Here is a 144,179-nt window from a genome sequence, read left to right as displayed (position 1 = left end):
AGCAGTGCTAAGAGGAAAGTTCATAGCAATACAGGCATACCTCAAGAAACAAGAAAAAAGTCAAATAAATAACCTAACTCTACACCTAAAGCAACTAGAAAAGGAAGAATTGGAGAACCCCAGAGTTAGCAGAAGGAAAGAAATCTTAAAAATTAGGGCAGAAATAAATGCAAAAGAAACAAAGGAGACCATAGCAAAAATCAACAAAGCCAAAAGCTGGTTCTTTGAAAGGATAAATAAAATTGACAGACCATTAGCCAGACTCATCAAGAAGCAAAGAGAGAAAAATCAAATCAATAAAATTAGAAATGAAAATGGAGAGATCACAACAGACAACACAGAAATACAAAGGATCATAAGAGACTACTATCAGCAATTATATGCCAATAAAATGGACAACCTGGAAGAAATGGACAAATTCTTAGAAAAGTACAATTATCCAAAACTGAACCAGGAAGAAATAGATAATCTTAACAGACCCATCACAAGCACGGAAATTGAAACTGTAATCAGAAATCTTCCAGCAAACAAAAGCCCAGGTCCAGACGGCTTCACAGCTGAATTCTACCAAAAATTTCAAGAAGAGTTAACACCTATCCTACTCAAACTCTTCCAGAAAATTGCAGAAGGGAAACTTCCAAACTCATTCTATGAGGCCACCATCACCCTAGTACCAAAACCTGACAAAGATACTACAAAAAAAGAAAACTACAGGCCAATATCACTGATGAACATAGATGCAAAAATCCTCAACAAAATTCTAGCAATCAGAATCCAACAACACATTAAAAAGATTGTACACCATGACCAAGTGGGCTTTATCCCAGGGATGCAAGGATTCTTCAACATCTGCAAATCAATCAATGTAATTCACCACATTAACAAATTGAAAAATAAAAGCCATATGATTATCTCAATAGATGCAGAGAAGGCCTTTGACAAAATTCAACATCCATTTATGATAAAAACTCTCCAGAAAGCAGGAATAGAAGGAACATACCTCAAAATAATAAAAGCTATATATGACAAACCCACCGCAAACATTATCCTCAATGGTGAAAAATTGAAAGCATTTCCCCTAAAGTCAGGAACAAGACAAGGTGCCCACTTTCACCACTACTATTCAACATAGTTCTGGAAGTTTTAGCCACAGCAATCAGAGCAGAAAAAGAAATAAAAGGAATCCAAATTGGAAAAGAAGAAGTAAAACTCTCACTGTTTGCAGATGACATGATCCTCTACATAGAAAACCCTAAAGACTCTACCAGAAAATTACTAGAGCTAATTAATGAATATAGTAAAGTTGCAGGATATAAAATCAACACACAGAAATCCCTTGCATTCCTATACACTAATAATGAGAAAGTAGAAAAAGAAATTAAGGAAACAATTCCATTCACCATTGCAACAAAAAGAATAAAATACTTAGGAATATATCTATGTAAAGAAACTAAAGACCTATATATAGAAAACTATAAAACACTGATGAAAGATATCAGAGAGGACACTAATAGATGGAGAAATATACCATGCTCATGGATCGGAAGAATCAATATAGTGAAAATGAGTATACTACCCAAAGCAATTTACAAATTCAATGCAATCCCTATCAAGCTTCCAGCGATATTTTTCACAGAACTAGAACAAATAATTTCAAGATTTGTATGGAAATACAAAAAACCACGAATAGCCAAAGCAATCTTGAGAAAGAAGAATGGAACTGGAGGAATCAACCTGCCTGACTTCAGGCTCTACTACAAAGCCACAGTCATCAAGACAGTATGGTATTGGCACAAAGACAGAAATATAGATCAATGGAACAAAATAGAAAGCCCAGAGATAAATCCACACACATATGGACACCTTATCTTTGACAAAGGAGGCAAGAATATACAATGGAGTAAAGACAATCTCTTTAACAAGTGGTGCTGGGAAAACTGGTCCACCACTTGTAAAAGAATGAAACTAGATCACTTTCTAACACCGCACACAAAGATAAACTCAAAATGGATTAAAGATCTAAATGTAAGACCAGAAACTATAAAACTCCTAGAGGAGAACATAGGCAAAACACTCTCCGACATAAACCACAGCAGGATCCTCTATGATCCACTTCCCAGAATTCTGGAAATAAAAGCAAAAATAAACAAATGGGACCTAATTAAAATTAAAAGCTTCTGCACAACAAAGGAAAATATAAGCAAAGTGAAAAGACAGCCTTCCGAATGGGAGAAAATAATAGCAAATGAAGCAACTGACAAACAACTAATCTCAAAAATATACAAGCAACTCCTGCAGCTCAATTCCAGAAAAATAAACGACCCAATCAAAAAGTGGGCCAAAGAACTAAATAGACATTTCTCCAAAGAAGACATACGGATGGCTAACAAACACATGAAAAGATGCTCAACATCACTCATTATTAGAGAAATGCAAATCAAAACCGCAATGAGGTACCACTTCACACCAGTCAGAATGTCTGCGATCCAAAAATCTGCAAGCAATAAATGCTGGAGAAGGTGTGGAGAGAAGGGAACCCTCCTACACTGTTGGTGGGAATGCAAACTAGTACAGCCACTATGGAGAACAGTGTGGAGATTCCTTAAAAAATTGCAAATAGAACTACCTTATGACCCAGCAATCCCACTGCTGGGCATACACACTGAGGAAACCAGAATTGAAAGAGACACATGTACCCCAATGTTCATCGCAGCATTGTTTATAATAGCCAGGACATGGAAACAACCTAGATGTCCATCAGCAGATGAATGGATAAGAAAGCTGTGGTACATATACACAATGGAGTATTACTCAGCCGTTAAAAAGAATACATTTGAATCAGTTCTGATGAGATGGATGAAACTGGAGCCGATTATACAGAGTGAAGTAAGCCAGAAAGAAAAACACCAATACAGTATACTAACACATATATATGGAATTTAGAAAGATGGCAATGATGACCCTGTATGCAGGACAGCAAAAAAGACACAGATGTGTATAACAGACTTTTGGACTCAGTGGGAGAAGGAGAAGGTGAGATGACTTGGGAGAATGGTATTGAAACATGTATAATATCATGTAAGAATCGAATTGCCAGTCTATGTCCGATGCAGGATACGGCACGCTTGGGGCTGGTACACGGGGATGACCCAGAGAGATGTTGTGGGGAGGGGGGTGGGAGGGGGGTTCAGGTTTGGGAACGCATGTACACCCGCGGTGGATTCATGTCAATGTATGGCAAAACCAATACAGAATTGTAAAGTAAAATAAAAAATAAATAAATTTTAAAAAAAAAGAAAAGTCAGTAGTCATTCATGATACAACCAACAAACAAGGAACAATGAAAAATTCCATTAATCTGATAAAGTTTCTACAATGATCTTATAGCAAACATTACACTCAGTGATAAAATATTGAAAACTTAACCCTCCAGATTGGACAAAAGAGAGGGCTATTTACTCTCACCCGTGCTGTGTGCTCAGTCATGTTTGACTCTTTCATGACCCCATGGACATAGCCCACCAGGCTCCTCTGTCCATGGCATTTCCCAGGCAAGAATACTGGAGTGGGTTGCCATTTCCTCCTCCAGGGGATCTTCGCAACCCAGGGATTAAACCCATGTCTCCTGCATTGGCAGGCAGATTCTTTACCGCTGAGCCACCTGGGAGGCCCTTACTCTCACCACTTATGTTCAAAATTATACCTGAATTTTCCTAGCAGATAAAATAAGGTAGACAGCAAAATAAAAGGCACAAGTTTGGAAAGAAAGAAGACAACAATCTTATGATAACAGAATATGGACATAAATTGTTAGTGAATCTAAAATAGATCACTATAAATGACAATGTAGCCAAGTCTCTGGATTCAGTGTCAATATATAAATATCTATTCTGGATTAAAGAAGATTTAAGTAAATGGAAATGTTTCCATGTTCATAGAGTTGAAGACTCAATATCATTTTTTTTTCCCCAAAAAATTGGTGTATAGAAACAGAGCAATTCAATTAAAATAACCAAGGATTAGTTTAAAAGTTAACTCTAGAATTGTATGTGGAAAGTCAAGTGACTTATAATACTCAAAAGAATCTAAAAGAAGAAAATAAAGTAAAAAATTAATACTACTAGATTTACAGACTTATAATATCTACAGTAAGTGACACAATGTTTACAATGGCCTATTCATAAATGGGAAGCTGCTCACTCATGTCTGACTCTTTACAATCCCATGGAATCTAGCTTACCAGGTTTCTCCATCCATGGAATTTTCCAAACAAGCATACCAGGGTGGATTGCCATTTCCTTCTCCAGGGATCTTTCTGACCCAAGGATCAAATCCAGGTCTCCCACATTGCAGGCAAATGTTTTATCATCTGAGCCACCAGGGAAGCATAATTGTCAAATTTTGAAAACAACAAAGATATCCTTTAGTAGGCTTATGAATAAACTGTGATACGTAAAGACCATGAAATATTATTTGGCACTAAAAAGTAATGGTTTAACAGCCAAGAAAAGACATGGAGAAAACCTAAATTCATATTACTGTGCAAAGGAAGCCATCTGAAAAGACTATGTATTGGATGATTTCATGTACATGACATTCTGGAAAAGGCAAAACTATGGAGATGGTGAAAAGATCTGTGATTATCAGAAGATGTGGAGAAAGATAACAGGTGGAGAATAGAGGAACTTGAGGGCAGTGAAACTAGTCTGATGATACCATGATGGTAGACACATGTCATTATACATTTGTCCAAAATCATAGAATATATGACCCCAACAGTGAACCATAAACTATGAAATTTGGGTGACAATGATATGCCAATGTACATTCATCAGTATTACAAAATGTACCACTGTGGGTGGGTGGGGGAGGATTGAATGGATAAAATTGGAGATGTTGTGCGTGTGTGGAGCAGGGTATTTATGGGAAATGTTTGTACATTTGCTAATTTTTATAGGCACCATCAAGGCTGTATATTGTCACCCTACTTATTTAACTTATATGCAGAGTACATCATGAGAAACATTGGGCTGGATGAAACACAAGCTGGAATCAAGATTGCTGGGAGAAATATCAATAACCTCAGATATGCAGATGACACCACCCTGATGGCAGAAAGTGAAGAGGAACTAAAGAGCCTCCTGATGAAGGTGAAAGAGGAGAGTGAAAAAGTTGGCTTAAAGCTCAACATTCAGAAAACTAAGATCATGGCATCCAGTCCCATCACTTCACGGCAAATAGATGGGGAAACAGTGGAAACAGTGGCTGACTTTATTTTGGGGGGCTCCAAAATCACTGCAGATGGTGACTGCAGCCATGAAATTAAAAGATACTCTTTGGAAGGAAAGTTATGACCAACCTAGACAACATATTAAAAAGCAGAGACATTACTTTTCCAACAAAGGTCCATCCAGTCAAGGCTATGGTTTTTTCAGTAGTCATGTATGGATGTGAGAGTTGGACTGTGAAGAAAGCTGAGCGCCAAAGAATTGATGCTTTTGAACTGTGGTGTTGGAGAAGAATCTTGAGAGTCCCTTGGACAGCAAGGAGATCCAACCAGTCCATCCTAAAGGAAATATTCTTGGAAGGACTGATGTTGAAGCTGAAACTCCAATACTTTGGCCACCTGATATGAAGAACTGACTTATTTGAAAAGACCCTGATGCTGGGAAAGATTGAAGGTGGGAGGAGATGGGGAAGACACAAGATGAGATGGTTGGATGGCATCACCAACTCAATGGACATGAGTTTGAGTGAACTTTGGGAATTAGTGATGGACAGGGAGGCCTGGAGTGCTGTAGTCAATGAGGTTGCAAAGAGTTGGACACAACTGAGTGACTGAACTGAACTGATTAGAACCTAAAATATCTCTTAAAAATAATGTTTACCAAAAAAATTCTTTCTTGGACTATCTAGTGTAACTTCACCCCATAGGTATGAACCCTGATGTCCCATCTCACAAAAAGCAGGGGTAAGCATCTCTAACTTTAAGTCAACAGAAACTTTTTCAAGTGTCTACTGCTGGGGCTGAGAGAGAGAGATTTAGGGTGCTGAGGAGGTTTCCCAGCCCTGCTACAAAATCTTCCACTGATCTTCAAAGCTGGGTGCATTTGAGAAGTGTTTTCAGCAGATGGAGGTACCCAGAGCAACTGGGGCAGCCCAGCTTCACACATCTGCTCCCCTGGGTGGTTTATGTTCTGGTCTGTAACACTGTGGGAGGTGTATTATTATATTGCTGACAGTAATAAGTTGCAACATCGTCAGCCTCCAGCTTACTGATGGTAAGGGTGTAATCTGTCCCAGATCCACTGCCACTGAACTGGGATGGGACCCCTATGTGCAGTCTGGATGCATGATAGATCAGGAGCTTAGGAGCTTTCCCTGGTTTTTGTTGATACCAGGCTAAGTACTTGCTAATGCTCTGACTGGCCTGGCAAGTGATGGAGACTCTGTCTCCTAGAGATGCAGACAGGGAGGATGGAGACTGGGTCATCTGGAGGTCACACCTGGCTCCTGAGATTGGAAACATAAAAATATTAATATTAATCCACAGGATTAATCAGGTCACAAGAGGACTTCCCTGAATGGCCAGGCAGTACTGACTACACTGGGCTGAACAAACCCCCAGTGTTCTCCCTCCTTACCTAGGAGCCAGAGGAGCAGGAGACCGAGGAGCTCCCCAGGGTCTCATGTTCACTCTGCGTCCTGCCCAGGACTGACCTGCACAGGCTGTGACCAGACTATGAGGAAGTGCCCAGAGCAGTGGGCTGAACTCTGGGAACATGTAATCAGCATGGGTGGGGCGGGGCTGGGCGAGGCTGCAGGGGCGGCTGAGCTCAGTAACATCTCAGGGGCAGGAAGTGCCCGGGTCTGCTGCCAGCAGGGCAGCACACACTTGCCTCAGAGAATTAGTTCTCCCTGGGGATCACGTGACACAGTCGGTCCACTCTCCTGTAAGTGCAGGGTTCTTTTGACCTCTTCAAGATCCGTGACATGCTTTTCTTGCTCTCTCTCCTTCTAAGACAGGGTCTGTCAAGTAGGACACTCAAAAGAATTATACAGGTTCCTTTTATTTGATGCCAGTGGATATTATTGTGGCCACAGAGGCTTTTACTTTGTTTGACTTCCCTGATATTCTTGGCGAGAGAAATTGTCATCACAACCAGTCAGAGACTCAATGAGCAATAAAACTGTGTGTCATGACTGGTCAGAAGCATCCAGGTACTGAGCATCTCCATCACACCCTGTCGTCTCCAGCTGAGCCCTGTGGCCTCCATATTGCGTGCTCTGTCCCAACACTTCCTTTATCCCAGAGACAAGAAGAGCTTTTCTTTTTTTCCTAGAAAAGTATAGAATGTTAAAGCCAAAGTTTATAGAAGTATATATAGAGCTACACTAAAAACACAGGTTGAACACATCAAAAATGCCCTGCTAAAACTGGGTGTGGGACACATATATATGTGTGTGTGTGTATAGTCAAGGGCATTTATCCTCATCACTAACCTTGTGTGTTTATGTGGTTTCGTGCTTCAGGAAACACGGTGAATTAAAAGATGACTATCTTTGATTGAAAGATGGCTTGCATATCTAGCAATTAATGACTCTAGAACTGGGTCATTTGTAGTGTTTTGGATGAACATAGAATCTGTCATAATGAGTGAGTTATCAAGTCAGAGAAAAAAATATTGTAATTAACACATATGTGTGGAATCTAGAAAAATGGTACTGATGAATCTATTTGCAGGGCAGGAATAGAGACGCAGATGTAGAAAATGGACGTGTGGCACAGCAGGGAAAGGACTGGGTGGGACAAATTAAGAGAGTGGCACTCACAAATACAAAACCATGTAAAGCAGATAGCTGGTGGGAAGCCGCTATACTGCACAGGGCGCTCAGCTCAGTGCTCTGTGATGACTTAGAGGGGTGGGATGGGGGTTGGGTTGGGAGAGAAGCTCAAGAAGGAGGCATTATATGTATACTTATACCTGATTCATGTTGTGCAGCAGAAACGAATACAACATTGTAAAGCAATTACACTCCAATTAAAATAGAAATTTAAAACATCCCATCTTTGTTAATCACATTGATTCACTTCAGAACTCTCAAATGGTATTCAGAGAACCAAAACCCTGTCTTCAGCAAGTTGCACATGAAGCCATGTGACCAGGTGACACCAGTGTCCCTGCCTCTTGCAGAAGTTTTTGCTGTGTGCTGTTATACTATGTAATCACCTCCTTCTATTAATCAGATTTTCTGACTAGAATCCCCACTTGCTATCTGGGTGATCTTACACACATTTCATAACCTCTTCCTGCCTCTGGGTTTTCAGCTGGAAGATGGGAATAAAATACACTTCTTGTACCAAGACTTAGCTTGATTTCATGGCACATAATAAGCATTCAATATTGCAGCCATTCTTAACTTTGTTGTTGTTAAACTTATAATTAAACTTGTAAAACAATTATGGTAAATCAGAAAATATGTTGCTCCCACTGGGGCTGCAGTCTAATTCCTTGTGTGGTGATGGGTTTGGGGTCTTACTCTGACAAACAGAATGTGGTGCCTCTTATATCTCTACCTTGGCCCCTGAGAGATGCAGACATAAGAGACGTAAGAGATGCAGATTTGATCCCTGGGTTGGGAAGATTCCCTGGAGTGGGGCATGACAACAGTTGACTTAAGGAGAATCCCATGGACAGAGGAGCCTGGCGGGCTACAGTCCATGGGGTTGCAAAGAGTCAGACACAATTGAATCAGTTTAGCACACACGTGATGCTCTAAGGAAATGGGAAGGAGCATGAGCAGTTACCTGCCTGCTGACAAGCAGTTTCCCTAGAAATCCAGACCCTAAGGCAGTAGGAATTTTTTTGCACAGATTGCACCACTGTGGTTTGGCCATCTGTAGTCAGGCATGCCCTCTTCATGGAACACAGCCTTGTCATGGCAAAAGGGCTTGAGTAACTCAATGAAGCTATAAGCCATGCTGTGCCACCTGGTGTGAAAAGCTGACTCACTGGAAAAGATCTTGATGATGGGAAAAGGAGAAAGGGGAAACAGAGGATGAGGCAGCTGGATAGCATCACGGACTCAGTGGACATGAACCTGAGCAAACTTGGGGAAATTGTGGAGGAAGAGGAGCCTGACACGCTACAGTCCATGAGGTCACAAAGAATGAGACACAGCAGCTTAACAACAACAGTCATACATGCAGTAATACCCCCCAGAGTACCTGGGCTCTAAGGTGCTGATGCTAAACACATAGTGAGTGTCACTTCCCCTTCTGCCATGTTGGGTTGGGACAGTGGGGGTCAAGGTAGATAGTGAGATATTTGAGGCTCAAACCTTCGTCCAAGTTTTGTTCAGATCCAGGTATTTCTCTGTGTACATCAACACAGGCTTGAGAAGAAATGGTGACTCTTTGTCCTGGAGATGCTGGTATCTGGGCGTCTAGGTCAGGATGATGTCCGCACTCACTGCTAAACATTAAAAGAGAAAAGTGGCATTTATGGTGCACAGCCAGCAGGGCACATGCTTGGGGCATGCACGTTCACTCAGGAGAGAGGATTTGGGAACTTCCCTGGTGGTACAGTGGATAAGAATCTGCATGCCAATGCAGGGGACATGGGTTCCATCCCTGGTCTGGGAACATTCCACATGCCACAGGGAAACTAAGCCCATGTGTCACAACTACTGAAGCTCACGCTCTAGAGCCCTCAAGCCACAACTACAGAGCCCTCGTGCTGCAACTACTGAAGCCGGTACACCTAGAGCCTGTGCTCTGCAACGAGAGAAGCCACTGCAATGAGAAGCCCTCACACAGCAAGGAAGAGTAGCCACAGTTAGAGAAAGCCCACCCACAGCAACAAAGACCCAGCACAACCAAAATTAAATAAATAGAAAGAGAGAGGGTTTCCTCCACACCACCTCCCCACTGACTGCTCTCCAGGAAGCCAGACTCCAGAGGAGCTGTACTTGAGTCTGCTCTAGCATGCTGGTAAGAAGTTACTCAGAACCTGGGGAGCGTGCCTGGGACCTATAGAAAGAGACTGGGCAAGTGGGATGCTGGTATTACCAAGGGAGTTGGGGGATGCAAAAAGGGGATACCAAGGAAAGGAATAACGTAGTCCTATGAGGTTGTGGGGCTTCTGATCTGGGATGGGGGCTGGAACACTTGTCAAAAAAAAAAAAAAAAGCCCAAATATTTAAGATGGAACTTTTTTTATCATTTGATGTAACCACACCTGGAGAAAAAGATAAGAACCAGCTCTCCTGTGATAGTTTTCCTCTTAGCCAGCCTAGAATCTCACAAGATATTAGATTTCAACACATGAAGAGTAGACTGACTCTAAGTGAGAAACTCTTGAAGCTTAGGAGATGTCCGGGTGTGCATGCTAAATAGCTTCAGTGTGTCGTACCGTGTGCGACCTGCCAGGCTCCTCTGTCCATAGGGTTCTCCAGGCAAGAATACCGAAGTGGGTTGCCGTGTCCTCCTCCAGGGGATCTTCCTGACCCAAGGATCGAACCTGGATCTCTTACATCTCCTGCATTGGCAGGTGGGTTATTTAACACTAGCAGTACCTGGGAAGCCCCAGAAGATGTCGCTATACTTGGTATAAACTCTTCAGGAATTCCAGTACCTCTCTGTTATTTTGCCCTATGGATCACCAACCCACCTGCTTTCTGAACAGCGTCTCACTTTCAGGGTCCCACGCAGCTTTAGGTGAAGACTACTTCATCCAGAGAGGTCCATCCAACCTCCACTGAGGGACCAGAAAACTACTGTTTTGGGGACCATGTGGGCACTTCAGTGAAGACGGGTCACAATGTTCAGGACAGGCGGTTGTATCCACTGATGAAATGAACTTCCTAATGAGAACCAATTCCAGTCCCCATGGGCCTTGGATCAGTGACCCCCACCCTCAGGCTTCTGAGGCTGTGGATGTAGGTCTGAGGTCTACGTTCTTTCTTCCCATATGCACAGCCCCTCTCAGACTCACGCTGGACTCCTCCATGTTCTGAATCCTGAATCCAGAACCTCTATCCCGGTTCCCATCCCAGGAATCCAGCGCTGATTGCCTGAAGTTTTTCTTTGTAAATCCTTAAAACAGCACCCTGATAGGAAGTGGCAGGATGAGTCAGTATCTTCCCTCAAAGACAACTGAGAATAAAGGGAAAACCTGCAAACATGATTTTGGTGTTGAGGAGATGTGTATAACCCACAGAGTTGGTCTTTTCCAACTTTTCCTGTTTCTATTTCTATATAATTCTATTTGAATGACCCCTGGAGGATAGAGAGATTAAAGAGGTTGTTCCATACTAATGATATAAACAGAGAAGTGAAGACATAGAAAGAATAGAATTCAGGAACTCTTTGAAGTGGTTGAATTTCTCCACCCATGGGCATAGCATGACTAAGATGCCAGGGACCACATGACTTATGGTTTTCTGCCTTCGAGTCTCTGATTCCCCACCTACACAGGCTTCCCTCATGGCTTAGACGGCAAAGAATCCACTTGCAATGCAGGAGACCAGGGTTCAGTTTCTGGGCCAGGAAGATCCTCTGGAGAAGGAAATGGCAACCCACTCCAGTATTCTTGCCTAGAGAATTCCAAGGACAGAGAAGCCTGGCAGGCTACAGTCCGTGGGGTCACAAAGAGTTGGACACGACTGAGTGACTAACTCACACATCCTGCTGTCATGGGTTCCATGTGAAGAAGGAGAGGATGGAAGATTCTAAGGGAAGAGGAAATGCTCCCAGCATTCTCTCATCTCAGAAGAAGCCAGTCCCGCCCCCATTGCTCCTCCAGATCACCCCTATTCATTGTCCCCTTTTTTGCAGCATCTTCAACCTTCCCCTCACTGACCTCTCCTCCTAAGCTAACAAACTGCACAAATATCAGCTTATTTTCCTTGGATTTGCGACTCTCTGCGGCTATCATGCTTTTCTTTCTTTCTCTCACTTTTCTAAATTAAGAGCATTACTCAACGACACTAATCATCAAGAAATGCAAATAAAAACTACAATGAGGTATCACCTCAGATATCAGAATGGCCATTATCCAGATATCTACAAACAACAGACACCGGAGAGGCTGAGGAGAAAAGGAAACCTGCCTGCTCTGCTGATGGGAGTGTAGACTGGTGCAGTCTCCATGGAGAAGAGTATGGCGGTAGTGGTTTAGTCACTAAGTCCTGTCTGGCTCTGCGACCCCACAGGCTGTTGCCCACCAGGCTCTTCTGTCCATGGGAATTCCCAGGCAAGTAAACTGGAGTGGGTTGCCATTTCCTTCTCCAGGGGATCTTCCCAACCCAGGGACTGAACCCACATCTCCTACAGCTCATGCATTGGCAGGTGAATTCTTTACCACCATGCGACCTATGCTGGGAAAAAAAAAAAAAAAAAAGAGCAGTGCTTTGAAAGATTTACCTGCACTCCCTGCCTCCACTTCCTCACCATCCCCTCATTCCTGAATCCACTACTGACTACCGCCCCTGCCACTTCACTGAAACTGCAAAAGCACCATGGCAAATCCTCAATGGCCACACAATCACCAACTCCAGCATCTTAACCCTTCTCATACCTGCTCCACCTGCAGCATCAAACACTATTGTTCACGTTACAATGCTTCCCTTTTTCTTTGTGTGAGTCTCTTCTCTCTTAACTCTCCTCCTTCCTCTCTGATGGGTCTTTCTTTCTTTTACTAAATTTTTTTTTCTGCCTTCTCTTTAAATGTTGGTGTGTGTGGAATCTCTCATTGAGTCTCTTTCTTTGTTCCTTGGCCCAGTGAGCTTGCATATATGAAAGCTTCACTAAACACAGAGTGTGCTTATGATCAGGCAAATGGTCCACCTGGAACTAAGGGTAGGAACCTGGGTCCCTAATCCTCCAAAATGAACCTCAGTCCTGCTGATCCCAGGGAAACTGTGGCCTGGGAAAGTCTCCCATTATGACTTATTAATACCCAACAGAAATGATCTTTGTGAAGAATAAGATTATTGAAGTGGGATACTGGTCCTATAGAATCTTATCTTGCCAGAAGTTACATGAGGTTTTCAAAGTTTAAAGGTATTAAAATGGTACTTCTCTGGTGGTCCAGTGGTTAGGAATCCACCTTCCAGTACAGGGGACGTGGGTTCCATTCCTGGCCGGGGAACTAAGATCCCACATGCTGCAGGGCAATTGAGCCTGTGGGCTGCCATGAAGACCCAGCGTAGCCAAAAAAATTTTTTTTAATTTTAAAAAGACCCAGATGCAGGGAAAATTGAGGGCAAGAGGAGAGGGGGGAGACAGAGGATGAGATGGTTGGATGTCATCACCAACTCAACGGACATGAGTTTGAGCAAACTCAAGGAGACAGTGAAGGACAGAGAAGCCTGGCGTGCTGCTATTCATGGGGTTGTAAAGAGTCAAAACTGACTGAGCGACTGAACAGCAACAACAATGAGAAATGAATGCATGACTCATTTTGTAAGACCCTGCTTCTCAGGAGCCCCTGCACCCCATGTGAGAAAGAGGCATCAAGAGCCCTGCTGAGATTTCCTTTTGGGGTGAGGGGAGGGGTTTGGGCTGGTGCTCAGGTCATTTCCCATGGGAAGGACCTAAGACTCTGTGGCAACATTGGTTTTCAGATTGTACGACAGTCTCTATACGATATCAGGAGAAGAAACTGAGTCCGGGGAAGTTGGGGGTGGAGTGTATCTAGGAAAACGGCACTATGCATATTTGCAGGTGGCAGCTGTTAATATTTATACGATGCTCAGATTTCCCACAAGGAAGGACTCTAACGCCTACCACTCTCGCTACACACACACACACACACACACACACACACACACACACACACACACACCCCACCAGGAGGAGGAAATGAGACAGAGTCGCAGCATCTGGAGCGGGGATGGGCCAGCAGGCCACGTCACAACGTCTAGAAACCAGAGTTCTATTCTCGGCTCCGTTCCTAACGTCTGTAAAGCCTTGCTCAAGCCACTTCCCTCTTATGATTGCTCCTTTGTAAATGAGGAAACTGAACTATGTACTCGCTGCTGCTGCTGCTAAGTCGCTTCAGTCGTGTCCAACTCTGTGCGACCCCATAGACGGCAGCTCACCAGGCTTCCCCGTCCCTGGGATTCTCCAGGCAAGAACACTGGAGTGGGTTGCCATTTCCTTCTCCAATGCATGAAAGTGAAAAGTGAAAGGGAAGTCGCTCAGTCGTGTCCCACTCTTAGCGACCCCACGGACTGCAGCCCACCAGGCTCCTCCGTCCATGGGATTTTCCTGGCAAGAGTACTGGAGTGGGGTGCCATTGCCTTCTCCATGTACTCGCTGGTATAAACTTTAGCTCTTGTGTTTGGAGAAACAGCATTTACCCACTTTGGCCAGTAGAGGGGGACATACGATTTATTTTTATTTATTTATATTTTCTATTTGGTCACAAGAAGGTACTATTACTGCCCTGCACTTCAAGGCAAAGAATTTCTTGGATTTTTTTTTCCCTTTTCTTTATCATGTAGTTATCAGAGAAAGTCAGAGAGAGTCACCTTTCAATTTAACAAAAATTTATCAACAAAACCTCCTACAGAACACGTTTAAGAAAGAATGTTCAAAAATAATTTCTTTAAACCTTGTATTGCCTAATTATGACTGCAACATTTTTAAAGTATTATTTATATTACTTTCATTTAAAAATATTAGAAATCTGGATATTCTGTTTATCTTTGCATTATTTATGTTAGGGAAAAATTAGATATTAACCAAGAATTCAAAAATAGGATAGTGGGGTCAAAGCATATAGTTCTTTGTAATAGTCACTAAAACTAAGAGAAATATATAATGTTGAATGAAAAAAATCAAGATAATTTAAAAATTATTATTACATTTCATTCTGACTATGCCAAAGCCTTTGACTGTGTGGATCACAATAAACTGTGGAAGATTCTGAGAGAGATGGGAATACCAGGCCACCTGACCTGCCTCTTGAGAAATCTGTATGCAGGTCAGGAAGCAACAGTTAGAACTGGACATGGAACAACAGACTGGTCCCAAATAGGAAAAGGAGTACGTCAAGGCTGTATATTGTCACCCTGCTTATTTAACTTCTATGCAGAGTACATCTTGAGAAACGCTGAACTGGAAGAAACACAAGTTGGAATCAAGATTGCCGGGAGAAATATCAATAACCTCAGATATGCAGATGACACCACCCTTATGTCAGAAAGTAAAGAGGAGCTCAAAAGCCTCTTGATGAAAGTGAAAGAGGAGAGTGAAAAAGTTGGCTTAAAGCTGAACATTCAGAAAACGAAGATCATGGCATGTGGTCCCATCACTTCATAGGAAATAGATGGGGAAACAGGGGAAACAGTGTAAGACTTTATTTCTTGGGGCTCCAAAATCACTGCAGATGGTGACTGCAGCCATGAAATTAAGAGACGCTTACTCCTTGGAAGAAAAGTTATGACCAACCTAGATAGCATATTGAAAAGCAGAGACATTACTTTTCCAAATAAGGTCCATCTAGTCAAGGCTATGGTTTTTCCAGTAGTCATGTATGGATGTGAGAGTTGGACTGTGAAGAAGGCTGAGTGTTGAAGAATTGATGCTTTTGAACTGTGGTGTTGGAGAAGACTCTTGAGAGTCCCTTGGACTGCAAGGAGATCCAACCAGTCCATTCTGAAGGAGATCAGCCCTGGGATTTCTTTGGAAGGAATGATGCTAAAGCTGAAACTCCAGTACTTTGGCCACTTCATGAGAAGTGTTGACTCATTGGAAAAGACTCTGATGCTGGGAGGGATTTGGGGCAGGAGAAGAAGGGGACGACAGAGGATGAGATGGCTGGATGGCATCACGGACTCAATGGACCTAAGTCTGAGTGAACTCCAGGAGTTGGTGATGAACAGGGAGATCTGGTGTGCTGCGATTCATGGGGTCGCAAAGAGTTGGACACGACTGAGCGACTGAACTGAACTGAACTGAACTGAACTGACATTTCATTCTTGACTGTAAGCACACAAAGATAGGGAAAAAAATCAACCAAAATTTCAGAGAGTTTATCCTTGTTAAGCAAATTATCAATTGTTATTTTTCTTTCTAATGTTATATGATTTTCAGATTTTTTGGAATGGACTTGTATTACTTTTGTATTTTAAAACAAAAATGCAAAAACAAAAAACTGCCATGAACTTTCCAGTAGATTTAACTGATCAACCATATCTGTATTTCTGATGTCAGCAACACTGAAAACACCCTTGGCACCATCCATTTCTTGGCTTTACTTTAAAAATACCTGTGATGGGGGCTTCCCTTGTGGATCAGTGGTAAAGAATCAACCCACCAGTGAAGGAGACACAGGTTTGATCCCTGGTCCAGGAAGGTCCCTGCCAAGGAGCAACTGAGGCCATGCGCTGCAGCTCCTGAAGCCCTTGTCCTAGAGCCTGAGCTCCGCAAGAAGAGAAGCCTCCAAAGCGGGCCCCGCAGCTAGAGAAAAGCCCGCGCAGCCACAAAAACCTGCCACAGCCAAACATAAAAAATAAACAAAAATTTTTTAAAGTGCCAGTGATGAAAGTCTTCTTCTTCTCTCACATATCCTACAATATATTTGGATAGTTCTGATTATGACAACATTCTGGATACAAAGTCAAACTCTGCCTTTTTGAATGTCCATCCATCACTTTGACTCTGCCCTCTGTTACAAAGCCCGTGAAAGGACTTCACAAGCTTAAGGCGAGCTTACATGAACCCTCTGTCCTACAAGGTTTCTCTTGTCCAAGCTGAATAACCACCATTGATAACCTTCATTGTGTTAATATTAAGGGTCAGAAGTTGTGCCAGGTCATGACATGAAGCAATGAGCAGAGCTCAGGGTCTAACACAATAAACCACAAACCAGCCGTGTTACTAGCAGGGTCATGGTCTGTGATAGGAGTAAGCAGGGACCCCAGGCAGAGCGTGAAAATATGTCTCCCTGGACTTTCACAGTTAGGAAGGCTGCTCCCAAGAAACAGCTTCTCAACTGAGAACTGAGAAGAATGAGACAGGAGAACAGTGAGAGGCTGGGTGTGGGGAGGAGAGCTCTGGGGATATAGAGGAGAATGTGCAGGGATCCAGAGGGGAGAGGGCTGGGGCTTTGGGAGAATGTACTTCTCCATCCCCAGTCCTCATGAAGCCTCTGCTTGGTCAGGGTTACCCCATCTTACAAGCTATTTGAGGATAAAGATTGTTTTATTAAAAATTTTGTTCTCTCTTTTGTCTGTCCTAAACGTCCAGCCCAGTGCATGGAACAGAGTAAATAACAATGAATTTCTGTTGGTAGAGTGAATACGAAAACATGATAACACTCATGCCGTCTGATAAACACAGTAGCACAGACTCAAAATATGGGTCTTCAATTTTTAAAATTTTTTGTTTAATATAGAGATCAATACTTAGTGATCCTTTAGACCCTTGAGATGCCATAAAAGGTATAGTCATCCGCATGGACTCAGTTTTCACCCTTTAAGTCACTATTGATTTCAGATTGTCCCATCATATAATTCTCCATCTTTTTTTCTTTTCTTTCTTCCATTTCAGTGTATTCATTTCTGTGCAGCAGGGAAAGGAACACATGATGGAAAATTCACAAGAGTTCCCAGATGCCCAGCTTCTCCCCCTAGAGTAAGCCACTGCCTCTAGTTTCATGAATATCCTTCTGAAAAGAGCCTGTGTCTCTGCAAACATATATGCAGGTGCACTTTCTATCCACAAATAGTAGCAGAGTAGGCCATGTGTGCCTTGCAAAAACTCAAAGCAGTTGGGAAAACAGGTGAGTTGTAAGTTCCAAATGAACAAGGCAGTTTCCACAGGGATGGACCCAGCAAAGCTAAGGGAACAGATGCAATCGACAGTGAGTGAAGGGTAGAGAGCATTCACTCTCGGTGTGTTCCTCCTGAATGTGGAACAGATAAAGGGCTTGCTTGCTTGGCAGATGCTAAATAGCTCTGTGTTCAGCAATGGTGATGGAAAATTTCACTCTGGACCTAACTGTTTAACAGCCCAGGAATTTTTTAGAAATTAAGAATAAGAGACAGACAGTGTAGTGATTTCTCTCTTGAAATATATTTAATATTGCCACAAGTGCTGTCTCTATAATGAACTAGACAATAATGACCCTCAGAACTGAGACACATAAGTGGAGGTTAACTTATTAATTTTAACTAAGGATATATACATCATGACCAAAGGGGCTTATCCATGTGATGCCAGGAAGGTTCAACAGGTGAAAATCAATCAATGTGATACACCAAGTTAATAGAATGAAGGATAAAAAATTCATGATCAACTCCATAGATGCAAAAAAAATTTTGACAAAATTCAACACCTTTTAATTTAAAAAATCTCTATAAATTATATATAAATTAAAATAAGGAACTTCCTGGCAATCCAGTGGTTAGGACTCTGTGCTTTCACTGCCAAGGGCCCAGGTTCAGTCCCTGGTCAGGGAACTAAGATCCTGCAAGCTGCACAGCACAATCAAAACAAATTAATTAATTAAAAATAGAGCTATTGTTTAAACCAGAAACCTCACTTCTGCATTTATAGCCAAAGGAATGTAAATCAGGATCTCAAAGAGATATCTGCATCCCCTGTTCTTTGCAGCATTATTGACAACAGCCAAGACATGGAATCAACTTAAAAGTCCATCAGTGGATGAAGAGATAAAGAAAATGTGGCATTTGCATATGTACAACCTTAAGAAAGAAGGGAGCTTTGTCATTTGTGAAACTATCAATGAACCTAGGAGATATTATGCTGTTAACCACGAATAACAAATACTACCTGATCTCACTCACGTAAAAAATCTGAATCAGTATTACTTCTAGGAACAGAGTAAAACCATTTTGGGTTTAAGTCCTAGAGTAAGGTGCCTATAATTGACAATACTCTATCGCATACTTAAAATTTTGCTTAGAGTGTAGAACTTATACTGAGTGTTCAGACAAAAGATAAATAGATAGATAGTAAAGAAAACAAGAGGCAACTTTTGGAGGTGATAGATATACCTGTGGCATTGATTGTGTGATGGTTTCATTGGTACATGAAAAGTGAAAGTGAAGTCGCTCAGTCGGGTCCGACTCTTTGCGACCCCATGGACTGTAGCCTACCAGGCTCCTCTGTCCAATGGATTTTCCGGGCAATAGTACTGGAGTGGATTGCCATTTCCTTCTCTGGTGGGGGGTCTTCCCAACCCAGGGATCGAACCTGGGTCTCCCACGTTGTAGACAGACGCTTTACCGTCTGAGCCACCAGGGAAGTCACTGGTACATACTTCAAACTCACCAAACTGTATACACAAAATATGTGCAATGCTGTGTATGTCAATCAACACCAGTACAGTGATTTTTCAAATGGCAACAAGTGGGGCTTCCCTGGTGGTCCAGTAGTTAAGAATCCATTTTCCAATGCAGCAAACACTTAGTTTTCTTGGTTGGAGTACTAGGATCCCACATGCCACGAGGCCACTAAGCCTGCGTGCTGCAAATAGAGAGCCAGGGTGCCACAACTAGAGAAAGCCCACATGGCGCAACAAAGACCCAGAGCAGCCAAAATAAATACATAAAAATAAGGGCTTCCCAGGTGGTGCAGTGGTAAAGAACCCGCCTGCCAATGCAGGAGATACAAGACGTTGGTTCCATCCCTGGGTCTGGAAGATCTCCTGGAGGAGGAAATGGCAACCCACTCCAGTATTCTTGCCTGAAAAATTTCACGGACAGAGGAGCCTGAAGGAGAGTTATAATCCATGGGGTTGCAAACTGTCAGATACAACAGAGTGACTGAGCACAAATAAATAAAAATAAAATGGCAACAAGTAAAGTCAAAAGACTAATAAGAAAACGGCAAAGTATTTTTGCAGCTTGTATCACAGACAGATGGCTACTCTCTCCAATACGCAACAAGGACTTAGAAATTGAGGAATAGGCCAACAATCCAATGGAAAAAAATTTTTTTAATATGAATACAGAGTTCTAAGGGAAATAATTGAAACTAGACCTTAAACATGAAAAAAGTACATATCTTATAGTAAGTGTACATTAAAGCTACCCTGGAACACCACTTCTCACCTACTAAATTTAATGATACATTTTGTTGGTGAGGCTGTATGGAAACATATACTCTCATACATTTTGCAAAGTGATTAAAAAATGGGTGTAACCCTATGGAGGGAAATTTAACAATGTCTAAAACATTCTGTATGTATTTCTATTTGTCTATCTCATTCTCTCCCTCTCAATGCTGGACTCATAAATTTCACATAGTCAACTTGTTTTAATCAGCTGCTTTCATTACCCATTTTGGATGTTTGTGTTGTCCTATTTTTGGTCATTAAGAATCTCTACATATGGATGTCTATGTCTTTTGACTCAAGCTATTAGGCCCTCTTTTTTTAAAGCCAGAGGAACATTTTCTTTACTTTATTATGGAAAATGTAAAATAAAAGTAGAGAGAAGACTTCAGTGAGTCCACATATATCCATCAGATATCTTCAGCAACTCCCCAGACATGGACAATCTTTTTTCATCCATATATCTTACCATCACAACCTCAGCCTCAATTTATATGAATTGAATTTCAAACATCATAAAATGTATATTTTTGTCATGTATTGCAGACTTGATAGGAAAATTGATAAGACAAATGGCTTAATTTCTCCAACTATTAAATAGTAACAAAAAATGATGGAAAAGGAACCTAGAGATTAAGTAAGACTTAGAGGATAGAGCAACCTAACAAAATGTCTTGGATCTTCAGTCTTACTTTTATCTTTATGCAAACAAAACGCTAAAATAAGAAGACACAAAAAAGTTGGATACTGACTGGATATTTGACATCATTTAATATTTGATGATAGTTTGATATTATGTTATTGCTCCGTGTGTGTATGCTCAGTTGTGTCCAATTCTTTCAGGCCCCATGGACAGCAGCCTGCCAGGCTCCTCTGCCTATGGAATTTTCCAGGCAAGAACACTGGAGTGGGTTGCCATTTCCTTCTCCAGGGGATCTTCTTGACCCAGGGATTGAACCTGCATCTCTTGCATTTCCTGCACTGGCATGTGTATTCTTTACTACTAGGGCCAATATTATTCCTAGTGTAATTCAATTTCCCCAAGCCATTACTCTTTAACTTCCTAGCTTTGGGGCATGAAAAATATGCCAGGATCATTCTTGTATATTTTCTGCTCCAGATCTGGAATCAGCCATTCTTTTAAGAAATTCTGATCCCTTTTAGTGAAAACTAATATTGAGAGGATCACACTCATTGCTATCAGACTGTTGTTGCTTCTAAGATTTTCAGCAGACATAGAGGAAAAGAGAAAGAATCCACTGAGCAGCAATGAAAGCGACTCCCATACCAACAATTTAATATGAAAACTGTCATTTTCATTCAATTCAAAGGAAAACACAAGTGTTTATCCTATCTTCTTTATATAAACCATATGAGCAAGATTCTTCTAGAGCATGAGAAAATCTGCTGTGACCAGAATGAACAAAGTAGAAAAATCACCCTTCTCAAAGCCTAATAATAAAATTTTCAAGCAACAATTACTAATGCATTAAATCAATATCACTATCTGAAATAATGATTATCTTAGCATCATGAAATAGGAACAACAGACACTGAGAGCTTTGTTGTGATGTGACATGAGGCATACTGCAGCTATAATAAAGTACTTTGGCCACAGAAATTGCACATGAATTTATTAAGCCTGTAGAGCTAACTAAGTATCATAACTAGAAGGACTTCCCTGGTAGTCCAGTGGTTAAGAATTGGCCTTCCAGAGACTCAGGTTCCATCCCTGATCAGGGAATTAAGATTTCACATGGCACAGGGCAACAGAGCCCATGAACCAAAACTACTGGGCCCATGCACTTTCGAGTCCATTCCCTGCAACAAGAGAAGCCACCACATGCAGCCACAATAAAAAATAAAAGTTAATTAATTCGTAGTAAAAAGAAATAAATGAGAAAGAAGATAAATGACACCACAAAGAAGCAAGTAGGCAAATGCAGGTAGGAAGACAAGCAACTTGGTGAGAACAATTAATCTGATGTCTGCAGCAGGTCAGTGGCAAGGGGGTGAAAGTGAAGAGGGACCCTTCTAGATTAGTGACTCAAGAGTCGTGACAATCAAATTTAAATGTTAAACTTATTTGGAACCTTATGTTCAAATGCCTGCTATAAAACAAAAATTATGATATAGCTGGGAAAATTCAATTATGAACAAGATAATAAACAATATTAAGGGATGAATGTTGACTTTGTTAGGTATGATAAGCAGAGTCGCATTATGACTTTTATGAATTCTGGAAACTTTTCTGTCTGCAAGACCCTTCCTCCATAAAAGAAATATTAAAAAGTGTACTTTCTGACCATACTGGTGTAAAGACTATTAAAGTCCAAGGTGAATTCAATAGTACATATTCAATATTTTATTTTTTTCTGATTTTAAAAGGAATACAGATTAAGACATTTTTCTGTGCTCCCAAAAGTATTTTGGGCCCTAGGTACTGTGTCCTCTCTGCTTGGTGGATCACTTACTCCAGTGACAATGTCAGAAAGAACTGAAGGAAGCTCTTCACAATCGTTTTTACATCAATAAGAATTTAATTCAACAAAACAAGAGCCCAAAGATGAGAATATAAACAAAACAGAATAAGACTGAGAGATCGCAATTCTCATGAGAAAAAACTGAGAAAGAACCCTCATAAATAATATCATTAACAGTTAATATAGGGGCTTCCCTGGTGGCTCAGTGCTAAAGAATCTGCCAGTCAAAGCAAGAGACACAGGTTTGATCCCTGATCCGGGAAGACGCCACGTGCCGCAGAGCAACAAAGCCCATGGGTCACAACTATTGAGCTTGTGCTCTAGAGCCTGGGAGCCACAGCTACTTGAGCCTGCACACCCGAGAACTCTAGAACCATGGAAGCTGTTGTAATGAGAAACCTGCACACCGCAGCTAGAGACTCCTGCAACTATAGAAAAGCCTGAGTGGTAACAAACACCCAGCACAGCCAGATATAAATTAAAAATGTTTTTCAAGGTTAATACATAAACAGCAAGAAAGAGAATAGTCATCATCTTCATCAGTTTGCGCTGCTATAACAAAGACCACAGACCAGGTGTCTTAAAAAGCAGCAGACATGTATTTTTCACAGTTGTGAAGTTCTGGAAGTCTGAGACCAGGGTACCAATGAGGTCATGTGGGGGCCCTCTTCTGAGTCACAGACTTCTCATTGTAACCTCACACGGAGGGAAGGACTAGGGAGCTCTGTGGGTCCTCTTTTACAAGGGCGGTAATCCCATTCACGAGGGTGCCATCCTCATGATCTAATCACTGTCCAAAGGTCCCACTTTCTAACACCATTATATTGAAGGTTAGATATTCACATTACGGATTTTAAACATTTATGAACATTCTGACCATAGCAGTCATTATTCAAAATATTTTGTTGACTGAATAAAGATTGATGATAATCACAATGATCACAATAATTACATTGTTCATAAAACAAAGACTAAGATGAAAGAAACTAGTCTAAATATCCCCAGTTCTATTTACTAACCCACAATAGAGTGGAGCATATGCAGGGTCCTAAACCAATGACCTCTCGATGAGGTCTGGGTGACCTATGACCCTTTAAAGGTGTATTGCTCAGGGTGGACTATAGCTTCCCAACTATGGTAAAATCAATAGAGAGTAGGGCAAAGCCCTAATATTATTTGTCTCTAGTCAGTGTATACCAAGGGCAATATCTGGAATATTTGGATCAACGTAGGGAAACAGACCTCATCTGGGAATCTCAAAGAAAAATGCATTGTTATGCTGGAGAATTCCCCTTGCTATATTGTAGCTGGAAATGCAATACCAGGTGCATATTATTGTGTAGTAGCACTTGTATAGAGTTGGATATTGAATACTCTTGAGACCAGGAACATTTCCAATACAATAAAATTCCCATCCCATCCTCTTCACTCATTCATGTTATTTACTCATAACATAAATGAGTAACATGACACTCATTCATGTTATTTACTCATTTATGTTGTTCACCATACACATTTGAATGGTGACTTCTGCATAAACCAGTAAAATGCTCACTAGTGGATAAAATTCTCCATCTTTATGAGAGATTCTGATGAGTGGGGCCATGCTCAGTAAATCTTTAATCCATTTTCTGCTGATGAGCGAGGCTGTATTCCTCCCTGTTGTTTGACCTGAGACCAAACTATGGTGGGGGTAATGAAGATAATAGTGACTTCCTTCAAAAGGTCCCATACATGTAGTGCCTTACTCAGTGCTCCCAACACTGCAGCAGGCCACCACCAACCCACGCCTCCACCAGAGACTCCTGGACACTCACAGGCAAGTCTGGGTCAGTCTCTGGTGGGGTCACCGCTCCTTTCTCCTGGGTCCTAGTGCATACAAGGTTTTGTTTGTGCCCTCCAAGAGTCTGTTTCCCCAGTCCTGTATAAACTCTGTAACCAAATCCCACTGGCCTCCAAAGTAAAATTCCCTGGAGGTTCTCAATCCCTTTGCCAGATCCCCAGGTTGGGAAATCTGTTGTGGGTCCTAGCAAAGAGTCTGACATGACTGAGTGACTGAACTGAACTGAAATGATGAGAGATTATCTGTAGATGTGCTAGAGAAGAGTTTTTGAAAACGATGCTTCTGACTCCATTCATGATGGAATAAAAGGTGTCAAATGTACCATCCTACTGTGATTAACTATAAAATTGAACAAAATATATAGAACAGTTATTGCTCAGGCATAACATGCAATGCAGGTCTGTGATCCTTGGGAGAAGAGAAACACTCATATAAGTCTCACACTCATCAGAACTGAGAACTGCTAAAGTAGCTAGAGTTTGAGGAGCAGAGGGGAAAAAAAGAGGGTAAAATTGTACAGAAAAAGGGACACTCGGACCCTGAATATGGGTCTTCTTGAATCTTTAGCCAAATATTTAAAGGCTAGGGGAGAATGGGTGAATGTCAGGGAGGGTTGTCTATAAGGAGCTGAGGCCTTGGGAATCCAGGGAAGAGCACACATGGAAAGTAGTATCATGGGAATGGAGTCCACAGGGCCACCCTCCTTCAGAGAGGCCCCTCTGGCCAGTTCAGTTCAGTTCAGTTCAGTTCAATCTCTCAGTCATGTCTGACTCTTTGCAACCCTGTGGACTGCAGCATGTCAGGCTTCTCTGTCCATCACCAACTCCCAGAGCTTGGTCAAAATAATGTCCATTGAGTTGGTGATGCCATCCTACCATCTCATCCTCTGTCATCCCCTTCTCCTGCCTTCAGTCTTTCCCAACATCAGGGTCTTTTCCAGTAAGTCAGTTAGCATCAGGTAGTCAAAGTATTGGAGTTTTAGCTTCAGCATCAGTCCTTCCAGTGAATATTCAGGACTGATTTCCTTTAGGATTGATTGGTTTGATGTCCTTGCAGTCTCAAGTCTTCTCCAACACCACAGTTCAAAAACATCAGGTTTTCAGTGCTCAGCTTTCTTTATAGTCCAACTCTCACATCCATTCATTACTACTGGAAAAACCATAGGTTTTAACCTGTGTGTGTGTGTTAGTTGCTCAGTTGTGTCTGACTCTTTGTTTCCCCGTGGATTGTAGCCCACCAGGCTCCTCTGTCCAGGGGATTCTCCAGGCAAGGGTACTAGAGTGGGTTGCCACTTCCTTCTCCATACAACTGCCTGTGTGTGTGTGTGTGTTTGTGTGCATGTGTGTGTTAGTTGCTCAGTCATGTCCGACTCTTTGTTTCCCTGTGGATTATAGCCCACCAGGCTCCTCTGTCCAGGGGATTCTCCAGGCAAGGGTACTGGAGTGGGTTGCCAGTTCCTTCTCCAATAGCTTTGACTGGACAGACCTTTATTGGCAAAGTAATGTCTCTGCTTTTTAATATGCTATCTAGATTGGTCATAGCTTTTATTCCAAGGAGCAAGCGTCTTTTAATTTCAGGCTGCACTCACCATCTGCAGTGATTTTGGAGCACTGCCCCCCCCCCCCCCGCCAAAAAAAGTCTGTCATTGTTTCCACTGTTTCCCCATCTATTGGCCATGAAGTGATGGGATACACTAGAGGTGATTAGACCAGCAGCCATCAGACTGGAAGGGCCAGTGCTCAACAGCACCCTCTTGTGGCAGGTTTGGGGAATAGCAGTAATAGTAGCATTGGTCCCCCAGGTATGGTCTCGCTTCCCAGGTGGCGCGGTGATGAAGAGCCCGCCCGCCAATGGAGGAGTCACAGGAGATGCAGTTCAATCCCTGGGTCGGGAAGATCCCCCGGAGAAGGAAATGGCACCCCACTCCATTATTCTTGCCTGGGAAATCCCATGGACAGCAGCTGTGGAGTTGAAGAGTTGGATACGACTGAGCACAGCACACACAGACATGGTCTCACCCGCTCTTGGAACCTCCAAGTTTGGACCACATTTGAGTCTCCCTTATGAGCCAAGGACCAGACTTTCTGAAAGTTTGGATTCTCAAGCAGTTTAATTTAATTTGCATAGCAGTTTGTAGCTGTTACAGTTACATGAACTGGTAGATAACATTCAAGGGAAATATGATTTTTCTATGATGATAATTGCCTTTTTAAATGATGATAATTGCCTTTTTAAAACAAGTTATTATCCTCATAATATTCTTTCTCTTTTTTGTTGGTCGCTCAAGCCAGACTATTTTAGTCATACTTTTAAATAAAAAATCAAATCTCGGTTTTTCACTCTTGGGTTAATATGTCTTCCATTTTCATTTTTTCCCCTACTTTTTTTCCCCACTGTTACAATTAGTTTTTTGCAAGGGCTGACTGATTTGTTGATTTTATAACGATTTTAATTAGTTGGTTAGGTGTTCCATGGAGGATTTTATTTTTCTTTTTAAAGTCTGGATTAATGTTACAAACTTTATACTTGTTATTGCTTTTTCTGCATCCTGTACAGTCCGCTGGTTTCATCTCTGATATATCCATCATCTGCCAATAGTTGTTCAGTGTCTCCTTTTTGTTTGTGACTACGTAGTTATTGGATATGCATTCTCTTTGTTTGTGTATTTTGTGTGTGTGTGTACTGATATATCATATTGCACTATACCCACATCTGAAACAAATAAACAAGCAAGCCAACAAAAAGAGTTGCCAAAAATTCTGCCTTCAGGATTTCTCAGTGAGGATTCTCAGTGAGAAGTGAGAGAATTTTCCTCAGCACACCAGGATGAGATCCCTTTGAGCTGTAATATGAGAAAATGCCTCTTCACATATCTTCAAATAAAGCCCTCAAACAAATTCCACCAAAGTTGGCGCAGTGGGTAAGAATCTGCCTGCTAATGCAGGAGACACTGGTTCGATCCCTGCCCCAGGAAGATCCCACGTGTCACAGAGCAGCTAAGCTAGTGCATCACGACTACTGAGCTCACGTGCCTAGAGCCTGTACTCTGCAACAGGAGAAGCCACTGTGACGAGAAGCCTGCTCACCGCGATGAAGAGTAGCTCCCGCTGGCTGCAACTAGAAAAAGCCCACCCAAAGCAACAAAGACGCAGCGCAGCCAAAAATAAACAAACGAAAACTCTGCCAAAGTCCCTGAACTTCACCAATTGTGAATTAAAAGGACTAGATTTCCTCCGGAGGCCTGGAAAGTTCTCAAAACCCAGGGCACATTAAAGCCGCGTCATTGGCTTCTTTGAACATATCAGTGCTTGGGTCCCATTAGAGACTGCGAGACTCAGATCTCTGGGGGTGGAGCCAGCTCCCACTGGTGACTCTACCTGTGCTTAGCTGTCACTTGCAACCAACAAGGTTTGGGAGCCACCATGCCCGGCTACCCAAGGTCAACTTAAGAGCTACAGCTGCTAGGGAAATCCCTCCCCATGACTGGGACCAGTGGCAGAACAGACAGTAAGAAAGAACACCCGTGGAGAACCCACTGGATGAACTTGAAGAGTGGAGGTAAGAAGAGCTTGAAGCCAAGTGTTAACAGCCATTGGTCCAGCTGCTTTATCAGACTTTTCCTACATGCAACAAAGTGGCAAGGACGATGGTTTTACAAACCTGATGATGTTGAAGAAGAATTTTTTTCCCCCCAAAACAAAATTATTTTGTTCTTCTTTCCATTTTTCTTTTCTTTAGGGGTTCTTGACAAAGTTTCAAGGCTGTCAATATGGTTTGTTAAATTGCCTTGCTGTCTAAATTATGGAAATTAAGTTATCTGCTTTCTGCTTGGTCTCTTCCCCTAATTCTGTGAGTCTGTTCCCTGTTACCTTTATTCAGCTGTTAATGGCTCTCAGTGTGTCTCTGGGGGGGTCTAATTGTATCGTACCTAGAAACAAATTCTTTACAGCTTTAGAGCTATTAAGTAGAAGAGGCCAGAGCATGAATGCTTGCAGTCTGTGGCACAACTTTCCTCTCCCTGGGCCTCGTTTCCTTCCCCAGGCAAGTTGGTGGCTGACAGAGCTGACCCGAAGCTGCCGCTGTGGGGAGGGGAGGAAGTGGGGAACCTCCACGCTTCCTGATGTGCTCTCCTGCTGACTTTGACTTTAAATTATACTACCGCTGCTTCTGGAAAGAAAAACTGAACCAAAACTGCTATGGCCCTTCTTCCTTTCTTGCCTCTCTGCTTGCTCAGTTGCCTTCCACTTCCTTCCTTTCATCTCTCCTTTCTTTCCCCTTGTTCCTCCCTCCCTCCCTTCCTTATTTTCCTTCCTTTTCTCCCCAGCTTACCCACCTTCCCCTCCTCCTCATCCTTTTATCACTGCTCCTTCTTCCTCATCTCCTTCCTCTTTACTCTCCTTCTCTGTCTTGCTCTCTCTCTCTCTCTCCCCCATCCCTCTCTCCCTTTTCCCTCTTCCCTCCCTCCCTTCCTTCCTGTCTTTCCTTCTCTGCCTGTTATTTAGCTGGACACCTGAGCTGAGAATCTAGCTGCTTGCTCAGGTCCTTCCTAGGTCCAGGTTGAAATCTCTCTTATTTTCTTAATCTCTAATCACAGTTTCTGGATTCGTAGATGTTAGCAGTAGAAGCTTAGGCATTTTCTTCCCAGTTTAGCCAGGACCAGGAGCACTTCAGAGGCACTCCATTTTTGTCAATAATGATGGTTTGCACATCACTGCATGATAACCCCTATGCTAGTGTTTTCCCTGCCTTAACTCAGACCCTGCCCAGCTGGGGCCCTGCAGCTTCCACCTCCAACAGCTGTCTTTTCTCATAACCTTGAGCATGCTTTTCAATCTGATGAGCCTACTTGCTGGTACTTAACTGAGCCTTGCTTCCTCTGCTGCATCACTTTCCAATTCAGTCGCTGGGCTCTCAGTCTGATTTTGGTACCTTGCCTTCATCCTATCCTCCTTTCCATTTACAACCAGGCACTAGTCCAACTTATATAACGGGTGCCTATAAATCACCCCAACTATGTTGGGGAAAGAGTGTCCTTCTTCTTTCTCCTTGTCACTGTGGATGGACATAGAAAGTGAAAGTGAAAGTCACTCAGTCGTGTCTGACTCTTTGTGACTTCATGGACTGTTGCCCACCTGGCTTCTCTGCCCATGGGATTCTCCAGGCAAGAATACTGGAGTGGGTTGCTATGCCCTCCTCCAGGGGATCTTCCCAACCTACAGACCAAACCCAGGTCTCCCGCATTGCAGGTGGATTCCTTACTGTCTGAGCCACTAGGGAAGCCCAATAATATGGGAGTGGGTATCTGATCCCTTCTCCAGGGGATCTTCCTGACCAAGGAATCAAACTGGGGTCTCCTGCACTGCAGACTCTTTACCAACTGAGCCACCAGGTGGCTGAGCCACCAGATGATGGTATTGAGTCCATCCCCTGCTCCCAGGATGGGGCTATGACACACACCAGTCCTTATCAGAGCCTTGTATTCCCTTGACCATCGTGATAGGTTCTGGGATCAAGTCATCTGAAGTCATACCATTAAACTGTCTGTCACCTGAACCAACAAATTCCATCTTTGCTTTAGCAGCTCCAGGTTGGGTTTCTGTCACTTGCAACCATAAGAGGACTGCTGATTCATTCATTGGAGCCGAGTGCCTGTGGGGGTGTCCCCATGTAAGACCAGAATGCAGAAACCTCACACCTGGCCTCAGGTCTGTGAGCAGCTGCTTTGACTGAGATGTCTGTGCAGAGAAGCAGCATCTGGGAGTCAAGATGGAGTGGGATGCGTGGCTACAGGATGTGTGCACAGCCAGAGTGATCCTCCAACCCTGTCCCTGGTTGCCAGTCCCCAGGCCTCTGCTTTGGCTCCCCTCCAGTCTGGGTCTTTTTGGTGCTTCTTTTCCCTCCACTGTAATGAATTTAATCATGCAGTCATTGTGTGTCACTTTATCACTTTTCAAGTCCAGTTCAGACTCACTCCAGCTCTTTCTTATCAATACCCAAGGCTCATAAAAAAGGAGGTAATCTTGCCATTTGTGAAAACACGATGGGCCTTGAGGGCTTTATGCTAAGTCAAATAAGACAGAGAGAGAGAGAGAGAAAGACAAATCTGTATGAATTCACTTATGTTTAGAATCTTAACAAAAAACAAGATCATAGAAACAGAACAGATTGGTGATTGCCAGAGGCCAGTGGGGGAAGGATGAAATGGGTGAAGGGGGTAAAAAAGTATAAACTTCTAATTATAAAATAAATATGTCATGGGATGAAATATGGGCTTGCCATGTGGCTCAGTGGTAAAGAATCTACCTGCCAATGTAGGAGACGCAGATTCGATCCCTGGGTCAGGAAGATCTCCTGGAAAAGGAAATGGCAACCCACTCCAGTATTTTTGCCTGGGAAATCCCATGGGCAGAGGAGCCTGGTGTGCTACAGTCCACGGGGTCACAAAGAGTCAGACACGACTGAGCAACTGAGCGTGAAATGCATGTTTGGTGATGATAGTTGTAATATTGTGTTGCATACTTTAAAGTTGTTAAAAGAGTAGATCTTAAAAGTTCTCTTCACAAGAGAAAAAATGTTCTGAAACTTTGTATAGTGATGGATGTTAACTAGACTTACCGTGATGATCATTTCACAATATATGCAAATATCAAATCATTTTGTTGTGCACCTGAAACTAGTATATGTCAATCACACCTCAATGTGTAAAAAATAAAAAAATACCCAGGCCTCGGAAGCATGTTTTCGTCTCCTCCTTTCACGCTCAATCCAGGGGACTGATGGTCAGTTGTCTCAAAAACCCCACAGATCCTCTCAACCCTCACATTAACAGCCAGGATCTCACCGACCACCTTCAGCCAAGGCCAAGCTTCCCCAACACAATAGTGGTTCTCAGCTCTTGTGGTGCATAGAGTCAGTGGAAAAGATTAGATGAAACACCCGCAGCTCTTCTGATGTAACTGCCCACGGGTTATACTCGGGCATCAGTGTTTTGTAAATTCCCCTCATGATCCAAACGTGCAGCTGTACAGAGCGGATCTCTTTACAGTTTGGGGGAGGTCTGAGCATGGCCCTTTGTACTTGCTTGTTGAGTTTAGTGAAAAGACCAGGCAGGAGCACAAACAGCCTCACGTGGCATCGTAGGCGACGCCAGTCTTGCATCTGTGCTCAGCTGTGTCCGACTCTTTGCGGCCCTATGGACAGCAGCCCGCCAGGCTCCTCTGCATTGCTAGGTGAATAGCACTGAGCCACCAGGGAAGCACCTCGAAGACCAGAAGACGTCAAATTCCACCACGTGGGGGCAGCACTTACCTGACCAATGGAAGTTCTACTTTACACTGACAATATGCAGAAGCCTGGAGAGGCTGTCAGCCATTAGGCCCTCTGGCTTTCCAAGCTTTCAGATCTGTCTGAAGAACCTATACACAGCGAGGATCAGCCAATTTAGAAGGAGGCTAAAACTTTACATTTTTCTTAATTGTTCTGTCTTTTTAATGAGCACGTTAATATTCTTCTTATTAATATTAATATTTCTTCAAAATATTGTTTAATAATAATAAACTGAAATTGTAAGGTCCTTTATTTTTTATAAATCTTTGCCATGTTTGAGTAGACAAAAATGCATACATGAAACAACCAGCAACAAAGTGCTAAAACTTAGTAGTTCACCCAATTGAAAACGAACAGAGGGAAAAAAAAAATGAACAGAGCAATGTGGAAAGGGGGAACAATGGCTGTAGAAAGAGGACCTGAGTTTGAATCTTGCTTGGGTCTTTGTCAGTTACTTAATCTTGAACTAAGTGTCTGCCATCAGCATACGCCGGGGTGCTTCAGGAGTGTTTGTTGAACAAATACATTTGTAAAGTGAGAATGATAATAATAATACTAGTTTCTGTGGTCATGAGAATTAAATGAAGTCATGAATTCAAACAGGCTTTGAAATGCGATGATATATTGTGTGTCATTATTATTAGAGCTAACTGTGTGGTTGAATAATAAGAGAGCCTGGAAGTGGAACAGAGGATTCATTGTCCATCCAAGGTCCCACGGAAGGCTTCCCAGTGATGGATAGGGGAGACAAAGTACTGAGCATCCTTCTCCATCACTACCAGGAAATCTGCATCCCAGAGATGCCCACCAGGCAGCAGGAAAATATTTGCCCTTACTAAGGTGGGAGATATGTTCTTATTCGGGAGCAGAAACACGTTCCTCACGTCTACATCCTCTCACACTGCTAAGGGTTGTTTTCCACCAAATGGATCTAATTGTATTTCTAGTAGGACCCCTTTCACCCCACCTTACAGATATTAGCATCCTCAGAAGAAAGGCTCTCGATCCATTCAGAATCTTATTATTGCCTCCATAATTATTATAGTTATGACTATGACAGTCATTCTAAGGAAAATTATCCAAATGGAGGAAGGCAGAGGAAGGCAGGGGCTGTGTGGCTCTGAGCAAAGTTAAAAGGCCAGCTAACAGAGAGAGATGTCCATGGCTGTCCTCCGGGGTAAGCTGGCTGTGAGCAGAGGGGTGGAGAGTAACCACACTGCGGTCTATAAAAGCCCTTTCCTCTCTTCCTTCCCAAGCATTGTCCACCTCCTTTTTTGTCTTAATATTTATTTATTTGGCTGTGCCCGGTCTTGGCTGCAGCATGCAGGATCTGCAATCTTTTTAGTTACAGCATGTGAATTCTTAGTTACTGTGTATGGGATCCAGGTCTCTGACCAGGGATCGAATCCAGGTCCCCTGCACTGGGAGCCTGGAGTCTCAGTCACTGGACCACCAGGGAAGTCCATGTCCACCTTCCTTTTATAATATCTTTAGTCCCCCTCACTTCCTCTCTGTCCCCTCTGAGATTGCCCTCACTCAGGTCCTCATCACCCTATGCCCAGATCATTTCAATGCCCCTGTCACCCACCTCCCAGGCTCTGGGCTCCTGCTAATGAAATCCGAAAAGGGTCTTCCCCACATAGATAGTATCATCACTATGCAAAATCAGTTCTCATTTATTAGAACATACATGATGAAGTCTTCATCATGGCTTGAAAACCTTCATATCCCAGCTGTTACTTTATCCTATCAGCCCAGAGATGGACAGACAGACTCACAGTTCCTGCACACACACCACTTGTTCACACCTTGTGGCCCCTACTTCTCTTAGCCTGACAGTCTGAAAGTATCTCGTCATCTTTCCCTCAAAGCCCTGGCTCAGACTGCCCTCTCCAAATATTTCCCAGTGTTGAGATTGTTTTCTTTCATCTCTCCTAGGATTTTATTAGAGTCCAGGATACTCTGCCTTGGCTTTGAGCTACTAAGCTCATACTGTTGGTTGTTATTGTTGTTTAATCACTAGATCATGTCCAACTCTTTGAGATCTTATGGATCTTGTCCTTTACTATCTCCCATCGAATATTAAAGCTCACAAGTTTGCTCAAGTTCATACTGTTAGTTCCCCCTAATTGACACTCTCTAGAGGTCAGGGTCTATGTATGAGTCACCTCTGGTGCTAGTATTTTGCACCCAGAAATAGTCAGAGCTGAAAAAATGCCTGGTGAGTTTCAAATGTATTTCATCACCTTCTTTTGATTTGTTCTCACAAAGACCCTAGGAGGTAAGTCTGTGCGTGTAATGACCATAGGTGTTACACATGGGCAAACAGAGGTCAGACAACTTGACCCAGGCCAGACACCTAGTGATGGAATCATACATAGAACCGAGCTCCATACATAAAAGCAAGGGTAGAGCCAACCTGGGGGTTGCATCCCCTGGTGGGGAAATGCCCCTGGTGACTCCAATGAGTCATAATACTGTAAGTTAGTGATTAAGAGTCTAGATCCGGGGCTTCCCTGCTGACTCAGTGGTAAAGAATCTGCCTGCCAATGCAGGAAACACAGATTCAGTCCCTGGTCTGGGAGGATCACACCTGCTGTGGAGCAACTAAGCCCATGTACCACAATACCTGAGCCCGTGCTCTAGAGCCCAGGAGCCACAACTACTGAGCTCACATGCCACAACTACTGAAACCCGTGCTCCCTAGAGTCCATTCTCTGCAACAGGAGAAGCCGCCGCAATGAGAAGCCGGAGCACCACCATTAGAGAGTAGCCCCGCATCTCTGAAACTAGAGCAAAGCCCACGCAGCAATGAAGACCCAGCACAGCCAACAGATAAATGTGCTGTGTGTGCGCTTAGCTGCTCAGCTGTGTCTGACTCTCTGTGACCCCATGGACTGTAGCCCACCAGGCTCCTCTGTCCATGGGATTCTCCGGGCAAGAATACTGGAGTGGGTTGCCATGCCCGGTGCCAGGGGATCTTCCTGACCCAGGAATCTATCCCAGGTCTCTCACATTGCAGTTGGGTTCTTTACCATCTGAGCCACCAGCAATGCCCAGTAAATAATAAAGTTATTAAAAAAATAAAATGAAAGAGTCTAGATCCTGTGTCTGGATCCTGGTCTCATCATTTCTACGTATACAATTCTGGGGATGTTTCTTGACCTCGCTGATTCCTCATGTAACAGCAACCTCCTAAAATTGCAGATAAATTAGACAGCATCAAATATCTCACACTGAATCAGGTGCACCCTGATACACAGATAGAGCTTGGTTGTCATTAAGTCAGTACTAAGAGCACTGAAAAACACAGGACTCAGATTTCTCTTTTGTGCCTGGGAATAGTGGTGAGGAGTCCAAAGTACCATCCCAGGAATGGGGAGGAGAAGGAGAGGCTGGAAAAACATCCCCTGGTCGTCTGAGCACATTCCCAAGATACCAGGCCACCCATCCGGCATTTCCCAAGCAACAAGTCACTGTCATTTCCTCCCCCATGCCCTGGGAAAGTGTGCAAATTGAGTTCATTCCATGAGCCACCGTCTCCTGTTCTCAGGCCCAGTCGTGACCCTTGCCAGCTATTTGATACTCAAAGAGCCAGGTATCCACCATATTGCATGTGGGCCCAGGCTGAACCCTAGGCGTGCAGGGGCTGAAAGCAGCTTACTCGGCTAAAGTTAGAGATGGTGCGTGAATGAGATGCCGTCTTGCTCCCCTGAATCCTGAGCAGTAGTCACTGAATCCAGTCATCCAAGTGGAAGGGAGAAGACAGGAAAAAAATGAGAAGATATAACACAGACAGGGAATCAGGAGTTGCCTGAAAGTTAGCCTTCCTGGGTTCAAATTTCTATACCACTACTTCTTTTATTTTTTAACTTTTTATTTTGTATTGTTGTATCATTGAGTACAATGTTATGATAGTTTCTGGTGTACAGCAAAGGGACTCTGCCATATATACACATGTATCCATTCTCCCCCAAGCTCCCCTCCCATCCACACTGCCACATAACAGTGAGCAGAGTTCCCTGTGCTGTACAGTAGGTCTTTGTTTACACCATCACTTCTAACTGCATGGTGTTGGCATTTTGCAACTCATTTCCTTGGTTTAAAAAGCCCGCATCTGTATCAGAAAATTGTGAGGATTAAATGAGGTAATGATGGGCTTCCCTGGTGGACCAGTGGTTCAGAATCCACCTGCCAATGCAGGGGCCATGGGTTCACTCCCTGGTCCGGGAATATTCACATGCTGAAAGGCAACTAAGTCCCTGCACCTAAATTACTGAGCCCACTCACCATAATTACTGAAGTCTGCACACTGTAGAGCATCCGAGCTCCTTGACAAGAGAAGCCAACACAATAAGAAGCCTGTGCACAGCAACAAAGAGTAGCCCCTACTCGCTGCAACTAAAGTCTACATGCAGTGACAATGTCCAGCTCAGCCCAGCATAAATAAGTAAATAACTTTCAAAAAGTGAGATCATAGGTGGTCCTATTGGTAAAGAACCCACCTGCCAATGCAGGAGACATAAGAGACACAGGTTCGATCCCTTTGTCAGACCCCCTGGAGGAGGGCATGGCAACCCACTCCAGTATTCTTGCCTGAAAAAATCCCATGGACAGAGGAGCCTGGTGGGCTATGGTCCATAGGGCAGCAAAGAGTCAGACACAACTGAAGTGACATGGCATGCCACAGAGCACGCCACACGAATGCTTAGCACAACGCCTTCACCCAGACCAGTGCTCATCTGGATAACAAGGTTGTTGCTGATGTTAATCTGACTCTGACACAGACTGGCTGAATATTTTTATTTGCATTTCAGAGTTGAGTAAGCTCTGCCTCGAGAAGTTAGGTGCCTTGCTTGAGGCCCCAGGGACAGTCCATAGTAGATCTAACTCAATTTCCCCTCTGTTTCTACCCATGACCCCAGCAAGGGATCCAGATGCCTGAGAAGCTAGGACCAGAATGGGCATTCTTCTTGGGAAATGAGAGGACAAGAAAGCTGCAAACCGAGAATCAACTGAGCCCAGCATTTAGGTAAAAAGCACTACAAATCATTACATGGGACCAGATAAGAGCATGTGTGCCGAGAAAGCCTCTCTCCTCTACTTGCCTAAATTGCCAACTTGTGCAACATTTAACCATTCTCTCCCTGCCAGATGTATACCTGAGGTAATTTAAGTCATGGGAAGTCTTACTGCAACGGGCAGGTGTGAAGATCCTTCTAGAAGGATCCAAAGTCTGTGCATATAAGCAGCAAAGGCAGGAAGGCCTCAATCTTGCCCCCAGGGCCATTTCAGGATGGACTGAGCTGCAGAAAAAGACCACCTCTCTAGGACATCCATGGGCTTCCCAGGTGACTCAGTGGTAAAATACCTGCCTACCAATGCAAGGAGACACGGGAGATTTGGGTGCAATAACAGAGTCGGGAAGATTCCCTGGAGGAGGGCATGGCAACCCATTCCAGTGTTCTTGTCTGGGAAATCCCATGGACAGAGGAGGCTTGTGGGCTATAGTTCATGAGGTGACAAAGAGTCGGACCCAATTGAGAGACTGAACACGCAACACAAGCTAGGACCTCAATCTATGGATCATTATTTGACCCCAGGTGAAGTCTGCTTGGTCGAAGCATCAGGGCAGTATCGACTGACCAGGAACTGCAAGAGGAGGGGGTGACCCCAAGAGTAACAGATGACTTGAGGGAGTCATGCACGGTGGCATTCATCACCCTTTAGCTATTGTGGTGATGCCACTGGGAGCTCACCTTTGACTCGCCATTGCCCTGGTCCCAGCACCTATATGATGGCATGACAGGTAGTCCATAGATAGCTGTCAGATGAACAACTGGAAGCCACCATCATTCGAACCGAGCTTGGTGACACCCTCAAGCAGTATCTCTCTCCTTTGGTCCTCACTATAGTGCTGAGAGTTCCCCGGCACACGCTGTTATCTAAGATTCACGGAAAATCTTCTGGAAGCATCAAGCTAATAAACAGAAGCACAAGAACTTCTGAGCATGATCACATGATCCTGTGAACTCTCTATGCTGCCACCCTTGGGGTGATGCGGAGGCAGGGGGATGGGGAAGGCTGCAGGCTGGTGCATTCTGGGACAAATGCCAGCTCTCTGCATCCTTCTCCTTCTTCTGCATGGGTTGCCAGAGGAACCAGAAGTTTGGGCCCCATGTGGCAACTGCCCTAGGCTGTCCTGGCATCATTCTCACTAGCTTATCTGAGAAGAGCCAAATAAGATATTTTCAAAAGAGCAATGGCTTTTCAGTGGACAGAACTGGAATCTAGGACCAGCTCAGCTCTCCACTGGCCATGGGTCCCTGGCAAGTCATAAAATATTTCTCTTCCTCACTTTCCATGTATGTCACCTGGGGTGTGGTGATGTGGACTTAAATGGCAAGGGGGGACTTCCCTGGTGGTGCGGTGGATAAGAATCTGCCTGCCAATGCAGGGAACACAGGTTTCATTCCTGGTCCGGGAAGATCCCACATGCCTTGGGGCAACTAAGCCTGTGTGCCACAACTATTAAGCCAGTGCACCACAACAAGCAAAGTCACTGCAATGAGAAGCCTGCAGAGTGCAACAAAAAGTATCCCCTGCTCTTTACAACTAGAGAAAGCTCGCACACAGTCATGAAAACCCAGTGCAACCAAAATAGTAACATAAATAAATTTTTTTAAAATGTCAACAGGGATGCAGAAGGACTTTGGGTGGTCCCTGGCACATTACAGATGCTAAAGAAAAAAAATTGTCATGAGGGATAAATGAGAAAATACATGCCAAGGGCTTATCACAGGGCAATTTGACACCTGGATTCAATTTGATAGCTGGATTCAGTGATTGTTGCTGCTTCAGTTATTGTTTCTGACCAGCTCTTGTCCCTGGGGTAACGTCTGTCCAGTGGCCTCACACCGGGAGCTCCCTCCCTCTGGCCACCGTGCCTTTCTTCTCCCGGGGTCCCTGACAACCACCGACCACCTCTCTACCCTCATTGGTCCTCTCAACCACTCTGAGCTGCCCATTATTCAGTCCTCTGGGCCTCAGCCTCATCTATCCTGGCCCTCAAGATAAGGCCCATCACCATCTTCCCCGAACTGCTGGAGCCCCTGCCTTTCAAAAATCCATAGAAAATGTTGGAAAACTTTGGGTCATGACACACTGCCTTGGGGCTCTGTCATATTTTTCCTGTCTCTTTTCTCAGCTGGGCAAATTTTTAAAATTTATTTAAATATTTTTTTCAGTCATTTTAAAATTTTATTTTTAATTAATTTATTTATCTTTGGTTGCCCTGAGTCTTTGTTGCTTTGCATGGGCTTTCTCTATTTGCAGTGAGTGGGGGCTACTCTTTCTGTGGTGCATGGGTTTCTCATTGCAATGGCTTCTCTTGTTGCAGAGCAGGGACCCTAGGCATGTGAGCTTCAGTAGTTACAGCACGTGGCCTCAGTAGTTATGGTTCCTGGGGTCTAGAGTTCAGGCTCAGCAGTGGTGGTGCCAGGGCTTAGTTGCTCCTCGGCATGTGGAATCTTCCTGGACCAGGGATCGAACCTGTGTCCCCTTCATTGGCAGGCAAAGTCTTATCCACTGCACTACTAGGAAAGCCCCTGGCCAAAGTTTTAATCATCTCATGTCCATTTGGGGCACATTCCTCACTTGAGTTACCCCAAATCTCCTTCTCACTGTCCAGGTACCTGATTCTATCCCAGGATTCCTTTCTAGCTGGTGACTTGGCCTCCATCATTGGTGATCACCTTCCCACAGCCCATCCGGGATGACCCACAAATCACATGGCACAGCTATGGGCATTCAAGAGGGGGCGGTGAGACAGGAAGGGAGGGGCTAGAAGGATGCAGGCATCATGGGAGTAGAAGTGGACTGACTGAGTGTAGGACTGGGGAGCCACCCACCCAGAGCCCTGATGGAACAAGTGATACCTGATGTGGAGCCTGGCACCGAGTAGCTGCTCAGTAAACACCCTGTTACTCATGCCCTGTGTTGACAGTTAACATTTTAAATTGTTTTCAAAAACACCCCAAGTATGCTGGTATCCAGGATCAGGCTGCCCAAAGCTCTGCTCTGCATCTTATGGACTCCATGTCTGGGCAGGAATTGAAGAGAGGGAGGCTTACCCAGCTCCTGTGACCCAAGGCAATATGCTAGTGATAACCCAGAGCCCTGGAGAGAGGGCAGGGGGACTCTGCTGGGTCTGTGTGAAGAGCTCCAGTCTAGGGGAAAAGATCAAAGGTAGGAATGGACATTCTGATCATCAGAAATCAGATGTCCTCAGAAGTCGTGACTCTCACTGTCCCCTGTCATCTAGGACAGTAGGGTTGCAGGCCTTGAACCTTGTAAGAAGCATCAGTGTCTGTTGTCCTGGGAAACGCTGGTCACCAGCCTGGCTCATCTTCTGTGTTCACAGATGCAAAGTGGGAAGTAGGCTGGAGGAACTGCTCTGTGGAGGAGATAGCCCAGAGGTCTGCAAAGGGCCTGTGGGGGACAGGGGAAGGGGGCATGATGGAGCCTGGGAACAGGCATCTCATTTGGGCTCAGGGGGCAAGGAAAGCGGCCCACAAGGCCTCTTGAAATTTGGGAGCTGGTCCAGATCAGTGGTCTCTAACTTTAGCAGGTACCTGAGCCATCAGCTAGTGCATGCATGCTAAGTTGCTTCAGTCATGTCCAGACTCTTTGCAACCCCATGGACTATATGCCAGGCTCCTATGTCCATGGGATTCTCCAGGCAAGAATACTGAAGTGGGTTGTCATGCCCTCCTCCAGAGGATCTTCCCAACCCAGGGATCAAACCCGCATCTCTTATATCTCTTGCATTGGCAGGCGGATTCTTTACCATTAGTGCCATCTGGGAAGCCCCGTCATCAGCTAGAGGGCTTGTTAAAACACAGATGGCCAGACCCTACCCCACCCCATAAGACAAACACACTCTGACATACACACACACAGAGAGAGTTTCAAATTCAGGACATCAGGGATGGGGCCTGAGTCTGCATTTCGAACAAGTTCCCCAGTGGGGCAGATACTGCTGATCCAGGGACCACACTTTGAGAACCACTGATCTAAGTGAAGGCTTTCCTGGTGGCTCAGATGATGAAGAATCCGCCCACAATGCAGGAGACCGTGGTTCGATTCCTGGGTCGGGAAGATCCCCTGGAGAAAGGTGAGGCTACGCACTCCAGTATTCTTGGTCTTCCCTGGTAGTTCAGATGGTAAAGCATCCTCCCACAATGTGGGAAACCTGGGTTCAATTTAAGTGACCTGGGTTCAATCTAATCTTCCCTGGTGGCTCAGAGGGTAAAGAATCTGCCTGCCAATTTAGGAGACATTAGAGATGCAGGTTCAGTCCCTGGGTGAGGAAGATCCCCTGGAGTAGTAAATGGTCTAAGTGATGAATACTAGAGCTTCTTCTGCTATGAGGTTTTAGGATCTGATTTCCAAGAAGCACATAAATGGGAAGAAAAATTTGAAAATTAAAGGAGAATTTTAGAAGAAATAGGAGGAGACAATTCCACACTTGTCACCTACCTGTGGCTGCAGGCAAGCACCAGTCAATGGCCCAGGCCTTGCAGGAAAGGGGTAGAAGGCATGGTAGACTCACTCTTACCTCCCGTCTTCTCTCAGGGTTTCTTTTCATCTGGTTTTCATTGGATTCTATGAGACCATATTTCACGACGCCAGCTGCTTGAGTCTGTAATGGAATACTTTATGTGAAAGCATTTTGAAAATATGAAGTCTAAGGCAGGGGGTTATTTTTAATGTATGTTTATATTTTCTGCTTTATCTCCTTCAAAACAGCAAATTATGATTGCAATAAAAGACAGAGATGTCGTTGATGAGAGAGAGTTGAATGGGATGGAATGGAACTGATTTGAATTAAATAAGAGTTGCATTATCTCCACTCATAGAAGCCGAACACTGAATAGAGGCAGGAGGGGAAGCCTGATGACTCCAAAGATGAGAGACCAGCTGCTGGCAAGGACTGGGAAGTGGACTGCACAGTAAGTGCAGAGCACCGGTGTTGTGTTGAGTGCCACTCTTGGAGAGTATTCACTCTCAGAGGGCCCGGAGCCACATGGAGACATGGTCTTCCGTACCCGAGACACTAGACTCTGGTGAGCTACAAATACTTTGGGGGCTGTAGTCACAATATTTGGAAACTTCCTTGGCAGTCCAGTGGTTATGATTTGGTGCTTTCATTGCCAGGGGCCTGGGTTCAGTTCCTGGTCAGGGAACTAAGATCCCACAAGCTTCCCTGTGCAGTCAAAAAAAAAAAAAAAAAAAAAGATTTTGGTGACCAGGTCCAAGAATGGGAGCTCAGGCTTTCTGACCCCTGGTCAATGTCTTTCCCACCATCTCAACATCCTTCTGTGGCCTGGGGGTTTCTTCCCTATGAGAATAGCAGAGCACCTTAGACATGGACCCAGCCCCTGCTCATTTGGGTTCTCTGTCTACCCTGTACAACTGCTCCTTTCAGCCATCTATCCTGGTGCTCTCTCCCCCCATACACAGGCACAGACATCTACAGGGACTGAAAAGCTGGTCAAATGCAGTTTGTCCATGAGCTATACCATCTTCCACCCTGTTACTGCTACTGCTAAGTCGCTTCAGTCGTGTCCAACTCTGTGTGACCCCGTAGACGGCAGCCCACCAGGCTCCCCCGTCCCTGGGACTCTCCAGGCAAGAACACTGGAGTGGGTTGCCATTTCCTTCTCCAATGCATGAAAGTGAAAAGTGAAAGTGAAGTCGCTCAGTCATGTCCGACTCTTCGCAACCTCATGGACCGCAGCCTACCAGGCTCCTCCATCCATGGGATTTTCCAGGCAAGAGTACTGGAGTGGGGTGCCATTGCCTTCTCCATCTTCCACCCTAGGAAAACCAAAGCTAGTGCCCTAAACCCTGTGACTCTGAGTGCCTCCTAAGCTATGACTCTTCCCATGAGATGAGGAGACCACAGGGCTAAGCAGACAAGCCCACTGGGAGCTCCCTCTCCACATGGACCATGGTCCAACACACATGCCTATCCCTGAAGGGTGGACAAGGGGAAGCCGTTGTGGGAGGGCTGAAATGGTACCAGGATGTCTGTACACCTGTGTGCAAAGCCCCTCAGGGTTCAGGTCAGAGCTGAGATGGGAGGGCAAGGTGGGCTTCAGTCTTGCCTATAAAACTACGTGCCAGCTTCACAAAGGGATTATAGTCTATTTGTATTAGGAAAGAGGCTAAAGAGATGCAAGGCCAGAGTCCCACCCAAGTGTCAGGGCCGACCTCTAGATCTGGCTAGAGGAGCCCAGACAGGTTGGTACCCCACCTGCAGAGTCCCATGGCCCCCACCCTGCTGGTGGAATCACCCAGAATCACTCAAGGGTCCTTCTCCCAGGGATCAGCCGCACTCTTCACCAGAGTTGTTTCAAGCCAAGATCCTAGTTCCTCTTGAGAACTCTTGTAAGTGGAGTGCCAGCCAGGGTGGCGCCAGGCAGCCTAGGCCTTAACAACCCCATGACCTTCTCCTGACCTCTGCATAGGAATGGGGCCAGCAGAAGTCCTAGATGAAGTCCAGTGGGAAATGTGTTTTGGAAACACAGCTGAGGCATCAAGGACCTGCTTTCCCTGGGTAGCACTGGAATTTAAACAGGCTGGGGCTCTGAGCTATTATCAATCAGATAAATGTAAGTCTTGGATTTAGGCTCAAAAATTCAGCTGAACAAGTATCAAATGGAAAAGACTCCAATAACCAGATCATCAAGACCGCAGACTATCAGCATGCCACAAACTTACCTGAGCCAATAGCCTGCTAAAACAAAACCAGAAAACGAATGCAATTTTTGATCACATTAACAAAAGTACAAAAGACTCCAAATAAAGAAGGTTAAAATGGTTCAGCCCATATCTGGCGTGTTGTGTTCTGTTTTAGGTAGCTTATTTTTAAGACTGTAATTAAAAACCAGAATATTATTTAATTAGTAGGATGATATGGTAAAGAACTTAGAAAGCAGCCTTGAAGGAGTTTTTAAGGAAATGATTGTTTGGCCTAGAGAAGGCAGGAATCCAGGAGATTTAAGACTTACCTTCCAATATTTGAGGGGTTGTATGTTTTAGAATGTTTGTTTCAACCTGAATATGACAGTGGATGCTGAGAACAGAAATCCCATCAATAGAAATTGACATGCCTTTTTGGAGAACAGCATGGTCTGCAGTACCAAGGCCCCTAAAAAATCTCAGGCTCTTTGGTCCAGGATTTCTATTGCTAGGAATTTAGCTCAAAGAAGTACTTAGAATGTGCAAAGATTTTCTTGTAATGATGCTTGTTGTTTGTTTAATCGCTAAGTCGTGTCCAGCTCTTTGGGACTCCATGGACTATAACCTGCCAGACTCCTTTGTTCATGGGATTTCCCAGGCAAGAATAGTGGAGTGGGTTGCCATATCCTTGCCCAGGGGATCTTCCTGATCCAGAGCTCAAACCCAAGTCTCCTGCATTGGCAGGTGGATTCTTTACCACTGCACCACCTGGGAAGGTACAATGATGTTTACTGTCATGGTTTTTATAATATTGTTTAGAAATAGCCTAAGCATCCAGCAGTAGGGTAATGGTTGCTACATTGTGATACATCCATGCCATAGAAAATTCGGTAACCCGTAAAAATATATCTTCAAAGACTACTTAATGATATGAGAAATGTTCATAATGTCAGTGAAAAGAAGGAGCTGCATATAATACCAATAGTCAAATACGATGCTAATTTTATAAAACACATGCACAGGTGTAGGAGGATCTGGAAATAAAGCTTACCTTAAGAAACAGAAGGCTACTTCCACGAACAGTAAGAAATACACCAAAGTACTAACAGAGCTTATCACTGCAAGTTATATTTGATTTTTTTCATATTTATTTTTCTATGTTTTTCAAGTTTCTGCAATGCATATGTATTATCTTTATAATCAGGAAAAAATATTAAAAATATCTATAGAGAGGGGATTCCCTTGGTGGTCCAGTGGTTAAGAGTCCACGCTTCCACTGCAGGAGGCACAGGTTCTGTCCCTGGTCGGGGGAATTAAGATCCTGCATGCGCATGGCCCCCTCCTCCCCCGCCAAAATTTGTAGAGCTGTTGTGGGCTGAACAGGTGATACACTCGCGGATGAAGCGGCAGCCAGAACTGCTCAGGACCAGTTTCGCCATGAGGTGGAGGCCTCCCTGTCACTCAGTGACAGGGACTGGGTGAGAGGTTGAGTAACAGGGCTGCTGAGTGTAAGAACCAAGGGCTTCCCTGATGAGTTAGTGGTAAAGAATCCACCTGCCAATGCAGGAGACTCAGGAGACACAGGTTTGATACATGGACTGGGAGGATGTCTGGAGAAGGAAATGGCAACCCACTCCAGTACTCTTGTCTGAAAAATCCCATGGACAGAGGAGCCTGGCGGGCTACAGTCCATGGGGTCACAAAGACTTGGACACAATTGAGCCACTGATCACGCCCTCATGTGGTTTAAAACTCTAGCTGATGGACTCCCTTGTAAAGTCTGCAGAACAGATTCAGTTCCAATCCTTGAAGCATGAGGTTTTCCCCAGAGACAAACATCCACATGTAAAGCATCCTATCTTCTCCCCTCAACTTTGCTGCCTCACTCATCTGCAGCCGCTTGGCTAAGGTAACAAGGAGCATATGTTTCAGCTTCCTTGCACAGATGGCAATACTGAGTCTGCCATCAAAAGTTCTAGACACCAAGCCTGGGACAGTGATGCATCTGTCTCCTACCACGGCTTTGGATTTCTGCAGTGGTCCTCCATCTTTTTGGCACCAGGGATCAGTTTCGTGAATGATCATTTTTCCATGGACCTAGGGCAGGGGGGATGGTTTTGGAATGATTCGAGCACATTACATTTATTGTGCACTTTATTTCTGTTATTATTACATTGGCTCCACCTCAGATCATCAGGCATTAGATCCTGGAGGTTGGGGACCCCTGTTCTAGAGGTTTACTTGAGTGAGTTATTTTCATGAGAGATCTTCAATGGGTCCTAGGAAAAAAAAAAGCCACAAATATAATAATGACTAGAACTATCTGAGCACTGATGTGTTCCTGGGTTATCAGCCACTGCTCCTTTCTCCCCTGCCCCCCACCAGCTATGCACATACACACATGTGCACATAAGTACAGGCACGTGCACACACACAGTTTTCCCCATAAAGGCTCTGAGGGTCAACTGATTCAAGTAGTTCCTGACTCTCACCAACAGAGCATGGAAAGCAAGGGTTGTTTTTAGAAAAGTCTGACCCACATTGGAGAGGGGAATCTTCTCAGGGACAGGCCCCACTAAGGATACCTGACTACCTATAGGAGGTCAGTGTGTAAACTCCATGGACTTGGCTCTGAAGGTCAATGTCACTTGCATAGTCTGTCAAGAAATAAAATGTTTTCCCATCTCAGAACTAGGAGGTTAGAGGGAGAGAGGAATATCTTTCTTATTTTCTGATTTCCAAAAATTTAAAAGTAGCCTTTAGTTGAAGACAGTATGGTAGTTTCTTACAAACTAAAAGTAGAACTATCATATGCCCCAGCAATTCCATGGGTATATATATATAAAATGAAAACTTTAATTAGAAAAGATATATGCATGCCAATGTTCATAGCAGCACAATTTACAATTGCGATGTCGAAGTAACCTAAGAATCCATTAACAGATGAATGGATAAAGAGAATGTAGTATAGCTATACAATGAAACAATACTCAGTCAAAAAAATAAAATTTTGCCTTTTGCAATAACATGAATGAACTTGGAAGGCATTGCGCTATGTGAAACAAGTTAGACAGAGAAATACAATTACAGTATAATCTCACTTATATGTAAAATGGTAGCAAACTAGTGAACATAACAAAAAAGCAGACTCACAGATTCAGAGGACAAACTAGTAGTTACCAGTGGGGAGAGGAAAGTAGAGAGTGGCAATATAGGGGTAGGGGGATAAAAGACATAAACTATTGTGTATAAAATAAGCTACAAGGATATATTGTACCACACACAGAATATAGCCAGTATTTTACAACAACAGTAAATGGAGAATAACCTTTGAAAACTGTGAGTCACTATATTGTACACCCGTAACTTAGAATATTGTACATCAACTATACTTTGATTAAAAATAAATAAAAATAAAAGTAGCCTTTAGTTTTCTTGCGTGTTCAGTTGCTTAGTCATGTCCAACTCTTTTTGACCCCATGGACTGTAGTGAGCCAGGCTCCTCTGTCCATGGGATTTTCCAGGCAAGAATACTGGAGTGGGTTGCTGTTTCCTCCTCCAGGGGATCTTCTCAACCCAGAGATCGAATCTGTGTCTGAACCACCATATTTCCAGCTCTTCCTAAACCTGAAACATTTTCTAAGATAAGGAAGTTTTGGGCCATGAATATATACTTACTGAGAGTCAGAAATGCCAAATTGAACCTTTTCACACAGCAGGACCCTTCACTGCCAACCTTCATAACATCATGGGGAGAGGATCTGAATATCCCCCTAGAACAAGCAAAAAATCCTAATAACCCACTATGAGTATATACTGTATGAATTTAAGAAGCTCAGCTGACATTTCTTGATGTCACTCTCCTGCTTTATAAAGTGAGAGTGGGATCACCAAGGTACCTCCCAGTTTTAAATTATATAATTCCACGCAGCTATAAATGGATCTAGACCAAGGGTTAGCAAACTTCAGTGGGTGGATCAAATTCAGCTCACTGCCTATTTTTGTAAATAAAGTTTTATTAGCACACAGTCTCGCCTGTTTGTACATACAATCTATGGCTGCTTTCATAACACAACTAAGTTGAGCAACTGGGACAGAGTTGCCACATAGCCAAAAATAATTGCTACTTGGTCTTTTGAGAAAGTTCCCCAACTTCTGGTCTAGACCATTAGAAACTAAGGTAGCCTTAGTTAGACAATGGGAAACCAGGTATTCTGTAGGGAACACACAGCAATGTATCCATAAGCCGGGAATCTATTTATATTTTGAGCCTGTGCCACCTTTTGGGATCAAGCAGCAGGCAGCAAACTTATGAGACGTGTTAAGTAGAACTTTCTTGTCATTGTCCTAAAACTGCTGCTTTTGAGCTTCACTGAGTGTGCCCTTTTGGCAGGCACCTGCCTCCTCCCCCTCCATTCCCTCCACTATCCCATAGATTTCCATCACATTCTTGGTCGCCCTTCCTCTTTCCAAACTTTACTGTTTGGTCTTTCTTTTGAGTTCGTCCTCAAACAGAAGGCTCTCCTTCCCCGCGAGGATTTTAATTGCCCTTCTCTGGACCATGTCCAGGTTCATTACATCTCCGAGGGGCTTGTGATCAAAACCACACACCTTCAGGAACACACTGTGGCTTCAAGCAAGGACGGAAGTTTGGATCCTGGGGCTCATGGGGTGGAGGGCCGAGCCCCATGGTCAGACTTGGACTGGAATCTTGGCTCCCAAAGATTCCATTATGAGGCTTCATGGGTAAACCGCAAGGCTGCCTCCAGAACCTCTAATGTGGTTATAGTCATGAGCTGGTGAGACATGGGACACAGCGCAGACCCTGCAAGAATGCACAACCGAAATGAATAGTTGGCTGATGGTGCTCTGTGGACACGCTTCCCAGGTGGTGCTAGTGGTAAAGAACTCAACTGCCAGGGCAGGAGATGCCAGAGATGAGGGTTCGATTCCTGGCTCAGGAAGAGCCCCTGGAGGAGGAAATGGCAACCCACTCCAGTATTCTTGCCTGAGAGATCTCATGGACAGAGGAGCCTGGTGGCCTTCGGTCCATAGGGTCACAAAGAGTCAGACATGACTGAAGCGACTTAGCACACACACACACTGTGTGGATGCCCATCTTTAGAGATGTGTATTTGTCTGTGGGTGTGTATAGTTGAAATCACAACTGATTCCTCAGAAGATAAGACTCTCTCTCTCTCTCTCAGCTGCCTCAGTTGTGTCCGACTCTGCGACTCTATCGACTATAGCCCACCAGGCTCCTCTGTCCATGAGATTTCCCAGGCAGGAATACTGGAGTGGGTAGCCATGCCCTTCTCCAGGGGATCTTCCCAACCCAGGGATCGAAACTGCATCTTCTGCACTGCAGGCAGTTTCTTTACTGCTGAGCCACTGGGGAGGCCCATATATATATACAATAATTTTTAAGCTAACAGCATGTTTTTGAGCTGAACATTAAGCTCCTTGTGGGCATGCAGCCTCACCCATGTTTCTGCATACTCATGGACCAGTATGGCACCTGTGACATATTGAGCTGCTTCAGTGAAGGAACCCTGAAGGCCACCATGAGGCCCAGAAGAGTAAATTCCAGGAGAATTTAAGCCATAAATGAGGAGCTATAATTGTTTCATAAATACCAGGCAATTCGTATTTTAAGCTGATCAGCTCTCAGAACCAGAGTGTAAGATGTTCTTTAGCCAACTGTGATTGAACACGGAATATGAGCCAAATCCTTTCAAACAGGACGTGTCCTTTGCACCCCTAAGTATTGGTTTACAACTCATTAGCCAACTGACAGAGCGATTGGGAGGGCAGGGTTGGAAAAGAAATGTAACCCTGGCGGGTCCCGAGCCATCGTCACCTGGAGATAATACATCTCTGAGATGTGAAGGAAGTCCGTGAGAACCCATTTTCAGTCTCTCACTCAGTAGATACCCCAACCTTTAGCAAATACTCTCTTTGTGACCCCATAGGCTGTAGCCTGCCAGGCTCCTCTGTCCATAGAATTCTCCAGGCAAGAATACTGGAGTGGGTAGCCATTGCCTTCCTCACGGGATCTTCCCAATCCAGGGATCGAACCCAGGTCTCCTGCATTGCAGGCAAATTCTTTCTTATCTGAGCCATCAAGGAAACCCCTAAGGGAATACAGAACACCCCCACTCTTTGTGCTCTTGGACCTTGTGCCCTGCATCTGGTGAGTATGATTGGACTGAGTTTCCTGGGAACTGCTCGCCTGGCAAGTGGCTCATGTGTCCCTCACCTGCTGGGTCACCACAGCAGAGAGTGGCCTCAAGAGGCCCTTGTCCCTAATCTCAGGGTCGACCATCTCAGACCCAGACAGCCAGAGCCAGATTACCTGAGATCTGAGAGCAGCCCAGAGCATCTCCCGCCTCACCTGGATCAGCCTGGAGTAACTCTCAGTGTTTCAGAAAAGCACAAGAGTTTCCCATTACCCATGAACAGACCCCTATCTCTAATCAGGATCACGCATTAATGACAGAGACAAGTCCTCAGGAAGATGAAAGGCCTTGTATAATTAAAAAGATAAGAGTGGGCCTGGGAGAAGGAAATTGGGATTCAATTAACACTAGCGTTCTTCCCTCTGCCCTCCCCCACTATCGAATGTTCCACCAAGAAGTGCCCTCTCTCCTCCCCGAGAGTGAAAGGCTGAAGGGCTCTTATTTATGGCCTGGTTGGAGTGGGGCCTGGGGCCTTCCTCGGCCCAGGGAGTTTGTTTACTTAGAGTTCAGGAGGGGAGGGGAAGAGCAACACGAATCCTGCAGAAGGAGGTAACTAGGTGCTTTTGACTCCTTTTCTTGCCTCGCCTTAGCTCCTCTGATCTTCTTGACAGGGGAAGAAAAATACTCAATAGAAGGTCTATTTCCTTCCTCCTTCAGCCCGAGGCTGACACAACAGGCTAAGGGTCACTGCTGAGAAAGCTCTGTTGGGGTTATTTGTCTTGGGAAACCCGGCCGCTTCCCCCTTTCCGTCTTTCTCAGGTTTCTGTGGAGGCAGAGGGAAGATAAGGTTGGAGACACAGATGCTCAGAGGGTCTGTGGGACAGGTGGGAGCCCAGCTCCAGGGACCCCTACTCCTGGGGAACCTCTGAAGGGTTCTGAAGCCAGGAGCAGTTTGCTGAGGCCCCTGGTCTTAGCTGGGCTTGGCAAGGTGGGGATAGTTTAGGGGGCTTCAGGGACGAACAGCAGCTCACAACAGGTCTGTGGGATTTGTTTCCAAGATGCCTTTGTTGTTGTTGTTCAGTCACTAAGTCGTGTTGGACTCTTTGCAACCCCATGAACTGCAGTAGGTCAGGCTCCTCTGTCCTTTACTATCTCCCGGAGTTAGATCAAAATCATGTCTATTGAGCTGGTGATGCTACCTAACCATCTCATCCTCTGCCAACTGCTTCTCCTCTTGTCTTCAATCTTTCCCTGCCTCTTGCAACTATTTAACTTCTCAGCAAAGGCAGCCCTAGGCCCCAAGACCTTATGGTAATAGAATATGGTGGTCCATTTGGATGGATGGGCCAGGTTTTGAAAACTCTCCTCTTGTGAAAGGATGGTGAAGCTTCTCCCTGCTTCTCTTTTCAAGGGTTTCATGGAAACCTGAATCAGAACCCTCCCCACTTGAAAGCATTTCCCAGTCAGCCTGCAGGGCCCTCGAGGCTGTGTGTCACCAGACCAATGGGATCCATGAAGGTAAGGTGGATGGCGTTGAGGAAACCAACCCAGGACATCTGGGAACGAGAAGACAGAAAATGGTACAACAGTTGGAAGGAGTGGAGAAATTTGCAGATAGAGCAAAATAATCAGCATATTAGATCTTGTTCTATGCCCTGTTAATCACCTGGAAGCTCTATTCAAGGTTGTATATTAACCTCACTTACTACGCAGCGGACACCTCAAGTTCAAGACATTTAAAGCCAAACTCCACATTTTAACCATCCAATCTCTCTTCCTCCCATGTTCCCTACTTCAGCAAATGCCTCGGCTAGGACTTTCTAAGCCTCGGTTATTCAATCCACAACATGGAAGAAGCAACACCAGTTCTGTCTCCTTCAGGATTGACAGAATGAAAGAGAGAAGCCAGAAACAAACACGTTTTGTGAAATTTATCAACAAAGTGAGAGGCAGTTCACCAAAACTGGAGACCTTGACTCTCCTCTTCCTCATGGCCCACATCAGTCACCTCCTTACTGATCTGGCAGCCTGGATGGGAGAGGAATTTGGGGGAGGATGGATACATGTGTACGTATAGCTGAATCCCTTCACTGTCCACCTGAAACTACTACAACATTGTTAAGGGGCTATGTGTGATAAGTTGCTTTAGCTGTGTCCTACTCTTTGTGACCTATGGACTCCAGCCCAGCAGGCTCCTCTGTCCATGGGATTCTCCAGGCAAGAATACTGGAGTGTGTTGCCATGCCCTCCTCCAAGGGATCTTCCCAACCCAGGGATCAAACCCAAGTCTCCTCTGGCTCCTGTATTGCAGGCAGATTCTTTACCTGAGCCACCGGGGGAAGCCCTAATGGGCTATACTCCAATATAGATTAAAATGTTTTCAAAAAAAGGTAGAGAAGCTGAGGCTTGGAGAGGTTAAGTAGCCTTTCCAAGATCACATTATGCCTAGAGGCTTCTGCTAAGTCGCTTCGGTTGTGTCCGACTCTGTGCGACCCCATAGACGGCAGCCCACCAGGCTCCCCCGTCCCTGGGATTCTCCAGGCAAGAACACTGGAGTGGGTTGCCATTTCCTTCTCCAATGCATGAAGGTGAAAAGAGAAAGTGAAGTCGCTCAGTCATGTCTGACTGTTAGCGACCCCATGGACTGTAGCCTACCAGGCTTCTCCATCCATGGGATTTTCCAGGCAAGAGTACTGGAGTGGGATGCCATTGCCTTCTCCGATGCCTAGAGGCGGAAACAGGTAAAGAAGCCAAGCACTTCTAGTGTTTTCTCTTTGTACAAAATCCAGCTTCTGAAATCACATTATGTAGGCATTTACATCCTTAGTTGTTGTCCAGGGCCTGCTCTATTTTCTAGGAACTGCTTGCTGCATGCTTAGGGCACAGATGGGGACAACAGCATCACAGGTAAATGAACGAATCACCTCCACTTTAGGACAACCTGCTAAGCTAGCCTGAGTATCACCAGCCATCAGATGACAAGCCTCAACTGAGTGCTTGCCATATGACAAGTGTCAAAGAAGCCAAGGCTACAGGATGCATTTCCTAGAGGCACAGTTCAATAGAGAGCCAGGGGGTGAAAAAAAAAGAGAAAAGAAAAAATAAGAAAGCTATAACATTTGAGCTTGAAATGTCACAGGGAGCCAAGGAAGTTGTCTGATGGATTGCCCTGTCATCTCCAAGCCAAAAGAAAAAAAATTTCAGATCCATCAATGTGTTCCTGCCCTTTTAATCCAAACAATATTTTACAGCATTGGAACGTGAAGAAATTATTTTCTTAGACATTCAACAATGTGTGAGGATTGCCGAGCACTTCACCAGAAAGCAGCAAGTGAGAACCACAGGTTGTTCCGATGTCTGTGCGTTGATCCAGATTATATGTAAAAGTATGCTCTAGCATACATGAGAGCCTACAAGGTGCTATATGTTTATGTATTCATTCGTTCACTCACTCATGGGAGCCCGCTGTCCACACGGCTCTGCCCCAGACAATGAACATGAAGAGACATCTGTGTACTTGTGCTCCCACTGCCCAGGTCAAGGCCAATTCCTGCCTGCCCTGGACCTGCTCCTCACTCTGGCTGGCTTCCTAGTCAGTAGGCACGTTGTCCAATGTCCTCTCGGGCTTTTCCTGTATGCTGCTACCATCTGCCCCTTGAATTAAATGTTTGGCTCTTGGGCCCAGGGGCTATGGCACTATAGCTTTACTTCAGACTGGCTTCATAGCAAAGGCATCCAAGTGAGGTGATATGTGATGGGGGTATTTGCCAGTTCTCAAACAAGTCCTGCCTCCTCTCATCCGCGGTTCTTAACTCACAGTGCTTCTGCCTCCTCTGAGCGATCCTTCCTGATCCCCTCAGTCAGAGTGAGGTTCCCCTCTCCCATCATATCTGGTTCCTCAGGGGTCTGCTTTGTATTTGAATCATCCATATGTGCATCCGCCTCCACTGCTAGAGTGTGAGTCATCATTGTGTGCGCTCCGGTGCTCAGTGGTGTCCAGCTATTTGCTACCCCATGGAGTACAGCCTGCCAGGCTCCTCTGTGCATGGAATTCTCTAGGCAAGAATACTGGAGTGGTTTGTCATTCCCTTCTCCAGGGGATCTTCCCAACCAAGGGATCAAACCCACGTCTCCTGCATTGGCAGGTGGATTCTTTACCACTGAGCCACCCGGGAAGCCCTCATTATTGTTATTATATTGCCAATAAATGGTAAGTACGTCTTTAAGTCAGCCTACAACTTATTTTCGTGAGGAGTACTTCCAAGATTTGACTCACCTGGGACAGAAGCTATTAGAAAACATTCATGTGGCCTTAGTTTGGGAATTCTACAAAACACATCCTCTGGTGCCATTCTGGTTCCAGATACTTTGACATATATTAAAAATACAATTTAATCCAATGCTCAATGAAGCTTCTAGGGTTGAAGTAAGTATTCTCATTTAATAGATGAGGAGACTGAGGCTCAGAAAAAATTAAGTCTGTACCCAAAGTCATACAAATAATTATCAGAGCTGGGATTTTTAACCCTTTTCTTCAAGTCCCATATTCTTCTCACTATACCACTCCTGTAAAGAAAGGTCTTAGTGAACTAAATTATTTGGAGTTCCTTCTCATAATATATTGACTCAAGAGCTTCACCGAATTTTCTAGCTCATCAGAAATGCTGAGATAGACAAAGTATTTGGTGAAACGGACTACAGAACCCAGAGACAGATCTGCAGGTGGATGGATACCACTTAACACAGAACACAGCTGATGTTGCAGATCAACAAGGAGAGGATTTGACGAATCTTGCTGGGCCTACTGGTAAGCCATTAAAAAAAATAAATTGGAATTCTACTTCCCAGCAGATACAAAATCAATTTAAGATGGCTTAATAACTGCAGAGAGTAAGATTTAAAACTTTAGAAGAAATTGTGGGGGAATATTTTTATGACCTCAGGATGGGAAATACTTTCATCTGAAAATACAATGTAAAAAATAAAGCTCATAAAGAGAAGATTGTTAACTTTGACTACATTGAACTTAAGAACGTGGGTTCATCAAAGTACACTGTAAAGAAAATGAAAAGACAAGCCTCTAACTGGGAGAAAATATTTGCAACACATAATCAACTAGAGATTTTCAGAACAGAGCTTTTGCAGATCAGTGAGAGAAAGACAAACAATTTGACAAAGAAGGGTCAAAAGAAATCACAAATAGTCATTTTTCAGAAGAGGAACATAAGTTGCTGATAAACATACAAAAGTTCACTCAGCCTCACTGGTAATCAGGAAAATTAAAAGTCAAACAACAACAAGAAGCCATTATTCACTCCAAAATTTAAAAGTCTGATAATACCAAGTGTTGGTGAAAAAAGTGAAGCAAGCAAACTCTCATTGTTGTCGAATGTATGTTGAAAAAGCCAGATTGGAACAATATTAAGTGTTGTCTATTACATTTGAAGATATGCATTCCCCGTGACCCTAAAGTTATGCTCTTGGATAAATATCACACACACACTTGGCTTTTGCAGCAAGTAACAGTGAAAAGAATGTCCACAGCAGCCTTACTGTGATAGAAAAACATACTGGCAACAAATCAACAAAACAAATGCTCATTAACAGGAAAACAGATGAATGGCTTTTGACATAGCCCCACACTGGAACAGCATGCAGCCATGAAAAGAAAGTACAGATGCCAACATCAACACACAGAAATCTCACAAACATTCTCTGAACAAGATGAGGACAAACTCAGCTGCATAATAATATACCTATTGGGACTTTCCTCACAGTCCAGTGGTTAAGACTCCACACTTCCAATACAGAGAGCAAGGATTTGATCCCTGGTCTGGGAACTAAGATTCCATATGACTCACAGTGTGGCCAAATAGAAAAAAACAAACAAATAGACAATAACAACAAAAAAGAATATGCATATTACATTATTGTTGCTTGCTTGCTCAGTCATGTCCAACTCTTTGCGACCCCATGGGCTATAGCCCCACGAGGCTCCTCTGCCCATGGAATTTTTCAGGCAAGAATCCTGGAGTGGGTTGCCACTTACTCTTCCAGGGGATCTTCTCCATGTAGGGATCAAGCCTGGGTTTCTTATATCTCCTGCATTGGCAGGTGGATTCTTTACCACTGTGCCACCTATGAAGCCCCATGTTACATAATGCTACTTAGATAGCAACTTCACTTTTACTTTCAAAACTTTAAAATAGGAAATATTAAGCAATCTATTGTTTGCAATACATAGAGCTGGGGCCAATGACATAAAAAGTAAAAGGAATAATGAACCCAGAATTCAGGATACTGGTCACCTTTGCTGGGAGAAAGGGGTCTGGGGTCTCCCTTGGTTCCACAGATGATATTCTATCTCTCAAGCTGTGTGGTGTTCATACTGGTATTTAATTATGCAAGTCTTTCTGCCTCATCTATTCTATATGGACTATATTGTGAGTATGAGTTTGGTAGAGGACCCAGACAAGGAAAATTAATATTTATAATTCAGAGTGAATAGCATCTAGTGCTCTGGACGCACCTCAACCCAACAACAACACTAAACTCCTCTTACTGAAGTCTATATGGCCAGCACCTGGCACACAGATCATTACACATCCATAATGATAACTTGATAAGGGAATGAATGGTGGGAGGGTCAACTGTATGAATGGGTGGATGGACAGACAGTTGACTGAATGAAGTGGACAGCTCAAGAGACAAAATAACATGAAAATATTTAATAGAAGCTCTAGGGCAAATGGGAGAAGGAAGCAGGTAGCTAAATAAGACTTGAGAACTGCAGCCAGAACTTCCTTTCTCCTATCTCCCAAATGCACTCAGTCAGACAAAAGTAGAATCATCTAATTTAGCATAAACCTAATTGAATCCCTCTTTATTAAATGAAAAGAAGACTAACTGTTAATTCGGCACAACCCTACCGCCACCACCCTATTCTCACTAGTCAGCTTGGAGAATTGCCTGTTCTTTCTCAACTCACTCATGTTTGCCCTGAACCGAGCTCAGTCTTCTTAATGTACTTTGATTATGAACACACTTTACTGGTTTGCAAGTGTGATGCCCTTCTGGACCCTTCTAGGATGTAGGCTTGATGAAGGGAAATGTGTTCTACTCATCTGTTAATCCTACATCTATTATGGTACTTAACAGATCACATGTGTTGGACACATACTTCTTTTGAAATGAACAGACAGGAGATGCATTAAAAGCAGTGTATCTGAGTCAATGATTCCAAACTCAAGTATTAATAGATCAGCAGAGTAGGAATCTCAAAATCAGATGGAAGGGCAAAAATACAAAGTAGACCCTAAGCTGATAATGGCTAAGATGTAAAAAAGCACTTTATACCAAGCCCTGAAGTCTTCTACTAAGCCAAGCAAATCTGATGCACACAATATGCTTAGCGGGCCACACACAGCCTAGGGGCTAAAGAGGCTCCATAAAGTTTGGACAAGCTATCTTTAGAAGGTTGAATAAAAGTCAGCTTTGTGGAGACTCAAGGGGGAGCATATATGGTATACTTATAGCTGTATATATGATATAGTATATATACACGTATACATATAGTATATGTGATATACTTATGTAGGCTTCCTTGATGATAAAGAGTCTGACAGCAATGCAGGAGACCTGGATTTAGTCCCTGGGTCGAGAAGATCCCCCAAAGAAGGAAATGACTACCCACTCCAGTATTCTTGCCTGGAGATTTCCATGGCCAGAGGAGCCTGGCAGGTTACAGTCCATGGGGTTGAAAAGAGTCAGACACAACTGAGTGACTAGAACTTTCACTTTTGACTTATAGCTGATTCACATTGTATAGTAGAAACCAATACAGCACTATAAAGCGATTATTCCCCAATTAAAATTTTTTTTTAAATTCAGCTTTGAAAAATAGGATATTTGAGATAAAAAATTATTTTTGGTATTTATCCCTGGAAAACACTCACTTTAGGGTGCCCTGGAAAGGACAGGCAGGTGAAAAGGCCAGGAAGATGTGCAGAAACACAGTGAGGTGAGGAGAGGAGGGAAAGTCACACACAGAGAAGGGTGAACCTTGCATGGAATTAATCACACTCCTATGATGGCTCAGGTCATTGTCTGCATTGATCCTATAAGAATTCTTGTGCAGTAGCCAAAAAACTCAGTTGAAATTCTTCTAGAAGACACTGCTGCAAATTCCTCTTCGAAAAATCTAAGTTGCTTGATTTTGTTTATACACTAAATGCCTCTTTGCATCCAAATGTAAAAGCAGAACTCCAGGAAGAGACTAGAACTCATAACTGGATCTGATTTCTTTCCTTTTTCCTTTTGGAAATATTCTCAAATCTCAGTAGTTTGCCTGATTGGTGAAAGGTGCTGTTGTTCAGCCACTGGATGACATGCCACACAAGAGCAACAGCAGGGCTATTACAATGTGTTGACTGGTTGACCACTCACTACGTGCAGGTACTCTCTTAATCCATGAACCTGCATTTTCATTGAAACAGTCACAATAGTGCCCTCAAGTCAGAATTATTACTCCATTCTCTATATGAGAAAACTGACTTTTGAGAGATAGAGTAAGCTGAACAAAGGTTTGTCTCCATGGCTATGTAATTTAATCTTCTTCTATTTGATATTCATAAAAAGACATCTTTAGGGACGTCCCAGGGACGGGGGAGCCTGGTGGGCTGCCGTCTATGGGGTCGCACAGAGTCGGACACGGCTGAAGTGACTTAGCAGCAGCAGCAGCAGGGACGTCCCAGGTGGTCCAGTGGTTAGGACTTCCCCTTCCAATGCAGGGGGTGCACGTTCCATCCCTTGTTGGGGAGCTAAGATCCCACACACCTGAGGACCAAAAAATCAAAACGTAAAACAGAAGCAAGACTGTAACAAATTCAATCAAGACTTTAAAAATGGTCCACACCAAAACAAAACAAAACAAAATTTGAAAAAGAAAAAAAGACATCGCTAAGAAACACTGTGCTCTCTGCAAGTATCGTCAGATATTTCTATCCACTTAGAAGGCACAAAACAGCCACCATTAAATCATGGGAAACTCGTGGGTAGGGACTCAGCAGAGAACTGGGCATCATGAAACTCAGTACATTTACTGATTGAATTTTGTTCAGAGATAATGTGGAGCATCAGGGCTTCAAAAATGTCCAAGAGTGAGAATTTCCCACTGCCTGTGGTCCTTCTTTCCTTTCCTCTTCTTTCCCTTCCTCCCCTTCTTCCTTTGTCTCCTGTCTACCTTCCATTAAATGAGCATTTTTAAGTACCTGCTAAGTACAAGCTTTGTGCTAGGAGCTGAGATACAAAATAAACATGGATCCACACTCAGGTATCTTGATGAAAAGGTGTGGAAACACATCATAGCACAGTGAGAGAGAGGCTATGCAAACTCTGGGGAAGAGTGGACAGACAGGCAGAGTCAAATTCATCTACTTGTCCTCACATTCAATCAGTAGACTACAGGGCCATGCCTCCAAATAGGAGAGGACAACCAGGGACATCTGCCTGGCATAATGAAGCCAGGTTCATCCACAAATGAACCAAACTACATTATACATACAAGAAGGACAGTGCGATTACACGGAGGAAGAGCCATCAGCCAGTGGGGGAGGGAAAGCGGGCCAGGAGAAAGACAGAAAGTCTCCCTCAGCCCTAGGAAGAGGGAAAATCAGCAAAATTCCTTTCTGACCAGTCACTCTCCCACTCCACTCTCAACCCCTTCATCTCCCAAGGAGGCCTTAACTTCTCTCCATCCTTAATCTTGTAAATAAGAACCAAGAATGTAAATTACATCAACCCTGGAGAGCAGGACAGAACTGGAGCCTGCCCGTTGAATGGAGGGGGAAGAGCCATTCCAATATTTATTTATTATTATTGTTTCAAGGAGAGAAGAAAAAGGCTGAAATATTTCCAAAATGTCAACACTATTAAGGAAATCGGAACACCTTAATCCATTTAAATGTCAGCTAGAACCAGGCAAGGGTTTTCAGGAGGGGAGAGTGAGAAAGTAAGGAGGGGCAGAGGGAATTAATGCCAGATTCCACATAATCTATCAAAGTTTCTTTCTTTTCTTAATATATTAAATATTAAATGCTTCTTTGCATCTGAGTGAGAGAGGAGAGAGAAAGGGACCAGGGTGGAACTCATAAATGCCTAGATAATTGGTTTTGAGGGTTTTTTTTTTTTTCTTCTTTCTTTCTTTCTTCTTGGCGGATTCTCAATTTCCCTATAAAAGAGAAAATTCATTTCCAGCCGCTAATGTAATGTCAGCGTGCTGTTTACTAAGCATGGATGATGTATAGGGGGACACTACTTTCAGAGGACTACTTAATGATGCATAGAATTAAATCCTGAGCTCCTCAGCTGAGCCTCCTCCCTCCCTCCTGGTTCCCAGGCTCCCAGTGCATTCTGGGAGAAGCAGGGTTGGCCTAACCTGTCTCCCCGGTTGCTAGAATTCTGGGGGCTCTGCCAGGGAAGCTTGAAAATAGCCCCTTAGCCACCACAGACACATTTGCCCCTGGCATAGCCGAGGGTGACCTCCCGGGTGGAAAGAAACTGATGAACAAAGGGAAAGATGGCTGCTTAGGGCTGGGGAGAGAGAGGAGGGGCGTTAGTGGGAGGCATCCGCATGGGAGTGCTGGGGGCGAGCGGGTAGATAGGGGGCAAATGAAGAGCCTTGGGAGGCAGCAGGATGACCAGGAAGAGCTGGAGGTGGAGCTTCTCTGAGCACGCCCTCTGCCCTCTGAAAACCACAGCATTCGGATGTCAAGGAAAATAGATGTGGGCAGTTCGGCTGCATCCCCGGGGGCCCTCGAGGCTGGCTAAAGCACACCTTCGTCCTTCTCCTGCACCAGCGGGTGCTGTGTCAGCTCATCGTGCTCTCAGGGCAGGGCTGGGCAGCCCGAGGGATCCTGGCCTGCTGAGGGGCAGCACCCACCAGGGGGACCACCCAGCTTCCTGCCCTGGGGAGGTGGCCCAGCCATGCCATCTAAGAGACCGCTAGTGGGCTGGCATGGCCACCTGGAAATTGGGAGAGCAGGTAGTAAGGTAGACGGTGAAGCCATTGGTGAGCTGAGGGGATCTGGGGAGATGCAGGGCTTAGTGTGGCGGTGTGGGGAAGGAGTAATCACATAGCCCATTCTGTATCTCCTCCAGGGCTGCTCTGGCCCCCACCATCCTGCTGAGACCAGTCCCCCACCATTCTGCTGAGACCAGTCACCCACCATCCTGCTGAGACCAGTCCCCCTTCTTTCCCCGGGTAAGACAGGTGGCCTCATTTCTCTGTCCTCCTGAGCATTTGATGTCACTGACCACTCCTTCTTTCTGGAAGCCCTCTACTCCTCTGGCATCCTGTACGCCACTCTTCTTCTGACAGCTCATTGCCTGTATCCCTCATGGGTATCTTTTGTTCCTGCTGTCTGCACACCATGGACTTTCTACAGGCATCTTTCTTTGGAGTTCACTCCTTCTTTGTGTGTTTTCACTTCTTATACAGGTTCCTGTCTTTTGTGACTACAAGCCTCTGTCTCTAGTCTAATCATGCTCCTGGGCTCTCAGGGCACATTGGCAACCAGTTCTGGACACCTCAGTACAGGTGCCCAGCTCTTGGGTCATGTTTGGTTTCATCCCTATGGTCGACCACACTTCTCCCACCCCATTTCTGCCAGTGTGTTAGTCTCTCAATCGTGTCAGACTCTTTGTGACCCCATGGACTATAGCTCACCAGGCTCCCCTGTCCATGGAATTCTCCAGGCAAGAATACTGGAGTGGGTTGCCATTCCCTTCTCCAGGGGATCTTCCCAACCCAAGAACTGATCCTGCAGTGCAGGCAGATTCTTTACTGTGTGAGCCGATAGAGAAGCCTTATTTCTACCCATTCATTTGTTATTTTTCCAAGTTCTCAGATCAGAAAACTGAGAGTTATCGTTGTCTTTTCCCTCACGTATCAGTTTTGAAATGTGCCCTAGCTTCAATTCTTTCCTATTCATTCTTGGACCAAGAACCACCCCGATCCAGCCCTGATACCTGGATTTCTGCTAAGGACCCCCAGGTTTCACCTACCACCAACCCTGAACTCTGATCTTCACAAAACAGCATATCTATTAATACTAAGTCATTAATATTATATCATCACCTAGGGCTTCCCAGGTGGCACAGTGGTAAAGAATCTGCCTGCCAGTGCAGCAGATGTGGGTTCCATCTCTGGGTCGGGAAGATCCCCTGGAGGAGGAAATGGCAACCCACTCCAGTATTCGCGCTTGGAGAATTGCATGGACAGAGGAGCCTGGCGGGCTATAGTCCATAGGGTCGCAAAGAGTCGGACACCACTGACTGAGCACAGGTCCCCACCTACTCAGTTGTGTCCAGACTACACAGTACTGCTCAGACCCCACCCCTAAAATGAATCAGCCTCAAGGGAATAGCAGTAGCACTAGTCAAAACTGGGAGGAGATCCTGCTTGTGGAAAAGTGATTGAAGAAATTGAATTTACGAACTCAGAGAAGGAAGGCTAAACATCTGAGCTTAATTTGAAAATCTAAAGAGCTTCTCTATAGCTCTATCCTTCTGATCGAAGGATCAGAAGTTGACTGACACAGAGGGACATTTGTGGAACACATGGACACAAGAAGTCATGAGCTGGACTTTAGCAGAACTTTTCAACAGTCAGAGACATCCAAAGGTGAAATTGTGTTCTCCTGTGTCTATGTATGTTTCAACAAAGATTGATGATCACAGGTAGGGTTATTATAGAAGAGACCCACATGTGGGATTGGTGAGGCAGGAAGAGTTTTTCTAAAAGGGCTTTAAAAAGTTCCTCCCTACCCAGAATTTCTATGCTGTTCTACCAAACTTCAGTGCCCTCCATTACCTGACCTCACGTCTGTATCCATCTTTCCCAGCATCCCCAGCATGTGTCTAGACAGGCCAGATTCTTCACTGGCCACACGCACTCAATGCAAAGTGTTTGCCCATGTGGCTTCTGGAACAAAGAATGCCTCCTGCTGATCCTTCAGATCCGCTCAGTCGTCTCTGTCCTCTCCCACCTTTGACCCACATCCATTCGACCACACAGTCTTGTACTGTACTTTCTCTTTTTACCCTCAAATATTTCTAAGTGTGAATCACTCATAGCTTTCTGATCAATCATGATGCTTTTTTTTTTTTTTTGCACTTTCACAGTAAGTAACACAGATCCTGGTGCACACTGGCCATTAATAAATATTTGATCAGTTAATTGATTAACCACTAGTACACACACATTTTCACTGCCCACCTTGAATCTTACTCTGTTAGCCTTTCCATTAGAAAAAAAATGTCTTTGGAACTTCCCTGGCAGTTCACTGGTTAAGAGTTCACCACCAAAGTGAAGGACCCGAGTTCAATCCTTGGTCCAGTAAGATCCCAGATGCCATGGGCTTCCCTGGTGGCTCATGTGGTAAAAAATCTGCCTGCAGTGTGGGAGACCTGGGTCCGACTCCTGGGTCAGGAAGATCCCCTGGAGAAGGAAATGGCAACCCACCCCAGTAGTCTTGCCAGGATAATTCCATGGCCAGAGGAGCCTAGTGGCCTACAGTCCATGGGATTGCAGAGTCAGACGTGACTGAGCGACTAACACACGCACATGGGGTAACTTAGCTCACAAACTGAAACTACTGAAGCTTGAGTGCCTAGAGCTTGTGCTCTGCAACAAGAGAAGCCACCGCAATGAGAAACTGGTGCACCACAGTGAAAAGCAGCCCCCTCTGGCTACAACTAGAGAGTGCCTGCAAGCAGCTATGAAGACCCGTGCAAACATAAATAAATAGATCACTTAAAACTGAAGCAAAAATAAAATGTCCTCGAAAGAAACATCCTGTGCATGCCTTACACACTGACTATCCTAAGTATAACATTCAGAGCCCATCACACCCCCATCACCCGCTATGTTTCTTCAGCCCTCACCACCCAGCCATGTGCCTTGCTCTTGCCATAACAGACTCCCACGGTTCGCTGTCCCCCTGCCTAGAAGATGCCCTTCCCATCTTTGTTCATCTGGAAAATTCTTATTCAGAAAATCCCTATTCTTCAAAAGGCAACTCAAAAATCACCTTCTCAGTGAAGCTTTTCCTGATAACCTCTAAGGCGGCTCCTGCACCCCCTCCTCTGTGCTCCCATGACACTTTGGGCAGAACTCCATTATATCACTCGCCATATTTTATTATAGTTAATTGTGTACACATCTGCCTTCCCATTGTATGATGTGCTTGTCCTTCAAGGGCAAGGACAATGTCTTACCCATCTCTCATCCCTCTAGTACCCAGTGGAGTGTAAGGTATAGAGTAAGTATTTAATTAGTAGGAAAGGCTAGGGGGGTGGAATAAAAGGAAGGGGAAGGATAGAAAAAGGAATACAGGAAAGAATGAAAAGAGAGGAAAAATCACAGGTGGTGAAGGTGTTAGGATAAGAATCTGATGAGGGACAAATGCATGGCCCACAGGTAGTAAGTGACCAAGAAGTAAGTACTTTGTGTGACTTCATGGGTCTAAAAAAAGGGGGAATATTTGCTTTCTCTTAGGAACATCCATTCTGGTACATGATCATGGCTTCTCTGCATTATTTGTTGGTGTTGCTGTTTAGTCGCTAAGTCGTGTCCAGTTCTTTTGTGACCCCCATAGACTGTAGCCCACCGAGCTCCTCTGTCCATGGGATTTCCCAGGCAAAAATTTTGGAGTGGGTTGCCATCCCCTTCTCCAGGAGATCTTCCCAACACAGGGATCAAACCCAGGTCTCCTGAATTGGCAGGCAGATTCTTTACAACTGAGCCACCAGGGAAGCCCACCTTGCATTATAGTCCGTGTTACAGACCATGGGCTGCAAAGAGTCGACACGACTGACAGTGAGACTTCACTTCACTCACTTCATCACTTCAATCACTTTATCGCTGGAGAAGGAAATGGCAACCCACTCCAGTATTCTTGCCTGGAGAATCCCATGGACAGGGGAGCCTGGAGGGTCATGGTCCACAGAGAGTCGGACATGACTGAAGTGACTGAGCACAATTGAAGCAAATCCCTCTGTTTCTTGTGGGACCTTGAGGTCCCCCTCTGTATAAGAGAGAAGGAAGAATTTCCACGAAGGATAAAGATCTTAAGTGATGGGATAACTTGGTGTAAGAACTTAGGAGGATGTATTGCCAGGCATTATGGTTCATTAAGCCCACAGAAGAGGAAAAGGGACCTGGACCTCACAGGGCTGTCAGGAAAAGTCAGAATAACTCTCTTTGGCACCAGTTCTCAGCGGAGTTGGTCCTCAGGAAAGCTCTGAGCCTGGGCTCTCTCCCTAGTCAATGCTGCTAATTGGAATAACAGGGAGCTGCAGTTAATCCAGAGCAGACTCAGGTACAACATACATGTCTGATGAGCTATTGGGTGGTTCCCTTTGGCAGCTTATCTGTAGGAAGGAATGACAGGGACTTGGTAAGATAATTCACCATTAGGAAGAAAGTCTTTCAGACTCAGCAGCAGCACCAAGGGTTGGAAGGTCATGGTAATATCCTGTGCAGCATGGGTCATTTCCCAGCTCAGCTACCCTGAGGACACAAGGGAAAAATAGGTCTGTGTGTCTGTAAGTTGAAAAAGGTATTTCAGTAAATTCTGATTCTTTGGGAATATAGGCAGTTGACCCGTTGAGCACAGAGGGTACAATGTTCTCACTTCCTAAGAGCATTAGTGATTGAGCAGTGGTTTCAGATAACAGCACCCCCAGTGTTGTCATTTGGGGTGCGAGGTAAGCAAAGATGCTTGCTGAGCAGCAGAGATGGCAGATCAATAACAGACAGCAGCACCACTAAAGTAGCCCAGACTGAAATGCCTGGAGAAACTACCCCTATGGTAGTACAAAAATGTTCTAGAGAAGGAAAAGATTGCATGAGGAAGCAGAATTCAAAAGAAGCAAGCCTCAAAATTATTATTCAGGTGTCAGCACCTGAACCCACAGAGAGGTAAGAGTCAAGATGTTGAGAATACACTCTTTAACTGTTGTTGTTGTTGTCGTCATTGTTATTTTAACTTTTTAAAAAATTGTTTAAATACAGAGGGTGATCTTGTAGGCCAGGAGAGGAGAAACTAAAATAACACTGGCAGATCCAAGTCATGACACTTACAGCCATGTTGTTCTCCAAGTTCAGGTTCTATGAGTGGGGCATCCACCCACTACAGACAAGAGGTTCCACCTGGGAGCCTTGGCTTCAGCCCTGAGAGTCAAGAACACTGAGGCTGAGTTGCTGAGAGTGGGAGGCAGAGCTCAAAGTCCACCTCAAGGATGTCAGAACAGTTCTTCCTCCCATAGAGGTCCCTCAGCATCAACAGAAGGAGATTTTAAAGGATCTCTAAGAAGGCAAACCCCTGGTGATTGTTAGTCTAGCCAAGAACTCTGCTTAGCACCAATTTTGTACATCTGAGTGTCTGTTCCTGTGGCCTGGGCACAACCAGTATTTCTTTTTTCTTTGTGCTATTTCTGGAATCCTTGACTTTTTGCCATCAAATATGAATTCCTTCAGATTATGTCTTCTAGATTTTTCCCTTTAACACACTGTTGTTTTTTAGTCACTAAGTCACGTCCAACTCTTTTGTGACCCCATGGACTGTAGTCTGCCAGGCTCCTCTGTCCATGGGATTATCCAGGCAAGAATACTGGAATGGGTTGCCACTTCTTCCCCAGGGAAATCTTCCAGACCTAGGGATCGATCTCAGGTCTCCTGCATTGGCAGGCAGATTCTTTACCACTGAGCCACCAGGGAAGCCCACTCAACACACTAACCTTTGTATAATATCCTAATTTCTTTCCTTTCTCATCTCCTCCACAATCCAACCCACCTCCATTTCCAGCCCCTCTGTCTTGAAAAAAATTGGACTGATACAAGGAGGAAGCGAAGACCATACAAAATCTGCCTGTCTGATGGTCCAGCACTCTTCTCCTCCAAGATGTTGAGTCTCCAGTGCCTCCACACCTGGCCCTGGACTCAGACCCATCTCTTTCCTCAGCCCCACTGCTTCCTGCTCATCTCAGAATCAGATATCCTTGGTCTGGTATGCTATCTAGGTTGAAATGGTAGTGGCTAATGCGAGTAAGTTGGAGCAGGTAATGGCAACTCACTCCAGTATTCTTTCCTAGGAAATCCTATGGACAGAGGAAACTGGCAGGCTACAGTCCATGGGGTCGCCAAGAGTCAGACACGACTGAGGCGAATGAGCACATATGTGCACAATGCGAGTGAGTGGCTTATAATTTCCTGCGGCCTTTTGAAGTCACCAAGGCAAGAGAGTTCCATTCAAATCCTTCGGTAAGGGGTACTTGAGAAAAGTACCCACATTTTAGTTCTGGGGAAAGTACCATGACCAAGCTGCTGGGAGACCCATGTCCTGAGAGACACATCCCACCTACTCCCTACTCCACACTACTGTGTACTGTCCTAGCCCCTCTCAAGTTTGGGTCAGTGTCTCTGCCTCACTGCTCGTGGGGGGTCTCCACACTAGGGCCAGTCACCAACCCCATAAGGCTTTGTCTCAAACCCATAGTGGCTGATTGTTCCAGAAAAAAACTTACTTACTTGGAAATTCCCTAGTGGTCCGGTGGTGTGGACCTCTTGCATCCACTACAGCAGGCATGGGTTTGATCCCTGGTCAGGGAAATAAGATCTCACATGCCATGTGATACAGCCAAAACAAAGGATTAAATAAAAAGAAACTTACTTATGCACACCTCCACTTTTCTTCCCAGTACATTGGCCACCTGTTACAAAAAGCTGACACACTGGGAAAGATCCTGATTGGGAAAGATTGAAGGCAAAAGGAGAAGAGGGCAGCAGAGGATGTGATGCTTAGATAGGATCACTGACTCGACCAACATGAATTTGAGCAAACCCTGGGAAATGGTGGAGGACAGAAGAGCCTGGCATACTGCAGTCCATGGGGTCGCAAAGGGTCGGACACAACTTAGTGACTGAACAACACCTTTCTCTCTGCCTCTCTCTTTCTCTTTCTCTTTCTCATAATTCTTCACTCATGCTTACCTGCCTCAAAGACAGTTTCATGGATTTTTTCAATGGGGTCTATTAAAAAATAAGAGAAATTTCATCCCTCTGGATGGCTTTTGAGACAGTTATAAATGACTAATCTTGGAAATCTGCATGGAAAGAATTTCCCAGCTGTTCTTAAAGCTAAGCATGCAAACAGACGCTTCACAAAGGGAGAGGGCAGCGGGGATGGCAGGGGGCCACTGAGAAAGGTGAGGAGTAGAATAAATGTTGTCTGACTAGGAAATGAGACCCGGGGACGAGAAACTCTACTCCAAACCCTCCTCAGGCCATAAAGACTCAATCACACGCCTTCCCATGATGGCACGTCCCACATGACGTGTGTAAACAACAGAGGGGCTCCAGGGAGCCGGGTGATGGGCAGGGGAGGAAGAGGGGCGAATCAGTCTGAACTCCAAGGATCTCGCTTCCAAGTCTGTGAAGCACTCCCTCCAAAGTCTGGATTTGGGGAGAGTGTGCCTCAGTTTCCCCATTTTCAAATAATTATAATCACAGCTAACAGCCACGGAGGCTTCTCTATATGACACTGCAAAGTTCTTTATGTGTATTCATTAACTTTCTCCTCACAACAACCCCACAAGGCAGGTCCTATTATAGATCCCATTATACAGATGAAAAAAACTAAGGCTTGGAGAGATTAAGTAACCAGCCAGAGTAATAGCATGCACCTGTGATTTAGACCCGAGTCTGCCTAATTTTCCACACTGCTTGTCTAGAGGCTTGTGTGACAACCATTGCATCTTATTATTCCCTGGCCTACAGGCATCACCTTCTCCCCTCCATGGTTCATTCTGCTAATCATCAGACTGGAGGCAGAAAGAAGGTGAGTGAGTTTCCGTAGGTTGGTCAATTAGAAAGGTTCAGTTCAGTTCAGTGGATCAGTTGTGTCCAGCTCTTTGTAATCCCATGGACTTCAGGAATGCCAGGCTTCCCTGTCTATCACCAACTCCAGGAGCTTGCTCAAACTCATGTCCATCGAGTTGGTGATGCCATTCAACCATCTCAGCCTTTGCCATCCCCTTCTCCTCTTGCCTTCAATCTTTCCCAGCATCAGGGTCTTTTCCAATGAGTCAGCTCTTCACATCAGGTGGCCAAAGTATTGGAATTTCAGCTTCAGCATCAGTCCTTCCAATGAATATTCAGCACTGATTTCTTTTAGGATTGACTGGTTTGAGCTCCTTACAGACCAAAGGACTCTCAAGAGTCTTCTCTAACACCACAGTTCAAAAGCAACAATTCTTCGGTGCTCAGCTTTCTTTATGGTCCAACTCTCACATCCATACATGACTACTGGAAAAACCATAGCTTTGACTATAAGAACCTTTGTCAGCAAAGTAATATCTCTGCTTTTTAATATGCCATCTGGGTTTTTCATAGCTTTTCTTCCAAGGAGCAAGTGTCTTTTAATTTCATGGATGCAGTCACCATCTGCAGTGATTTTGAAGTCCAAGAATTAGAAAGTTAGCCAGTGCCAACAACCAATGCACATGGATAACATTTGAAGTTCATAAAATTTTCTTATCTGTGCTCTCTTTTGGCTGTCACAGTAGGCTAAATCCATAAAGACAGGAAGGTTTTCCTGTCCATAAAATGAGCATAAAGTTAATACAAAGATGAGGTGATGCCCCTTTTGCTCAAGGGGCTGCCCCTTGAGCAGTGTCAGGCATATAATTCGCACTTTCCTTTTTTTAAAGATCTTTTATGTGGACCATTTTTAAAGTCTTTATTGAATTTTTAAAGTCTTTATTACAGTATTGCTTCTGTTTTATGTTTTGGTTTTTCTGGCCATGAGACATGGAATTTTAGCTCCTTGACCAGGGATCAAACCTATGCCCCCTGCATTGGAGGGTGAAGTCTTAATCACTGGACCACCAGGGATGGCCCCAGAATTTACTCTTTCAAGAAATGTGAGGTCCCTTCCAACTCTCTCCAAAGTGATAGGACAAATAAGCAGCAAGGACTGTGGTCTTACAACTGCAGTTCCACCCAGCCAGGCTTCCTTCCTGGAAGCAAGCATGTCTTGGCATTCCTTGCCTCTTCTCTGGACTTCCTTTCTCCCTTCCCCTTTCTGATCCTCCCTACCCACCTCCAACCCCTCATAACTTCAAGTCCTAAGTGGATTTTGGTGCTATGTTTTAAGGCAAGAATCTAAAAGAAGACCCAAGCTTGAAATGGGTAAGGAATGCTTTGGGGTGACAGCATGCACAGGTCTTTAGGGAAAGAAGGACTCAGGTCGCTGAGGGGAGAAAAGGCACATGGAACTGAGAGATGGACAGGTGAATGCACACCAGTCAGGGGTGAGCAGAGTGCATGCATACACATGTACACACACACACACACACACACAAGCAGCGGCCTGGGTAGAGCATGCTGCTGCATCGCTTCAGTCGTGTCCGACTCTGTGCGACCCCATAGACAGCAGCCCACCAGGCTCCCCCGTCCCTGGGATTCTCCAGGCAAAAACACTGGAGTGGGTTGCCATTGCCTTCTCCAGGGTAGGATTAGGGGGTTGGATATTATAGAGTATTTTCCTCCTAAGGCCAGCTTTCTGGTTGTCTCTCCAGAAGATTGTAGAGGCAACCTTGTAAGTCTGGATGGGGCTCAGGAAAAGAGCATGAAACAGGAGGGAAGAGGGCAGAGCACAACCTTTGAAAAAATAATGTAAACCAATTAAAATCAGTTGGGTCCAAGATGACAAGTCAAATTTAAGTAAACCTTAATCCCCAATCCATAAGCCAACAGACACACACAGAGGTGGCAGGACAACTCTAAGGCACTGTGAAAAAGATGGAGGAGTGGGTGGTTCTCCAATGGCTGGGATGATCTTCCCACTCATTAGCATATGAATTCACCCCGCAGAACCTAGCCAGGCCGCATTCAATGGCCAGCATACCTCTGGCAATAGTAGTTTCAGCAGATGAGCCTCTGCTCACTCTAGGAAAGAGCTACTCAGGCTATCTGGTCTTCAGGAAACACTCTTTCTTTCTGGAGGCATGTGTCAAATATGTTTATGTAGCCAAGTGTGTCTGAGGACCAGCCCCCCCTGCTGCCTCTAAAGCACCTCCACAGTTCCTTAGAACTCCACAGAACACACTTTGAGAAACACAGCCTTAAACCAGAGAAGGAAGAGATGCAATTTTGAGGTTGGGAGCCAGAGGGAACCATGGTTGGCCTTCAAACCACACAATGTGGGCAGTTGCCAATGTGGCTTTGGAGGGATGGGATGCCTGGGTCTTTAGTGACTTGGTGGAGTCCCTGCTCCAGTGGTCAGCTATCATACCCACACTCCTTGCTTTGGGAGACATGGATAAACCCCTGCTTTATTTAGTCCACTTCATTTGAATTCCCATTACATGCAGGTCAACTGGGCCCCTAAATGATCCGTCATGCTATTCATTCCTCTCCTGGCCTCCTGCATCCCAGACTGACCTCCCAGTCTGATGCTCACTCTTTCCCCTGGACCTGACATCGCTTATTCTCTTCATCCACACAAATCACTCAAGATGCCTTCCCTGCCAGATTCATTGCAGTATCCTCAGGTCTCAGATCCATGCTTAGCACATAGTAGGCACCCAACAAATACTTCTTAAGCAGCAAAATGAATTATCTAAGCAGCTCTGCCCTGTTCCATTATTCTATAGCTGTTCAATCTCCATCTCAAACCCTGACCCCTTGGTCCTCTACTATCTCATATTTCTTGCTGTCCATGGAAGATCACTATTTGGTTGACCTTTCAAGCCCTGTAACAAAGCTTGTCTAAAGCAGAGCTTATTATCTTTCCTTCCAAACCAGAGCCCCTTTCCACCTTCCCTATGATTGCTGGCAGCTCAATTAGCCTTAGGATAGCACCATCATTGCTCTTCATTTTTCTCTTTGTTTTTGGCATTTACTCCCTCTTTGGGTCCTGCCTGTTCTTTCTCAGCAAGGGCTCCCAAACTCCGAGCCCTCCCTTCCAATCCCCACTCCTGAGCCAGGTGTACCCTCAATGCAGGCAGCCTCCACAGGTTTCCTTCATGACATCACCCAGCATCACTCCTGCCTTTTCTCTGATACAGATGGGCTCCAAAGTGAGTGCTGGATGGTTGACCCCTAAGCTGGCTTCTCCTAGGGGAGACAGGCCATCTGTGTCCTGTCTTTCCACGATGAGCACAGTAATTTCCAGGCCCTTCTTAATTCTCCAAGTGTCTTTCACCCTCAAAACCAATCTGAAAACATATCCCGTCTCTGCTGCCTTCACATTCCTCATTCTCTGTCCCTCTCTCCTGATTCTGGACCACTGCCCTTCACTGAGTGACATCCACATGACGACTGGGGAAGGGGCCATGATGGAGAATCACTGGTGATCTCAAAAGCCTACTCATGGGAACAGATGGTCCTGGCCCATGCACCTCCTCCTGCTGCTGGACATCCCAGGTTTTATTCTTCATCTCTGTCTAGAAAACACTTCAAAGTTCCTGTTCCCTTCAGTGTTTACCATGATGTGCTATCTTCCAAATAACAGATAAACAAAAAGAAAGAAAAATTTCTCCCCAGAGGCAAGGCCAGCTCATTTCCCTCAACACCACCCCCAAACTCCAATCCTCAACCTACCTAAAAGTGATCTTCACCTGGAGAATGGGTGAGAGGATTTCTGCCCACCTTGGCATGCTTTCTGGGTATAACTGTATGTCCAGGATGACTCTCTGGGTTTCCTGTACTCTCTGACCACCCACACTGCTCAGAGTCTATCTGTGTTGACTGATGTATGTGGGGCTAATCCCCTTCCTGAGAAAAAACTTGGGATTTGGACATTCACAGGTGACATTGATGGGGTCTTCATGGAAGTCAGACTGCAGTGAGGAACTCCAGTCACCACTGAATCAATCTGGACACAGGGCCTGAGCAGCGTATAGAATGGCTCTGCACAGGGTGAGGCCACCACTGTGTGCTCAGTCAGCCCAGCCCTGCTGGGGGCCAGGATGCTCTTTTGCAGAAAAAAAAGGCTGTGGCTATGCTTTCCCAGGTGGTTCAGCAGTAAAGAACCCACCTGCCAATGCAGGAGAGGTGGGTTTGATCCCTGGGTCAAGAAGATCCCCTGGAGCTAGAAATGGCAACCCACTACTGTATTCTTGCCTGGAAAATTCCATGGACAGAGGAGCCTGGTGGACTACAGTCTATAGGGTCATAGTGGGATGTGACTGAGCATGCATGCACAGTTAAAATGAGCTGCAAAGTCTTAGGGTTCAAGCAAGTCTGCTCTGATCCCTTATAAGGAAGTCATGGAGCAAGAGAGGAACCTCTTCTTCTCCCATTTTGCAGATGCTCAGCATATAGCTATCCAGAGCAAGTGGAGATGGATGCCTTCAACAGACTATCTGAGCAGAGTGACGATGGGAGCACAGCCAAGAAGCAAGTGGCATCAACAGAGGAGGAGAACTAAGAGATTCCTGAGAGCACCATGACACCCCAGGCACTGCCTGAGATGGATGGGAGGAGCCATGGGAGGGTGAGGGAGGGGGGACGATGGACTCAAGTTCCCAGAAGTGACCTCTCCAGTACCAGGAACCAGGCCCACAGATCACTGTGACCTCATTGCACCCACAGGCAGTGAAGTGAAGGAGCATTCAGATTACATAAGGTATCCTCCAAGTCAAGGTACGTCAAACAAGTCCAAAGAGTGAAGTAGGGAGAAGAAGAAAAACAAAACACCGGGCTTCCCAAGCATTGAGCACATTTGAGTACAGACAATGCTTGGTCAGATGCTGTTTGAAGGGGGTTGGTTGGGATAGGAAAAGATGTGGCAGGAAGTCAGCCCCTGGATCCCAATCCCCCCAGCCCACCCTAAGCCATCACAGTGCTTGGAGTCATGAGTATTTCAGGGTGGTCCAAAAACAGTGGATGCCTTGGAGACTGGTGATTCTAATTCCTCTGATTTATTAGTGGGCCAACGAGTTTTGCACAAAAGGAAATAATTAGAAATGGCATTTGGATGGCCCATACAGGGCCTCCATTAGTCTGCATAATTCTCACAATATCCTCATGAGATATGGCTATCCTTGCTTTAAAGCTAAGAAATAAAGGTTCAGCAAAATTAAATGGCACCCAAGTTGCCCTGGCTTCCCTGAATACCTTGCTTTGTTAAAGGGGGATGCAGTGGGAGTAGGGGAGTGTTGGTTATGAGAACTTGGTGAAATACTGTCAGCCCTTTTACCAGTAAATATGATGTATATGAAAACAGATTCAATATTTTTAACTGCAATTAGGGCAGATTTTTAAGATTTGGAAGGGCCCGTAAAATAGTGAGAAAATGTGAGAATCAGAACAATTCAGAAAATATCTCATCCAGTGTTTGATATACATTAAAATTCATTAAAAAAATATATGCATATGGACCCCATCCATAAACTACCAAACTGGGATTTCTGGGGGACTCCCTATATCCAAGCTGCCTAAGTGATTCTGCTGTCTATGAAAGTTTGAGAACTAACAATCTAGGTTATTTGTTGTTGTTTAATCACTAAATCATGTCTGATTCTTTTGCAACCCCATGGACTGTTGATCGTCAGGCTCCTTTCTCCATGGGATTTCCCAGGCAAGAATACTGGAGTGGTTTGCCATTTCCTTCTCCAGGGGATCTTCCTGACCCAGGGATCGAACCCAAGTCTCCTGCATTGGCAGGCAGATTCTTTTTTTTTTTTTTTTTTAATTTATTTTAATTGAAGGCTAACTACTTTACAGTATTGTAGTGGTTTTTGCCATACATTGACATGAATCAGCCATGGGGGTACATGTGTCCCCCATCCTGAACCCCCCCATCCCACCTCCCTCCCCATCCCATCCCTCAGGGTCATCCCAGCGCACTGGCCCTGAGCGCCCTGCCTTATGCATTGAGCTTGGACTGGTGATCTATTTCATATATGGTAATATACATGTTTCAATGCTATCTCTCAAATCATCCCACCCTCACCTTCTCCCACAGAGTCCAAAACTCTCTTCTTTACATCTGTGTCTCTTTTGCTGTCTCACATATAGGGTCATTGTTACCATCTTTCTAAATTCCATATATATGTATTGGTGTTTTTCTTTCTGACCTACTTCACTCTGTATAACAGGCTCCAGTTTCATCCACCTCATTAGAACTGATTCAAATGAATTCTTTTTAATAGTTGAGTGCTATTCCATTGTGTATCTGTTACACAGCTTTCTTATCCATTCATCTGCTGATGGACATCTAGGTTGCTTCCATGTCCTGGCTATTGTAAACAGTGCTGCGATGAACATTGGGGTACACGTGTCTCTTTCAATTCTGGTTTCCTTGGTGTGTATGCTTAGCAGTAGGATTGTTGGGTTGTATGGCAGTTCTATTTCCAGTTTTTTACTCCTTGGAAGGAAAGTTATGACCAACCTAGACAGCATATTAAAAATCAGAGACATTACTTTGTCAACAAAGGTCTGTCTAGTCAAGGTTATGGGTTTTCCAGTGGTCATGTATGGATGTGAGAGTTGGACTATAAAGAAAGCTGAGTGCAGAAGAATTGATGCTTTGGAACTGTGGTGTTGGAGAAGACTCTTGAGAGTCCCTTGGACTGCAAGGAGATCCAACCAGTCCATCCTAAAGGAGATCAGTCCTGGGTGTTCATTGGAAGGACTGATGTTGAAGCTGAAACTCCAATACTTTGGCCACTTAATGGGAAGAGCTGACTCATTTGAAAAGACCCTGATGCTGGGAAAGATTAAGGGCAGGAGGAGAAGGGGACGACAGAGGATGAGATGGTTGGATGGCATCACCGACTCAATGGACATGGGTTTGGGTGGACTCTGGGAGTTGGTGATGGACAGGGAGGCCAGGCATGCTGCAGTTCATGGGGTCACAAAGAGTCGGACACGACTGAGCGACTGAACTGAACACTGTTCTCCATAGTGGCTGTACTAGTTTGCATTCCCACCGACAGTGTAAGAGGGTTCCCTTTTCTCCACACCCTCTCCAGCATTTATTGCTTGTAGACTTTTGGATTGCAGCCATTCTGACTGGCGTGAAATGGTACCTCATTGTGGTTTTGATTTGCATTTCTCTGATAATGAGTGATGTTGAGCATCTTTTCATGTGTTCCTTAGCCATCTGTATGTCTTCTTTGGAGAAATGTCTGTTTAGTTCTTTGGCCCGTTTTTTGATTGGGTCGCAGGCAGATTGTTTACACTGAGCCACCAGGGAAGCTGGATGTAGGTTATAGTTTATTTTAATTTATAATTATCAAGACAAATAATTAACTAGTTTGTAAAAGCCATATTTCTTGATTGCTATCATGTTTCTCTCTAATAATAGGGGCAGATCTTCATAAGAACTGACTCTCTGCCACATACTCTGATGTAATTTTCATTAAAAAACTCCAGGGTATTATTACACTCACTTTATGAAAGTAGGACCTAAAGTTCAGAGCAGTGGAGTGATTTGGTTGCTATTAAGCATCCTCATTAATATATGGCAAAGCTGGGCTCTGCCTCCAAGTCCAGGTTCAGTCCATTGTTCCTGGGACATCATCCTCCTTGGCTGGAGGCTGGGTTGGGAGGATCCGGAAGTGTGGCACATGATTCCAAAAAGAAACTGAGGGGCTTGATTCTTAGCACAGGTCCTGACATTTCTTACAGCAGCAAATAAAGCCTTTTGAGAAGAAGCTGGTGAAGAAAAAAGATGAGGAGCACGTACGGCTTCGATAAAGCCTTGAAGGAACAGGGAGCTTCTCTGCTAAAGAATGAGGAGCGATTAGAGAAGGAGTTGGAGGTGACAGAGATAAGAGTTGGTGGAGAAAGGGAGGCCTGCTTGAGGAATGTGAGTAGCTTGGAGCCAGCATCTGTGTAAAGTGAAGGAGTGAGGTGCTGCAAAGGGGAAATCGGGTGGAAGGAGAGGAAGGAAACTTCCAGACGGAGGGGAGGGGTTCAAGGCTAGGGCTGCAATGAATGATGAGAGCAGTATGAGAGCAAGAGATGAGCGAAGGTGTGGGGAGGGGGAGGTGAGTGCGCTCGTTATTTTTAAGCCAAACTCAATCAAACCTGTAACTAATAAGCTTTTAGAGATAAGCTCTGTTCCCACAGTTCTCCAAAGTTTGATCTCAGGATCTTTTTACACTCTAAAAAGTAATCAGGCCAAGAGCATTGTTTATGTAGGTTACAGGTATCAATAGTCATCTTATAAATCAAAAGTGGCACATTTAAAATATATATATATTTTAATTCATTTAAAAGTAGTAATAAACTCATTTATGCCAATACAGATAATATATTTTTATGAAAAATATATTTTCCAAACTGAGTGAGCCAAAGATCATTATTATCCATGTTTGCTCATCTCTCTCTTTAGGTCTGACTTAATAGAAGACGCTGGCTTCTCACACCTGCTTTGACATTCAGTGTTGCCATATGTTGTTTTGACTGAAGAGTATTGAACAAACCCTGGCTTCACACGGATATGTAGTTGAAAGAGGGGAGAGTATATATTAATCTCCTTCTCAGATAATTGTGGGCATTCTTCTTTGACACAACCTCACAATTCAACAAATGGTAGTTTCTTAAAGGTTATTTGTGATGTGGAATCTGATCCACAAGGTTTCTGTATCCTCTTACTTTTAAATGCATTTGAGCTTATTTGTACCTTGAGTGGTTGTTTCTCCCAAGTGTGATTTGTAACATTATGTGTTGTTTGTTTGGAAAATGTTGGCTCCCTGAGCTCTTCAAATCTTCCAAATGTACTATAGAAAATCCACTGTACAAATCTGTGTGCAGGGCATACTTACACTAAATTAACCTTAAAAATGTATCCCAGTATACATTGTTGTTGCTGCTGTTTAGTCGCTAAGTCATGTCTGACTCTTGCAGCCCCATGGACTATTGCCCACCAGGCTTCTCTGTCCATGGGATCTCCAAGGCAAGAATACTGAAGTGGGTTGCCATTTCCTTCTCCAGGTAGCTTCCTGATCCAGGGACTGAGCCTGAGTCTCCTGCACTGGCAGGCAGATTCTCTTACCACTGAGCCACCAGGGAAGCCCCCAATATATATTAGGTGCAGACAGATACTGTTTGATTCCACTTATATGAGGTACCTGGAATAGTCAAATTCAGAGTCAGAAAGTACATTGGTGGTTGTTAGGATCTGGGGATTGGGGAGGAGAGGATCAGGGAATGGGAACTTAGTGTTCAATGGGAACGAAGTTTCAGTTTAGGAAGGTGAAAAACTTGGGAGATATATGCTGGTTAGAGTTGCACAACGATATGAATGTACGTTGTGTCACTGAACTGTGTAGTTAAATATGGTTAAAATAGCATGTTTTGTACTATGTGACATTTACCACAATAAAAATTTTTTTTAAATAAATTAAGAAGAAAAGAAAACCCACTGTACATTTGTGAGCAAGTGAGCAAGGCAGGAGCTAATGATTTTGAAGTAGCCATGACCTCACAGGCCCTCTGAGAGGGTCTCAGGGAATCCAGGGGCCCCAGATCACACTTTGAGAATCCCTGTTTTTGTTCATTGAAAAGTTTCCTGAACTGGGAATCAGACAACCCTGGGAACTAGATCAGAGTCTACTTCTCATTAGCTTGGACATACCCTCGAAGTTCTCTGAGCCTCTTCAGCCAAACTGGATGGCTCGATCTTTCTTACAATTTCCCCAAGAATCCCTCCCACCAAGCCTTCCTTTGCCTTGTCTGAAATATACTCTTCCCCACCCATTCTCCATATGCCACCTGTGTCACCGCCCCCGCCCCTTCTGGAGGCCCAGTCACTTGACCAACTCTTCTTTAGGCCCTCGGCTGCCTTTGTTTGTACCTCTCTCGGATTTCTTACCTCCTTCTGCTCTGAATGAGATTGTCACACTGAACGATGTGAGTCAGACAGAGAAAGACAAATATCATATGATATCACTTATATGCAGAAGCTAAAAAAAATAAAATAATACAAAGTAACCTATTTACAAAACAGAAATAGAGCCACAGATATAGAAAACAAGTTTATGGTTACCAAGGGAGAAGGGGGTGAGGGATAAATTGGGAGATTGTCATTGACATATGCACACTACTATATATTAATATGTTGTTGCTTAGTCACTGAATCGTGGCTGACTCTTTGTGACCCCATGCATTGTAGACTGCCAGGCTCCTTTGTCCTTAGGATTTCCCAGGCAAGAATACTGGAGTGGGTTGCCATTTCCTTCTCCAGAGGATCCTCTTGACCCAGGGATGGAACATGCACCCCCTGTATTGGCAGGGATATTCTTTTACCACTGAGCCACCGGGGACTATATCAATATAAAAGTTAACAAATAAGAACCTACTGTATTGCAGGGAACTTTATTCAGTGTTCTTTAATGACCTGTATGGGAATGGAGTCTAGAAGAGAGTATGTAAGTATACGTATGACTTCCCAGGTGGTGCAGGGGTAAAGAACCCGCCTGCCAACACAGGAGATGCAGCGGACGGAGGTTTGATCCCTGGGTCGGGAAGATCCCTTGGAGGAGGAAGTGGCAACCCACTCCAGTATTCTTTTCTGGACAAGTCCGTGGACAGAGGAGCCTGGTGGACTACAGTTCATGGGATCTCAAAGAGCTGGACATGATTGAGCACCCACAGTCTAGAAACAATCAATGACTGATTCACTAACACAACACTGTAAATCAACTATACTCCAATTAAAAAATTAATTAAAAAAAAGAAAATGGCCAGAGTGCTTATCTAGCACCACCCCCACTCCATACTCCCACCTCTCCCCCAACCACACTGTGTGTCCCTGAAAAGCAGAGACCAACAGTCTTATTCATGTTTGTGTCTCCTTCAGCCCAGTGCCTAATGTGAAGTAGGCGCCCTGTGGAAGTGAAATTAATTGGTTAGCATGTTTCAGAAAGATCTATCTGTAAGGCTGAATGGATATTTATGGGAGAAGAGGCAGGGAAGAGGTGACTGGGAGGTGAAGGAAGAGGAATGACAGTAAATGGAAATAATGAGAAGACGGATAGAAGGAGACAGAGAGGAGAGGTCACAGTTTGTACCTATAGGTCATGGAGCTAGACGAACTGGGGATGGGGCCAGGGCGTGGTGAAAAGATAAGGACATTTTAGGGTGGATTTAGACGATTAAGGGGGGCGGGATGCTTGGGAACTGGCATTCCATTGAATTAAGAAAAATAAAGCATACTTGGGATGACAATCCTAAGAGGCTAGTGGGCAGAGGGGGCTGAGTCCTGGGAGGCACTGGGATGAGATGCGTGCCTGAGTGAGGGTCGTGAAGAGGGATATAGAAGTCAGTCCATGTGGCCATGTTTCTAAGTCTCTCTGCTAACAGTTTCGAGGATGCTGCTGGCTCCTGGTACCTCAAAAACCCGCTGCCAGCTCCTACTCATCTGGTGCAGGATGAGTCCGCACGAGGTAGAAGTGGAAAAGAGCAAGACCACTCCAAACCTCTATTTTTTCTCTTCAAATATTTGCAGAGAGGGAGTGTGGCGTGGGAACAGGAAATACGGTGCTTATTGCTCACACTACATTAAAATTCAGATTGGCTTGTGCAATATCCCCGGCATAACTGCTCTGTGCTGATATTTTTATAACTCTTAATATCAAACAAATTGCCTCTTCACTGAGACAGTTTAATGTGATGGGGGCTGTACCCGCCAGCTTCCTCACGCCGGCCCCATAAAGATCACCGTTCTGTTACTGGGAACAGAGGAGCCGTGAATTTCCTATCAAAAATATGGCTGGATTATGCAGAATAAATCTTGGACCATATTAAAGGGATCACAGTGTTTTAATTTCTTTTCTCCCCCCAACTCCCCCGCCACATCCTCCACCGCATATTTTCTTACTAATAAAATGAAGTGAGGGGCCTCCAGATTGAGTCAGTCATGAATCATCTTTTTTGGCTGAGACCCCTATTTTTGTCATATTCATGCCTCTTCCCCAGTCATTATGGATGCCTTCCGCCCCACCCACCCATCCGCAATAGGTGTCACCTCTCTCTTTCATGATCTGAGGAAAAAAGAGATTTGAATGGTTTTTCCTAGGAAATACCCACCATGCTGTCAACTGCAAGGTCAAGAGAGTCCTCTCATTTGGGCTTCCCTAGTGGCTCAGTGGTTAAAAAAAAAAAAAAAAAGAAAAGAAAGTAAAGAAAAAATATCTGCCCGCCAATGCAGAAGACACGGGAGACGCAATTTCAGTCCCTGGGTGGGTAATAAACTCTGAAGGAAGGCCACCCACTCCAGTATTCTTGCCTGGAAAATTCCGTAGGTGGAAGAATCTGGTGGGCTACAGTCCATGGGGTCGCAAAGAGTTGGCCACAACTGAGCACACACACGCTTATTTGGGCAGGTTTTGCCTCAATGGCAGCAGCACGGTAGAGAGAGAGCCATGGATGATATTCTACTCTGCCTCTCAAGCTCTTTTCATCAGAGACCCCCTTTACTACCCACCATAAACTCCTACGTGATTAGAAAAAAACAGATTGAGTTTATTAAACAATTGGCTCTTCCTTCCATATATCATTAATCAAAGACCTAGTTCAGTTTAGTCGCTCAGTTGTGTCCAACTCTTTGCAACCCCATGAATCACAGCACGCCAGGCCTCCCTGTCCATCACCAACTCCCGGAGTTCACTCAGACTCACGTCCATCAAGTCAGTGATGCCATCCAGCCATCTCATCCTCGGTCGTCCCCTTCTCCTTCTGCCCCCAGTCCCTCCCAGCATCAGAGTCTTTTCCAATGAGTTAACTCTTTGCATGAGGTGGCCAAAGTACTGGAGTTTCAGCTTTAGCATCATTCCTTCCAAAGAAATCCCAGGGCTGATCTCCTTCAGAATGGACTGGTTGGATCTCCTTGCAGTCCAAGGGACTCTCAAGAGTCTTCTCCAACACCACAGTTCAAAAGCATCAATTCTTCAGCTCTCAGCCTTCTTCACGGTCCAACTCTCACATCCATACATGACCACAGGAAAAACCATAGCCTTGACTAGATGGACCTTAGTCGATAAAGTAATGTCTCTGCTTTTGAATATGCTATCTAGGTTGGTCATAACTTTTCTTCCAAGGAGTAAGCGTCTTTTAATTTCATGGCTGCAGTCACCATCTGCAGTGATTTTGGAGCCCCCAAAAATAAAGTCTTACACTGTTTCCACTGTTTCCTCATCTATTTGCCATGAAGTGGTGGGACCGGATGCCATGATCTTTGTTTTCTGAATGTTGAGCTTTAAGCCAACTTTTTCACTCTCCACTTTCACTTTCATCAAGAGGCTTTTTAGTTCCTCTTCACTTTCTGCCATAAGGATGGTGTCATCTGCATATCTGAGGTTATTGAGATTTCTCCCGGCAATCTTGATTTCAGTTTGTGTTTCTTCCAATCCAGTGTTTCTCATGATATACTCTGCATATAAGTTAAATAAGCAGGGTGACAATATACAGCCTTGACGTACTCCTTTTCCTATTTGGAACCAGTCTGTTGTTCCATGTCCAGTTCTAATTGTTGCTTCCTGACCTGCATACAGATAGGTAGGTCAGGTGGTCTGGTATTCCCATCTCTTTCAGAATTTTCTTCAGATTTCCACTGAAATCATATTGATTATATATTCTTTGCAGCCAAAGATGGAGAAGCTCTATACAGTCAACAAAAACAAGACCAGGAGCTGACTGTGGCTCAGATCATGAACTCCTTATTACCAAATTTAGACTTAAATTGAAGAAAGCAGAGAAAACCGCTAGACCATGCAGGTATGACCTAAATCAAATCCCTTATGATTATACAGCAGAAGTGAGAAATAGATTTAAGGGCCTAGATCTGATAGATAGAGTGCCTGATGAACTATGGAATGAGGTTTGTGACATTGTATAGGAGACAGGGATCAAGACCATCCCCATGGAAAAGAAATGCAAAAAAGCAAAATGGCTGTCTGGGGAGGCCTTACAAATAGCTGCAAAAAGAAGAGAGGCGAAAAGCAAAGGAGAAAAGGAAAGATATAAGCATCTGAATGCAGAGTTCCAAAGAATAGCAAGAAGAGATAAGAAAGCCTTCTTCAGCTATCAATGCAAAGACCTAGAAAAATGTTAATCAGAGCAATCCATTTGAGATAATAAGTAGAGGTATCATAGGGCTTTCCTGATGGTCCAGTGGTTAAGAATCTGCCTGCCAATTCAGGGGACACCGGTTTGATCAATGGTTCAGGAGGATCCTGCATGCCACAGAGGAGCTAAGCCCGTACCCTGAAACTATTGAGCCTACATGCTGCAACTACTGAAGCCTGAGCACCCTAGAGCCTGTTCTCTGCAACAAGAGAAGCCATCGTAATGAAAAGCCCTCGCCCTGCAACAAAGAGTAGCCCCTGCTCAGCCCCTTCCCTCGAGCAGAAGGAAGACCCATATTTATTTTTAGCCAAAAATAAATAAATTTTAAAAAGAAATATCATAAGTTGGTAGAAATTAATTTAAAGCAAAGAAATTGACATTGTTCTATCCCATGATGCTTTATGGTATGTAATCCACATATTTTTTCAAATATTGAAAATAGTTCATGGACTCTCCTCTCCTTTCATTACTGTCCCTCCCACTCAGGACACTGACGTTTATAACAAGTGATGTAAGGTGTCCTTAAGGGCCCCAAGAGGTAGATTGAAATGTTGCATCCATAGAAATTGTTGTATTTGTTTATAATAAAATGCTGATGACAGCACAAACTCAAGGAGCAAATAATCAGATTGTTTGGCCTCATCTATCAGCCTTCTTGAGAGGTGCAAACTCCAGGCTGACAGACAGACATAAAGATGGACACCTTACTCTTCAAGGAAGGGAGATGACCTTCACCTCAAAAGTGCCCAGTAACTTGGGTTACCTGTGTTGGTCAGTGAATTCCAAAGTTTTTTTTTTAATTTTAAATAAAATTTTATTTATTTTATTTTTGGCTGCACTAGGTCTTTTTCTCGTTGCGCAGGTTTTTGTCTAGTTTCGGAGAGAGGGGGCTATTCTCGCGTTGCAGTGTACAGGTTTCTCATTGTGGTGTCTTCTCTCGTCGATGGAGCATGGGCTCTAGAGCACAGGCTCAATAGTTGTGTCTTGCATGGGCTTCGTTGCCCTATGGCATGTGAAATCTTCCCCAACCAGGGACTGAACCCCTGTCTCCTGCACTGGCAGGCAGATTCTTTACCACTAAGCCACCAGCAAAGTCCAGTGAATTTCAAATTTTTCCCCAACATCTTTACACTTCAAATCCCTTCCTTCTCCACTCATATGATACTAGACCCACTAGACTTTCAGGGTGATGCCACCATTTTCAAGTGTTATGTTTTAGGACACTTTGAAATTAGTAGATTTCAAAATTACATAATTAATTTGGTTCACGTTTTATTTGCAGACTTCTTACAAGGATTCAAGCTGAACAATCCTTTTCTTCAAATACTGTATCTTTGTTGGTTCTTATAACACCTAAAGCCTAATCTACCTCTCTTGCTGGCAGAACATTCTCAGATCGTCCTGGTGGGTAGATTCAGGTGGTCTTTGAAACCTTGAAAAGTTCTAGAACTGTTCCAGAGTGGGCTGTCATATCAGAACTCCTGGAGTTGTTAACTTTTAAATATCTCATGTCTTATTCTTATAAAACCAGGAAGAAGCAGAGATCACCGCTTTTATCACTGACTATGACCAAAAAAAAATAGTATAATCTGGACCATACTAAGATTGGCATCACTTTATAACAGTGAAAATTTGGAAATAATCACAATGAACAAAATATGTGCCTTGTTCTTAATAAAGAAGCCACACATGGAACATACAAACATACAATTGATAAACTGTTTCCATTTAGAGGAATAGTGAATGCCATAAAAGGGATGCACAATATAATATTGTAAAGCATATCAAAAATATGTACAATATGACCCTTTTTCTTTTCAAACTCAGATAGACACCAAACTATAAAACTGGTAGGTGATTTTTCTTTTCTTGTCCAAGCTTATCTCTATTTTCTTCACATTTGACAGAACAATAAATGTACTGGGTTTTTTTCACATTATCTTTCAGCCCTCCTACTTAATTTATTTCAACTTCTACATTTCAACTTTTAATTTTTGAGAGAGAATTCTTTCTTGTTTACTAAGAGGGAAATTAAGACTTCACAAACAGAAAAAAAAAAAGATAAATACAAAACAGAGTTACAGAATAATTACTGCTCTCCCAGAGATAAGAGAAGATACCGCATCCATTAAAATGTATTGTTTTTAAAATAAGGAAAAACATGTCCTGAAAAACTGGCTCCAGGGCACATCCCATGGGAATTGAAAATGAAGCCTTGAGTTTGAAAGGCAGTCTTGTGTTGGTGCAATCACTCCTTCCACAAATAGTATTTAGGGCCTACAGTGAGCCAGCCCTAAGGTGGTTGTTGTTCAGTGGCTAAGTTGTGTCCAACTCAGCGACACCATGGACTGTAGCAGCCAGGCTGCTCTGTCCTCCACTGTCTCCCTGAATTTGCTCAAATTATGTCCATTGGGTCGGTGATGCAGTCTAATCATCTCATCCTCTCCTGCCCCCTTCTCCCTTTGCCTTCAATCTTTCCCAGCATCAGGGTGTTTTCCATTGAGTCGGCTCTTCACATCAGGTGGCCAAAGGATTGGAGCTTCAGCTTTAGCATCAGTCCTTCCATTGAATATTCAGGGTTGATTTCCTTTAGGATTGACTGCTTTGATCTCCTTGCAGCCCTGAGTGAGTGAGAGAGTGAAGTTGCTCAGTCGTGTCCGACTCTTTGCAACCCCGTGGACTGTAGCCCACCAGGCTGGAGTGGGTTGGCTGGAGTGGGTTGCCATTTCCTTCTCCAGGGGATCTTCCCAACCCAGGGATTGAACCCAGGTCTCCTGCATTGCAGGCAGACGCTTTAACCTCTGAGCCACCAGGGAAGCCCTCGCAGCCTTGTTGCTGCTGCTGCAGCCCTAAGGGACCACAAGAAAACCCAAGACCTCCCACATGCCTTCAGGGAGCTTACAGTTTGCTGCCCAGACAACCGGAAGTGTTAAACCCCTGCCTTGGAGGTGAGGCCTGGGGGCTTGCTTTAGTCAAGGGCTTCCACTGCTTCTGTGTCCTGTCCTGAGTCATGATCAAGATAAGAAACTGGTTGAGCTCCCATGGGATCTGGGTATGGCTGAAGTAAGCTGGCCGTCAGATGGGGGTGGTCAACGGGCAGCCACCCACCCACCACAGCTGACTTCACAGCCTAACTCCAGCCCTTCGGACATCCACCTGCTCTTTGGTCCCCTCTTCCCCCTCTGTCTGGTTTCTTCCTGAGCACCCCCAGAGACCTGCTCCTCCAGCCCCATCTGTTGCTTACGTCCTTCTAGAAAGGTCTCTGCCCTTTTCAACGACCACATCCAGGGGGAGGAAGAAAGGCGCCCCGGGGTCTGGAAGTTCTTCTTGGGGAAGAGAGTTCCCTGGAGTCTGCGGCAGATGGGGGAGGCCCCAGTGGGGCGCACGTGGATGAATCTCTGGGCGGAAACCATGTACCATCCGCTCTCGCTCGCTGCCATCCAGTGTTTTCTTCCCCCAGTGAGTCTCTTAATTTTGCTCATTTATCTTAAAGAGCTCCGTAAGCGCCGTGGGCTCTGGTGGGGGGGCCCACACGGGGGCTCCGAACCCGACCCCCACGCCTGCCTCCCAGAGGAGCCATCCAGCGCGGACCAAATCTCATTTTCCTACAAATAGTTTGTCAGAAGCAGCAGGGCGAGTAATAAATCACAGAGAGCGAGCGCAGAGAGGGAAGGGGGGAGGCTGGGCGAGAGGAGGGCGGGGCCGGGGGCGGAGGGAGCTGCAGGCGCAGATGCAGGCGAGGCGGGAAGGGGGCTGAAGGAGGGGTGCGTGGGGAGGGGGCACTAGGGGAAGAACAAACAGAAAAGGAGGGAAGGAGATAATGAGACAAAGAGTAGAAAAAGCGAGAGAAGAGGGACAGAGAAGAGGCGAGGAAGTTGAGAGAAAGCAGGGAGAAAGCGAGAAGGAAAAGAGAGAGCAAAGGATGAATCAGGAAGAGGGGGGCCAGGCGGCGGGAAATGAAGGTAAACACGAGAAGAAAATGCATCCAAAGGGGTCCTGAGATGTCCGGTCAAGAGGCAGACCACCGGAAGAAGGGCGGTGAGCAAAGCCGCGCCGTGTCCTCCTCCACCTCCTGAGCCCTGCACTGTTGGGGAACCTACGGTCTGACTCCTGGGCCTTCTCCCCACCTCTGTCCCTGCTGCCTGCTCCAGGCGGACAGACACTGAATGGAGGTCAAGTGGGGTCCTCCCAGTCCACTATGTTAGCCAGCGTAGAGAGCAAGTCTCCAGTCACTGCATTTAGTGTGTGTGTGTGTTTATGTTAAACACAGAGAGGTGAACCGGAGTCTGGACTATTGCGATGATGCTTTATGGCCATAAGCAAGCCACTTGACTCCCGTGTGTCTCAGTTTCCAAATCTGGAAAATGGGAACAATAATCCCCATTCCCAGGCTTGGGAGGACCAGAAGAGTAAGCCACCTAGAAAAACATCTGGCACATAGTGCAGGCTGTTGATTAGGAAAGGGAGCCTCCTTTGAGTGTCTACAGTCTGTGAACTTGGCCTGATGGCCACAGGCAAAAAACCTTCAGACTCTGCAATGCCGTGCCACCCCCACAGCCTGTGATCCCCAGCCAGCCACTCTGATCCTTCAGCTGTCAACACAAGCACACTCCAGTGCTTTCTGCTCTGCCTTCGGTCTCCCCTGGGAAGCTTTGAACACTAGTGAGATCATTGTTGTCAAGCTCTCTGGGTTTCTGGGGCAAGGGCAGTCAGATAAGGAGGACCACAGAGCTGCCCCCCTCCACTCCACCCCCAACCCCAGGATCTGCTCCTCCTCCCATCCTCCTCCTCCTCCCTGGCTGCTGTGAAGGCGCTCTACTCTAGAGGAGACCTCTCTGGTACCTTTACAGATGAGAAGAGGGAAGTGGTACTCACGGGGGCCCACACTGTCAGGCTGGGCTCTTGTCTGTGTGGATCACAGAACTATCCACAGCCCCTAGCCCAGCACTGGCACATAGAGGGCTCATAAAATGAATGAAATTCATCTAATATCATGAATATGTATTTGCTCATTCATATTTTATGGCAGTAAAGAAACTGTTGTTACTGCATTTTATGGAAAGGGCAACTAAGACACAAAATCACCCATCCACGAAGGGGCAGGCCTGGGGTTTGACCCCTAAGCTGTCTGTCTCCAAAGCACATATTCCTTCCACTGTGGTCCAGGGCTGGGCAACCTGCCCATCAACATTACTCTTCGAACAGCCTATGTTGATCAAGGGCCTCCTAATACCCAAGGTCATAGATAGCAGAGAGCCCCAAACCTGCAGAGCCTACCCTGCCTTTTCTTTACCCTCGAGATCCTGGGGACAGGGGGCTCCATTCGGAGTGAGTCCTTCCTTTCTGGATCCTGTACCACCGGTATTGTCTTCTAGCCCTGGGCATCAGGCTATGCCGGTCCCAGACAGACCCTGAGTCCCCGGGCCTCTGCCCAGCTTGGGGCTTTGAGGATAAGGTCATTTGCCTCAAAACCTCTCCCAGTTCAGCTTTTAGGACTTCGGCCGTGCTCGCTCTGCTCCCATACTCTTTAACCCTCCAGCAAAGTGAACATCCTCTGGGGACCCCATGTTGAACCCCGACAAGGAGCACTGCTCAGGCAAGAGAGAACCAGGATCTGCCATCTGCCATTTACCAGCTGGATGACCCTGGTCAATTGTTTTCACCTCTCCAGGCCTCAGGTTCTTCAACTGGAAAATGGGAATTGAAGAAAAGCTCCATGCCTAACTCCCAGAGCTGTCATGAGAATCAATTAAAGCAAAAGCTGGAAAGCACTTTACAAATGAGAGGGCCTCCTCCTCTGCACCCTGTTCTGACGTCAGATCCCAAGCTCTCCTTCCTGATGGCCCTGCCTGCCCAGCCCGCTGTGCACAGGATCCTTGATCCCAGGGCCTGAACCCTGAGGGCCACGATGCCCCCTCAGCCTGCCCCTCAATGAGGAACCATGACATGATACCGTCTAAAAACAGAGATGAAGCCTCATCAGTGAATCAACTTAAAGAAGGCAGGTTAAAGCAGTGCCTAAGGGCTCTGATAGGATTTGAAAAATCAAGTTTTAAAATTCCAGCTCTGCTACTTATTAAGGGCTTCCCAGGTGGCTCAGCAGTAAAGAATATGTCTGCCAATGCAGGTGATGCAGGTTTGATACCTAGGTTGGGAATATCTCCTGAAGGAGGAAACAGCAACCCACCCCAGTATTCTTGCCTGGAGAATCCCATGGACGGAAGACCCTGGCAGGCTACAGTCCATGGGGCTGTAGAATCGGACATGATTCCATGGGGCTGCAAAGAATCGGACATGACTGAGCAAGCATCTGCACACCACTTATTAACAGTGTTAACCCTGTGCAATCATTTTACCTCCCTAAACCTCAACTTTCTCATCTGTAAAATGGGATAATTATAATACCCACTAGGATGTGATCAGAGAAGGCAATGGCACCCAACTCCAGTATACTCTTGCCTGGAAAATCCCATGGACAGAGGAGCCTGGTAGGCTGCGGTCCATGGGGTCACTAAGAGTCGGGCATAACTGAGCGACTTCCCTTTCACTTTTCACTTTCATGCATTGGAGAAGGAAATGGCAACCCACTCCAGTATTCTTGCCTGGAGAATCCCAGGGACAGAGGAGCTTAGTGGGCTGCTGTCTATGGGGTCGCACAGAGTCGGACATGACTGAAGCGGCTTAGCAGCAGCAGCAGCAGGATGTGATAGGTAATATATATTAAGCACCCAATAAGTGACTACTATTGTTATTTCCCCTTATTTTTGTCTTGACTCCTCAACAATAAATCAGTTGCCAAACTTGGTAGCTTCTGGCCTCTGTCTCAGTTGTCCCAGTGCTGGGACCTCAGTCTACATCCTTGCCCTCTCCTCCCTCAGCTGTGACCTCTCCTCCCAGGCTGCAAACCATAGGCTCAGCTCTGATCTGGCCTCATGACCAAGGAGAAAATCTACCTTGGGTTTCCAGGGTACCTGACAACAAAAAAGGAGGAGGTGAACACAGCAGCCATCCACAATGATGTGGTGATGAGCAAGATGGGAGAGGTGAGGTTCCCTGCCCAAGGTCATGGGGATGCTATAATCAGAGCCACTGTTAGACTCCTGGACAACTGGGGCCCATCGTTCCCATTACCCTCGCCTAAAGCCCTGGTAGGCTGTTAAATTCCTTTGTAGCCTGCAACCGGCTTCGCGTCTGACAGCATGCTCTGCCTCAAAACCTTCAGGAAGGTGCACACAAAGTCTGGCTCTATCCCAGCCCCTCTTCTCAGCCCCTTTCATTCACCCTCTCTCTCAGCTTCCTCTACTGTCCTGTCCATCCTTCACTTGTCACCTGCACATTTCATTCATGGCTCTTTCACGGCTGTGCCAGGCCTCCCACCACAGGAAGCGGTACCAAGTGCATGGTCTCTGCCCTCCAGGAATCCCAGTGAAGTGAATGAGCACCCAGTCTTCCAGCCCAAGCCTCCTCTTTCAGTCCTGAAAGCCCACTTCCTCCAGGAAACCCTCCCAGATTGATCCATGGATGGAAGTGTGTGTCCTTAGTTGTTCAGTCCTGTCTGACTCTTTTTGACCCCATGAACTGTGGCCCACCAGGCTCTTCTGTCCATGGAGATTCTCCAGGCAAGAATACTGGAGTGGTTTGCCATTTCCTTCTCCGGGAGATCTTCCCAACTCAGGGATCGAATCCACGTCTCCTGCATTGGCAGGTGGATTCTTTATTACTGTGCTACCTGGGAAGCCCGCTTCCCAGATCCTTCCAAATGGTGCTATTTCTCTCTAGAAATTCTATATGTTGATGTTGTTTTGGAAATCAGTCCTGAATATTCATTGCTCTAGCTGAAACTCCAATACTTTGGCCACTTGATGTGAAGAACTGACTCTTTGGAAAAGACCCTGATGCTGGGAAAGATTGAAGACAGGAGGAGAAGGGGATGACAGAGGATGAGATGGTTTCATGGCATCACAGACTCAATGGACATGAGTTTGAGCAAGCTCTGGGAGTTGGGGATGGACAGGGCCTAGCATGCTGCAGTCCATGGGACCACAAAGAGTCAGACACGGCTGAGTGACTGAAGGGACTGAAGTTATTTTCATTTCCTTTTTAAAAATTGAACTTTCTTCCTTGTTGATGTGGTTCACATTTTTAAAGAAATTATTTTTAAAACAAATACTGTCTTGTCTAGGCTTCCTGAATATAGGAGTCAGCATGCATTTTAAGCACTGAGGCAGACCTCAGCTTGCTGTGATTTGAGGGGAATGAAGGCCCAGAAGGCTACTGACAGGTAGGGGCAGCCAGGCCTGCTTTGGAGAGGTGGGGAAAGGCACCCACAGGGCCAGCTCCAGAATCTCGCCGATGCCTCAGAGGGGGGAGAAGGAAAAGACTATTTCTGGAATATTACTCAGCCATAAAAAAGGATGAAATAATTAGAGATACCAAGGGAACATTTCATGCAAAGATGGGCTCAATAAAGGACAGAAATGGTAGGGACCTAACTGAAGCAGAAGATATTAAGAAGAGGTGGCAAGAATAAACAGAAGAACTGTACAAAAAAGATCTTTGCAACCAAGATAATCATGATGGTGTGATCACTCACCTAGAGCCAGACATCCTGGAATGTGAAGTCAAGTGGGCCTTAGGAAGCATCACTACGAACAAAGCTAGTGGAGGTGATGGAATTCCAGTTGAGCTATTTCAAATCCTGAAAGATGATGCTGTGAAAGTGCTACACTCAATATATCAGCAAATTTGGAAAACTCAGCAGTAGCCACAGGACTGGAAAAGGTCAGCTTTCATTCCAATCCCAAAGAAAGGCAATGCCAAAGAATGTTCAAACTACCGCACAGTTGCACTCATCTCACATGCTAGTAAAGTAATGCTCAAAATTCTCCAAGCCAGGCTTCAGCAATACGTGAACCGTGAACTTCCAGATGTTCAAGCTGGTTTTAGAGAAGGCAGAGGAACCAGAGATCAAATTGCCAACATCTGCTGGATCATCAAAAAAGCAAGAGAGTTCCAGAAAAACATCTATTTCTGCTTGACTATGCCAAAGCCTTTGACTGTGTGGATCACAATAAACTATGGAAAGTTCTGAAAGAGAAGAGAATACCAGACCACCTGACCTGCCTCTAGAGAAATGTGTATGCAGGTCAGGAAGCAACAATTAGAACTGGACATGGAACAACAGACTGGTTCCAAATAGGAAAAGGAGTATGTCAAGGCTGTATATCGTCACCCTGCTTATTTAACTTCTGTGCAGAGTACATCATGAGAAACGCTGGGCTGGATGAAGCACAAGCTGGAATCAAGATTGCTGGGAGAAATCTCAATAACCTCAGATATGCAGATGACACCACCCTTATGGCAGAAAGTGAAGAAGAACTAAAGGGCCTCTTGATGAAAGTGAAAGAGGAGAGTGAAAAAGTTGGCTTAAAGCTCAACATTCAGAAAACGAAGATCATGGCATCTGGTCCCATCATTCCATGGCAAATAGATGGGGAAAGAGTGGAAACAGTGGCTGACTTTATTTTTCTGGGCTCCAAAATCACTGCAGATGGTGATTGCAACCATGAAATTAAAAGATACTTACTCCTTGGAAGGAAAGTTATGACCAACCTAGACAGCATATTAAAAAGCAGAGACATCAGTTTGTCAACAAAGTTCCGTCTAGTCAAGACTATGGGTTTTCCATGGTCATGTATGGATGTGAGAGTTGGACTATAAAGAAAGCTGAGTGCAGAAGAATTGATGCTTTTGAACTGTGGTGTTGGAGAAGACTCTTGAGAATTCCCTGGACTGCAAGGAGATCCGACCAGTCCATCCTAAAGGAGATCAGTCCTGGGTGTTCATTGGAAGGACTGATGTTGAAGCTGAAACTCCAGTACTTTGGCCACCTGATGCGAAGAGCTGACTCATTTGAAAAGACTGGGAAAGAGTGAGGGCAGGAGGAGAAGGGGATGACAGAGGATGAGATGGTTGGATGGCATCACCGACTCAATGGACCTGGGTTTGAGCGGACTCCGGGAGTTGGTGATGGACAGGGAGGCCTGGTGTGCTGCAGTTCATGGGGTCGCAAAGAGCTGGACACAACTGAGCGACTGAACTGAACTGAACTGAACTGAATGCCATTTGCAGCATTGTGGATGGACTTAGAGATTACCATACTAAATGAAGTAAATCAAAGACAAATTTTGCATCATATCACGTGTATGTAAAATCTTAAACAAAGATTTAAATGAACTTATTTACAAAATAGAAACAGACTCACAGACATATAAAACAAACTTATGGTTACCAGAAGGAAAATGGGGTTGGGAGGGATAAATTAGGAGTTTGGGATTAGCAGACACACACTACTGTATAAAAACTAAACAGCAAGATCCTACAGGATAGCACAGGGAACTATATTCAGTATCTGGTAATAATCCTTAATGGAAAAAATCTGAAAAAACTATATATATATATAAGAAGCAGAGACATTACTTTGCCGACTAAGGTCTGTCTAGTCAAGGCTATGGTTTTTCCAGTAGTCATGTATGGATGTGAGAGTTGGACTGTGAAGAAGGCTGAGCGCTGAAGAATTGATGCTTTTGAACTGTGGTGTTGGAGAAGACTCTTGAGAGTCCCTTGGACTGCAAGGAGATCCAACCAGTCCATTCTGAAGGAGATCAACCCTGGGATTTCTTTGGAAGGAATGATGCTAAAGCTGAAACTCCAGTACTTTGGCCACCTCATGCGAAGAGTTGACTCTTTGGAAAAGACTTTAATGCTGGGAGGGATTGAGGGCAGGAGAAGAAGGGGACGACTGAGGATGAGATGGCTGGATGGCATCACGGACTCCATGGACATGAGTCTGAATAAACTCCGGGAGTTGGTGATGGACAGGGAGGCCTGGCGTGCTGCTATTCATGGGGTCGCAAAGAGTCGGACATGACTGAGTGACTGAACTGAACTGATACATATATATAAAAGAATTATACATATATATATATATATACATATACATTTATAACTGCATCAGGGTCTTTTCCAATGAGTTGGCTCTCCACATCAGATGGTCAAAGTATTGGAGCTTCAGCTTCAATATCTGTCCTTTCAGTGAATTGAAGGCAGGAGGAGAAGGGAGCAGCAGAGGATGAGATGATTGGATGGCATCACCAACTCAATGGACATGAATTTGAGCAAACTCCAGGAGATAGTAGAGGACAGGGAAGCCTGGTGTGCTGCAGTCCATGAGATCACATAGAGTCAGACACGACTTAGCAACTGAACAACAATATATAACTGAATTCCTTTGCTGTGCTCCAGAAGCTAACACAACATTATAAATCAACTCTACTTCAACTATTTTAAAAAGGCCTTTTCCAAATGCAGAGAAGCCAGGGAGAAACCACTTTTGATTCTGCTCAGCTTCAACGCACCTGTCCTTGGAGAGGCAGCTAAATGCCACACCCACCCGATAGGTGCTCTGACCTCCACTTGCATTAGAGGAGGAAACACCATTCTATGGGGTAACACCCTACTCTGTGTACACCTGCCAGGGACACTTTGTGGGTTCTGTGAAGGCATTTTGCACACTTACATCCATGCAGAGCTTTGTTTTCTCTCTGCAGTTCAGTTCTACAAATTCTTCCCAAAGAGAGACCAGAGTCTATTAACTTTCGTATCCTCTTCCTCCACAACATCCCCCCAGATAACACCTCATACTTAGTAGGTGCTCAGTAAATGTGTTGAAGGGAAGAAATGGAAAGGAAAAGAGAGAAAGGAAGAAAGAAGAGAGAAGGGAGAGAGGGGAGGAGAGGAGGAGGAAAAAGAAGGGAAAGAAGGAAGGAGGTTTCAGACAAGCTCTCAGGTGGAAACAAGAATCTATCAACAAAGTCAGGCAGCTCTCTGCGCCTCTCCTCTCCCTCCCAAGGGCTGACAAGAGGACCTAGGAAGCAGATTGAATTTTCTATTGTCATCCTGGGGGTAGATGCCCTGTCTTGCTAGCACCCTGTGTGGAACCCAACACTTTATGGATAGCGCTGAAGATGTGTTTCTGATGAGAAATAACAGCTGCAAACTCATCTGGATGATTAAGAGTCTCAGATCGACAACCTTGAGCAGGATCCAGCGAGATAGAAGAAATTCATCAGCATCTCGACTCCCTTTGGGAACGGGAGGTTGCTGAGCAGAGGGGGAGTACCAGGCTTCTCCGGCAAAGAGGTTGGTGAGGCTTCCAGGTAAGGACAGAGCCAGGGGGTGGCTGGAAGGTGGGGGCTCTGAGCCTGGAACCGGAGGTATTTAGGATGGAGTTGGCTGAAATGCAGTTTATGCAAATGTGCTCCCATGTTTCTTTTTTTGTTTCTGAGAACTGGAGGACCTCAGAGTCCCATGGTCATCTTTCCCTAGCAGAGGAGGAATTGCCACAGTGGTGAGTAGAGCTCAGGAAGGAAAAAAGATTCTAGTAGATGCCAAGAGCTGGCAGCATGATCTTGGAGCATTCAGTTAGCCAACCCTGTCCTCATCTGTAAAACCTGTTTTCCCACTCAAGGTGGCTCCATGTCCCATCCTCAGTCTTTACAGACTCTCTTTGTGAACCAAGAAGCTTCAGTGGAATTTGGGAAAATGTCTTTTTTTTTTTTTTCCTTTTTTTTTTTTCAGAAAAACCTTAGGCTGCACTTATTTACCTTATTCAAATTCAAAACTAATTCTTCTTCCACCCCACATACTTCTGGTCTTTCCTCAATTGTTGCCAACTGAAAGAGAATCTACTCTGCTCTCAAACTCACTCAAGAACATGGTTATTCTTTATCACAGATTCACATATTCGCAACACCTTCACCTATTCATTTATTCAGCAAACATCTTTTGAGCACATACTATATCAAGTCTATAAGGGAAACAAAGATAGATAACATAGCCCTGTCTTTAAGTAGTTTCTTTATGGGACAAAGAAGTTAAGCTAATAAATCAATGATTGTATGTACAGCATCATTTATTCCATACAAAATCATGTTCTAGATTGTAAGTTGATCAAAATCTTAGCGGTCACCCAGTCTTTAAAACATCCAGTTCCAGAGGTTTTACTAGCTTAAACATAAAACAACACTTTATTAATTTAAAAGTGAGGATTAAAAAAAAAAACAACTTTAAATTGAAACTAACTTCCATAGGAAACTATTGATATATTCAATATATTGTATATACTATACAGTCCATTGATATCTCCAGGCCAGAATATTGGAGTGGGTAGCCATTCCCTTCTCCAGGGGATCTTCCCAACCCAGGGATTGAACATAGGTCTCCTGCATTGCAGGCGGATTCTTACCAGCTGAGTCACCAGGGAAGCCCTCAATATATTGTAATAAATGATAATAGAAAAAGCTGAAAAAAAGAATATATATACATATATGCCTATATATTTATGGGCATCCCAGGTGGCTTAATTGTAAAGAATCTGCCTGCCAAGCAGGAGACGTGGGTTCAATCCCTTGGTTGGGAAGAGCCCTTGGAGAAGGAAATAGCAGCCACTCCAGTATTCTTGCCTGAGAAATCCCATGAACGGAGGAGGCTGGTGGGCTACAGTCCATGGGGTCGCAAAGGAGTCTGACATGACTTAGGGACTAAACAGCAGCAGCAGCATATATGTATAACCAAATCACTTTGCTCTACATCTGAAACTAATACAATACTGTAAACCAACTACACTTCAATTTTTTAAAAAAGCAACAACCAAAAAATAATAATAAAATAAAATACTCAGTTCCTCAAAGTATCAGCCTTACAATCACAGCATCATCTTTGCATTGGAAAGGCCTAAGTTCCGTGATTATAAGAAAGAGATCAGAGACTCTTTATCAAACCATATAAGATAAAAGCCTGCCCTTCCTGATGCTTCCATGACTCTCTATCCAGCTGGCCTTTTAAATCCAGGATTTAACCCTCCAGACCTCAGTTCTTTCCCCTGCCAAATGAGAGAGCTGGACTACATGACTTCTGAGACTCTTCCACCTCTAACATTTTATGATCTCTGTTTAAGACTGAGATGACTTTGTTCAGCCTGCTATCCAGAGGGTAACCTGCCAACTTTCATAAAAACAATCATCATTAACCTATGTTAATTGGTCAATAAAACCATCACAGTTTTATAGCATGAAACTTGGGACCCGCTGAAGCCAATGCTACCAAGGAGTCAAGTGGAAGTTCAGCCTTAGAATCAAAAAGAGCTAATGAGTAACTGTCCTTTTAGTCAAAGTGACATAGACTCAAACTTATTAAGGCTGAAGTGAGGACAACTGAGTGATACATGAAACCATCTCAGGGTTGGAAGAACTCGGGCCAGTCAGATGGTGGAGGAGGCTTTCCGGGATAGAACTGGTACCCAAAGAGGAATCCAGAGGGCTTTCTGTCCCTACCCCCAACACTACACAGAAGTCACACCTTCATCATGAGCCCAATGGAAACTCCATCCCAAACCTCTGTAGTCAAAAACAATTAGGGTTTCCTTTTCTCCACACCCTCTCAAGCATTTATTGTTCATGGATTTTTTGATGATGGCCAGTGGGATGGGGTGGGAAGGTGGGAGGAAGGTTCAAGTAGGAGGGTATATATGTATACCTATGGCTGATTCATGTTGATGTATGACAGAAATCAACACAATATTGCAAAGCAATTATCCTTCAATTAAAAATAAATTAACTTAGAAAACAAGAATCATTAAAGGGTTTTGTTTTGTTTTGTAAGGTAATCCCTGCCTGGAGAATCCCAGGGACAGGGAAGCCTGGTGAGCTGCCACCTATGGCGTCGTACAGAGTCGGATACGACTGAAGTGACTTAGCAGCAGCAGCAGCTGCTGCCCTCAAGACTGGTGGGGGTAGCTTTTTAAATGGGCAGTGATTTTCGTTTGTCCTAGAACTTGCTGCCCTGCCTGCCAGAGAAGAGATATAGCAGATGAATTAAATCACAGAAGTGTGTTCCAGTCTGACTACCCCAGGGGCCCGGCCCTAAAAGACCACCACAGTCACCCTTGGGGCCAGGATGTCTGTGGTCAGTGAATAAAGCCTGCGGTCTGCCTTCCAGCCTCATCTGACAACTGCTTCCCACTCTTCCTCAAGCCGCTTTTCTTTTTTTTTTTTTTTGACCACAATGGCACCCCACTCCAGTACTCTTGCCTGGAAAATCCCATGGATGGAGGAGCCTGGTGGGCTACACAGTCCATGGGGTCGCTAAGAGTCGGACACGACTAAGCGACTTCCCTTTCACTTTTCACTTTGATGCATTGGAGAAGGAAATGGCAACCCACTCCAGTGTTCTTGCCTTGAGAATCCCAGGGACGGGGGAGCCTGGTGGGCTGCCGTCTATGGGGTCTCGCAGAGTCGGACACGACTGAAGTGACTTGACAGTGCAACATGGGCGTTCCTTAGTTCCCTAACCAAGGATTGCAGGGGAAGTACCGGGTCTTAACCACTGGACTGCTAGGAAAGTCCCCTCAAATGGCTCAATCTGCTCAGTATCTGCCCCACTTAGATTTGAGGACCATCTCTCAGCCCTGGCTCTTCATTTGTCCTTTGGCCTTGACAGAATTCTGCTGAACTCGCAGCTCACCCTCAAAATCAAAATTGTCCTATTGTGTGCCACTCTATTCATAATGAGAATTATCAGGTGTTACCATCTATCATGGATTTGCATACTGTATCTTGCTAAATCCTGACAACATCTTTGTGAGATCAGAATTGTCCTCACCATTTTTATAGCCAAGGAACTGAGGCTCAGGGAGTTGAAATGTTGATAAATTTCCAAGGTCATATACTGGTAATTGGTGGAACCAAATTCACACCCACATGGTCTGGCTTCCAAAGCAATTTCTCCATCATCTCTACCCCTACTCCATTCACACCCCGGCCCTCCATCAAGGAGGCATGAGATAGGTAGATCCATTTTAAGTTATCAGTCGTGTCACCTTGCCCAGGACTTCCCAGGTGGTTCGGTCTGCCTGGCAGTGCAGGAGACTCCAGTTTGATCCTTGGGTTGGAGAGATTCCCTGGAGGAGGGCATGGCAACCCACTCCAGTATTCTTGCCTGGAGAATCCCATGGATAGAGGAGCCTGGCGGGCTACAGTCTTTGTGGTTGCAAAGAGTTGGACACAACTTAGCAACTAAACAAGAACAATTAACCTTGTTCACTGAGACAGGTGAAAAGTGGAGGTTGGTTGCTGTGAAAGACTGGCCCATAGCCACCCAAAGGGCCCAGAAAAACCCACAAGGTGACAGCCATGGGTTTGGAGGTCACGGAGGTAAGGAGCCGAGCTGTGAAGATGAAAGTAGGCAGCTCAGAAACCAATGCAAGACTTTGGAGGCTGTGGTGAGAGGTGGCTTTTAGGACAAGGCACATCCTGCCAGGGGGAGGGCAGTTCGTTACGGATGCTGCATGTGGCTGGACAGAAGGAGACATTGAAGGTCAGCCACCTAACTTCTATCATCCTGTGTTAGCTCTGCCAAGAAGCCTTCCAACCTAGTACAGAAAGACAAAGTCACTCTATTCATATAGATCATTATATAGAGACTCTATATGGTAACTTGTTGTTTAGTCACTCAGTCGTGTCTGACTCTTTGCAACCCAGTGGACTGTAGCCCGGAGAAGGCAATGGCACCCCACTCCAGTACTCTTGCCTGGAAAATCCTATGAATGGAGGAGCCTGGTGGGCTGCAGTCCATGGGGTCGCTAGGGGTTGGATATGACTGAGCAACTTCACTTTCACTTTTCACTTTCATGCATTGGAGAAGGAAATGGCAACCCACTCTAGTGTGCTTGCCTGGAGAATCCCAGGGACGGGGGAGCCTGGTGGGCTGCCGTCTATGGGGTCGCACAGAGTCGGACACGACTGAAGTGACTTAGCTGCAGCAGGACTGTAGCCCACCAGACTCCTCTGTCCATGGGATTTCCCAGGCAAGAATACTGGAGTGGATAGCCATTCCCTTCTCCAGGGGATCCTCCTGACCCAGGGATCAAACTCACATCTGCATTGGCACGCAGATTCTTTATCACCGAGTCCAGGGAAGCCCCGATATACTCTTACCAAGTTATAAAAGGAAAATATATACCCATAGAGAGAAGTGGGGGAAGGGTAATTATAGATGGAGGAGGGGAAGTACAAACTATTGGGTGAAAAATAGGCTACAAGGATGTGTTGTATAACATAGAGAAAAGAGCCAATATTTTGTAGTAACTGTAATTGGAGTGTAGCCTTTAAAAATTGTATAAAAAATTTTTAATAAAAATAAAAAATTTTAAAGGAACATATATAATATAGACCTGTAATCTATACACCTACCGTCTTACATAAAGACAGAAATAGTCTTTATAATGTTCAACAGTCAGCCCTGGAATATTCCAGGTAGGTCCTGCTTTAAGAAAACTTGTCATACAAATGTGTAAATGCATTAAACCTGATTCTGGAAGAAAGGATTCTTTCTTCAAGTTACCTACAGGTTTTGAGTTGCCCAAGTTCAACTTAGAGACACGTTTTCTGGAACATGTCTGCTGAGTAGAGTGAAGATGTCTGCAAATGGATCAATACAGTCCTGCAATACATGGCTGGCAATGGCTGCAATCACGTGCACATGCCCCTGGGGATGTGCTTTTCAATTTAACAGAGCCAAGCTTATTTTTCTGTTGTGGTATCACTAACCAGAAAGGTTCCAGATGTGTATGTTTGAAAGTTCAGGAGGGATGTGACTGGTTATATGTACTGTGTAGTCAATGCTTATGTTGCTATAAGACATTATAACACGGTGTTACACATGGGTTTTAGATGCTTGATTAGCAATACATAATATTGTTAGTGTTTTAATGAAGGATAATAAGGTGGCCTTTCCCAAGTACTCACAATGAAGAAAGTACCTAAATGTGGAAAAATATTCACCAGGGAGCACTGACTTTCCAAGCCATAAGGATGGAATCCCAGGTCTGCTTTTTCTGTGTTGTGATATTGTTCAAACCACTCACCCTTTCTGAGCCTCAGTTTCCCTCTGTAGCTCCTTTTTAGGGCTGCCTCCTAAGCCCCATCCTCCCCACACTTTTTTCTGTCCCACCCCAGCAGGGCTGACCCTCCCACCACATGGCTGCTATGCCTGCTGCTCACTGTGCCCACTTGCTTTTTCTCAGTTTTCAGCCCACTTGGCATCCATCGTCCTTCAAATCTCAGTTCAAGCATCATTTCCTTAGGGAAGCCTCGTTGCAGGCACAGCCAGGTCCAATGCTTCCTTTAAAGACCACATTGCACTGCATTTATCACTCATGCAGGTGTATATGCATCTGGGTGATAATTTCACTCATGTTTATCTCCTCCAGCGGACTATCAGCTCCTGAGAAGAGAGGCCGTCTGTTTGTACTCATCACTGAACCCCAAGAAGTTGAACATTGTGGAGGCTCGATTAATGTGTGTTGGGGAAGGAATAAAATCAATCAATCAATGGATATAAAATGGGATGACATCTACCTAATGATAATAATAATAATAATAATAGAAGAACAGTGTACTCTCATCACCATATACCCCTCCCCAGCATACAACCCTTAATTTCAGGTACATATAGTCTTGAATTATGAATATCTGACCTTACAAATATTTCATTCTTTCTGCCAGCTGCGCACCGCCCACCACTAATCTATCCAACCAGTGTGAAAATAATCTTTAATGTCAGGCAGGAGCAACTGTCCACCTCCTGCTGCTTCTCCACTGCGTCTTTTCTCTTCCTGAACAAGTTGCTTTCTTTCTCTCTTTGCTTCTCTCCTTCAGGAGCAAAGTGAAGAAGACCCTAAACCATTTTGCTTATCGAATCAGTGATGGTTCAACATCTTTAAAGAAATCTGCATTTTTCCCTTTTTCCCTGTCCTGTCTGCCTTTCCTCCTCCTCATACCTCCCTTTCTTATACCCCTATTTCTCCAGTCATCCTATTTGTGAGCCAAAAAACTGACCTTAACCATGACTGATAAATGCAAGAACAGTGCCCAAGAGATTCGTCTGAATCAATGAGGAGAGTAGAATTAGATGTCATAAAGAAACCAACCTCAGAAGTCCTTGAACATTCCCACATCTTTCCCCAGAGTCCCCACAAAAGTTTACTCCTTCTGCTTTCCCCCCAGCAATTCTATTCCTTCCAGAATTCAGGGCAAATGCAGACACAGGATATTCAACTTTCAGACTCATTGTTTAATTACTAACACGGCAATAAGATGATGTCTACTTTCCTTGTAGATCTGCAGAATCTCAGCTACCCTGTGATTGACTGGTTTGGGAATCTTAAACAGGATTCAGAATATTGTTCTTACATACAAGGCTCGGATTCCTCAACTCCTTCACAACTTTCATCCTCCCTTCTAAGAAGTTGGAAGCAAACTGGTAGATCATTAGAAAGATCTGTGGGAGGTAAGACCATCCAAATTTTAAAAAGAATGGTAGTGGGGACTTCCTTGGTGGTCCAGTGGTTACCATCTACCTTGCAGTGCAGGGGAAGTGGGTTCAATCCTTGGTCGGGGAACTAAGATCCCACATGTCACAGGGCAACTAAGCCTGTGCACCACGACTACTGAGTCCAGACACTCTGGAAGATTCTGCATTCTGCAACTAAGACTCAACACAGCCGAATAAATATTAAAAAAAAAAAAAAAAAAGAGTGCTCACAGTACCAGATCTTTGGCCTGGGATCTGCATAGAGCTCCTAGCATCTCAGGGTCCAAGGTCCATGACAAATGAGGTTCATGTGAAGCTCCAACAGCAGCAGCACTGATAATTCCAGAACTCCTGTCTCCACCCCCTGTGCCTCGGCCCTCCTGGGCCCACCTGTCTGTCTGGTAGAGCTGGCTTCCCCTCTCTCACCTCGCCGCCTTACCATCTAGTCCTCAAGGGAGTCTGTCATAGTTTAACAGAAATCACAGTGCGATACAGCAATGCCAGCCATCTTTCATGAAGCATGTCTCAAGTCTTTGCCACATCCTTTGCAAACATTGCCACGCAATCCATGATGAAGAATGACTGTCCCCACTTTGCAAATGAGGGGACTCAAGTTACATGACAAAGGCTGGATGTGGGAGCTGAGGTCCCAACGTCTCCGTCAGTTCTCTTCTCTCTAAAACCCCACAAGCTCCTGTCCATCCCATCCCAGTCTTGGGGTCTGACATGCACATTTCTAGATTTCTTTTTCAAGGGGATACTTTGCACAGAGTCCAGAGCAGACAAAGCCCAAATGGTGAGGTGGCATGCATACAAAAGGGAAGCCAAGGTGAGCCTGAGAGAAACACTATCAGGGTTCCAGCCAGAGGGATGACCACCTATAACCTGGGTACCAGCGAACAGCTGGAGCCAGAAGCCAGAAAAAGGTGAGCAGTAAAGAACAGGCATCTCCAGGTACAAGAATATGGATGGAGCTAAGAAGTTTGGAGCTCTAGCAGCACACGCTTACTCGGTCATGTCACAAATTTCAGGTCAGTTGGGATACCCAAGGAGGCAGAGCTCACGGCTCCTCTCAGGAAGAAGAAGCCACTTTCTGATTATGGAGGTACACACACCTAGATATGGCATTGTGAGATGTTATATTAATGATGGAAGTCCAATTGTAAATCCACAGGGGAGATTCACTTATTAAAGGTCCATGAGAGGAATCAAGGAATTTAAGATGACTAAATAACCAGGCATCCCCAGCCATCCTGGACTACAAGTTTGTGTTCTGGAAAAGCAGATTTTCTGGAAGTGGGACGCTTAGGCTGACCTTGGTCGATATTTTAGCAGCCCACCCTGGTTTCTGATGAGCAGCGAACCACTGATTATTGCCACTGATGGCTGCTATGGCCTATTTGTTGTGGTCTCTGGGGAGGAAGAGCCACAGTCCTTCTTTACCAGTTATTTTCAGCTCCTAAACTTTTTTCCTCTGCCCCCAGTCTCACACTCCCACTTCAGGAGGAGGTGACCCTTCCCAAGAGTCCCTTTGTGGGCTGACAAAACATTTTAACTTTTCACATTCCTGTTTCACATTCCACTGAATGCCCAGATGTATTTTATTTTCCCCCAATATAGGGAACCCCTGGCTAAAGAGGTTGGAACGCAGTGATGGTCCGAGACAGACTGTTAGATGGAAGGTCCCACCTCTGCCACTTGTTCTGAGCCAGGTTGATCGTGTGTGCTCTGAGCATGGTTCATGATCTGCATAAAGTAGAAAGGAATATCACGTACATCATACCTGAGATGGTAATTGTGACCATCAGTGCCTCAACCTCAGTCCCCTTCCACCGACTATAATAACATCTGTTGTGTGGCTTGCACTTCACAGCTGCCCAGGGACTTTCATGGGGACTCCATTCAGCCCCTCAGTTTGCATGACGCTTACATATGTGTAGCTGCGTTGAGGTCTTGTGATACCTGTGTGTTTGGTTATTGCAGTCATGCCCTACTCTTTGCCACCTCATGACCTGTAGCCTGCCAGGCTTGTCTGTCTATGGAATTCTCCAGACAAGGTCATTTGCTAGTTACAAGATTAACTGTCTACCAGAGATGGTCAAAGGTTCATCGAATGTAGCAACTGTGTGGACTGGGGTCACATGTTAAGACATATTCTGAGGCCAGTGCTTTGGGAAAGAGTGCTTTGGGATCTAGGAGGCAAAGAGACAGGTGTTTGGTATCCTGGCTTTTCTGTCTTGAAGGCTGCATCACAGCATCCTTCAGGTCCACTGATCAGAAGAATTCTTCAGCTGTTCATTGTCTCCTAAGAACACATTCATGCTGAGGTCCAGGCACTTTTTTCAGAGGTGAAGACCTGAGGTGGAGAGAGGAACGTGTGATCTGAGCAAACTGCTGGCACCCAGACTGTCTGCCGCGTCCTTCCTTGGGCAATGGAGCCAGAAAAGGGAGCAAGTTCTACTCTCTCAGCAGAGAGCAAGGATTTCAGGCGCAGTGTGAGATGGACAAGCCCTGTGGAGCCATTCCCCTGGGGCTTGAAATGCCTGCTCCCCACATGTGGCTGGGAGCTGATTGCAGAAGTTGCAACTCCTTGTGAGTTGCTCCAAACACAGCGGCGCTCCTCACCTCGTGTCCACATAATTAACCAGCAGTTGTTGCCGCTTTGTGGAACACGGGCTAGGCGCCCCCTGCAATGTCCTGTGGGGACGTTTCAAGTTTGCGGCAGACAGTTGACAGGTGGGAGAAGTTTCTGCAATGCTTAGCTGAAGGGACTGATGGCAATCTAGCTTTTTCTTTCCCATCTGGCATTATCATAATTGTCCTCTCCTCTCAGCAGCAGCTCTCCCTCCAGACCCTCCCAGAGTACCCATGGCCAGCACTCCTGGACACAGACCCCACCACTCTCCTAAGGTGATCCAGCTCAGCCCCTATTTTCACCTCTGCATGGGAGTTTGGATTGAATCCCTAAAACCACTGAATTCTAGTGTGTCTAAGCTAGAAGAAACCTTAAATATCTTGAGGTCAATCTTGCTGCCATGCAGAAGAGGAAATTTATGCTTGGTATAACCAAGGACACACAGCTGGCCGGAGTAAGGCTGTGCTGACTCCCAGGGCTGGTCACGGCCACATTCCACTCATTTGATCCTCCCCAAAACCTACAAGACACTCAATCCACAGCAATCTAGACCCTCATGATCTTCCTAGACAAGCTGTGCTGCTCTCAACTCTCATTTCCATATCTTTAGCACCAACCACTTTTTTTAAATTGAAGCATGGTTGATTTGCAGTATTGTGTTATTTCAGGTATACAGCAAAGTGATTCCATTTCATTATATATATATTCTTTTTTGTTATAGATTATTGCAAGTTATTGAATATAATTCCCAGTGCTACACAATAAATCTTTGTTGTTTATCTATTTCAGATACAGTAGTGTGTATCTGTTAATTCCATGTTTCTAATTTATCCCCTCCCCTTTGGTAACCATATGCTTAATTTCCAAGAGTCAGTTTCTGTTTTGTAAATAAGTTCATTTGTATTATTTTTTAGGTTACACATATAACTGTTACCATATAATACTTGTCTTTCTCTATCTGAGTTACTTCACTTAGTATGATAATCTCTAGGTCTATCCATGTTGTGGCAAATGGCATTATTTCACTCTTTTTTATGGATATTCCATCTTCTTTTTCCATTCATTTGGCGATGGACGCTTAGGTTGCTTCCAGTTTTTGGCTATTGTAAATAGCGCTACTATGTACATTGAGGGGTGGGATGTCTGTATCTTTTTGCATTAGTGGTCATCTTTTCTGAATACGGGCTCAGGAGTAGGATTCCTGCCTGCAGCCATTAATTCTGTGTGTGGATCTATTTTGGGAGAAAGTGGATGCCTGCTCCTCTGGTCTCAGCCAGGTAGCCACAGGAGAATTGCTGCGCCGGCTGCACCTCAGCCATGAAGATACACACAGGCCATCACGATGACTGACATCCCCTGGTAGATGCTCGGAGAGTAGGCAGAGAACCTTAGATGTCTGACAGCTGTCCAGATGCAGGACAGAAAATCCCTTTCACCCCAGGTGATTCTGTCTGGGGAGGGGTGTTAGAACCTAGCTCTGCCTAAAGCCAAAGTGAAACACATCTCTCTCCAAAGTCCACAGTACTAATTAACTCTGTGTGATAGCCTTGCTAATGTTTAAACACAACCCTAGATACCCCCAGCACTTCCCAGGTGGCACAGTGGTAAAAGAATTTGCCTGCCAATGCAGGAGACTCAAGAGACGCAGGTTCAATCCCTGGGTTGGGAAGATCCCCTGGAGGAGGAAATGGCAACCCACTCCAGTATTCTTGCCTGGAAAGTTCCATGGATAGAGGAGCCTGGTGGGCTACAGTCCATTGGGTCACAAAGAGTCAGACAGCACTGAACACACACAGCACAGCACAAGTCCCCGCAGACCAAACATTTCCTCTCCTCTTGTCCCAGCGTGTCCAGGGACCTCATCCCCAGACTACCCCAGGCACACACCCTGTTGTGCTCCCAGAAGGACAGTGCTCAGAAGGCAGTTGAATAAGGGAGAACCTATTCATAGCATCATCTATCACGTCCCAGCAGGGATGACCGTCCTGGCAGCCTGAGGTCATGTCCATCGTCTGGGCAGCCAAGTGTGGAGGACCTCTTCCCAGTTTTCTGAGAAAACAAGGCTCAGTCTCCATCAGCAGTGTCTCCTTCCTGCTCTCAGCCAGGACACACACCCCCACCTCCTTGTCTTCTCACAGCCTCTCCTATGCTTTTTTCAAGTGAAAGTCGCTCAGTCATATACGACTCTGTGACCGCATGGACTATACAGTCCGTGGAATCCTCCAGGCCAGAATACTGGAGTGGGTAGCTGTTCCCTTCTCCAGGGGATATTCCCAACCCAGGGATCAAATCCAGGTCTCCCGCATTGCAGGCAGATTCGTTACCAGCTGAGCCACTAGGGAAGCCCAAGAATACTGGAGTGGGTAGCCCATCCCTTCTCCAGGGGATCTTCCTGATTCAGGAATTGAACTAGGGTCTCCTGCATTGAAGGAGGATTCTTTAGTCCTCCTCAAATCCCTCCTCTTCCATGAGGTCTATTCTATATACTCCTCGCTGGGATTAGGAGTGGACGGCTTCACCTAAATGCTTTTTGTAAAATAAGGGGATCAAGCCGAGGGATCACTCAGGTCTCTCCCAGCCCAGCCCATCTACACTGTTAATCAATTTCCTTCTGGGTTAACTGAACCACAGCTTCTGGCTGATCTTCATCCTCAAAGGTGTGATCAAGCCTGGTCAGTGCACTTGCTCATTAAGCTGAATTAATACATATTGAGTGAGGAAATGGAATGGGGAAGGTAGGTGTTGATAGAGAGTGAACCAATCAATCATTCAGAAAGAGACAGAAAAAGGAAGTCTTTTCCCAGGGAAGTGATTCATGGGGGTCCAGGGCGGGTGGGGGTGGGCTGAAAGGGATGACAACACTCAGAGTGAAAGAGAAGACAACTGTCATCATGGCTGTGCCTCTTGTTTGGTATTTGGGGTTCAGGTAGAGATAAAAAAGAGAGAGAGACATTGGAAGATGAAGGGCACGACTGTCATTAGGCCAGGAACTTGGAAACCAAAGATTTCTAAGGCACCCATATCCATGCTTGGAGCTTCATCTGTGACATGAGAGACCATGCAGAGTCCCAGGCTCACCTGGGACCAAATCAGCCCTCAACCAGATCCCTAGGTGACGCTGTGTGTGCTGAAACATGGGAACTGCTGTCCTGGCCAACCTCTCTGTGACTGCAAAGCAGAAACTGTTGGAACATGAGCACTGGAGCCCCAACAGTGCTCAAATGTTGATGTACCCTCAAATCATCTGGGAAGCTTTTAAAATGTCATGTCCACAAGGCCCTTTCTGGGAATACAGCTTATTCTGTATCTTGATTGGGACAGTGGTTTTATATGTGTACATATATGTCCAAACTGTACTATTTTCATTATATTCAAATTATATCTCAATAAAGTTGACTTCGAAAGAAAACTGTCCCTAAACCTACATCTTTTACTAACAGTAAAGCTGTAAGGAAGAACACTGTGCTCAAAGATATAAAGAATGTCTCAGGGGGTTTCCCTGGAGGTACAGTGGTTAAGACTCTGTGCTGTCAACATAGTGCGGTCATGGGTTCCATCCCTGGTCTGGGAACTAGATCCTACCAGCTATGTGGTGTGCAAAAGTTTAAAAAAAAGAAGAAGAAAAATGTCTCAGGACATTGTCCACTCCTTCCCCTAGAGAAGGGCTATGCTCAAGCATGAAAGTGAGTTGGTATGTTTTCCAAGGAGACAAATCTGTTTTTTTTAACCAGTTTTAAAAAATATTCTTACATGTCACATGAATCACACACACACACAGTCCCAATGCCTAGCTCATACCAAGTAGGTCAAAATTCCTGTATACTTTTTAAACCTCTCCAGGTCATTCTAGTGTACAGCAGGGCTGAGAATTACCCTAGAGCTTCTTGTAAGTTTCAGCCATCAATCCTCAGGGCTTTGCTGGGATTCCCCCACCCTGAGTGCCCAGCACTGTGCGGATGGCAGGATTGGGAGAGATGGGGGAACAGCATGTGGCACATCATGGCCCTGAGTAGTTTACAGTCTGGTTTGGGAGGCAAGACAGGGGTCCGCATAAAAAGGAAGCCAAATTATAACTGAGGGACAGCCACTTGCACAACTGGAGAAGTTCATGTCCCCATGCAAGGGTGACAAGGGCGGGATCGCCCCTGGATGTGGCAGGTACTCACCTGTCAGGTAACTTTTGGGAGCCCTCCCCTTGGTTCCTATCCCACTTCTGCTTTTAGAGATGAAGGGGTAAAAGTGGAAGCAGCGACAGATTTTATTTTCTTGGGCTCCAAAATCACTGTGGACTGCAGCCATGAAATTAAAAGATGCTTGCTCCTTAGAAGAAAAGCTATGACAAACCTAGACAGCATATTAAAAAGCAGAGCTATCACTTGGCCAACAAAGTTCTGTATAGTCAAAGCTATGGTTTTTCCAGTAGTCATGTACAGATGTGAGAGTTGGTCCATAAAGAAGGCTGAGCGCCGAAGAATTGATGCTTTCTTTCGGTGCTGGAGAAGACTCTTGAGAGTCCCTTGGAGTGCAAGAATATCCAACCGGTCAATCCTAAAGGAAATCAACCCTGAATATTTACTGGAAGGACTGATGTTGAAACTGAAGCTCCATTTCTTTGGCCATCCGATGCCAAGAGCCAACTCATTGGAAAAGATCCTGATGCAGGGAAAGATTGACGGCAAAATGAGAAAGGGATGGCAGAGGATGAGATAGATAGCATCACCGACTCAATGGACATGCGTTTGAGCAAACTCTGGGAGATAGTGGAGAACAGAGGAGCCTGGTGTTCAGTCCATGGGGTTGCAAAGAGTCAGACTCAACTTGGGGACTGAACACCAATAACAGAGAGGTTAAGCAGCTTCCCCAGTGTCACACAGCTAGGAACGGAGGAGGGAAGCGTTGAATCCAGACGACATGGCATGCTTCCCATCAGGCACAGGTTGGGTTCTCCCCAACGTTGTCAATTTGCCAGAACCAACCGATTGTTAAACTCTATGGTGCCCCGACTCAGGACACGGGAACAAAAAAATAAACCAGAGCTGCGGTGATGTATGCTGGAATGTCACTGGAGACATCTACCCAGTTTGCAATCGCAAAGACACGTGGCTGATCGCAGGGTACAGGTGTCTGGGGCCTCCTGGGGAAGAGGAACCGCCATGTGTGCAGAGGAATAATTCAGCTCCAGGAGGTGGGGGCACGGCGCGCCCCACCGCCCCTCCCCCTTTGCCAGGGCAACGTAGGGCGTCAGACAACATTGCGGCCGCCTCATTATTGGGCGGCTCGGCCATTGTCCCCGGGACAATGGTTTCCGGCCCCTGCTTTGTGTGGGGCTCCCAGCCGAAGTTATTAACCACAGGAGCTGCCTTTGAGGGACATCCAAGGAAGGGGTGAAAGGTCACCGGGAGCAGCGAGGGGAGCGGAAGTGGGAGGGAGAGGCAGCACAAAAGAGAGGGATGAGCCCCTGTCCCCTCCCTCTCCTCCTGAAGGAGCCCCAAACAGAACTGGGCTCAGAGGGAGGCCTGGCGGAGTGGGGATGGGGGGTGGGGGGAGTCGTCAAGAGGAAGTCCCTGCTGCAGAGCAGAGAGGAGCCTGGGATGGCTGGCCATCCTGAGGGATCTCGGAGGTGGAAGCACCGAAGGGACACAGGCTGCATGGGGAGAGGTCAGAACCTGGGTGACTGGAAACAGGAGGAGGTGACAGAGGCTGGGTCTGGGGCTTCCCCACTCCCCCGCAAAACAGGTGCTCAATTCCCAGGACCTCTGATGTCCATGCTACCTGCCTGACCTGCTCTGGGCCGGCAGGGGTGAGGACACCATGCTTTAGGCTGCCTGGCAGGTGGCTGTGAAAATTAAGCCATAGATAGACCTGGTGACCACCTGCCCTTAACTGGACTGGAAACTGGCACCCGGACAGGAAGAGGACCATGTAGGGCACAAACCTAGCGACACGCAGTATTGGAATTCCCTCCCCTGGGAGAAGGCCTAGGGGTCTCTTACATTCACCTGGAGCCTCCATCTTCACCATAGAAGTTCCAGTTTCTTGGGTTCCCATGGCAACCCCAACTTCCTGGATAATGTCAAGAGGCCTGAGCCCCTTCCCCTCCAAGATGCCAAGCAGAAAGAAGACAGCCTCATTCTGCCTCTCAAAGAAAAGAAAGGCTGAGGGGGCTGCTCCCATCGTGGCTACCATCCATGCCAGGCCTGCCTCCTGCTCTGCCAGCCCAGAGGAAGATGCACAGACCAGAGTTTGCCACTCAGAGTAGGACCAGAGCTTCAGGTCATGAGGCCACAAGAGGCCTGTGTCTTGTCCAAGGTCAGAAGGGTCAGAAATGTGGGGAGGGGCAATACACTGAATTATAAGAGAAGCATTTACAGCTCTCTACAAGTTTAGATGGGGCTTCCCAGGTGGTTTGGGTTGGGAAGATCCGCTGGAGAAGGGATAGGCTGCCCACTCCAGTATTCTTGGGCTTCTCTTGTGGCTCAGCTGGTAAAAAATCCATCTGCAATTCAAGAGACCTGGGTTCGATCCTGGGTTGGGAAGATCCCCTGGAGAAGGGAAAGGCTACCCACTCCAGTATTCTGGCCTGGAGAATTCCACGGACTGTACAATCCGTGGGGTCACAAAGAGTCGGACACAACTGAGCGACTTTCACTTTCACTTTTCCCAGGTGGCTCAGTGGTAGAGAATCCACCTGCCAATGCAAGAGATGCAGGAGACTTGGGTTCGATCCCTGGATGGGGAAGATCCCCTGGAAAAGGAAATGGCAACCCGCTCCAGTATTCTTGCCTGAAAAATCCCAGGGACAGAGGAGCCTGGTGGGCTACAGTGCATGGGATCCCAAAGAGTCAGACACAACTGAGCACACACACACACAGACACACATAAGTTTGGATATGTAGAGGTTATGACTGGAAAGCATAAATTATTCCACTCAACTTTTATATTTAAGATTCAGTTCAGTTCAGTTGCTCAGTTGTGTCCGACTCTCTGAGACCCCATGGACTTCTGCACGCCAGGCTTCCCTGTCCATCACCAACTCCCAGAGCCTGCTCAAACTCATAATCATCATGTCGGTGACACCATCCAACCATCTCATCCTCTGTCGTCCCCTTCTCCTCCTCCTGCCCTCAATCTTTCCCAGCATCAGGGTCTTTTCCAATGAGTCGGTTCTTCTCATCAGATGGTCAAAGTACTGGAGTTTTAACTTCAGCATCAGTCCTTCCCAAGAATATTCAGGACTGATTTCCTTTAGGACAGACTGGTTAGACCTCCTTGCAGTCCAGGGGACTCTCAAGAGTCTTCTCCAACACTACATTTCAAAAGCATCAATTCTTCGGCGCTCAGCATTCTTTATAGTCCAACTCTCACATCCATACATGACTACTGGAAAAACCATAGCCTTGACTAGACAGACCTTTCTTGGCAAAGTAATGTCTCTGCTTTTTAATATGCTGTCTAAGTTACTATTGAAGGTTACTCAGTTTTTAGAACTAAAAAGAAATTTTCAGTTACATGATATGGTTGCTTGGAAGAGAGAAAAAAAGAAACATCTGAGAGGTGAGGATTGCAGGTGGAGTTGGGTGGGACCACAGACCAGCCAGTTTGGGGAGCTTGCAGGAAAGGCCCCCGGAAGGCCAGCATCCCGTCTCCTCTCCAATTCCTCATCCCAAATCCTTTTTCCAGTCCCCTGAATCACTTGTCTCCCTGCTGTCTCCCTGTCACGGTGGGAATGCCCACTTCATGGCCCCCTCCACCCCATCACCCATCAGCATCTCTCCCAGGCTTCCTCCTCCACAATTCCAGCTCTCCTCACACCCCACCCTGGTTCCAGACATTTCTTTATTACCACCCCCCGCTCAGGCCATGAAACCTGGCAGCTCACTCCTCCATCCCCTCTCTTGCCCACCAGCATATCCCAAGGAAGCCCAGAAGAGACCAGTCAGCTTTCTCCACCCTCACCCCATTTCCAGATGCTCTCCTGAGCTTTGCGAATCTCTGACCATCTCTCCCTGCCTCACTCTTGGGTGAAGACTGCCTGGTATATCCATAACTGCCCTTTCAGAAGCCAGACAATTGCATGCTAAGTTGCTTCAGTTGTGTCCAACTCTTTGCGACCCCATGGACTGTAGCCCACCAGTCTCCTCTGTCCATGGGATTCTCTAGGCAAGAATACTGGAGTGGATTGCTATGCCCTCCTCCAGGGGATCTTCCAACCCAGGGATCAAACCCACATCTCTTATGTCTCCTGCTTTGGCAGGCGAGTTCTTTACCCCTAGAGCCATCTAGGAAATCAGAGAGTTGACCTTAGTGCAATAAACAGCTAAAGGTAACTTCATTTTAACAAACTCATAATGAGGAGATCAAACTAAGGTAAAAGTGAGGTCTCTGTCTTTCTCTTTCTCTCTCTCTCTCTCACACACACACACAAAGACTCATACATACATGCTTGCCTTGTGGCTCAGCTGGTAAAGAATCCGCCTGCAATGCGGGAGACCTGGGTTCAATCCCTGGGTTGGGAAGATCCCCTGGAGAAAAGAAAGGCTACCCATTCCACTATTCTGGCCTACAGTCCATGGGGTTGCAAAGACTCAGACATGACTGAGTGACTTTCACTCACATACATACATGCACACATTCACACACACACATACACACACACAGCCACAGCACAACCCTTCAAACATTGCTTATATTCCTATGGCCATTCTGACCACCCTCCATGTCTCTCCAGAGCCGAGGACACTATGCCTCTCTCCTCTGTTCTAAATCCCTTGTCCTGAAGCCCTCAATACTGCAACCCTGACCCAAAGCCTGCAGCTACTGCAAACTGCACAGAAGATACAAAAGGCTTTCATTTCCCCTTCAGCATGCTCCATCCTTCTGATAGCCAGATACCACAAACACCGATGTCATGGGATAAACTGGCACATGGTAACAGGGCTCCATCCAGCTACTGCCCCAGGTCCACTTTAATCCTCTCCTCACCAGCACCCCAGAAGCCAAAACCTTCCAGAATTGGCAACAGAGGAAAACTGAGCCAACAACTAGAGGAGGAAGTGGGGGGAGTGGAAAGCAAATGAAATGTTAAGAAAAAATTAAGCAATACTTGCATTCTCATTAGGAGGAGCATGTGAGATGAAGCACGTTATGTTATTAGGCATTCTCTCGATTCAGTAAACACAAGCTGAATAAATTTATAAATATCAGCATTAAGCGAGGTTTAACGGGGGGCTGTTTATCTTCTGCCTGTCAGGAGGCAACGCTCTCCATGTATCACTCTCAGGCCAGGCCATCTCCACTTGCCCGCCCCTGGTGCCTCGGGGCCCCTCCCAGCCCCACCAGTGGCGCTGCAAGTGTCTGGGTGATTTGAGGACACACTGGACACCCCTCTGAGTTCAAGGGCTTTAACTCCAGCTTTGAGGAACCTGGGGAGCCTCATCAGGCTGTTGAAGAGTCAAATAAGGTACTGTTTAGACAGTGCCTGGCATACAGTAGGTTCACAGCCAAACAGCACCCCTGCTCACTAGGTTCACAACCCAGCACAGAGTTGGAGGAAATGTCCCTGCAGCCATGGGCACTGCCAACCTTGATGGGAAGGAAGCAGGTGGCAGGTACAGGGGATGGTGGCCTGGGGTGGGGGGTGGGGTCATGCACACAGAGACCCTGGATTTGTATTATCCTGGTTCTGCTGTGAACACCAGTGGGACTTGGTATGGGTAACTTACCTGGTTAGCTCCTCATTTTCAAAAGATTGAAGACAGAAGGAGAATAAGGCAACAGAGTATGAGATGGTTGGAGGGCATCACCAATTCAATGCACACAAACTTGGGCAAACTTCAGGAGATAATGAGGGACAGGGAAGCCTGGCATGCTTCAGTCCCTGGGATCACAAAGAGTTGGACACGATTTGATGACTGAACAACAACAAAGTCTTGAAGTCCCTCTGACACCCCAGCCTAGGTGACAGCGGCCCACTGAGGCCACAGGCGATAAGTACTGAGTGTCAGAGAACAAGGTCACTGAGACCGAGAAGACTTCACATAATGGTGTGATCTGAATGTTGGGGAGATGCCACTCCTCTGAGATGCCTGTAGCCTGTGTCCTCCTTGCCTGGACTCCACCTGCAGCCCAGGCCTGTTCACCAGCTCTGAGAATGAGCAGCCATGATTCTGAAGGCCTTCCCAGACCACACAGCATCTCCTGGATCTGTTGGCTTTCAGTGTAGAGCCTGGACCTCAGGTCACGTCTAGGCACCCATCTCATTCTCTCTCTCTCACTCTCATAAAACAAATTATCTTACATCAAATGAAACAAAACCTGCGTTCTTGGTCCCTCTCACTATGTATGAACTGCTATATCATGACAAAGCCCCTAACAACAGTAAGTCCTCCACAAAGAAGTGTTGAGTATGTGACTGACCAAATTTCCAGCTATCCGATGAGGCTTCTTTTATTTTATTTTTGAATTTTTTGGCCATAACACTTGGTATGCGGGATCCTAGTTCCCTGACCAGGGATGGAACCCACGACCCCTGCGTTGGAAGCAAGGAGTCTTAACTACTGAACCACCAGGGAAGTCCATCAGGGCTTCCTTTATTGAAAGAAGTCGTAAGGTCCCAGAAGAGTCCTTGAAAACAGAACATATACTTGGGCTCCACATGAACCAGGATGTTTATATTTTCCAAAACGTGACAACACAGAAATACTCCTTCTCTTCCTTCTTCCATCTCCTGAGCCCTCCAGATTCCAAGGATTCACCCCAGGACAGACTCCCTAAAGTTTTCCTGAGATGCTTGGCTGCCAGGCAATATTTCCGTGATGCAGTGGGTGGATGTCGCAGGATGAAACTGTGCAATGGGATGGCTCCTCCTCCCCCCCCAACACACTGCAGGCAAGTGAGCTCGTAGAAGGGCCCCCTCTGCCTGCTCCAGCAATGGTCATCAGAGCCCAATGCTATCCTTTCTAAAAAGGGAGAGTAAATAAAGGCAGATAGCATGAAAGGGAGAGTAGGTCCCAGGCAAGTCCCTGACTGTCTCCAAATGTCTGCCTCCTTATCGATCAAGTTAGAGTTAGGGTCAGTTTCCAGTCCCCTCCAGCCTGAATCTTGTTCAGTTGCTCAGTTGTGTCTGTCTCTTTGCAAACCCATGGAGTGCAGCACGCCAGGCTTCCCTGTCTTTCGCCATCTCCCAGAGTTTGCTCAAACTTGTCTCCACTGAATTGGAGATGCCAGCCAACCAACTCATCCTCTGTCACCCCATTTTCCTCATGCCCCCAGTCTGTCCCAGCATCAGAGTCTTTTCCAATGAATCAGCTCTTTCACATCAGGTGGCTAGAGTACTGGAGCTTCAGCTTCAGCATCAGTCTTTCCAATGAATATTCAGCCAGAATCTTAATCATCACTGTTACTATGCTCTCTGGCTATGCCTGGAATGAAGATTCTGGGGAGCTGAGTTGCAATGAAACAGCATTAACTGCTTATTTACAGACCCTTGAGTGCAAGTGTATTGGGTTTTATGGCTGAGATAAGCACTCAGGCAAATTCTATCATTCAACCACATTTATAGGAAGCTGGCTGTGTGTGAGGTTCTCTACCAGAGACTCTGAAAAAATTGCAGAATTAGTGCAAAAATCATAGATCCCCAAACAAGCAGCACTTGAAAGAGAGGGTGCCCTCGGGCTTCCTTGCATCTGAAATCAGGCCTAGAGTCATCCATATGCCTAAGTGGTCTGCTACACATGCTCTTGCTATTGTGGCTGTTAGAGTATCAGCCACAGAATCAAGCATAGACCAGACTTTCCCTGGCCTTTTGACTCCCTGAGTCTAAGGCTGGAGTCACAATGAAGGCAATAAGGCACATCCCACTGGCTGGGTCCCACTCACTCTGGTGGAGCCTGTCCAAGATCAAAGTGCCACGGTATTTCTGGAAACCTCAGAACAATTTCACAGAGACTGATGTGAATGCATGGGAAATAAGGATCAGGAGGGTGGTGGTGTTAATACCAGCAACAGAGAGGGAAAGAAGAGAAATAATTGTTTCTTTGAGCAGGGGAATATGTGTGTGTGTGTAAAGGGAATGTGTTGTCTTGGGGATATATCACCTTGGAGGCTCTTCAGTGATTTCCAAGAGGCAATGCGTGCCCTGAGTTCGGGAGACAGTCGGACCAGAGAGATATATTTGTTATCTATTCACTACTTCGAAGAGGGTACTGAAGCATGAAGGTTGGGTAAAGGCCAGAGGAGAGAGTGAGTTAAGAGAATATGACCAAGGCCCCAACATTAAAATGCACCTTGAAGTAGAGATGGGGAGAGAAGGGAAAGACATAGAAGAAGATATATGCAAAACACTATGGAAGATGGAAGGGGCCACCAGGGTGCACAGTCCCTGGACATCAGCTCAGCAGAGGGATTCAGGAAGGAGAGAAGAGGTGGCCACGACAGATACTGCAGGGCGGCCACAAGGCTAGGGACTGAGAAGAGCCATTGAATTTGCCACTGACAACCTTCAGGAGAGCCATGTGAATAACAAGGCGTGGAAAGAAACCCAACCACAGGAAGGGAGAACATTTGCGTACCCCAGAAAGATTTGCTGAAGTCTTCATCCCTGGTTCCTGGGAGTGTGTCCTTATTTAGAAGTGGGATTTTAGCAGATGTAATCAAGTAAAGATTTACATGTGAGAGGCACAGATGTAAAGAGCAGACTTCTGGACTCAGCGGGAGGAGAGGGTGGGATGATTTCAGAGAATAGCATTGAAACATACACCATATGTAAAATAGATAACCAGTGGGAGTTTAATGCATGACGCAGGCACCCAAAGCCAGTACTCTGCGACAACCTGGAGGGATGGGGTGGGGAGGGAGGTGAGAGGGAGGGTTCAGGATGGAGGGGACACGTGCATGCCTATGGCTGATTCATGTTGATGTCTGGCAAAACCCAGCACAATACTGTAAAATAACCATTCTCCAATGAAAATAAATAACATTTTGAAAAGATGAGCCTTTGATGGTCTTTTCGGCAAAGCAGAAATAGAAACACAAATGTAGAGAACAAACATATGAATGCTAAAGGAGGAAGGGGGCATGGAATGAACTGGGAGGTTGGGACTGACATATGTACACTACTATGTATAAAAGAGATAACTATGAGAACCTACTGTATAGCTCAGGGAGCTCTACTCAGTGCTCTGTGGTGACCTAAATAGGAAGGAAATAAAAAACAGAGGGGATATATGTACATATATATATACAGTTGATTCACTTGGATGTACAGTAGAAACTAACGCAATAGTGTAAAGCAACTATACTCCAAAAAAACGTAATTAAAAAAAAAAGCGGGGCCTTTAATCCAATATGACTGGTGTTCTTATAAGACACGGGAGAATATGAAGACATAGACACACAGAGGGCAGGCAGCCACGTGAATAAAGGCAGAGACCAGAGTTACGTGGCCATAATCCAAGGATTGCTCAAGTGACCTGAAGCTGAAACAGCCGGAGAAGGATCCCCCCCTAGAATTTTCAGAGGAGGCATGAAGCTGCCAACATGTTGGTTTCAGAATCCTGGCCTCCAGAACCATAAGAAAGTAGATGTCTGTTGCCTTAAACCAGCCAAATTATGGTACTTTGTGATTGTGGCCCTAGCAGACTCTTACAGGCAGGGAATATAATAAGAATTTGTTCATGCAGAGGTAGAATCAAACACTTTTAGTAAAAGAAATGCTTATTTTTTTTTTAAGTTTCAGAAATTTATTTATTATTATTATTATTTTTTTTTACTTTACAATTCTGTATTGGTTTTGCCATACATTGACATGAATCCACCACGGGTGTACATGCGTTCTCAAACATGAACCCCCCTCCCACCCCCCTCCCCATAACATCTCTCTGGGTCATCCCCGCGTACCAGCCCTAAGCGTGCCATATCCTGCATCGGACATAGACTGGTGATTCATTTCTTACATGATATTATACATGTTTCAATGCCATTCTCCCAAATCATCTCACCCTCTCCCTCTCCCACTGAGTCCAAAAGTCCGCTATACACATCTGTGTCTTTTTTGCTGTCCTGCATACAGGGTCATCATTGCCATCTTTCTAAATTCCATATATGTGTGTTAGTTTACTGTATTGGTGTTTTTCTTTCTGGCTTACTTCACTCTGTATAATCGGCTCCAGTTTCATCCATCTCATCAGAACTGATTCAAATGTATTCTTTTTAACGGCTGAGTAATACTCCATTGTGTATATGTACCACAGCTTTCTTATCCATTCATCTGCTGATGGACATCTAGGTTGTTTCCATGTCCTGGCTATTATAAACAGTGCTGTGATGAACATTGGGGTACATGTGTCTCTTTCAATTCTGGTTTCCTCAGTGTGTATGCCCAGCAGTGGGATTGCTGGGTCATAAGGCAGTTCTATTTGCAATTTTTTAAGGAATCTCCACACTGTTCTCCATAGTGGGTGTGCTAGTTTGCATTCCCACCAACAGTGTAGGAGGGTTCCCTTCTCTCCACACCCTCTCCAGCATTTATTGCTTGCAGAGTTTTGGATCGCAGACATTCTGACTGGTGTGAAGTGGTACGTCATTGTGGTTTTGATTTGCAAGAAATGCTTATTTTTTAATGGACATCCTTGAGTATGTTCACAGAGTGAGAGAAAGGAATCCAGAGAGAGGGAGAAGTTAAAACTCAAAACAATGGAAGAATTTATAGGCCTGTGTGCATCCTAAGTCACTTCAGTCATGTCTGACTCTCTGCGACCCCATGGACTGTAGCCCGTCAGGCTCCTCTGTTCATGGGATTTCCCAGGCAAGAATACTGGAGTTGGTTGCCATGCCCTCCTCTGGGGGATCTTCCTAACTGAGGGATCAAACCCAAGTCTCTTATGTCTCCTGCCTTAGCAGGGGAGCTCTCTACCACTAGTGCCACCTGGGAAGCCCTTTTTATCCCGTTTACCCCCAAAATTTAAAAAAAAAAAAAAAAAAAAAGGAAGAATGGTTACTTCATGAAACATGGAGGAGGCAGAAAGAGATTGAATCAAGAACCCAAGTGACAGAAGTGGTCTTACCAAGGAGGTGGAGGAGGACACTTTGTCCTCTGAGGCCAACAATCTTAGCGTCAATCTTATAGAAAGCAGAGCCTGAGGCAGGGATTGAAGAGCTGACACTTTAGATGGGAGAAAGATATAAGCCCAGGACAGTGAGGGATAGGAAAAAAGTTGAAGGAGGGCAAGGGACAACGTGAAGCACTTGATGCAATGCAATACTGTGCTGGAGGCAACCTCACAGCAGACTAAGAAGACACACAGCTGGGTTTCTCTGTAGGAGACATAAAGAGAAATCAAAACGAAGTATGCACTGAAAGGAGGCCGCTCCCCTCCAGTATCTCATTTCCCACCAATCAAGATTTATCCTACAGTGCGTAAATGTCCCTGAACTGTCTCACTCAGTCCATATTCGCCAAAATGTCAAATCTCAAATCGCATGGTGTCATCAAGTCTGTAAATGGAGGGATGACTCAATGGAATGGGCACCGAACAAGAGAGATAAAGGAGGAACCCAAGAAAGCACTCAAGATTTGTGGCTTATACAGGCATACAGTATTGCATTTCACGGACAATGCATTTTTTGCCAATTATCGTGGCAACCCTGCATCAAGCAAGTGTATCAGTGCCGTTTTTCCAATGGTATTTGCTCATTTCATGTCTCCATGTCACATTTCGGTAATTCCCACAGTATTTCAAATTGTTTCATCATCATTATATTTGTGACGATGGCCTGTGATCAGTGATCTTTGATGTGACTATTTAAAAATGACACACTAGATAATGGCTTTCAATGAGGTATTTTCAAACTGTGTACATTTTTAAGACATAATACTGTTGTACACTTAACTACAGTAGAGTGTCAACATAAGCTTTTACATGCACTGGGAAACTAGAACATTTGTACAACTCTTTTTTGTGATATTTCAGTTGTGTTGGAACTGAACCTGCAGTATCTTCAAGGTCGGCCTGTAAAACAAGGAAAGGAGGAGAATGGATGAGCGGAAATATAGAGACTTCTTATTGAGAGAAGTAGAGAATTGACATCAAATGGTTATTGATGAGACATAACACAAGTAAACTGTGGGAAAGGAAGGGGTGGGGAATACAGTTAGACGCCCCCAGATTTAAAGAGGTAGAAGAAATAAAAGATAACTAAGATAAATCTTATCACAAATGTTATATTATGGAATCCTAGAACTGGACATTAGAAATCACTTTGCTTACCTTTTACACTTTAAAGATGGGGTCTGGAGAGAATAAGTGATAAGTAAATGCATTTACAATATCTGTTAACGGAGGAGTTCTTCTCTGGTAATGAGCACTTTGTGATTTTTTGTGGACAATTTTCAGCGTGATGTTGCAACTATCTTAAATACACATGCCCATGAGAAACCATGCAAGGCAAGCATCGTAATCCAGACACTTCTCCACCTAGCGGCCCCTGCCTGAATTACAGGCAGAGTCCGGCCAATGGGAAGAATCCGCAGAGGACAGTCCGGGGATCCCAGAGGGACACTCACGACCCCTTCACAGACCCAGAGCAGCTTCTCCTGGGCTTGTTTCTTCCTTTGCCTTAGTTGTCAGGGACTCAGTGTGTTTGTTACCCGCTTTCCTTCCCTCAATCCATACTGTGTTCCCTGCCTTTTCCAGTAAAAGGAAGTCAGAACTAGGGGGGAAAAATCAACAAACCTTGCGACTTTCTGCCAGTGGTGGTCGTGGCCTCTTAATTCTTTGAAATTCCTGGCTGGAATGAACAGTGACACAGTGCGCACACAGATGTGAAGTGTAGGGACTGAGACCCTGTACCTGATGGACCTCTCTTCTTTGACTCTGAGAGATGGGTCTCATCAACCTCAACCACTGCCCTCCAGCCCCGCAGCTCTCATTTGTTCCAACTTCTCTCTCGGAGAGGCCGTGCTATTTCTCCCCCCAGGACAATTCCTTGACTCACCCAGAGATCCAGCCAAACTGCTGGACTCAGAGGAACATCCCTGATGTCTTCAGGACAGCCTCTGGGAGGACTCCCTTAGGGAATTGGATCACAGTTACATTTAAAATGCCCAGAAAGAATTGATGTGTTAATTCACCAAATCTCCACATTAGAGCTAGAGGCAGGTTTAAAACTCAGAGAAGTCAACTGAGAATTATTTTTTTTAAGGAAGAATAAAAAATTTCTATTTTTGTTCTAGCAATGATGATATCCTCCCTGCCTGCTGTTGAAACACTGTTGGGGCCAAGCATAGATTCTCAGAGCAGATAGAAAAGTCTTAGTTATCCAGAGCTCGGTAACAAATTATCATGAACTTAACTACTTAGAGCAACAAATGTTTATTATCTCACACAGCTACTGAGGGTCAGGAATCTAGGAGCTCCCTAGCTGGGTAGTTCAGGTTCTGGGTTTCTTAGAGGTTATGGTCAAGCTGTCAAGCAAACCTGTGGTCATCTGAAGACTGGACTTGGGCTGGAAGGCTGACATCCAAGATGTCTCCCTTACATGCTTGTTGGTGGGGCGGTGGGGGGCGACGAGGGGAGCCGGGGTGTGGGGGAGAGGGGGTAGAATCAGTTCCTTGCCACAGCTTCTATTTCATCCTTGGCCTTCTCTTCTGGGGTAACATATCCCCTACCCTTTTCATTCATCCACAGTGGGAATGGTTTAGAGTCTCTTTATGTTCTTCTGAACTCCTCTGTTTCTGTTTCCCACCTTCTTCCTTTGAACCTTGTGTTTGGAACTGAACCCAGGGACTTCCCCGGTGGTCCAGTGGTTAAGAATCTGCCTTGCAAAGCAGGGGACCTGGATTCCCTGGTCGGGGAACTAAGATCCCACTTGCCGCAGAGCAACTAAGCCCAGGAGCTGGAACTACTGAGCCCAAGCAGCACGACTAGAGAGTCTGTGCACCCCAATGAAAGATCCTACGTGATGAAACTAACAGCCAAATAAAATAAATAAGTAAATTTTTTTTAAAAAGAGAACTGAACCCATAACCCAGGGGCAATGTGACTCACAAGGAATGCGGAGGGAATATCAACACTTGCATCTTGGATGCCCTGTTACCACGAATGGCACCTGAGACTATAATCTTTCTCTCAGCCATGCTCCTCCTGCAAGTTGTACCTAAACATCTACCCTTTGAGGATCGTTCTTTTGCTTTGGGGTGACAGTGAGCTAATTGAATGGCCCAATGTTTGCTCATAAGTCTGATGGGTATTTGGATTGATATTGTCACGTTCTTTTCAAGACAAACATGTGTTTTAATACATCTCTGGAGTCACTGTGCCTTAATTAGAGAAGAGACCCATTTAGGGTCATTTTAAGCAAGCTGTTCAAGTGTTCTTTGTCCAGGAAGCCAAAGCCTGGAGATACAAGGGTCTTGCCAAGGCTCCACTTGCCTTCCAGACAGTCTTCCACACTGACACCCAACCCAGTCTCGGGAATCAGAAGGTCTGGGGCCAAGCCCTGGCTCCAACACTCATAGTTAGGGGCCCTTGGGTATGTTAGCTCATGAGCGCCTCCCTTTGCTCATCTGTGAAACAGATCAATACTCACCGCATCAATCGTTTACCAGGGTGGTATGCGAAAGTGCCCTGTGGGTGTTAGCCATTGTCATCATTCGTAGGAGCCTGCCCACCTCCCCCGATTCAGCAGGACACACATGGCAAGGGACATGGAGAAAAGGGGGTGGCTCACTGCACTCTGGGGGGCACGGCTGGGAAAATGCTAATGAAAGGCTTTTATCTTCCATGTGCTTCACCATCTGGTAGGGAGGAGGAATAAGGCATTAAAATTTTGCACAGAAAACACACCTCTAAAGGAAATCCTGAGCTTACCCTGCCCTCTCCTGGGCCTGGAATGGTGTTGACTGACTGTCTGGGTGATTCCAGAAGGCAAAGCAACCCCTCGGCCTCCCACTTCCAGAAGCTTATGAGGATAAAGTGAGTGGGAATATTGACTGACTTCCTCTGGAGCACTGCAAGGAGGAGCTGATGTCATGACAGCCCCCAGAGGGTCCCAGAAATATGACAGGTTTATTGGGACATGAGTCAGTGAATAGGGGGTTCTGAACATTTCTGCATTCTGGTGCATGCCTCCTTCCTCCTTTACCGTGGAAGTCTGAGTCTAATTCTAAGCTCATTCATTATTTAAGAGTGGGTCTGTGCTCACTCGTGTCCAATTTTTTGCAAACCCATAGACTGTAGCCCACAGGGCTCCTCTGCCTATGGGATTCTCCAAGCAAAAATATTGGAGTGGGTTGCCATTTCCTATTCCAGGGGAATCTTCACAACTCAGGGATACCACACCTCTTGAGTCTCCTGTATTGGGAGGCAGATTCTTTACCACTAGTGCCACGTGGGAAGCCCATTCATTCATTCATTATTTGCTGACTGTTCTGTATCAGACACTGCATGGAAGAAATCAGAGCAACCCCCAGTACCCCTTGCTATGTTCCCATCTCCTCGTTTAAGGAAATGAAAAGGGATTTGTAGAAAAGAAAGAGCTAGTTCACAGAAGTCAGAAGGTGAATCTTCAGAATCAATCTGGGAAATGGGATAACAACTATTCTTTAAGTATGGGGGCTGCTACACAGAGGAAGGTTGACCCATTTGTCTCCCTGGCCTTGAGACCTTAGGGCATGAAGAGAGGAAAGCTGGGTACAGGCCTGGTGATGGAGGAGACTCAGGTGAGCAGGGTGCTGAGAAGGCTGGTGGGAGATTATGAAGAAAACTCAGGTCTTGAGGAAGCCAGAGCCACGAGGCAGAGGAAAGTGTGGGGTCAGAAGCAAAGACCTCGAGCTAGAGTCTCCCTTGTCTGGGTCTTATCTTCTCACTAGAGCAGGAGCACCTGGGAAGGAAGCGGTCTCGTCTTCCCAAGGTGGAGCCTGCTCTCCTCTTGAGTGAGAAATGATGGGCCTGGGCTTAAGCCATCTACGTGAACTTGGTTAATTTGCCTGCTGGGTCTAAGCATCAGAATCATCTTCTTAATCCTAATCAGTAAGTGTCTAGCATTGACTAGCAGCTCAAGTTCTGTTTTTCTCTGAACTCCAGTGCCCTTCAGGTGGAGACCTCCTGCGGCTTGGGTAATCTCCAGTACAGTTCTGATCAGCGATCAGTTTCTTCCAGATAGGAGCTATGTCCCTGTGCCTGCATACTAAGTCTCACTCTTTGTCTCACTCTTTGGAGAAAGGCATGGCACCCAACTCCAGTATTCTTGCCTGGGGAATTCCTATGGACAGGGAAGCCTGGTTGGCTACCATGGTGTCCCTGGGGTCTCAAAGATAGGAGCTTTGACCACAGGAACTCAGTCCAGGATCCAGCAAACACCTGCCTGCCTTGTGGATTCAATACATCGAGGATCAGGCCGGAGACGGCAGAAGTGCAGAGGACCACGCCCCCTGGCTTCAGGGACTGAGATGGACTGGGGCCATGCCAGCGGGAGCTTGGGAAGTTGAAGCCTTCTGCTTCTGCTTCCCCGGATCCGAGTCAGGCGGGCGGCCAAGGGGCTAGAAAGCTGGCAGCTCCCCGCCCCCCACCCCTCCACCCTCTGTCTTGCCCGGAGCCACGGGCAACAAATGAGGGCGGGGGCGGGGGTGGGGAGTCGGCTCTGCTTCGCCTTCCAGGGCGCAGCTCAAGGATGCTCGGGGAAGCTCCTGGCTTCTTATGATACTGAAGCTGCAAAAGGAGAGGATCCCATGCAAATGAAGGTCAATGTAGCGGAAGGCTAGGTACCTTTAATTAAAAGGAAGGCACCTGGAGCCCCAGCCGGTGGGGGGAACAGGGATCTAAAGCAAGCCTGCCAAGCTGCTGGGGTAGTGGGGGTGGGGGGTTGGGAGAGGTGGAGCTGAGCCTAGCAAGGCTCACCCTTTGCTCCAGGCCCCTCTTTTCGTATCCCCACTCTCCTCCCCAAGCAGAGGAGAGGCATCCTCACCTGGCTGCCGCTGGGGCAAGGCACCGGGCACCTGGAGAAGAGGGGCTTTTCTGTTCTTTGGAATAGTTCTGACTTTGTGCCCCTGGCCCATCACCCTGGACCCAGCTCCCAGACCCCATAGTCAAAATTGTCTAGAGGAAATCATTGACCTCAAGTGACCAGGCAAGTGAGAAATAGAGTCATTCCCCCAGGATTGCCAGCGTCAGGGCCCTTCTGCTACCAGCTGGAAATTCCAAATAGCCATGAGGCCAGGAGTAGCATCTACAGGCTTCCCTGGTGGCTCAGTGATAAAGAATCTGCCTGCAATGCAAGAGACTTGGGGTCGATCCCTGGGTCAGGAAGATACCCTGGGGAAGGAAATGCCGACCCAGTCCAGTATTCTTGCCTGGAGAATCCCATGGACAAAAGAGCCTGGCAGGTTACAGTCCATGGGCAAGAGTCAGACATGATTTAACAACTGCTGCTGCTGCTGCTAAGTTGCTTCAGTCGCTTCCGACTCTGTGCAACCCCATAGCTGGTAGCCCACCAGGCTCCCCCGTCCCTGGGATTCTCCAGTCAAGAACACTGGAGTGGGTTGCCATTTCCTTCTCCAATGCATGAAGGTGAAGAGTGAAAGTGAAGTCGCTCAGTGGTGTCCGACTCTTCTCGATCCCATGGACTGCATGCAGCCTACCAGGCTCCTCCACCTATGGGATTTTCCAGGCAAGAAAGAGTACTGGAGTGGGTTGCCATTGCCTTCTCCAGATTTAGCAACTAAACAACAAAAAATTGCAATATATATTGTATCATATATAGTATACTTACTTATACTTAGTATTATGTGTTGTTGTGTAGTAGGTACACATAGCAATACTAATAATACAGGTAATACTGACGAATATATTAAATGAAATAAATGGATAAGGTAGCCTTTATTTGCTGTAAAGTTTGTATCAGTCTACAGTATTACTATGACTTCTAACGTTTCAAAGTACTTCCACACATGCCAGTTCATAAGAGCCAACCCAGTGAGATTAGTGAGGAAGATATCCTGAAGAACTTTGTACTGAAAATGAAAAACTATGGCGTAGAGACATTGAGTGTTTTTTGCTCAGGACACATTTCTAGGAAATATTCCTTTGCACTGGGACTAGAAAGCCAGTACACTTTCCACCTCCCACTTAGCCCTCATTTACAAAGTTGGGGACACCAAGGTCCAGCCAGATCCTTGGCCTCCCCAAGGTCCCATAGCCTCGGTCTCAAGTCTAAGACCCTGTGTGTGTTAGTTGCTCAGTTGTGTTGATTCTTTGCCACCTCATGGGCTATAGCCCTCCAGGCTCCAGGCTGTGCATGGACCTGGCAGGAATTGTGCAGACAAGAATACTGGAGTGGGTAGCCATTCCCTTTTCCAGGGGATCTTTCCAACCCAGGGATCAGACTTGGGTCTCCTGTATTGTAGGCAGACTCTTTACCATCTAAGCCACCAGGGAAGCCCAACCTCCTGACTCTCAACCAATTCTCTCTCTCTTTTTGTTTCCTGTCCTACATAGAGGCAGATATTCTTTATATAACTTTCCAACCACAACCCCCCACTCTCTCCTGGTCATTGTTTCTCTGTTACTCAGTCACAAGGGTGCTATCTGTGTCCAGGTTGGAGTGGGATTTGAAATCCAAACTCCTCAGAAACTTTGAGTGCATGCTTCCTCTCTCTCCCATCAGCCCATCAATCACAGTCTGGGTCCTGGACCAACATCTCTGTTCTCTCTTGTCTGATCTGTCACCAGACAAACTTCTCCTGGGCCATTGGGAAGTTTTGAGAAGAACCAAATCTGTCTTCCCTTTTGGGGGGACCCTAGGTCTGAGTCCTCCAGAAAACATAGGAAGGTAAGAGGGCTAGCACTTATATTCAATCTGGTTTTCATAGGACTGCAACCTATCACCACCAAACCCAGGGTGAAACTGAGAGTCAACAGGTGACCGTGACAATGTTTCCACCACCCCATCCCCATCATGCCTTCTCTCCACCTCTGACGCTCCCATCAGCCTGAAGGGAATTATGGTACTGCAGCCTCTCTGCGCCTGCAACCTGGACTCCTCCGAGTCTTTCTCACACCGCACCAGGAAGAACTTTCTAAAACAGGAGTCTGGCCACTCTTTCCCCACCTCCCCTACTAGAATCTGCTTAGACATGTCCCTTTGCTTTTTAGGATAAAGTCCAAGTTCCTTATGGACTCCTCTGATCCAACCCTGCACACTTTCCCCGTCGTATCCCTCAGCCCTCACCATACCTGTGCACAACCAGCTGTGCACACACACATATTCTATAATTACACTTTATTTCTCACTACAGGCTTCCCAGGTGGCACAGTGGTAAAGAATCCACCTACCAATGTAGGAGACACAGGTTTCATCCCTGGGTCAGGAAGATCCCCTGAAGAAGAAAATGGAAACCCACTCCAGTATTCTTGCCTGAAGAATTCCATGGACAGAGGAGTCTGGTGGGCTACAGTCCATGGCATTGCAACTGAGCAGCTGAGCATGCACGCTATCTCGCTATAGTGAATTCGGTTCCCTAAGAGTGCCTGCCAAACCCCCTCCCCCTGCCCCCAGTCTCTGGATCTTCACATGCATAATTTTTTTTCTGCTCATGTCAGATTATTCTACTTTATCCCTTTCCTCTGTTTGGTTGGTTCTACCTTTTCCTTCAGGTCTCTGCTCACAGGTCCTTTTTGAACAGCTAAAATTTTGTGAGGTGCCCTCCAGATTTTTTGCTGCTTATAATTCCCACTCTCCACCCCACCCCATCACAGCAGGCAGCACACCTCCCTTCAGACCTGTCTGTTCATTCCATAGGACATGATTCTTGTTCTGGTCAGCACGGTATTCCCAGGTCTTAGCAGAGTACTCAGCACTTAACAGATGCTTGATAAAGATTTGCACAATTAAATACATGGAAAGGAAGCATTGGGGTCACAGGAATAGGGAAAGAAAGAAGGAATAAGGAGAGGGTTGGAGGGAGGGAAAAAGAAAGGGCTATCCTGGTGAAGTCATCCAGGCATTATATTCAATATCATAACTGCTTCAAATCCATCATTCCTCACATTTCTTAAAAGTTTGCAATTCACCCCACCCTGCTGATAGGATGTGAATATTATATGCATTTTTTTCTAAGTATGAAGAACCTGAGAATCAGAGTGGGTGAGTGACTTTCCCAACATCACACAGCTCAGAGCAAGACTGTATCATAAACTCAGGTCTCTTCCAACTCCTCAGGCTCCAGAATAGAGAGATTGAGTCCCAAGCATGGGAGTCCAGCTCTCTCTTGAATCTTGAAGGAGAGACTGTAACACTGAATTCAATCACCCAATTTGACCTATGAAGGTGGCTTTGGGATCCCAGGGAGCAGAAATGTAATTATTCCCTGATTAGTTTGGGGCAGTCCAGAATGTGTTCAGGAGGAAGAACATTCCCCAGCAACATCTGTACACCATCGAGGACGCCAATGACCCTGGATGAGGCAGTCTCACAGGTACCTTCTTACTCCACCTGACCTGCTTACCTTCCATCTTGAAAGGCATATTCAAGGGTCATGAAAAGGGAAGCCAGACTAGGCTTGAGGGAAGCCAAGTAGTTCATCCCTATTTTAAAGGTGCCCACCTCACCCTGTGCTCCCATAATCCCATTTTTCAGTTTCAACTTTTCCAGGGAAATATCCACGTACACACACAAAGAGTTCATTGAGCAATTTTGATGAGAACCCAGATGAGTGATAAATATCCATCAAAAGGAGGACAGTTACTTAGACTCTGTCTCATTCACATTTTGGACCCTGATGGAAAAGTTCAAAAGGACAAGGTAGAGGTGTCAGTCTTGAAATGCAAAGATGTTTCAGATGTTGCTAGTGAATAAGCACAACTTGCAGAGCAAAACTCTTTCATTATGCTACTAAGCAGAGTGAAACTTACTTCTGGTATGCTACTACACATGCTGAAACACACACTCCAAACAGAGGTCATTATTTCTACAGTTACAGACATTAGGTATGAATAGAACAAATATTGAAAAGATAACAGGGTTACCTCGGGCTAAGGGCTGGAAGAAGGGAGACATTTATCATTTCTGTTTAAATTATTTATGACCTATTATATGTATAAGCTAAAAGTAAATAAAGAAAAACAAAGAAAACTAGAGAAGACACTGACTTATCAATAAATCAGAAAGTGACAGATCAGACATCCCCACCAGACTCCTCTCTCCCCACCCCACTCCACCCAGGCCACTGGGAGGCCGAGGCCCATGCCTGCCCCTCCAGGAATGATGTCTTATGTTCTGGAGTCACAGGGACAGAGTCGGGGAGGAGAGTTCTCTGGTTGAAGAATTTGGCAGAGCTGGTCTGGTCTACGAGCACAGTCTCAGGGAGCCCGGCGTGGGTGCACAGCCCAGATGAGGGGTAAAGAGACAAAGCAGCTCACATGTACCTGGTGGCTTTGTGCTCTGGTTTTCCCAGGAACCTGCAAGTTCAATTCTCCTCCCCAGTGCCATTCCCCCACTGCTCTTAGGAATCTCTCAGTGTCTCCTCGGCTCCTGAGTACGGTGACAGTGACTCCACCCGCCGAGGTCCATGAGTAACACTCTCCATCACCTGTGTTGTGACTGGGTTTTCTGTTTTTGTTGAGCATACAGAATCTCAGTTCCCTGACCAGGAACTTGGAGCACATTGCCCACTGCAGGGGAGGTGCAGAGTCTTAAGCACTGGACTGATAGGAAGTGCCTGTGACTAGTTTTATTTCCGTTCTAGTAACCGTTTCTGAGCATCCTTTGCGCTCCAATGCTCCGTCTGACTTAAGAATCATAACAACATGAAAGAAGTACCCTTAGTCTCACTTCTCAGACTTAGAAGCTTCAGCTCGGAGAAGTTGGGCAACCTGCACAGAGTGGTGCCAGAGCATCAGATTTGAGCATCAGATTCCCAGCCTGGAAGAGAATGGCGACTCCTACGCTTTCTCTGTATGACGGAAGGGCAGGTGTCAGGATCTGAGTGGGAAAAGATCCTTCTCTAGGACTATGGGGTCTCTCCCTCAACCCCTCAGAGTGAGCCTGAGAGAAGTGATTCTGCTTGGAAAACTAAAGTTTCAGAGCAACAAGATGAAAGTTTGCAAGGAGAGAGGCAATGTAGATGAAATGAACAGGAATTATCAGGCCCATAACTTCAAAGGAGAGGCATTAAGGATGAAAAAAAGGGCATGCTACCTTACATAAAAACCACATGCCTACAAGTGGAAAGAACTTTTTAAGAAGTTTCAGAAAAGATACAGATTTTTTTTAAACTTGGAGTAGAGTTGGTTTACAATGCTATGTTAGTTTTAGGAGTACAGCAAAGTGAATCATTTCTAGATTCTTTTCCCATATAGGCTATTACAGATTATTGAGTAGGATTCCCTGAGCTATACAGTAGGTTCCAATTAGTGATCTATTTTATATACAGTAGGGTATATACGTCAATCCTCATCTTCCAATTTATTCCTCCACACCTCTCCCCCAGTAACCATAAATTTATTTTCTACATCTGTAACTCTGTTTCTGTTTTGTAGATAAGTTCTTGAGGATCTAATGTACAACATGGTGACTAGAGTTTATAACACTGTTTTATATAGTGGTGGCGCAGGTGGTAAAGAATCAGCCTGCCAATGCAGGAGACGCAAGAAATGTAGATTTGATCTTTGGGTTGGGAAGATCCCCTGGAGGAGGAAATGGCAACCCACTCCGGTATTCTTGCCTGAAAAATCCCATGGACAGAGGAGACTGGCTGGCTAGAGTCCATAGGGTCACAAAGAGGTGGACACAACTGAGTGACTGAATACACAGACACACACACACACTCGCAAGAGAGTAGAACTTACATATTCTCACTAAAATAAACAGACGAATGAATGAGATGATGGGTGTGTTAATTAACTAGATGGTGGGAATCCTTTCACAGTGTATACATATATCAAATCACTGCAACATACGCCTTAAATATCTTACAATTTTATTTGCCAGTTATATTTGTCAATTTTATTTGTCAATTATATTTGTCAATTATACCTCAATAAAGCTCAAAACACAGGAGGAATAAAAAGGAAAATCCATAGGTAGATGATTAACTCATTCTTGCCACAAATGTGTTCTGTGTCTGCACTCTGCTAAGTGCATGAAAACTCAGTTAGGGAGAAAGATAAAACTCAACATGACTTCCACCTTAATATTTTCTCATTTACCTGGCCTGTCTGTGAATCTTGGCAGTATAAATCTCATTACTAAGGGTCATGCTTTCTCCTATTAAGCCACTGATGACCCCTGAAACTGACAAACAAAACAGTTTTTCTAGTTTGCTTCTTCCTAGTTTGTTCCGATAGCTTTCTTAGAGCTGTTAAAGCTGTCCTGCCCTGTAAACAGCCTATGGGAAAGTGGAGGGAAGGCTGTCTCAGGTCAGACGAGCCCAAGTTCCCATCATGACTCCACTGCCCAGCCATGGGATGATCCAGAGCAGCCCCTATGCCCATGTTTCCCCAAAACTCAGTTTTGCTGGAAAATAAATAGGGTTAAATGTAAGGCATTTGACAGTTTCATAGGGTTAAATGTAAGGCATTTGACAGTTTTTGGCATTTAGTAATACTTCGTAAATAATTGTAGATTTAGCTGTTGTTCTTAGAAGGAAATGCATGTTCAGTGTTCCATCAATGTGATGGCGTGTCCCCTCCTCCTATGGGGACCAAAGAGGACCACAGTGTTGGGACAACTAGAGCCTAAAGACCAAAAACGGAGAGGCCAAAGTTCTGTTCCTCCAAACGCAGGGGAGTCAAAGGCTGTCGAGTCTGTGGAAGAATGCAAGAGGTCTAAACAGGAAGAGAGTTTTGGGCCCAGCCAAGGCCCAACGCATGGCAAGGTGCCCAGGGTTACTCAGCTTAGAATGTGGGAAGCCTTCCAGGGGGTAGGCAGTGAAGGCTGGGGGCAAGAGGCAGGTTAAACCTTCCAACTCCTTCTCTATCCCTCAGCTTCTCCCCCCTCCTCCCACCCTATCGCCGGGGTCTCAGATCCTTTCATCAGGGCCCTGGGCACTACCAGGCTCTGTTCTATGGTTTGTGCCGACATTAGACACCTCTGGCCTTCCAAGGCCACAAAGAACAAAACCAACCCTGAATCTGATGAAAAAAGTCTCAGACCTGGTTTTTTCCCTTGGCACCTCCCCAAGGACAGCTGTCAGGAGGGCAGCCCACTTCAGTGCCCTGGCGTCCACCTAAGAGGATTCCTGTGTCCTGACCCCCTCTGCTCTGGGCTGGACTCTGGGGCTGGGCCAAAGGGAGGGCATTCCTGACTGGTGAGCTGCACTTTTCTCCTGTGGCAGGAAAGTTCTCTGGCCCTGGGAGTTTGATCTCACCCTGACCACACCCTGGGATCCAGAACCTTCCTTTCTGATGGGAGGTAGAGTAGATGCTGGGGAGTGAGGGAACTAGGAGGGAGTGAGCAGAATTTTTAACATCTAAGGCCAGACCTGGGTCCCTTGTGTTTATTTGGACATTGAATCAGCCACCTACCAGCTGGGTAACCTTGGAAATTGTACTCACTTTTCCTGGGCCTCAGTTTTCTCATCAGCAAAATGGGTGGCAAAGGAACCTAGGTCATTATTTACAACTTTTTAAAACACTGTTAAAAGCAGGAGAAAAAAATAATAATAATAATCTGACTTCTCTCTGCTTCCCCAAAGGAGATTCTTTCTTATTCAACCCTGAAAATACCAAGTCTCCCCGATCCCGACCAGCCCAGGTAGCAGCCACCAGGTGCTTTGGGGTAGGCAAAGAGCTCCAGAGACCTGTGCCCAGGACACGTCTCCAACCCCCAAAGCAACTGGACAGATGCCAAGGGTGGCTTTTTCCAAACTGCCTTCCACTTTCCTTTCCCCTGCCAGAATCTGTATTTGTATTTCTGTGTTTTGAAAGCCCGGAGGGTGGGGGGAAGAGAGGAGGAGCGCAGGGTAATTAATGATTGATTCTCTGGCACAGCCGCCAGGAGGCCTCAGGGCACGCTGTCGGCCACTTCCTGAGGCATGGGGGACAAGGTAAAAATCCCACCTGGCTGTGACAGAATTGCACAGGTCTGAGAAGTGAAGAAGGGGGAGAGAGTGGTGCCCTGAGCACTTCTCAGGGCATCAAAGCTCTGCCGTGGCGCCGCACCCCCCACCCCACCCCATACACATATGCACTGACTCTGCTGCCCTCTCTCTGGGTCAGAAACTATTCATTGCACCCCTCACAGACACCTCCAGCCCCAGAGCATTCCCTACACCCGCCCTGTACCCACAGCATCAGCGCACGCTCACTGGCCCTTTCCTGCCCCACAGCTCACCTGTCCATCACCCAGTGGCTCACATGGCTGTTTTGACGAATGCACAGTGCTGCTGGGAAAGGATGAAAGGAACCGACTTGCACAGCAAAATTTCAGAGGAGCGTTAACTCTGCCCTTCTTGGAAGTATTGCCCGGCCTTTGTTGTCTAATAATAATTAACTTTTGTACAGAGCTGCAGTTTTCAAAGGCCTTTTACGTTCATAATTCTATTCATCCTCACAGCAAGGCTATGAGGTGGGTCTCACCCTCCTCACCCTCTCACTCCCACTGCTACCCCCACTCATATGCTACAGAAGAAGAAAGTAAGATTCAGAGAAAAGGAATGGTCCCATTTCACACAGTCAGGGCTAACAAGCTAGCCTTCTAACTCAGGGTAGGGAGCTGCTGTTTCTTTCCCAAAGGATGCACTTTAGTCCTGGGATAGTTTACCATGTAGGGGAAGGTGGCATAGTGGGTAAGCAGGGAACAAGGATCTCCCCAAAGACAGTTGGGGACTGGGATCTCCTCCTCTGGATGGAAGAGTTCTTGGGTCCCTTCACCTAGGATATAGAGAGGTGACAGGGAGAGAAGCCTGTGGACCCACTCTGGGCTTCAAGGACCTGAGCCAGGAGGTTGCAGAATTCCATCTGCACCCAACCCAGGGACAGTTTAAACTCTGAGCTTCTTATAAAAGACCCCAGACCACCTTCCTTCCCAACTCTATCAGCTGACATGACCAGCTCATTCTGGTTTCCCCAGGACAGTTGGCTATTTTAGCACCCCAAACCCCACATCTAGGGAATGTCCTCAGTCTCATCCCCAGCTGGGTGGATTTCAGCTGAATTGTGGAAAGACAGACCCACTTTGGAAGGTTCAGTGGATCAACTTGGAATTTAAAAATCTCAGAAGACTCACGGGGTTTAGGCAGCCACCTGGGATGTATATTAACCTCTTGGAATGTTGAACCGCAAGACAATTCATTTCCACAAAGAAACACTCAGATCTGTGGCCATATCTGCCTGATTTTTAAAGGAAACCAAAGTTACTCTCTCTTCCCTATTGATTTTCATATAGGCAAATAATTACATTTTCTTGGAAAAACACTGAGTTTAAAAAATCATAACTGGGTTTAAACCACACATTGCCAGATGATAGTGTCAATGTGAAAGGCTTATGGACATCAAATCTGAGAAGGGCAGGAGAAGGTGTTGGGTTTTGAAAGAATGTACTAAATTTCCCATTGCTCTGAGCATCTTAGCATGCTAAATTTATTTGGAAATTGTAATTACATCAAAGGAAAGCTTGAGATGTTCATGCTTAACTAAAAGGATCATGGAGTTTTCCTGTTTGAGAAAAAACTGTTATAAAAGCCATTTTTAAAATTATATGTATATAATTATTAATATATATATACAAACTGTGTGGAGCAAATGGCATGCATGCACAGTTGTATCTGACTCTTTGTGACCACATGGTCTATAGACCTCTAGGCCCCTCTGTCCATGGAATTTAAGAATAATGGAGTGGGTTGCCATTTCCTCCTCCAGGGGAACTTCCTGACCCAGGGATCGAACCCACGTCTTGCATCTCCTGCATCTTTTGCATTAGCAGGTGGATTCTTCACCACCTGGGAAAATTGTGTATATATATATATTTTTTTTTTTTTTTCAGCTTCCTTTTGCAAAAAATCAGGATACTGGTTAATAACCATTTCCTTGGCCTTGGTTGAAAAGAATCAGAAAGTAGCAGGGAACTCAGGCCTTATTTCCCATTGTAATTAGAAAGCAGAACCAGACCCAGAGGCAACGGAGCTCACTGTGTTCTCACTGCCTGTTGGCTCTTGGCTTTGGAAGAACTCGTCCGTGGTGCCTTCTCTTGGTAACCCACTGTCATCCCAGTCTGAGGGTGGACTGTTCTCAAGGTGTGCAGATGTGCAGATTAAGTTGTCAGAGTAAAATGAATTTTTTAAAGCATGAACTCACAACTGGGACCTGAATGTTTCAATAACTTGCTGTTTTTGTCCTCTGAGAAATTCTTCTAAAAGCAAAGAGGGAGAAGGGGCTTTGTTTTGCTGAGCAGGAGGAAAGCATTGGCAAGACTGAATGTGTGCATTTTAAAGGTTATTGGTACCTGTCAGCCCCTCAGCCTGGGCAGATCTTCTGAAGTTTGCAGAACTGTTTGGGTGAGGGCTTGTCAGGCTCACCCTGGATGGAGCACTGCCCTCCCCCAACCCCAGGCAGGAGGGGAGCTTGGGCGGACAGTCTCTGAGCAGCCTCCACACTCCACAGCTCCCCTACAGACAACAGGGCAGGCATCAGAGCAGCAAACTGGCCAAGGCAGGGCAGAGGGGTCTGTGGGACCTATACTCAGGTCCACTTTCATCCCAACACCCTTCTTTTCTCTCTCTCTCTGGGGTGAGAGTGGAGTTGGGGGGAGGTCTGACTAGAGAAGCAGAATATCTGAACATTGTGAAACCACAGAGCAATCTTAAGTAACAATTTTCGAGAAGCACTTAAAACAATAAAGCACCAATTGTTTTTTGTTTCAAGTCACATGTAGGGGTGGAGGATCCATTTCAGGACATACATATTCTTTTTCTATTCATAGAATGATTCATTTCTGCTAAATCCAGAAAAAGCAAGGCTGGGCAGGAGGAGGAAATGGATTAACCTGAAACTTTTTGTGGGATGTTGTGTGTGTGTGTGGGGGGGGCTATTCAAATATGTGCACACACACTCCTGCATTACCCCTGTTTCCTCTGCCTCATCCCTTCCCTCACCCTAGTGGCTCTGGTCTCTGCGTCCCAGAGCAGCCCCTCCCAGTTACAAGCATCACTCTCCCCCCAGCTGTAACCCTGAGTCCAGAGCAGGCCTGAGTGTGGGAGCACTCTGCTGGCTCTGTAGGACATTGGTTCACCCACACAGCCATCCTTGTATCTGCTTCCTCAATAGAAGAGGAGAGCAATGAAGAAGGGGAGGAAGCTTTCGCCCCCACCAAGGGCTTCTCATCTCCACCCAGAGAGCTCTTCTTATCCAACCCTTCTTATCCCTGCTCCCCTGAGGCTGCTGATTCCTGTAGACAAGTCAAAGGTCAGCTCACCCTGTCCCTTTATAACATACTTCCAGGTTGAGTTGTAATCTAGGCAATCTAGGCCCTCAACTAGGCCTGTCCTCTGAACTCTTCCCCCAAGTTCAAATTCCTCAGCGAGCAAGAAAGGTGGCGGGCTTCACTGGCCCCAGAGGTTCCCAGAGACCCCTGTCCTCAAGCTCTAAAGCCTCCATCGCACACTCCTCAGATCTTTCCAGGCCTGCTGAGTTAGGGCTCAGCTGCCTCTCTCTCCTCTCTCCACTGGAAACAGAAGCTCCAGCGAATGTTTCTAACTCCTGAGTCCACTCAGCCATGTCCCCCTTGCAAAATCCTCCCCTTCCCGCACCCAGCCAGCCAATCGGCGGCCTGCGAGCCTCTCCAGACCCATCTCTCCGGGCCCTGGCGGGATAAAACCAGTCGGCGATGCCGGGTGGATGGGAACAAACTTCAGAAGGAGGAGAGACACGGGGTCCAGGGCACCCTCGAGGGCGGACCCGGGCAGTGAGGGCCTGTGGCCGGCCGGCCAGGTATGCCGCCCAGGGGTTGGCTGAAAGCTGAGTGGGAGAGAGGGGTGATTCGAGAAGGGAGAGGGTCCTAGGAAGCCAGCAGCCTTTTCTCTCTCAAGTTAAACTGGACGAGGCTGGGGCAGCCGAGCGGAGGGCAGCGGGTTAGAGTTTGGCGCTGCCCAGCGGACCCCAATGCCGGCTCTTCCGGACGGGCGCATGGGTTAGGCCGGCCTGAGGTTGGCCACTCTTAGCCTGAAAATCCTGCGACCCCTGCCTGGCGATGAAAGCCTCTGGGTAGGGCCTGGGGAGGAGGTCTAAGGCGGCGGGCCGGAATCTCATACCCGTGCCCGGGTCTATGCAGGGCAGCGGCGTGGCGGCGGGTGCGGCGCGGACCTGCGTGAGGAAGCCCTGAGCCCTCGGCGGGTTGCGAGTGACTCTCCGGGATGCCTCACAACTCCATTAGATCCGGTAAGAACGCGGCGTGGCCGGGGACCCCCGGAGCCCCCGCGTCGCTGTGCGTCCGTGCGTGCGTTCGGGTCGGTGGGGCTCGCGGCTCACTGGACCCCTTGCGTGGGGGCGCAGCTGGGGACGCCTCGGGCCTGGCTCTCCGCAGCGGCCGCCTCGCCACTCTCTTGGGCCCTGAGGTCTCCCCTCGGCCCGGCGGAACCGACCTCCCCAGGCCTGGGTTTCTGATGACCACCGGGAGGGGCGAGGAGCTCTCCGTGGGGTCAGAGGAGTGTCCTTCGCGTCCCATCCGCCTCTCGCCTGGCCCGTCAGAGTGGCCACCCTGCGCGCTCCCAGGCCCTACGCCGCGCCCCTGCTGGACCTGCGGCTCCCCTGCTCCCGACCTCTAAGCACTCGTCCCCGGGTGCGCGCAGCTCTCTCCTGAGGCTCCCCGGGCGGGACCCTGAGCCCCGCGCACTTCTCCAGCCCACTCGAGAGAAGCCCGGGTCCGGGGCCCAGGAGCCGTGAGCGCACTGGAGGGCTATCGGACTCCTCCTTGCTCAACACCGGTCAGAAGGGGACCCGCGTGCGGGGCATCCGGCCGGGCGAGGACTGGGTCCTCCGCGGGCCGAATCCCGCTCCCCACCGGCATCCGGGTCCACGGCCTTCAAAAGCGCTCGGGGTCCCTGGCCGCGGCGCTGACTCTCCGACACCTCCGGGCTCAGGTCGGGGTGGTCTGTGCCAGGAAGGAGCCGCAGGGCTGGGGCCGGTCGGCACAGTGGGCATGGCCCGCCGGGCGCTCAGCAAGTGTGGACAGCGAGCAGGAGTCACGGCCCGGTCCGCGGTGATGGATGGAGCCGGGCCAGCCGCGGGGAAGGCGATTTATGGGGCCAGGGCGCAACGCTATCGATTTGGGCCGGTAGAGTGAGAGGAAATCAATATTTCAGATGAATTCTCGGCGAATATGAAGTCCCGCTCGGCAAGCGGGACATTTGTTATAATAAGGAGGGTCGCATCGGGCGCTGCGCGCGGCTGAGATCTCAATTTAGCCCAGAGCGCCGCGCTGCTCTGGGACTGGAGGCGGAGGATCCACCGGCACAGGCGCGGGGACCCCCGTGGACGCCCGAAGCTTTCTCATTCGGGTTCGCCCCACCACCGGAGACTGAGTCAGCAGCACGCTCCCTCCCGATCCCGGTGCCCGGAGGTGAGCGAGGCCACCGCAGTCCTGGCCCCGCTCTGCGGGCGCCCGGCCTTCGGGGGAGCGGAGTGGAAATCTCACCAATGCTCCCGGGAGCGGCGGGGTCGGCGAGCCAGGAGACCCAGCGGAGCGCCTGGCACTCCTTACTCCGCGCCCAGGCGTCATAAAAGCTCCTTGACCACTTTCTGGGACCGGGACCAGGTTTTAGTCTCATAGTCTTTAGCCTAATGCGGGTGTATTTACACGACACACGTCGCCCTCGCCTCGGAATCAGGACTGGTCTCCCAGGCCGAGCGCGCGGCGCGGCGTCAGGTGCCGGATCCCACGCCAGGCTGGTTCCGCAGCTTCTGCTCCGCTCCCGGTTTCTTTCTACCCAACCCTTAAGCCACCACCGACTTTCCCCTGACCACTCTGGCGGTGATAAGAGTGGGTACTCTCTCTCGGTCCTCGAATTTACAGTCCTGGACCAGACCTTTTCCTGTCTGTCGCTGCGTGAGAAATAAGACGATGTCACGGTCCCTCGGGTTGGCTGGATTTTATTTTCACTACTGATCGTCATTACGGAAGCGCTCGTTAGAATACATGGAAATCAAGAGGGACAGAAGAAAGGGCACAATTTATTTTTACTTTATTTTTAATCAGCCCCAAACCCAGATGAAGAGACCCTGCTTTTCCATTAGCTCGGAAGCAATCGCCCTTGGGTTTGGGGAGGGAGCGGTTTCGCCCCTATCGCAGGCGGGGCCTGGGACGGAAGTATTTTCTGTCTAGAGGGGACTTCTTCAATCCTCTCCCCAAAACAAATAAAAAAATAAATCTGAGAGAGAGAAAGGCTTTCTCCTATAGTTTAATTTAATGCTAATGAAACAGAAGAAAATTGCTTAAAGCATAGCTCAAAAGATTCAAGGCTGTCCCCTGTTTCTTTTCCAAATGCTCTCTAGGTAAATCTGAGTGAGAGACCCTCCGTCTTTCTAATCACTTGACACCATTGTCTGTATTTAGAGCTAAATTCACAAGCTGAGCCCTCCAGTTTTTTATAAGCCCATTTCCCTCGTTGGTCTTAGAGATTTCCTTCTTTCTCCCTTTCTGAGTTCATGGCTCTGCCTGGACTTTGCCTGGAGAAGCCTTCTTGAAGCTTTTCCCTGGAGCAAAATGGGGTGAAGGCGGCCGGCGGGATCTTTTCGCGGGAGCGAGGCCCAGCTCACCGTTTCAGATGGAACGAAACGCGCTGAGAAAAGTTTTGCGCGGCCTCTGCCGCCCCCGCCACTGCGGCTCACCCTCGGCTGATCTTGCTTCGCAGGGGGATCTTTAAAATTTCTTTTTTCCTCCCTACTGTTTTATTCTGAAGGGATGTGGAGAGCGAAGAGTGAATGAGTCTGATTTGCCGATGGTCAGCGATGGGATGAACAGTCCGTAAAATCCACCGGGAGTTTTGTAGCATCAAGGAACAGAGATCCTGAGCAAGAACTTTTCTTTAAAAAGATGCCACATAAGTATTAGAATGTAAACAGTACTACATCCGTGAGGAAGAGGGCTCAGTTAAAAAAAAAAAAACAAGCAGGTTGTTATTAAAAGCTATGCACAGTAACTTTTCAGAAATCCTCTTCCCCCAACTCCTGAAAATATATTATTCAAGAAGTAAGATGAGACTTTCCATTAAGGAAAGAGTGTTTCTCTAACTTCCTTAGATCACAGATGGAAAGCCCCCCCATACCCTCCTCTCCGTTTTAAAAAGGAGCAAAGGAAGCCAAGAAACTGTTCTCTTCCCAGGTTTCTTGCCTGGGTTGAAAATAAGGTCTAGGGATGAGAAAAGGTCTTGAGGAACATAAAGAGGTATTGGGGTTCCTCAATTCATCTTTGTTTGGAGATGGTCCATCCTCCAACCCTCCTCCAAGCAAGTTAATTAGGAGATAATTTAGCTACCTTGTGAATTAGTTTTAAGATAAGTATCTTTTCAAGCTTTGTCACTTTAATTGCCCCACTGATTGATAAGAAGTAATTATTTCTAATTGACACTTTTTTGATGTCTATTGGAAGCATTTATTTGGGACATTTTCGGGGTGGAAGGAAAGTTAATTAATTTTATCAGTCTATACCCAAAAGGACTGTACCTAATTTTACTGAAGAGGACAAAGGAAGTGGAGGGGAAAAAAAACACAAAAATCAATCTCAGAAATTTAATTATTAAGAGATATTTTGGTTCAGAAGGGAGCACCTACCATTATAACTACATGTCAAAACTTTCTATTTATGGCCTCGAATCTTGAATTTTAATATGGCACGTGTTTTATGTGTATGCCTTTTCCCAGGAATATACATCCCTTTATATACTGACTTCATTTTGGAGGTTACTCAGCTTTGTAATTAAATTTGTGAAAAGTAAGATCAAGGGAGCTCAGTACACTCAGAATAAATGGTATCATTTTTGTAAGAGCAAATTGTAAGAAAGATTTACTAACCGTCATCCTTGCTCTGTAATTATTGATAGAGTTGGGTATAAAGGTGAAACTTTACTTACGGTGACATGACTTTTCATACCTAAACCTCAAACCTTGGAGTAAACAGTTTAATCATTCACATCCCTTAGAATGTGTTCGTGTGAAAGAAAAAGAAGGGAGAGACTAAAGAGAAAAAGAAAGACACTGCAAGGAGACAATGAGGGAGGGGAGCCTATAAGAAAAGAAGGTGATTGGAGAGGAAAAAGAAAGAACTCATTTCAGAAATGAAGGTAGCCAGGTACTTGGAAACTTTGCCATTTAATATAAGGAAATCCAAATTCTACCTTAAAACACGTCCTTTTGAATATGATCTCAACCACATTCCCTACACCCTCACCATCACCAGAACCCCCACTTGTTCATGCATAAAAAGGCAGGATCTTTGGGGACTGGCTGGTCCGATTTTGGGGTGTCTAGACGTTAAAGTTTGGATTTGGTGCCCACGAAAAGGAAGCAAGAAAAGAGACATTGTGCTCTGGTGGCTTATAAAGAGATTTAAGTGTTGTTTATTTTTATTATTAAAGCCCCTGGGATCATTCCTAGTTCTGAACCCACACTCTTTTCCGTGGATTGACTTGTGACTCACTGACATAGGAAAACATTTCCACATTAATCCAAAGTGGAGACACACGCTCGCGCACACCCACGCATGCCTGAAATCAGAGCAGTTTCATCAGACAAGACACTGTCCTGTCGGGCTCATTTCAGCCAGTGCCTGTTTCCATCATTTATGTTTAAAATCTTGTCTGCTTTTAATGATGTTTCTCCCGGATTACATGGAGCGACAAGAATGAGGAAACATGTTAAATGAAAAGAAATTTAAAACTTACAAACAGCAGATAATATCGCATACCAACCTCACTATTAGTGAAACTGAAATAATGTATAAATAATGCAAAAAAAAAAATCAGCAAGGGAGAGTTTAGTAATGGAAAATTCCCCTGCAATTAAATGAAAGAGTAATTTAGTGGAGATATGCCTGGATGGATTAGCATTTATTAATTGGTTCTCATAAAAACAATTTGTGTGTGTTTTGCGGGAGAGTGTTTAAAGTATGGATTTTTTCATGGGAAAAGTTCCTCAAATATTCATATCAAATTATGTAGTGATCACAGTCTATTTTGTGAAAAAATCCAGTTCTCTCACTGGCGAATTTCACCTGCACAAAGAGAAAGTAGGGGTAAGGAAGAGAAACCCCTTGAGATCAAAAGAAGGAAGCGGGGTTCCTTTTTCTCTTGGGACATTTTCGGGCATGAAACCAGTTGGCAGAGCCAGCTATGCTTAGGAACATCCAAACAGGGTCCTGAGAGGACTCCCAGGTGACCCATCTTCTCTGGGACATAACTAAGAAGCAGAGGAGGCTGCTCTGTGGCTCTGCCCCCTGCAACCCCGCCCCAGTCTGCTCCAGCATCCTCAGCAGCTCAGGCAGGAATTGCAGTTTGTAATCTCAGCGAGGAGCTTGCTAGGGTTGACTGATGCGGGGATGTGTTTACTTTCTCTCTCCACAGTTGGTCTGTCTTCAGTTCTAAGCATTTTAAAGCTGCTCTATTTATCAATCCAAGAGGTACTGACTTCTCAGTTGTGCTGAGAAAGCTTTGAGCTCCAAGGTTCTGAGTACACAAAGAGATAAAAGACACAATTTCATTTAAGGGGGGAAAAAAGATGATTTTAAAAGGAGGAGGGAGGGGAGCGTGCCCCTCCCATTCCAGGCTACAGTTTGCTTTTGTTTTAGTTGAGACTGGGTGAAAGACTGTGTCTCAGCCCCCAGGAGTCTTCACTCCCTTCAGAGATACAACTTGGGGGTGTAAAGCTCCTTCAAAAAGAGGAGGATGCAGCCTCCCACTCAGAGCTCTTTGGTGGGGAGGATTCTTTCTAGAACACCTTGGCTCAGGTTCTTTTGGAGACGAAGTTAAAAAGACATTCTGCCTAGGAAGTAGGTGCAATGCCTGCTTCCAACAGACTTACTAGGTGTTTCTTTTTTGGAAGAAAGAGTATAGAAAGCGCAGTCCAAGGGTCTCCTTGTTCCTGAAAACTTCGCCCTCCCAGGCGAATCTCGGTTCCTCCAGTCCATGGTCAGTGACCCTAGGATAGAATTTCTGGATCAGGGTGGAGTGGGCAGGGGCATCCACAATTCCTTATTTATCTGTGTTCTTAGTTGTATACTGGGTCATCCCTGGTGGCTCAGTGGTAAAGAACCCACCTGTCAATGCAGGAAATCCAGCTTCAGTTCCTGGGTCGGGAAGATCCCCTAGAGAGGGAAAT

The 144,179-nt window shown here is 45.6% G+C and overlaps 1 protein-coding gene across 5 annotated transcripts in view; it reads left to right on the top strand.

Annotated features, from left to right (window-relative positions):
* Nucleotides 1-137,710: 137,710 nt before the first annotated feature.
* The window catches only part of PAX8 (paired box 8), a 65,577-nt gene continuing 59,108 nt past the window's right edge, over nucleotides 137,711-144,179 (top strand). For all 5 annotated transcript variants that reach the window (XM_040224249.1, XM_040224245.1, XM_040224247.1 and 2 more), the window contains exon 1: nucleotides 137,711-138,248. In XM_040224249.1, coding sequence (XP_040080183.1) covers nucleotides 138,224-138,248 — 25 coding nt within the window. In that variant the 5' untranslated portion in view covers nucleotides 137,711-138,223. The remainder of the gene's footprint in view (nucleotides 138,249-144,179) is intronic.

Source organism: Oryx dammah, unplaced genomic scaffold (genome assembly GCF_014754425.2).
Source record: "Oryx dammah isolate SB20612 unplaced genomic scaffold, SCBI_Odam_1.1 HiC_scaffold_25, whole genome shotgun sequence".
In the NCBI taxonomy this organism is placed as follows: domain Eukaryota; kingdom Metazoa; phylum Chordata; class Mammalia; order Artiodactyla; family Bovidae; genus Oryx; species Oryx dammah.
This window is presented reverse-complemented; position numbering and strand designations above follow the sequence as displayed.